The sequence below is a fragment of the Centrocercus urophasianus genome, unplaced genomic scaffold (assembly GCF_019232065.1).
Source record: "Centrocercus urophasianus isolate 14NV4802_14NV808 unplaced genomic scaffold, USGS_Curo_1.0 seq_5, whole genome shotgun sequence".
Lineage (NCBI taxonomy): Eukaryota > Metazoa > Chordata > Aves > Galliformes > Phasianidae > Centrocercus > Centrocercus urophasianus.
The window spans coordinates 5,902,319-6,046,497 of record NW_024885088.1 but is presented as its reverse complement, the minus strand read 5'-3'; the positions used below and the strand labels follow the sequence as shown (position 1 = coordinate 6,046,497).

General features: G+C 38.0%; 1 protein-coding gene across 1 annotated transcript; it reads right to left on the bottom strand.

Annotated features, from left to right (window-relative positions):
• Positions 1-24,825: 24,825 nt before the first annotated feature.
• On the bottom strand, positions 24,826-118,672 carry ATXN10 (ataxin 10). The gene is made up of 11 exons (XM_042834889.1): positions 118,542-118,672; positions 111,775-111,966; positions 108,602-108,684; positions 89,956-90,052; positions 88,892-89,056; positions 77,829-77,909; positions 69,548-69,713; positions 64,684-64,792; positions 63,131-63,300; positions 42,149-42,212; positions 24,826-25,576 (listed from the first exon to the last, which is right to left on the bottom strand). The coding sequence occupies exons 1-11, from the start codon at positions 118,670-118,672 to the stop codon at positions 25,389-25,391; spliced, it is 1,446 nt and encodes a 481-aa protein (XP_042690823.1). The 3' UTR covers positions 24,826-25,388.
• Positions 118,673-144,179: the final 25,507 nt, after the last annotated feature.

The window sequence follows — 144,179 nt, the reverse complement described above, 5'->3', positions numbered from 1 at the left end:
GAACATAAGAAATGTCACACAGCTCATGGAAGGCAGGAAGTGATTCAGAAGTTTGTTTAGTTCTGCTCTGGAAGCAGTTTGAACTGCTCTCCAAGGGAAACTGATATCCAATAAGGAAAGAAAATCAGATGAATACGTAACTTATGTATCATCTTGATAACTTCAGATAAGTTTAAATTCAACTACTGAAATCAAGTATTTCCGGTTTCCAAAACTCTTGTGACTTAGACCAACATCTTAATAGCTCTAAACCATGTTGCTGTGATGAAAAAAAACAATAATTCAAACATAGCTTGAGATACTTTACGCTCCTTCTCAATCCGTTACAGGTACAGAGCAAGATAAGGATAAGGAAGTCCTCAGATAATCTTCTGGTTATACAGTACTCCAAACAAAGAAATCGTCTTTTGCTTGCTCATTATATTTAATCTGGAGTGTTTAACTAGAAAGTGGGATTATATTAAAAAGAAATTTCCAGGGACAGTTGCATTTCATTTGCACTCCAAAGCTTAGTGCAAAATATTAGAATGTGATTTGTAATGGAAAAAAACAAATTTCCACTCTTGTATTTATATACAAGTACGTACGTAGCTCCATATGTAACTCCTGCTATTTTACTATGTTGGCCCATGACGTCAGAGGAGAATGTTGGTGATAAGGTAGCAGAAGCTGAACCTTTCTGCAAATATTCAATTACATTTTATCACTGTGCAACAGATGGCAGCAGAGGGGCAATCTGACAAAATGGAGTCTGACATAGAAATGCGAATAAGCAAAGGTGTGGAACTGAATACCTCCATTTGGAAAAAATGGCACCCATTGACACTTATCAATGCTTGCTGAGCATTTATGGGAACCAAACCATGGATGTGAGCACAGTGAGGGAGTGGGTGGTTGTGTTTCAGCAGTGGTGACAGTGACATGAAAGACAAGCCATTTTCCAGGTGGCCGTGCAGATTTTTATGAGCGTGGCATGCAGCCTCTTTTCATCATTGGTGAAAATGCATAGCTAATGGTGGTGGCTGTTGAAAACTAGTGTTTTTCAGTTATGATTTTGCTCTGTCAAATAGTGTGTTGTTGTGCTCATTATGTGTGTTGTAGTTTCCATGGAATTAAGTAGAAGACCTTACTTTCAGTGTGAAATACACCGCATAATTAGTAACAAATCTACATGGACAAATATTTTAAAAAGATTGTAAGGTTTAGCAGCACCTTCTTTTCTCATTATGTCATGTTATTCTTTACATCAACTCTAACCTCACTCAGTAGTAGCTTTTGATATTAAAGAGGAATCTAGTAGTACAAAAGGATATTAAGACCGATGTAAAATGCAGTATAACATGCTTTTCAAGGCATCCTTAAAAATCGGTGTAGGTTTTCTCTCTGTTACTAGAAGCCTGTTTCTTTGCTGATATGTGAAAAGCTTTTAAAAGTTTCATTCATCTGTGACACAGAAACATACTAGCATAATAGGCTGTAAGTGAATCGTGTAAACCAAATGAAAAAATACCCACTGGATTTCAGTGTGTCAGGAAATCAGCATCAGAAATGTTCTCTTGTTCAAATTTCTTGCCAGTTTTATAAGCCCAAAGAACTCGGGCAGACAAAACACCAATTGCTCTATTTTGGACATCATACCTACAGCTCTGAGGTTTTGGTACAAAAGCAGTGTGGAAGAGAGTAGTGCAGAGGAAAAGGGGAAAGCCTAAATAGTTTCACAATGAACTAACCATCTCTTCTAGGAGTAACGTCATGCAAAGTCATCACAACTTTTGCTCCCAAGGTACAATTACATAAAAATGAAAGAGATAACTGAAGCAGACTAACCTAATTCCATCCGTAAGCAAATACTTCCTTATTCTTAGGAAGTATCACATGATGCTGGATATATTGATAGTGAGTCTTAATTACAGACAGGGATCTAGGTGCACACAGGGTATAAACTTAGTTCTTGCCTCAAAGAACTTCCAAACAAAGAGTTCAAGTGAGAAAATGCAGGTATAGGCAAACAGGTAACAATAGAAGATCCACAGAAATCAAGAAGGAGAAATGAACGTGAAACTAGATGCAACTAGCTACAGTAAAACTTCTTGTATATATTCTTGCAGAGCAAAGGCTCAGTGAAGATTCTTAAGGAAAATAACGTATGATTTTGTATGATATATAGGAGTTCTCTAAAATATGAATAGCAGCAGGAGATAAACTTGACATGCTCAGTATATAGGAATGCACTGTGTTTAATAATTCTCACTAAAACAGCTCAAGCTGTCACCAACATACCTTGAGCACAGAGTGACTTTTTTTACAATCATCCTTATTTGTTCCGACATTTCAGCCTTCATTGTTTCTGTTCTCTTTAGAACTGGTGATAAACCACTCTTGCTTTGTTTTAGCAGGCAACAATTCATTAACACTCTACAGTTTTTTTTAAGTTTCCCCAGAAATGCTTTCTAACATGCAACTTGGATGACTGCCAGGCATGAAAAGTCACATCTAAGTGAAAAGTATTCAAAAATGGAATGGACTTTGGAATGGAGAACATGTAACTTTTGTTGCCTAAGCCTTACAAAAATAGAGCAAATATGAGGAGTAAATGGCATGCCACAGTGAAAAGTCTTAAAGAGGTTGATTGCCTAAATCAACACTTCTTTCATGGGTACACTGACTCACATACTGACTCACCAGCATACTGGTGAGTCAAGCAGTGCCAATACTTTTGAGAATTACCAATGCCAATTTGAACTTTGACAGCATTTAACATATTTACCTCAAAGAAGAAATATCCCTCTGGTAGTCTCACAGTTTACCTTGAACCCTCCACCCCTCCAGCACCCTACAAATGGAAAGTGATAATTTTCTGCAACATAAATGGGTGTGAGAAAATATACTTTGAAACATTTAGCTAGCAATTTCATAAGGAGTAGTTTACCTTGGATAAGAATCCTGGTTTTCCCATGCTCATGGGAGTCAGCATGGCAGAGCTGGAAGCAATATTGTGGTGACTCTCTCCACTTGAACTCCAAAAGCTGTAAACCTTCACTACTCATTTGCTTCAAAGAGAAAAGGTTTTAAAGTAATGAAGGAAAAAACAAGATCCTGCACCAGCACTGTCCTTCTCACTTCTGCAGCAGATCAGAAGTATGGATCAGCTTCCTTTCCAAGTGTTCAAGCTTCCTTCCAGTGTTTTGCCTATGCAAGCCCAAAAAGTGAAATTTTTCTTGCCCCTCTTCCTGTGGTTTTTAAACATGAGCTGACTTAAGGAACAGAACCAGTGGGAGCAGGAAAGTGTTCTCACAACTGAACACCTTCCTTGCATTCTTTCCCAGCATTCATGGGCAGAAAAAAAAAACCAACAAATAAACAAACAAACAAAATAATATAGGCAGACCAGAATAAAGTGCCACACCTGGCCATTATTAATTCCATAGTTAATCAATCTGGAAAAGCAACACAACATGATTAAAGCGGAAACTTGGGCAGAACTAACTTTTATTTCTTACTGTTGATCTTCCACTACTCTCTACATGTAGGCAATAATAAGCTGTCGTTTTCAGAATGTGTGGATGGACAAAAGTCAGAGCTGACATGTTTAACCTGGGAGGAGGAAAGGTGAGATTTATGGTGAATGGCAGGAGTCAGTTAAAAGCTAAACACTCGTCATTTTAAATTGAAAGAAATTTGCTATCTATTGAAACTCTGCTGAGCAAGTTTGACCCCACCTATGGAGAGCTTGAATTACAGGATATTTGTTACAGCGAACAGTAAAATACAGAGGAACACGAGTTAGGAATCAGACTGGGGAGTACATTGCTTTTCTTTCCCCAAGATGACAACATTTCTCCCAGTTCATATGGCAACCCAGCCAAGGAAGATTTAATTATGAATCAGGACTTGTCACTCACCCAGGATTGGTCTAATGCAGCAAGGAGCTGCTTGCTGTGGGAGCACAGTACATGCATTTACTTCCTTGCCCTCAGCCCACTGTATGCCCTATTTTGTGCCTAGCTGATGAGAGACTATGGGCATGGTTATACAAACAAATCAAAAATGGGACTAGCATCATCAAACATACTACAGCAGGGCACAGGCAGCAGGAGAAGAACAAGCTATGTGATTACTTCACATCAAGGTGAAAAAATAGATCCAGCTTGGGAAATTATTATATGAGAGTAAGCTAGGTCAGACCTAACAACTGTCTAATCCAATATCCTGCCTCTGAGGGCTTGAGTGGGTGTATAGGAAACATAACAAGAATAAAACAGTCCTCCTTGAGATATTTCTTGTCAGCTTCCAGCAATTCAGAGCATTATGGAGGGTTTAGAAAAAACATCATATTGGTGCTGATAAGCTTTACAAACCTGTGCTTGTTCTCCTTTCCCCAGTTTTTCTTCCTGCTCTGATACACATATGAATGGTACCTATTACAAAAGCAGGCCCTGATCTCTCTGTAAGGACTACAGAACACCCATCTCCATCTAGAAAAGAGGGGAAAAAAAAGTAAAGAACAACTTATATTTTGCTCTTAATTTGCAAAAACAGAGTGGTGATCAACAAACCCCTTCAGTATGTAATCCCTCCCCACATTTTCTGCTCCTGGAAAGGAACTAAAGACAAATTTTCTTTCACAACTTTTTTTTTTTTTAAATTTCCTGATGGAATTTGTCCCAGGATACTTAGAGAGCTGGCTGATGTCATTGTGAAATCTCTGAATTATTTTTCAACAGTCTTGGGAATGTGGAGATGTCCCAGTTGATTGGAAGCCAGCAAACGTTGCTCCAATTTTCAGGAAGGGCAAGAAGGATCCTGATAATTACAGGCCTGTCAGTCTCACTTCAGTGCCAGGTAAAAATTATGGAGCAAATTATGCTGGGAGTTATTGAAAAACATCTGAAGGACAACATGGTCATTGTCCACAGCCAACACAGGTTCATGAGGGGAGGTCCTTTTTAACTAACTTCATTTCCTTTTATGACAAGGTCACCCATCTAGTTGAACATAGAAACCAGTTTCTGTTATCTTTTTGGATTTCAGACAGCTTCTGATACTGCTTCTCACAGTATCCTTCTGGATAAAATGTTCAGCACACAGATAGACAAAAGCATAACGTGACAGGTGAGCAATTAGCAGATGGCTCCGACCCGAAAGGTTAGGTAAATGAGGTTACATCAGGCAGCCAGCCATTAGTGAGATTCCTCAGGGCTTCATATTAGGACCAGATTTCTTTAAATGACTTGCATGTAGGACCAGAAGACATTTTGAGCAAGTTTGCTGATGATACTAAGTTGAGAGGATCTAAATTGACCCAGTTTGGAGTGGAGAGGCCTCACAGAAAGATCTAGACAAATTAGGGAGCTGGGCAATCACCACTTGCATGACAAGAATAAATGCCAGATTCTGCACCTTGAAAGGGGCAACCCTGGCTATACATAAAGACTGGAGGATGAGACACTGGAGAGCAGCCCTGCTGAAAGGGATTTGGGGGTCTTGGTCAACATAAAGTTGGAAATGAGTCAACAGTGTGCTCAAGTAGCCAGGAAGGCCAATTGTATCCTGGAGTGCATCAAGTCATTGCTACACGGGCAAAGGAAGTTATTGTTCTGTTCTGCACTGCACAGGTATGGACTCACCTTGAATCCATCTGGATAATGCTTTCACATGGTCGGATTTCTGGGTAGTGCTGTGTGGAGCCAGGTATCGGACTCAGTGATCCTTTCAGGTCCCTCCCAACTTGCGATATTCTATGATTCTATTCTGTGATCATCCGTAGCAGAGTACAGATTCAGACAGTAAGCTGAAATGCAGGAGGTATAACTTAAGAGCTGCTATGTTTGCAAAAACTGGATAATTTGATGAGCCATTAAAGAGTGAAGACAGCACAGAAGACTAAAAGACCTATCACCTGCTTTTTAAATGCGAACTGAGTATGCTATTTTTTTTTTTTAAATCTTCTTACAAATAAGCCAGAATGTCATTTGAAGGCAAAGTTACTCTTAGAAAGTAATGGCAAGTAGAAGCCACAGATTTAGCATAAACTACTTGCTTTCAAATGTATTTGGATACCATTATCATTGCATGCAGCTGTTGGGTTGAACAGCTATAATTGAGGGGTAAATTTGGCCTGTTCTCTAAAATCAGGCTAAAATGATAGTTAGAGCCATATTAAGTGTGGATTTTTTTGTTTTGCTTTGTTTTTCTTCCCTAAAGCATCAAAACCATTAGTTTCCTAGCTTAAATCTCTCCCTGAAAATACACTTTAAAATCTGACACTAAACAGCCCAGCTCTAGTCCCAATGCAAAATACAGTACTACAGATGACACACTGGGAAAAATAAAACAAAATTAACATACCAATGTTTGTGGCTGGACCACTATACCATTACTGGCATTTTGCTTATGTAGTGATTCCATTGGTGTTTTGCATTACATGGCAAAACCATAGGTTCCCCTTCTAAGAAAAGAATAGCTTAATGTGCCAAATGGTACATCTGGAGAGAAGTACTGCCAGTCTGCAATGCCAAAAAAAAAAGAAAAAAAAAAAAAAAAAAAAAAAAAAAAAAAAAAAAAAAAAAAAAGAAAAAAAAAAAAAAGATGAAACTGATGCCTGCTGACTATGTTTCTAAATGATGATGTTCCTCACAAAATTCCTATTGAGAATCATATATTGGTAATGTATTGTCTAAAGGCTAGAAAGCATCTTTAATCCATTACTCTATGGCTTTTTGATTGCTGGTTTTTTTTAGCAAATCCTGTAGCTGCAGGGGAGATGAGTGTGGTTTTGGTGAGATAACATTAATTATTACTGCTTTGCTTTAGCTTTTTAATTAAAATATTATGTTGCCTTGCACTGTTGGTGACTCTCATCAGGCACAGAATTTGTTTGATCTGAGGAAAATGTAAAATGAAGTCTTGCTTTACTAGTGTGAATTTTGTGTTATATGGTACTTAAGGTTCAGCATATATATCAGAAAAAACAGAAGTAGAAAAGACTGACTAGATCCTATGTGGTTGATTATAATATACTTCTCAGAAGTACATTACGCTACTACTGTATGATGCACCTCTTCCAAGGCAGAGACTTCTGCTCATCTCTGGAATGTTACTGCATGAATCAGGCTGTTGCTGGCAGTGAGATTCCTGCAGGGGGGCCTCTATCCTCCCTGTCAGCTCTTACAAGGCTCTGTCTGCATCTCCAAATACAAAATACAATCCATCTCAGCAAAAGTAATGTACCATATGTTGTAGAAGATGCTAACACAATAAGGTACAAGAGTAACTCATGGTAGACTCAGAACATCACCAAACATCTGTCCCAGCAGACAAGTAAGGGATACAAAGGTTCCTTGGAGCAAAACTGTGCTGCTAAATCTGTGCCAAACCATCTGAGAACACAACTGTACAAATTTTTTGGTGGCTGCAGAAGCCAAAGCAACTCTCTGGTTTTGAGGTTTGTAACAGCTCCTGCATTACAAAAGGCAATCCAAAGAATATGTATGATTTGTTTCCAGTAAAGGTGAGTGACTTTCCAACTGAATGCCTCCCTGATTTAATGGTTCTAGGCGTGTTTTCTAGAGTTTTTGGAAAGAGATCTATGCTATAGATCTCTAAATAAACGTTCCCAAAAATGTTGCTGTAAAGTAATCTGTAACCAGTCTGAAACAGTCTGTGGGCCATATCAGATACTCACTGAAGAAACGATCTCTCAAAGATTATTTTACCTCATAAAACTTCAGACAGCAAGCTGAGATGGCTGAGACAGACTCCTTAATCCAGAAACATGAATGGTCCAGGGATTACAGGTCAGTGCGTGTGACAATATAGACAGCTGGCATATTTAAAAATCTGTAAAACATGATGGGTCACTGTTACTAGCTTGCATTGCTGGGTTATGACTGTAAGGGGGAGGTAAATGTACATTTCAGGGTTACATCACTTGGAGGCTACCATTATTCTGGGAAATTTCTTATCAGTTAGAACTAAGATATCAATAGAGCCAGTTTGGTCAAGCTACTGACTATGAACGTTACATATGTTTCCGCACCAATTGCTTCACTACCAGTTCATTTGAATGTAATTGTGCTACAGATGTCCCTGCATTTCTGCTGGATAGATACACTAGTTAAGTCTTGTGCTAGATAATTACCAATTCCCATATTTATTACTAATTATTTAAAATTAGAATGAACCCATTGCTGACCTTTTCAAGTCTCCATAATCATCCTACCTACAAGGACGTGTAGCCAATCAAACAGGAAGCTTCCCCATTTCATTAAATGAATAGTGAGGATTTCTTTGAAATTCACTTGTTCTCCCTCTATCTGGAAGCACCTCAAAACAAACATACTATGCATATTCAAAGAGAGACAAGGTTGGAAAATAAAGTCTAGTTTGGGAAATGGGTGCTAGTTACTCACCTGTCCTCAAAATATAGTGAATTTTTTCCATTTTAGACATCGGATTTAGTCATTTTTAGGATCACTCCTTAGTTCATTTCTGAAGGAACACATTAGAAAATTGATCTTATCTAAACTATTTCTCTTCTTTGACAGAATATTGATGGAATTTGAACAAAGAATTCACAGTGTATTTCTACATGTGGATGACATTGTGCCTGCATTCAGACGGACACAATCTACTGAACACTTTGAAAAGCTTTGGAAGACTGATATGTACAGAGCCTAATGATATCTATTTTGTATGTTTCTGTGCTTCATTTTATTGAACAATGAGGAAAAAGAACGTAATAGCAAAAGAACGAAGTTCACAGTGAGAATAGATGTGGCGTGGTTTTATCCCATGATAATGTAACAGTTCCTTAATATTTAACTTTTATAATAACAGCTAAATTAGATACATGCTTTCAGAGACAAACTGTTCCAGGCCTTGTTATTTCACAGATGGTGGATGTAGAGATTAAGTGACCGGCTGAAAGTAACACGGGAAGTCTGTGGCAAAGTCATAAACTGATCCAAGGACTCCTGATTCCTATCCAGTGACTGAACCACAAGATTACCACTTCTTTCAACACTGTATTGTCATTTTTTACCTGTATATACTGTTGGACATGCTCTGTTAAAAGAGCTCTCAATGCAATTAAAAAGCACCATTTCTTATCTCCTGTAATCCCCATGGATGGCCTCAAAAGCCCTGACCCCTCCCAAACCTGGATGGAGGTCCACGAGCCCCTTACACCATTGTTTGTAGATACACAGCACTGTCAGCCCATTTCTTGCCTGTTCTAACAGTCTGCCTCACAATCCATTTGCTAAACCTGCAAATTTGTGTATTTGAAAAGCTCCCCAATGCAATTTGTACAGGACTGCAAAGCACACACCAGAAATAAAATTCAGAAATTTCCTATACCTCTCATGAGCTATCTACCTCGGTTCCAACATAGAGTACCTCAGGTTTTTGCTAGAAGAAAACAGAATGCAGAGGTTCAGAAACCACAAAATCCAGCTTCTGCAAATCTGCTAGAAATTCTGACTGAAAATATTAAATATGAAAAATGCTTGTATAGAGTAATAAATTAATACAGAAGGCTACAGTAAATATAAAATTATTTTAAAATGGCTATTATTTCACTTAAAAAAATTCCACAATATTTATAAACATACACACATGCGTTTATTGTGCTATAAAACCAGTTCATTTTCAATTAGCCAGATTCCATAATGTATGGTAGATCAAAACTGAAAAAGTGTATCCTTTCAGTGAATGCCAGGCAAGTTATGATTAAGATAGATTTTGGAATGGACTTTCCTGAGCAGCTATGGAAAAATCACATACTGATTGTTTTAGTTGTTCTCCCTTTCCCAAGCATAAAAACATGCTTTTATTAAACATGGGTCAGAAAGGAAGTGGCAGAAGGAATGGCTCTTAATACTGTCCTGTCCAACATAACTTCCCAGCTCTCAGCATATTCTGGTGTGTGAAGATAACCCATGTCAAGTGTACCTTCATTAAACTTCTTGAATTACTTGAAATACCTGTTAGCTATTTTTGAGCAACAAAATCAAAAGTTGGTGGTAACAGATATACAAAAATGCCATTTCCTCACTTAGTTCAAGAGTAGGAACTAGCAAGTCCTACCTGAATTTGTACTTGGATGCCATCTGCATCAACAGGAAGATGTAATTCAGACTAATAATTTTCAGTTGCCTTCTGCACTTTGACCAGTTCTCACAGATAAGTGAGGAAGTTCTGCAATGACAATGACAGCTCTTAAGGCAAGAGGATTATCATTAAAGAGAATTAGCTGAGAGTGGTCTCTTGTCAACATTTCAATCATGTCTTTCACTATCATGGCATTTGTCACATATTCTTTATATACACATAGAAATGCCAAGAAAACATTAAGTACGAACTATTAAGTTAGTCTAAGAGTTCCCATTATGAATAAACAGAGTACCTTACTTGTGCTACTCATTAATTTAGTTGTGCAAGACAAAAACAGGACCGTGCTCATACAGACAGCCATGAAGTGGAAACAAACAGGTCTGGTATGGAGAATCATGCTGTAAATTTGATCAGAAATCTCTGGAAGGCACTCTGTCATTGGTACATTATTCTACCTCATATCTGACAATTTACTGAGAGTTGACTTATGTGGCAATTTATTATTACCCTTGGGTATGCTGGGCAATCCATGCACACAGAAGCCAGTGTGCAGCAGTGTCCAAAACAGTACACTCCAAAATTCCAGAACCTCGTGTTCTCTAGCAGTGATAAAACAGGAAGGAATAAGATGCAGAGTATTTCTATGAGGGTCCAAGAAGGCATACATACATTCAGACAGATTTGCAATTCCCCCATTGGCACTATTACCTCAACAATAAGCCAGGATTTATTTTTTATTGTTTATTTTAACAGAGTGATAGGAGATACTTGCACAGAAGCAAATGAAACAGGAAGTATCTGTTTGGCGTTCAGGTCCTGGTAATTGCTAATGTTGGGGGTTGGAAGTTTAGTCTACAATTTGTCTTAAGAGCGGAGAGAAAAGGGATAATAAAAGGAATATGAGGAGATTTGTGACTGTTGCGGAAGAGCTTTTGGGGTCTGGCATTTGGAGACTGGTCAGTGTATGGGGCACACAAGGAGAAGTAGCTTCCACACAATCCTCCTCCCATCTCTAACACATTTTTCACAACAACAGATTGTCCTTGGCATGACTCACGTTTCCAACTTGAAAAAATCCTCCACTATTCTCCCCTTGATCCCTCAGAAGGCATTCGTTTAGTACTTTAAAAATATCAGGTCACACTATCTCAGCTGCATTCTAAACAAAGACAAACAAAACAACCCAGAACAGTTTTTTGTGTGTGGAACAAGAACAAAACACTTCAAACCCAAAGAAGTTTCCAATAAGTCACTCATTGAAATTCAGGAAGAAAAAACCCCAAAGGGTAAAAATACCCCCACGTATCCAAGTTCTCTGAGGCCATTTCTTTCCCTCATCTGTGTTCCATCATCTTCTTCCTTATCCAAAAAAGCTGTGGTGTCCGTGGGAGTATGAAAAAACATTGGTGTGACCACCAAAATGAACTCTCTGTCTGGCAGCACAAAGCCACGCGTTATCCTGTCTCCAGGAACTCAGCCTTGCTTCAACAATCATAAATATTGTCTGATGAGAAAGCAAAAGGTAATCATTCATCCAAGCTGAATAATACTTTAAAACCTTGAAAAACACACTGGGATGTATGCTCTGTCATCAGGCAGAAAGTAAGTGCCATGGAAAGCAACTTGTGATTGGCCTTATGTGAGGATTACAGCCTGAGGGACAGTCAGCACTATCCATCTCTGACATGGGGTTATCTAGGCTGGAAAGAGCACTGGGTTTTGCCCTTTCAAAGGCCAGAATCAACCCTGTGGTCATTAAGTTTATCTGAGGGCAGTATGAATCTTTCAAACTTTCCTGACTCCCTCACATGGTGTCATATTTCCCACTTATTTTTCTTGTCAGCTCCATCCCATCTTGAATATTTATCAGACGCCAATCTTCACATTACATAGCCATCACTAGGCATAATTCCTCATAATTCCAGAAATTAAAATACTGTATTAGCAAGAATGATAAGCCTTGACTACATCACTAAACGTGGTCACTTGAACACTGAAGAAAGCACCTAAGCACAGGCTGAATAATGATAGTTAGACCATGCTATTAAAATGTACCCAGAAAGCAAGGTCACTCTTACAGATACACGCCGCCTTCAAAAGTTTACAAGATTTTACAAAACATTTACATACATGTTTTTTAAAGAGAAAGAGAGAAAAAAAACTCATTACAATTTTGATACATAAACACTCTGCTTGTGTAAGCAGATCCACATGATCTGTAATGTACGTCATAGTCTTACAAAAATTATTCTTGAGAAGATTATCTTTACAACTTGCTTTCATTTAGACAGGGAAATAAAAGAGATCTAAATGTAAATCGCTCTCCTCTCTTGGCCTCTATTTCCATATCCCAGCAAAGAAGTTAATAATATATTTGCAGCGAATAAATAGTAACCTTATGCTTACCCATATGCATTCTCCTTTTATGTTAATCTTTTACATTAAATGTGATGTTGGCACTCAAGGTAGAAACAGGTAATAAAACTGACCTGGTTATTAGTCAGTGTAGTTTCAGAACTACATTCGCTTTTCTTCCTTGGAGAATGTAACTGATTATTGACACAATGGAGGCCAAGCATGCATTTATGGTGCATGATATCATTGTGTGTCTAATAGAGGGAGTTCACTTATTTCACAGATGACTGCCACAAGAGAATGTAATTGCTCAATAATGTGTCAATATACCCACGGGAAGGATTTAAGTCATCTGAGACCTGTATTGGTACCTTGCCAGGGTCCCCAGCAGTACATCAAATTTGCACAAAATGGAGGAACTGTGGCCATTTTCCACAGTAAAGATAAACAGAACAAGCGAGGAAGTCAGGAAGCGCAAGAAAGGCATTCAAAATCAAGAAGTTGGTTAGACTTTCTGTTGTCACGAAGAACTTAAGGGCTTAATGCTAAAAAGAAAAAAAAAAAAAAATCTACTTCTTAAGTTTCTGATTTAAAAAACAAAGAAAAAGAAAGATTTAAAACAAAGTTTTGGGGTTTTTTTTTGTAGAGGACGCAGATGCTGCGTATATTGCAAGGTAGCCTTAAGCTCTTAGAAAATGTAAATGTCTCCTCATGCAAACTGATTATGACGTGCTGCTTTAAGGAAAAAAAAAAAAAGAAAAAAATATTTATCAGAAATCTGAATACAACTAGAACAAAGAAAAAAATGTTACCCAGATGCAAATAAAAGCTCTAAGAGTAACACATTTTTAAGAGGAGAAGTACAGAGGATGTTCTGCATCAGCGAAAAATTATCTCGGTAACAAAGGCATAAAACCAGATAATGCACTTGACTGAAAAACTATTTATTGGAAACAAAATATTTAAAACACCTACACTTTGTTATTTTTTTATGTATCAAGTTAAAGTGAAACATCTGATTAAACCTCAGTGAGAAAAAAACAAATTAAAAAAAAAAACCCAAACAATAAAACAAAGCAAAAAAGACAAAGCAGAGTTCCAAGCTCACTGAATATTGCAAACCAAGCAGTGTAATGCAAAATCAACTCAATAAACAGAAATATTTTCTACTACTCAAGAACACAAATCGTCATATGGTGAGGATCAGCTTACCGGATACCAACGGAAGGCTAATCAAACAATTGAAGTTCAAGTACATTCACCCAATATTTTGTATATTAAGTTCTTGATTAGAATTTAATCTTTGGACACGTTGAGAAGCATTTCAAGCCAATGGAAATTGCAGCTCTCTTCACTGAGACCCATAATAACATACAGAAACCCTGAGGTTGTAACAAAGAATGATCCAGACAACCCTCACTGGCCAGGGAAAACCTGGAATTTAAAGCTTCCCTCAGTTTCTCACTGGAAATTTATTCCTACATTTTCAAAATATGGTATGGGAAGTTTTCTTCCCACCATTCTATAATGACAACGGTCAGAAGAACTAGCTCATTCTCAGCATAAAGTGGTTCAAACCTCAGCCCCCATGTCAAATGATCTGATTTGATGAGATGCATCGCAATAGGGCCTAAACGTAACCTATTGCACTAAAATAAAATAACATCTTATGCGACTTCAGCTTATTTCAGGTTAGTTTTTCCAATGGGTCCTTTCCCTACAGCCCATAGTCTATCCTCTCCCCCTCTTTTCCTGATCTGATTTTTTCCATTTTCAGATACGATTTAGAAATCTGCCCAATGGCAGGTGGGTGGAGGTACTTCACATACTATGTTTTGTTGGTAGTGTAGCAGTTATATGTGCCCAATTCTTTTAGTTTCCCACAGGCATTTCCAGGGTGGTGTAAACAGACAGATATGGGGTCTTTTCTGCTGTAGATCACACCATAGAGAGATATCAAAGGAAAAATAAGAACCTATGTATAATGTACTAGTGGTAGTGTTTGAAGTTCAGAACTTTAAAAACATGAATGCATTGTTTCAACTGCTGGGTATGGACACTTAGGCCACTGGATAGCTTCTGAAATCAAAACATCACTGAGAATTTTTCCAAGTATTTGAAAGGCCATACAAATGAAGTGAACATAGGCTCAAGCACCAGCGTGTCAAACCTACTTGCATCTTCACAGCCCTGCTGTATTCTCAAATGCAAAAACTGGTCTTGCCTTCTCCTAGGTTTGGTTTTACTTTAGTGGGGCACCTAAACATCCATGATCTCTGTACTGTTGGCAGAGTAAAGGGGAAGGCTTCAAGGGTACGTATGACAAGACAGACATTCTGTAGGTATAGACTATCAAAGCTCTGTTATCTCTGGCTAGCCCCTATTAGCCAAGAAATTTTGCTCCTCCTTCTCTTCTTCATTTTTACTAGTACATTATACATAAATCATTTTTGCCGTGTGATGTTTGTCTGCCATAATGGCATTTCATCCCTTGAGATCAACAAGCAGCACATGATTAAAATCATGTTGACTCAACAGTCACTCTTACTCTGGAATTGCCAGCTAATGCTTTTTTCATTGTTGATTTTTTCAGGAGAACTTATGTTAGGAATTATATTAGTACTTATATTTGTGTCATTCCATTTTACAACATGTCAGGTTACAGAAGAGCTTTTATTCATGGCTGGACAAAGATTTTTTTAAGTAGAAGGAGAAAAGAAACTTGCTTTTAATAGCACTGTACTGATACCTTGTGCTCACAATGCTCAGTTCCTAACCTTTATTTGGAAATGCCTTGAATAAGAATTTCATGTGAGCAGGAAGAAACTGGGGATTGTCACACCCCTGGGCTTTCGTTTGTTACAAGGCCTGCTTCCTCCTTTGGAGAGTATAAGCACGAGGGGGTGTTTACATGGGTGGACAGTGATAGGACAAGGGGGAATTGCTTTAAACTGAGACAGAGGAGGTTAGATATTAGGAGAAAGTTTTTCACTCAGAGGTTGGTGACACACTGGAACAGGTTGCCCAAGGAGGCTGTGGATGCCCCATCCCTGGAGGCATTCAAGGCCAGGCTGGATGTGGCTCTGGGCAGCCTGGTCTGGTGGTTGGCGACCCTGCACATAGCAGGGGGTTGAAACTAGATGATCATTGTGGTCCTTTTCAACCGAGGCCATTCTATTATTCTGTGATTCCTGTCACTCTTGTGACAACAAGAAAGACAAATGTTGCCACTACTTTGGTTCTTTCCATCTCCTTCCTTCACAAGATGAGAAAAAAACTTCCTCCATAAAAATGTAATTATTTAGAAGACTCCACCTCCTCCTGCCTCTAGTGTTTCTTCTATAAACAGTCAGTCAAAGAGACATTTTTGGTGCAGTACTTTGCATAGCTCTCTTCTCTGCTTAAACTCTGAAGATGGAATGCAGTCACAGTCAGCTCCTGAGAGACAGCAACAATTTTTTCTTTATCTTGACTGCTTTAAGATACCAGCCAATTCAGGATTCTTCAAACAGACCCTTCCAATCAGCTCAAGAGTTAACTTCCCAGGCTTTGCAAAAACAAGAAGGAAAAGAAAGCCCTAAGCTGGGCTTTTCAGAAAGAATTGCCTACAGCTATTTCCATGTATCTCTATGATCTTGCAAATGGATTACCACAGGTAGAATTATGTGTCAACGCAAATGATTTTTACCAAAAAGGGGAATTGTCTACGGGCCTTGGGATTCATATATATGTGTATCAGGGTATATGTGGCAGCTGTATTCTCACACTCCCAAAACACAGTATATTCACTGCATTACTTTTCCCAGTTGTGCATTTTCTAAAATGCTGGAATTACCCACATTATCCTCATACCTTCAGTACAGACATATTATTTATTTATATATTTATGTATTTATTTATTAGCTTCAGAAAAGAATGAAAAGATGTAAAAATGTTTCTGAAAGAGATGACTATAAATGATGGGGATTTTGCAAGTGATGGCTACTAGTGGTGTAATAGCTGCTGCAAAACTGAATAAAATGCCAAGAGTTCTAACTGCGGTAGATTTAGCTCAGATGTTAGGAACTATCTGACTGATAAACAGTCCTGTCACCAGGTATAGAGATGCTGATGAATGCAATAAATTGCAGAGGGAGAGAAAATAAAAGTAGACAGACTGATACTGTGTGAGTAGGAAAATGTTAGTATCTCCAATGGGACAAAATGCACATGCAATTCAGACAGCATTGAACCAAGCTCCTGCTGCACAACTCCAGAAGAAGGGTGCCTTGGCTCTGTTTCACAGGGACCACCTCTAACAGCTGAAGGCAGTTCAGTGGCTAATTTAGTCCTTCGCCTCGCTTACCGATACTGCCAACAGGGCTGCTAATTAGTACTAGCTGTGATTGTGGTTTCTGTGATGTGGACAGATGCTTGCGAAAAGCTGGATGGAGACCACCAACTCACTTCAGACAGGCCACTAAACAGCTATCTGAGGGTAACCACTGGGTCTCTAGCAACTTTGGTTAGGTTCAAACTAGTGACTTCAAGGTGAAAAGGCTCCATATTCAATTACCAGTCCCCTGAGTCATCCCATCCACCCTCTATAGTTATTCCAAAGAGCTTTGGTAAGCAATATCTGAGGACATTACATGTGTTCAAAATGCTAAAAATATAGATCTGAGAGCGCAAGGGAAAGATCAGATCACCGAAAATTTTCTGTTCTTTTGATTAAGAGAAAAAAAAAAAAAAAAAAAAAAGAAGAAAAAAGAAATCATGATCCTAACACCTTAGGAAACAGTTTCTATTTTTTCCCTTTTTTTTTGTTCTTTAATAAATGGAAGTTTTTTGTCATTGTTGTTGTTTGTTTGTTTGTTTATTTTTCTCTTTTGCTGTCCCAATTAATTTTGTGCAAATATTAGAATACTAAAGAGAGTGTGTTCTTGGAAAAAATCTACATTTCTTTTACCTTTCTATTTTCTAAATAGACAAATGTGTAGTAGAAAGAATGGTGGGGGTGTGAGAAAGCTTTCAAGAGCAAAACATGATTAAAACATTAAAACATGGATTTAAAAAAGCCAAGCACTAAAATGACAATTCCCATGGATTCTGCCCAGGGCTTCTTAAACGTACAGATTTGTTTTAAGAGTGAAACTGCCCTCTGGAACCCTGGGATATGGTATTTTCAAAGCAACTCATGAGTTCCAGCAATCTATTTTTTTGTCACCTATCCTGGGATCTGACAACTCTCACCAGGAGCTCAGTTAAACAAGCCTCCAGTTTTTAAACAAAGTGGATTTTAATTGAGAAGCACCTGTGGCGAGAGGCTACTGGCATTATTTAAAAGCAAAAAATCACAGAGGGGGAGGCGCGGGAATGAGCAGGAAAGGGTGGGGGGGTCCAAGCATACGTCATACCTGCAGCACAGTACCACTCCTTTCATAAAACTCCCTTGAAGAAATGTGTAGGATTTGACTGCACCCCATGAAGAGTGTTTTTCCCAACAAGCTGTTCCCAGGGTGTTGAAAAGCTATCATTCATAAAAAATTATTGAGGGGGAAGGAGGTAGCAAAGGGGAGTTCAGAAGGCCAGGGATGCCAGTGGAAACCACAGAATGAGACCCTCTGTAGAGCATGCACCTGTTTATGGCGACCATAATAGCTTAACTAGAAAGCTTAAAGTTCTAAATTGTGGGGGGTGGGAAAAGGGGAGAAAGAGGGAAAACATAATGAAAGCTTGTTCTAATATCAAAATACACTTTAACCCATGGAATGCAGGCTCATAGTGGATGTTGCAATTTAGAAGAAAGCATTGACAATGGAAAATATACTGCAGACATATCTTGGTATCATCAGAGACATATAGGCTCAGGCTAGGGATTAGAAGAAGAACCAATTTATGAAGCATGGAGTAAAGAAATTGTTCATCAAATAATATTTATCATTGGCCAAGACAGCTGTTGAAAATACAGAGTGGGTGTCAAGGTCTGTCTAAATGCAGTAATGAATGTCTCCTACAACAAGGATTTAACAAGGAAAGTAGAAGAGAGTGAAGCATGAGCCATCCTGCAAAGACTGCATGATACACAAATGTTTAGAATGACAACAAATGTGCTGTAGTTTTAATGACAGTATTAGTGACATTCCTTGGTGATTTGTAATTGTGTTATGAATGCAATTTGTCCTTAGAAAGTGATAAAAATGTATTTGAGCTCTTTTGTCCAACTGAGAAGAAAGAATATGAAGACTGAGACTCCTCGCAGGTATTAGTAACATTGCTGGTTTCCAAGCAGGTAGGTATTTTCATCCATAATTCTCCTATAGGTTTTTTTTTTGACATTTTTGCTAAGAATTCTCAAAAGTTCTTGAGAAAACAAATCTTGAAGTGAATTGAGGGAAAGCACAGGCAGAATGGACATAAGCTCTACTTAATGTTTTTCATTAGGCTTTTATCTTCTAAGGCTGGATGGTAGCATTTGATGCAAAGAGCATAGCCTACATACAGATGCACTCATATAGATGTATGTAGATATATATGTACACACCTATATATATATGTGCATATCTATATACACATAGACATACACAGCTTAGGCTGTTTAGGTATTAGAAACACAGAATGTATTAGATTGGAAGTGACCTAAAGATCATCTAGTTCCAACTCCCCTGCTATGGGCAGGGTTGCCAACCTCTAGATCAGTCTGCCCAGGATCCTATCCAATCTGGCTTTAAATGTGTCCAGAGATGGGGCATCCACAACCTCCGTGGGCAACCTGTTCCCACACTGCACCACCTTCTGAGTAAAAAATTTATTTCAAACATCTAACCTAGATCTCCCCTCTTTTAGTTTAAAGCAATTCCCCCTTGTCCTATTACTTATCAGACCATGTAAGAAGTTGATCCTTCTCCTGCTTATAAGCTCCCTTCAAGCACTGGAAGGTTACAGTGAGGTCCCCTAGAGCCTTCTGCAAGCTAAACAAGCCAAATTCTCTCAGCCTATTTTCACAGACGTTCTCCAGCCCTTTGATCATCTTAGTGGCCCTCCTTTGGACCCTCTCCAACAGCTCCACATTCTTGCACTGGGAACCCCCAGGCCCTGACACAGATGGGGCCTCACAAGCACAGAGTAGAGGGGGGCAATCACCTCCCTTTCCCTGCTGGCCACCCTTTTTGGTGCAGCCCAGGATACTGCTGGCATTCTGGCTTGGGGATGAGTGGCTGGATGATTGTGAAGAAGAAAGGGACCTGGGGGTGTTGGTTGATGCTCGGCTGAACATGAGCTGACAGTGTGCCCAGGTGGCCAAGAGGGCCAACAACATCCTGGCCTGCATTAGAAATAATGTGGCCAGCAGGAGCAGGGAGGTGATCACCCCCCTGTATTCAGCACTGGTGAGGCCGCACCTCGATTATTGTGTTCAGTTTTGGGCTTCTCACTACAGGAAAGATGTTGAAGCCCTGGAGTGTGTCCAGAGAAGGGCAGCGAAACTGATGAGGGGTCTGGAGCACAAGTCTTGTGAGGAGCTGCTGAGGGAGCTGGGATTGTTCAGTCTGGAGAAGAGGAGGCTCAGGGGAGATCTACAACTTCCTGAAGGGAGGTTGTGGTGAAGAAGGGTTTTGGCTTCTTCTCCCAGACAATGAACAGGACCTGGGAAATGGCCGCAAGTTGTATCAGAGGAGGTTTAGGTTAGACATGAGGAAAACCTTTTTCCCTCAGAGAGTGGTCAGGCCTCACTGGAATGGCCTGCCCAGAGAGGTCATGGAGTCGCTGTCCCTGACAGTGTTCAAGAGGTGTCTCGATGAGGAGTTACGAGATATGGTTTAGTGCCAGTGGTAGCAATGGTAATGAGAAGATGGTTGGACTAGATGATCTTACAGGTCATTTCCAACCTTGTGATTCTATGATTACTCTGGCTTACATCCAGCTTTTTGTCCATCAGGATCCCCAAGTCCTTCTCCATAAGGTTGCTCTCAATAAGTTCTCCCAGTCTGTTTTCATATTTGAAATTGCCTTGACCCATGTGCAACACCTTGCAGTTGGCCTTGTTAAACCTCATTAGGTTCATGTGGGACCACTTTTCAAGTGTGTCTATCTCCTTCTGGATGATGTCCTTCCTTTCTATTGTGTCAACTGCACCACTCAGCTTGGTGTCATCAGCAAACTTGCTGAAGGTACACTCAATCCCACTGTCTATGTCACCGTTAAAGATGTTGAAGAGCTCCAGTCCCAAGATGACCCCTGGGAGACACCACTTGTGACCAGCCTCCAGCTGGACATAGAGCCATTGACAATGACACTCTAGCTACGACCATCCAATCAATCCTTTATCCACCAAATAGTTCAGCCTTTGAATCCATATTTCACCAATTCAGAGGTAAGAATGTAGTGCAGGACCATGTCAGAAGCTTTGCACAATTCCAGGCAGACAACATCAGTTGCCCCTCCTTGGTCCACTGATACTGTCACTCCGTCATGAAAGGCCACCAAATTAGCCAGATACTGTCTGCCCTTGGTAAAGCTGTGCTGGCTGTTTTGGATCACCTCCACATCTTGCATGTGTAAGCTGCCTTAACACAGCTTCCAGGAGGCTCTGTCCCATGATCTTCTCAAGCACAGAGGTGAGGCTCACTGGCCTGTATTCCCTGGGTTTCCCTTTCCCACCTTCTTGAATAAGGGAGTAATGTTTCCTTTTTTCCAGTCACTGGGAACTTTGCCTGACAGCCAAGATATTTCAAATATGATGGAGAGCAGCTTGGCAACCACATCAGCCAGTTCCTTTAGAGCCCTGGGATACGTATCATCTAGTCCTATAGATCCCGTAGACTTGTACACATTCAGTCTTATAAGATGGTCTCAGACTTGCTCCACTCTTACACTGGGAAGAATTTTGCTCTCCGTTTTGGAAGTTCAGGGACATAAGAGGCGTGGAAAGCCTGACTGACTGTGAAAACCAAAGCACAGGACTTGTTAAGTACCTCAGTCTCCACCATATCATTTATCAGAGGAGATACACAAAGAAGGATGCCTTTTTGTATTCCAAATTTCTGAAACGGCTGGAGTCTGGTAAGAAATGGAGGCATATTACTTTCACAATTGCCATTTGATTGCCATTTGCCTACAAGCAACTGGAAATGGATCTCAATATGGAAAGCATTATTTAATCCTAAACAGGGACACTGCTAACAGGTCTGCATGTAAACAACAACTACCTAAATATCTCCCACATATAAAAGAACAAGAAACATTTGTCTTCAGTCATGTCTTTAGCCTGCTGTGACTTCAACATACCCAGGAGCAGCTCTTCAGGAAATGAAGTGGCAATCCACCTGGCGAACAACCCGGCGCTTCGAATATCTCCGCATACGAATAGCTGGGAAGGAACGGCATCAGCACCTTGGACAGCGCCGCTGGGCCTCCAAGTGGGAGGAGGCCAGCTTCGAAGGCTGCGGCGCCCGGCCGCCCTTTGCCGAGCTCAGCGCACTTTTCCCTACGGACACCCCCTCACTGACAGAGGCCAGAACGGTGGCATAAGGTGGAGACCTTAGCGATTTTAGGGAGGAAGTGAAAACTGAAAGAAAGAAAAAAGGGTTGCTTCTGCTTACCTCTCAATTTCTTCCTCTCTAGCATTTAATATGAAGAAGCAAAGCCTCTGATAATACTGTAAGACAGCAAGTTCTAAGACAACATGAGACAATGATGCAGGTGTGGCTAGGTATAAAGAAAGGTTTCAGTCGTTTTAGGTGCCACCGGACATTTGCATTGCTTTTATTTGTAAATAAAGGGGAGATTTTAAATCTCCCTACCCAAACACTCGCACCAAGTTAAAAACATAAAATCAACTACTAAATAAAGATGGCGACAATGGCATTAAGTGCCAGGGATTTTATTTTTTGTTGGTTACAGTTACAAAAAATGCATTTTTACAAATACTTAAGGCAAAAGAAATATAAGTCATTAGATGAAGCAGTAAAAATTCAGAATTCTACAAACATTTAAAATTGTTTCTCACAAGAAGTAAAAAGAGGCTTTTAAAATTCTACTCATTATATAAAAACTAGACCTTAAAAAAAGATCTGATCACTATTGTTTGAAAACACTCAAAAGCAATAAGATGGTCACAAGACTTGATCTGACTATTCTGCCTCTTTACAAACTCAATAAAGCTTGCTTTTTATGACTGATTGCTGTGCTGTATTAATCCCCTGCCATATAAAACAAGCCTATTGGAGTCTAGGACTCCACTGGGGGAGTACAGGGAAGCTGTTGTGTTCTGAGAATTAATCCATCTAGGAAAATCAAAAGCCAACCACTCACAATACAGTAATCAGCGTGTTCTCCACCGTGAAAGCCCTACATTTCCCATTTAGAAAACACAACCATTACTCCATTATGCACTGAAACACACAAAACGCTTTCACTAATTTGTGTTTGTTATTATTTGCTTTATATTTACAGGTTTGTGCACATGATGAGTACACAACGATTAAGTTTTTTTTTTTTAAAAAAAAGGAAGAAAAAAAAAAGCTTCCTATTCCCTATTGCTTAGAAGGAAAAAGGGACTCCCACTGTTTTTTCCACTACTGAAGGTCTTTCTGGATTTGCTTTGTGGATAGGATTTTAACTCTTTGTTACCCTAAATAAAAGAAAGTTATCTGCATTTTTTTCTCCTCAAATATGAAGTTTATTTTCTGTTCACAATAAGTACTTTTTTTCTCACTTCGTTAACTATCTGACATGAGTTTCCTAACTAGCATAGCTAAAGTGTTTGAGGTTTTATAGTTCCTCAGTTAAAAACCTTGTCACTTAATTTCTAGGTGCTACTATAGTTGATGCTTCTTTGTTAATAAAAGCTTTGTCTTTCCTTTTCAAGTCAAAAGATGTTGCCTTCTAAATAAAAAGTGAGGTTTTTTAGAGTCTTTTGTTTGCTTGTTTGTTTGTTTTTGTCACTTAGGTACTAGAACTATGAATTTTCAGATAATGCTATGAAGATTGCCAGCTCTAAATCGGACGTGCTGCAGTAATTTAACTGTGAAATGAATTCTGGCCCAAGTACAAGAATTGAAGCTTAGGAAAATCATTAAGAGACCATAATCTGATAACACACCTTCTCAGGAAGAACCAAAACCATAAGCTCTTCCACTCAGGTAGCAAATGGCATTTATCTGTATAAAAAATTACGCACTGGATTTTAAACACAACCATTTTTAATATTCTCTGAAATGTTCCTGTCAAATTATTATTTTTTTAAAAAGATTTTTTGCTAAAACACTGTTTTTCTCCATTTTTTAGTTAACTTGTCACTAAAAGAAAAACAAACAAACAAACAAGTACAGTCTTTTTTCCTAGCCATTATCCCTTTACTTATATCCTTTACTTAATAAACACATGAAGACCTTGCAATTTTGTATCATGGCCTTGAAAACCAAAATGTGACTAAAATCTAACTAGATCAAGTTCATAGTTCCATCCATTCAGAATGAATGACATTGAAGTCTTACAGTAAAACTGAGAAGATCTTAGTAACCTGGCTAAACTCCTTATCAGTTTTAAGCAGCAAAATAAATTTCCCAGAGTTCAAAGTACTTTGTACTTTTTTTTTCTTTCCATTTTTAAGTACAAAACTGGATTTGAGAAGTGAAGCTGATGCATGTGGCACAAAGTCTGTTACAAGCAGTTTCAGGACATAACCTTACCTTTCCAGTTGAGAATGGATTCAATTACAAAAACATAAACAATTTAACTTTTCTGGGACCTTTCCGTTCGGACTGAAGATAAGCAAATGAAAGCAGCGATACATAAGAGCTAGTAACATTAAGTTGTAATTCTTATTTGGTTGATACGTGGAGGACTACATTTCTTCAATACCAGGGCAAGGTATGGCAAACACAGTGTTAACCTTAACTACCCCCCCTAACCCACTCCCACCCCACCCCCACCAATCCTCCCCTTTCTCAGCCCCCCTTCTCAAGCCCCATCTCATTCATGCCACATTCCACAGTGGCAGGGTCCAACAACAATATAGGAGGGTACCCAAAATGAAGAGGCAGGGCCCTCCATTCTTCTGCCTCTCTTGAATTAATTAACTGGAAATGAGTTTTGTCAATGTTTTGGAAAGGCAGAGGGGTGAAAAGAATCTGCTAGAATTAATCACAGTGAGAAACTACCTCTTCAGCAGTCTGCCAGAGTTCAGAAAACCCATGAGAAGTGCAAAATAAAAGGAAAGTGGGCTGACTTACCATCCAAAGGAACAAATAAAATTCAAACAAACACCAAAGTCTCCAAAACAGAGACATGCCCCAGTGCAAAGGAATGTAGCATCTGTTGCCACAACAGCTTCAGCTTTGTTTTTAATATACTTGTCACAAAGAGTGAAAGGTATCAAGGCAGAAAACACAATTTATTAACAATTTAATATGCTGAAGGCATGTTTTGTTTAATTCACTAAATATTTACGTACATTCAACATTCCACTGATCTTTATGTAAGGACAGTTATTTAAGCATAATGAGAGAAAACAAAAAACTTTCACTGTTTTGCCCTGGTTCAGCACAGATCTTGTAAAATATAGAGGGCAAATTGCAAAGTAGTTATTTTAGTTGTGTTTTTTTAATGATAGTTGCCCTCAGGCTTAGCAAAGGAAATTCTAACTCAATAGGTCATCTTTGCACTAATGAAACAGGAAAGTAATGACATTTCAACTGTGTGAAAAAGAAGGATTTTTCTCCATAAATTCATCTACCCTACATATATAGAAAAAGCAGACATATCTCTTTGTTTACAACAGGAAGGGAGAACAATTGTATGGCAGTTTCTCCAAGAATGAACAGAACACATTCAGCCAACTGGAACTAAAATTGAAGAAGTCTTGATTGTCTCAGCAGGGAAAACATTTTAAAAGAGAAATCCTCTTTTAATGAATCAACTGTTCTTGATTTTTTTGTTCATGAAGGCTTTTTTCTGGCAGATCTCAGAATTAACTTCTCATCTTGTTTCTCTATTTGTAAACCCATACTCTCAAGGGCAGAATTATCTGCCAGCCCTTTCTCCTCCATCTGGGCAATAAGCTGTTGGTTTCTTTCATTTTGTTCAGTGAGATTTCGGATGGCATATACTGCCCACTGGTTCAGAACTGTTGAATAGAGTTAAGGATCATTACTTAATTTTTTTTTTTTCTTTTTCATTGTAATTTGCTAACATCTTTCCCCCCATTCCCTCAAACCCAGAAAAACTGAAGAAATCAAGGGTTTGAAAAAGTAAGATACCTACAGATTATGTCCCTGTACCCAAAAGACTTGCATATGAAGTAATTTACGTTTAAATGAGGTACATCCATTAACTTCAGTCAAGTTTACTAGGTTTTATCTTGAATAAAAATTTAAAAAGAACACAAACTGCAGGAATTAAAAGGACATTTTAAAAAATAGAATGATAGCTAATTGAACTGTGCTAATAAACTTCTTAATAAAATTAAAATAGAAGATAAAATCATTCACTTCACTGTGCTTACAGTCCTAACACCTCAACACTGCACATCCGAGAACCGGCAAACAACATGAACTGCACGGGTACAAGCAAGAAGATGACTGATTACTCTCACTGCAAACGTTGAAGAAACACAGATAAAGAGAAACACATCCATGCTAACAACTAAAAATAGCACAAGAATGTGGGAGACACTTAAAATATTTAACCTTTAAAATTATCTAGATTCAGTTCTTTGTGCCTGGATGCTTTTACAACCTTGCCAACATAAAAGACACTATGATCAGCGGCAGGTAGTTCCTGCTCGTGTTTAAATGGGCACAAGCTGCAACTTATTCACCTTCTAAGGTGGGCCCTTGGAGCCAGGATTGAGGCACACATTAGGGACATAGGCAAAGGATTTTAACTCCCAGGATTATCAGTCAGGCATTTTCCAAATGAGCTACACTGTTCATTTTATGAACTGTCAGAGTTGTTAGCCCTAATTCTGTAACTGAAAAGCTGTGTGATGATATAATCTTTCCCAAGTTACCCATACGGGAGGCAAGCAATTCTGCGTCACACAAAAGTGGTTTGCCTGCAGGGCACCAATTATTTAGTACATGTAGCTTCACATCCAGTAGAAGAATATGCATAATTTACTCATCTCATTGATGTGTTTTGGGCTGGACAGTGTCTAAGCAGAGAGATGAGATAGTGCTGCCATGGGCATTTGCCAGGGCGTGACTGGAGGGGAAAATCAATGGGGGAAGATGGGAATCCCAGCCAAAAGAATAAAATATGCAAATTGGACATTGTTACACAGTCTATCATGGTAAGATTTGCAAAAACTGCTATTTCTGCACCAGCCACTGCACATGTATTCTTACAACAGTCTTAATACTTTCTGTACATATCTTGCACTGAATGTTGTGCCCACCTCAATCCTGTCTCCTCATAACCACAGATATAGTTTAATGCCAAAAAATACTAGACTAAAATAAAAAGCCCACAAGGAATCCTCAACAGAGAGAAATGTTTAAATGAAGAGTGTATTGGCCAAACATCAGAGGAAACATACATGCTAGGGAACAATACTGCACTGGCATGCATTAGTGAAACGGCCCCCTGCCCTTTAGCAGTAATTCGTATTTACTTAAACATTCATGCAGCACAAAACTGGAAATCAAAAGTGGTAAAGCAGCAACAAATATAACACTATTTTTCCAACAGTTTTTCAAACTGTCAGGGAACACGCTGCATACTTCATATACTGCAAATTTTGTCATTTATTCTGGCCAAAGGCTGGATCCAAGTGGGGTATTGACAAGGTAGAGAAATGTAGAAAAGAAAATCGTATTTCACATGGAAACCTAAAAAGGTGAACCTGACAGAGAATCAATGTATTGTCTTCTGACAGTGTATCACTACTACAGTTAAATGAAAAGACAAGTGCCAAAATATGTATGTAAGTTAGATAAACTGAGTATTTCCACTGAAGATTACATTTGTGTATAAAAAACCTAACAAAATATCACAGAAATCCAATCATACAGAAGCAGAATCTCCTTAATCAGCTTCAATGGAGAGAAAAAACTTCAGAATGCTGGAACATGCAACGAATGGAGATGAATAAGCACATGGAAAGAGGCTGATACCTATCACCCGTAGCTCCAATTTAGGGCATTTAATGAGTGCCAGAAAGTAACATGAAGTTCTTCCAGTGTATTTGAGAAAAATGCTGTCACCCCCATGGCTCTTCTCCTAGGAGGAGGTGCAGAGTTCTCTGGTGCTAAACCACAACACTGAATTTCACTTGCATAAAAAAATATCTAAAAAAAAAAAAAAAAAAAATCAAAAACTGATAGTTTTCATGCAAAGAGCCTCCCAGAAAATAAAAAAGTACTCTTTTTTTTTTTTTAATTTTTAATTTGTCTTGGGAATACTCCTGCTGCACTTCTAAAATCCACAGCAAATGATGTTTTCCTATTATCATATCCATTCATGCTTAGATAATATCTAAGACACCCCCATTATTTTATGAACTCTGTCAGCATTATGGCATTTATCATTATTGACTACTGTAGCTGAAGCTGCAAAATGGTTTCAATAACGTTTTTCACTCATTCAAAAACTCTTTTCTGTATACAGGTTTTCCATTGTAAATTCAGGCATGAATATGCATGATTTCCCTTGTTCACATGCTGTGTGAGGCTAAGACCTTTGGATGGCTGTGTGCAGAACTAGACAGCCTTAAGTGTCAGCAGAGATTAAAGCTAGTCGCCAGTTAATATTCACATTACCCTCTTGCTCCTCTCCAAAAATAGAGACACACAGAGAAAATTAAACATATTCGAGAGTCTCTAATCCTACCAACAATTTAAGCACTTTATTGTAAGCTCAGCTTTAGAAAGAGAGCTTCTAAAGTTTCCATAGTTACCACAAATAACAGCATGAGCCTGTTTGTTGTCATACAGCATAAAAGAAATGTAGCAAGCACTGTAGAGCTGACTGGAGCAATGCTGTCTAGATTTTTCCAGCAGAACATACTGCAGTGTCAAATTAATGTTACAGACAAGGAAGTGAAGATTACATCTCTCTACTGCAGTGGAGAGGGCATACAAAAGAAATTAAAATTTAATTTCATTTTTGCAGGAGCTTCACTACTAGACCGTGTCCAGTAAACAAGTATATGTATAGAAATTCTTTTCCAATGCAGTTTAGTACTGTATGCTATATGATTCCTAAATTATTTTTACTTACACAAACAATACAGAACCACCTTGTTTTGTGTTTCACACTTGTGTAACAAGTTTTCAAACAGCAATTTAACCATCAATCTCTGGATCATAACTTCAACTGTCAGGGAGGAGGCAAGGAGGCAGAAAGGAAAGGTGTCTGCCCTAAAGAATAAAAAGTGTTGCTATCTGTAATTAACAAATACAAAAACTATGTCCCGTGAATTCTCTAGTAATTTTGCCATTGACTGCAAAAGGGAACTTTTCATAATTCTATTCTTTATTTTCTTATGGACTCTGCTACCACAGGCTGCAAGAGCAAGCTAGTGCTAGCAATAAAATACTGACTGATTTAGGAGTTTACTGCCATATGAAAATACAATTGCGTGTTGTCAGGAGCCAATAACCAATACCCTGTTGTGAAGCATTACTGGAGAGGTGGACTGATAAAAAAAAACAACTCCACCTTTTCATTCTCATCTCAGGTACTCAAATTTGCTAAGTCTGTTGTAACCTCCATGACCGCTCTTCTGTTCCTGGAAAAGTGATGGAACAATAGGTTTTGTATACTCTCTCTAAGCAATTGGAAGAGAAGGTTATCAGGAGTAGTCATAATGGATTCACCAAAGGGACATCTCTTCTTGGTGCTGCATAGCAGCAGGACAAGGAGTAATGGCCTAAAAGTTGAACACAGGAAGTTCTGTACTAACATGTGGAAGAACTTCTGTACATTAAGGATGATGGAGCGTTGGAACAGGTTATACAGAGAGGCTGCGGAGTCACCTATGGGAATAATCAAGATCTGTCTGGATGCCTACCAGTAAGACCTTTTGTAGAGTACCTGCTTTAGCAGGGAGCTGGACTCAGTGATCTACTGAGGTCCCTTCCAACTCCTGCAATTCTGTGATTCTGTGATCTCTATGAACGGTTCTGTTCAATAGTATGGATTCTACAGATGAAAAAGAGTTGACATAACTATTAATGAGTTTTGAATCTGACTTGGTAGATAAGCATGAATACATAAGTAATGCTGAAAGTACTTTGCTTGAAAAAGGAAAGTAATAAGTTCTCAAGCAAGTTCAGTATTATCATTAACTGATATAGGACATTAAAGAATAGGGGCAAGGAGACTGAACTATGTACTTTGTTCTTCTTAAGTTCTCTTGATGTTTATTATTTCTGAGAATTTCTATATGCAACGTAATTGGTGGAGGCCTGATATGCTACATAGTTCAGATACTTTTGTTTGTTTCAGTTTGAGAATTACCTGCACTACATTAGTTTTTCTATAATTAAACAACTGCTTTGCAAACTCCCTTCCACAACAGTCAGTTGACGAAAGGAGAAAAAGATGATATTCCTTGTCTGATTTCATTAACTCATTTAATTCAGATTTTTTGACTACTTAAACATTAAGTTTATTCAAACCAAATATAGAAAGAGATACAAAACATTACCAAGACTGACAACCCACACAATTTGGAATCATAATTAAACTGACATTTTATGCAATAGCTAAAGCTGTCTTTCTTCTCAAAAAGCTTTTCTGGAACAGGTCTATAGGACTGGAAACCAGAGTTAATCAAACACAGTCCTTGCTAACTATATTTTATACTTTCCAGTCTTCAGCACACAATCCAATTCTTGCTACAACTTCTACAGACAAGAATGAAATACTGAAGTGTTAAATTACAAGAATTACTTCCACTTATGGACCTGACTGGATCACCCTGGCGAGAAATAAAAAGATCTTCCTGTTAAGACTTTCAAGTCATTTTAAGTACTTTCATACCACAGCAATTTCAAAACAATTTTTCTCACCATTAAAACAGGTCTCTAGACAGCTACTGGCACTGTTAATCACGTTTGTTATTAATGTGCTATGACTGACCACATGTAGAAGATAGTCATGATTTTGGTCCCTCACTGTCAGACAAATAGCTTACAAAGTTCTATACGTCTCTTCCTATTGGGGATTTTAGTAGTTTTTTTGTAGTACTAGAAGCTGTAGAAAATGACATCAATTTCTTAAAACTTTTCCTTCATCTGTAAATAAGTTTTATGCAATAGTTAAAGCTGTCCTTCTTCTCAAAAAGCTTTTCTGGAACAGGTCTATAGGTTGAAGACATTACCTGAAAAAAGTAATCATAGAAAACAGAAAGATCTAAGGATCTTAACATATTTACTTATTTTGAAGAAGTTATATAATATTTTTGAAGCACATGTTTGGGACTCCATTTATTCCCGACATTTGATTATCACCATCAGAAAGGAATTCAGTCTATGCAAACTTGGAATATTCTGCGTAGAAGCTACAACAAAAAGGCCTAAAATTCTTTGGTTGTTGTATTTTTACTTAGCAGATTCCACAACAGTCAATACCATCCATGTCTGCAGTTGCCACATCCTGAATTAAAAGGCTGGAAACAGGCAGTGCCTTATCAGCCAGGAATGTCCTTCCCTTCACCCTGCTTGACCTGGCTCTTGCAGAGAGTACAATCAAACTCATCTCATATAGCAGCTTCAAAGGTGGAAGTACTCTGGATGCTGTAAGAGGCATTTATTCCTGATCTATAGCATCAGGGAACTGAGAACAGAGGTTCAATTTCACTGCAACTCTCATTTGCTCATAGGTCAGTAGGAGAGTTGGACCATCCACCTCCAAGCCAGCTTCAATCTTGACCACTATGTGGCAGCAAAGCTCTGCTGGAAATGCACTATTAAGGTGCCTGCAGCCGGCCCTGCCCTTCTCTTCCTCCTCCTTCTCACTAGGAGGGAAGGAGTAGATTGGTACAAGCACTTCAAGTCCAAACCCACCTCCATGAGCTATTTAGATTAAGAAAGAAAGCCTACCCATAAAAATATGAACTAACGTTTACAGTTAGAATTCCACTCTGCAGAATAATATTGCTTTGCCAGAGCAAAATCTCAAATGATATGATTTCAGAAAAGATCAATGGGCCAAACTACCAAATAGTTTCAATATTAGGACTGCGTATAATTCACAGTCTAAAGAAATTAAGAAACATCTGTAGGAGAAAATAATTACATACTGCATATTTTCTGTTCCTCAACCTTCCAGCAGTAATTTTTTCCTTCACCAAACATCATCTTCTTATAGCTACATATACTTCTACCAGTCTCCAAACATCCTACCTGTTAGCTGTTTCTTAAAACATGCCTTTGGTATACAGTTTCCTTTAAAACTGAGCTGATGTACTATGTATAATAGGTATATTACAGGTATGTTATGTCTCATGTATAACTTCCAGTGAAATTTAATCCAACTAAACATCTACGGCCAACAATTTAAGACCCGAATGGGCAATTACTGATCTTTAGTCCAACACTTCTGCAAAGAATACAGACCACTGAAATTTAAGGCACTCTTGAAATCGAGCCTGTCAATTCTGTTTTATGCATATTTTTTATGTATTTTTCTGAAAGATATCCAGTATTGACTGGGAGATTTCACTGAATCCTTAATATTCCACTGGCTAAATCTTTTCACTCATTACAGTCTGAGATTTCTTTACAGTTCAGGCTTTTTCAAACACTAACTTTTATTATGGATGTGAAAAACAACACCACCACCACCACCATTACAAATCTTGATCACAGCAATCAGTACGGATCTTTTTTATGAACTAAGCACAAAAACAGAGGAAGACAAAAGATGCTTTCCTACATTCTTGACCCCTCTTCCTTCCATTTGTACTTTTCAGTGCTTCTTCTGAAGTTCAGGCACCGGGTTTATGTGACGAATTATGCCAAAATTTGCTATTTGGCTACAAGGGCAACACCAGCTGCCTGCTCCTTTCAGCTTTTTTCTGAGTAATTTCATTAAAATGAAAAAGATAACCCAAAAACATCCAAGTGGCCTCTTAGCACTGCCCTCAAAAATAGAGTTCTAGCTCTTCATGTTATTTGGAAATACTTTTCCAGCACTACTTAACTATGCAATGGACAGATCCAGATTTTGAGACTCTTTCTTTCAGGGCTTGCTTGTCTGATTTTAGTTATACACAGCCCACATCAGTGATGGCCAGATAACTGGTACCTGATTTTCGTTAAATTGATGTATACTACTTCAGTAATTTGACTTATTCGAGTAATTATATAGATTTTTTTTCCACCTGTTTCACTTGTATTTCTAGGTTAGCAGATCACACTAGACACCACTGAAAAGTTTACTATATCCAAGCTCCTTATATATATGTTTTTACATTTGTCAGCTAAGAAACATTTAATCCATATTCTATGCAGCTCCTTTCATTCTCTGCAGGACTTAAAAGGAGAATGTCAACACACCTTAGCACACTAAGAAATTAAACATAATTTCTGTCAAGTACTATGAAGCTACTAAAGCCATACTACATACTTAGTTACACCAAGCTATGTTTTTACATTATTTTAATAATGTCTTATGCAATGGCTTAATTTTTTTTTTTTAAATGTAAGCCATAACCTCTACTTTGTTACACTTTTTCCTATACTTGGACTTGTAATACCAGCTTAAGACCATGAATATGACACATTCATTTTCACTGCTTAGGTTGCCCATTTTTAAAAAAATTGTGACTTACTTTTAATAGAAACTCATAATTTATGAGTAATAAATCACCTGTTTTAAAACAGAAAGAATCACGCTTTTGATACATTTCAAGCTAATACACTACAGTTACCATATTCTATTACACTACTCTTGTTTTAAGAATTCATGACAACTAAGCTCAAGCACTAGTTACCTATAACAGGTACTAGAAAGTTAGGAAATACGTACAATAAGAAGAAAAAGCTTCAATTACTGTTACATGTTCAAAATGCCTCAGCTTATCTTCTTTTCCCAAGTACAGAAAGCAAAAATTAAAATTCCACTATGTTGAAACTCATGTATCAAATAACTACTAAAGCTTACTGCAAGCACTGAGGCTTAAAGAACTGAAGCAAGGGGGATGGTAATCGCGTTAACAAACTCAACAGATATCAGGAAGATTGTGGTCATCTTAAATTTCCTTAGACATACAAACAAATAAGCTCCACCCATACAGAGACATACACTCATGCACATCTGTATGTATACATACAGAAATAAACAGCTTTTCTAAAACCCTTATTAAAATGGAAATTAAAGAGGTCAAATAGAACTTCAAACAATCTTGCACGAGACTGGAAAAAACATCTTAACACATGAAATGCAGTCACGACAACTCTAATCTATATTTCTGAAAACTAAGAAAGTGAGATAAGCAGAATCACAATTTGGATAGAAGCTTTTTCTATTTTCAATAGAGATTCAACTACATGTGTAGATTATTCAACAAGGATCTCTATGCCTACCCACTTTTCAGCATAGCACTCAAATACTTTATGGATTAAGGGCTTCTGAATAATGCAGATGCTCTAACTCCCACACTAATGCTTTCAAATATAATTTCAAATGTCACTTCATGACAAATAAAACAACGAAGGTAAATGAAACTCCAGTTCCAGTGTCATAGATATTAGATGAGATCCAGCATGCATCTAAAAATAACATCAGTCAAATCAATGGGTGTTCTGAAAGATGCAACTGAATTATAACCAACTAAGCTTTTTCCATCATGTTTTGCAGATAGCCACTGGCCACCATTACAAATGCTGTGATCACAGGAAATGTCAGCATTTCTTTGAAGGAACACTAAGAGATAAGAACAAATCATCAGGGTAAGTGGGGACTGAAAAAATACACTTAGGGAGACAGAATGCAAAGGCTAGATTTTGGAAAACATTTTGGAAATTACAAGAACAAAGACTATGCAAAGATCCAGGGAAGAGAAGGAAAAAGACAAAAGGATCAGGAAGAAGCTATGTAAGACAATGCATTCACCAGCTGAAAGTACAGACTGTTTTAACAATACTGACAGATAATGGAACAACAGAAAAATGTCAAAATAAAGATATTATGCAGAGCATAATTACATAACGTAATTATGTAAAAATACAATAATTAGCCATATTACATCTGAATTTTTTTTGAGGCATGCAAAAAAACAACATCAAGAAGAAGGACTGAAATACGATAAGGCAGTTGTAGGAAGCATTCCATACTCAGCAATATTTTTGAACCATTCTTAGGTTTATTTAAACAAGCAAACAGAACAAACAAAAAACACCTTTAGGACTCAAATTTTTAGTCTCAATTCAGAGAATTTTTTTAAAAGCCTACCAAAAAATTAAGCAAGCTGTTCGAGCTATAAAAACAACAAAAAAATCTTCTATTTGTTTGTTTGTTTATTTTGTGCTCTTGGTAACTAAAGATCTGCTTTAGTCTCAAGCCTGTCATGAATTTCAGTCCACCAAGACGATTAGGACGGAAGATAAATACGACAATATTTCATGTAGAAACAGAATCATTAAATTCTTTAGTTTTACATGCATGAGTTGGTGCTTACATAGACTACTCTTTTCAAGGGACTACAAGTATTTTAATGTGACATTTTAAACAGTCTTCTTGCTTTCTGTATAGCTCTGTTAAACATTCTCCAGCACACACATTATTGATTACAGTTGTCATTTGTTGCAAGTGAGGAGAAGTAAAATACTAAGGAACAGACTTCATATTTGCATGCCATCAAATCTGCTTTAGTATTTTATGTATCCTCAAGAAAACTAATACTAACTTCCCTATGAAATTCGTATTTCAGTATTCTCACCAATCATTCATGAAATTAAGGAATCAGCAATTTGAAATATGCCACCGTTAAACGCTCAAATAAATTTGATCTATTAACAGTTCTCGAAGAAAAAAACTCTATAAATTAATTCTGAGAGTTTGGGGATTTTTTTTGTTATCTTCTACAAGAGTTGCGTGTTAGGCAAAAACTCCAATATGCTTGGCAACTGTGAACTAATTAAGACATCACAATGTAGCATCAATTTCATTTACCAGGAAAGTACCTTTATGTACTCTAAAGAACTCAAGAAAGTCATGTTATATATGAAATGAAGCTAGAAATTTGATACCAGAATTGTAACTCCCAATTTTCTTCCCAAATCAAGAAGCTGAGAAAAAAAGGAGGCAGAACTTTCATTTCCCAGACAATCTCTCCATGAGCTGCACACTACATTCCTCCCGTGGTCTTATATTAAGGAGGACTTTGTATTTATAAAAAAAAAAGAAACTTTATTACTGATCCAGCCAACTGATGCAGAACATCTCACAAGAAAACCCTACATTTTTTGTTCTCAACCTCAAGTAGATATTTTTCCTCCGACAAAATAAATGCTTCAGAAGTGCACTCTGAGTCAGAAATTAAATCAACCAAATATAAGGATTAAGTCTTTTTTTTTTTTTTCTTGGTTCTTTTTGTTAACTCTAGGTGGGTTCTGTTCCAAATAATTTTCAAAATATAGAAAAGATAAACAGTGGGTTAAGACATGGAAGTTACATTCCAATTCTTAAGATGGGAAGTCAATGTCAAGAGTGATTCAAAGTAGGATTAAGTTACACAAATGCCTTCTGTGCCCTTTTCAACAGGGACCACAAACCTTGATCTTGTCTCTTTATAGAAGTCCCACTTTGGATACTTCACTCAATATCCTATTAAAAAAAAAACCAACATAACACAATGCACTACTTATGATGGAATCCACACTTCTTTGGTCCCCTAACACTTCTGTAAGAACAAGACCGGCTACTTGCAATGCTCCTTTCATGAGCTTAAAGATCCCCACATGTATAGTGACAGAAATAGACAATGGTGGGCAGATGACCTTCACAACTAAAACCAAAAGCATCATTGAGGAATAGCTTTGTTTTTCTTTTCATCATGATAAGTTTGAAGCCTCTTGGGAATCATTTACAAAGTGGGCCCACTGCAGCTGCTACAGAATCCATTACTGTACAACACTAAAGGACTCCCCTGTGTACCACGTGGACCCCATAGGCTCCATTAGTATCAAACAAAATATAGCTACAAAGAGTTCACAGCAACTTGCAGAAACATGATGTCATCTGCTGAACAAAGTCAAAAAAAAACGCCCCTCTCAGGGACTGCACTTGCTCAGCAAACAGTCATACTTGCACCTGTTCTAACTTCTGACTGGTTCATCTGAATAGAAAACAGAGAAAGGAACCTGAAATTTGTGTATATGCCATTAACCAGAAATTCTCCATGCATTCCAGGGATTTAAAAAAGAATTGTCAGCATGTGGGAGTTCAATTGGATTGAACCAGCGTATGCCACTACATGATTTCTTCCTGCTTGACAATTTTTAATTTTCATTTTATTTCCACCTATAGTAGTCACCTGCTACTCAGATGCTATTTAGCTATTGTCTCTGGCAATATGAACCTAAAGGTCCAGGTCAACAAGTTTCTGCTCTTCAACTGTGCTGACAAGTCCCATTTTTTTTTACTGCCAATCTGTAGCTCCTCAGCCACTGTGGGGACACTAAAAACTGAGTCACTACTACCTTTTTGTTAAAGTCACAGTGCCAACCAGCACTGGTTTGGAGCAATTAAGATTCTCACAGTGTTCTGTATCAGAGGATCAGGGTTGCAGCAGCAGCAGCCTGCGATAATGGAAAACCGCAGCCCTCTGCCAAAGAACACAATTCTTTTTAGCCCAAGCAGACTTCAGACTTATGCACCAAAGAAGCTGTCTATGGGATGAGGACAAGGGTAATTTCTTCCAAATGGACAGAACTTGACAGGCTATGGAGAGTTTTCATCAGTAGTTGAGTTCTTTTGCATTGACCATAGCCATTGAAATAATGTTGTTTTATGTATGTCATGAAAATACAGTCAAATATTTCATTTTAAAATGGTGAATGCAGAGGCAGTGCCTAAAGCAAGCTTTCCAAAGAAAGATAACCATTACTGATATAATATTATGCTGTCTTTTTTTCCCAGACATAAAGGGATAGCCACATTTACATGAAAATGCTCAACAATATCATGCTTTACTCTAAAAAGTCAAGTCACACTCCTGTTTTTGCTTTCTGCTGGCTTCTATTCAGCAGTGAGGCTTTTTCACTGTATGTGGCTTGTTTTACGTGGTACTCTGTAACTCAGAAATAAAATGTCTGTCAGTTCCCTCTAAAGTTTTTGCTGGCAACTCACAAAAAATGACAATTGTTGTCATCATACAACAAATGACCATTGTTGTAGACCATAGCAACTGGATTTCTTCTAATTCCAGCTAAAAGTTTCATGAACCACAATTATACCTGTTGCTGTCATCAAGTCAGAATAAGGCTTATGGAAGGAGCATATGAAAATTAACTTCTTTTGCTCCATTTCCATCCACAATTCAAATTACTCAAACTAAGGACTAAAGACAATGTATGGATATCCACAGTAGCTACAGCTCCTTTCACTAATGCTGAATATTTTTATTGATGAAACAAAGCCATCTGGGTGTTTACTCATACAAGTAAAATTATGTGCATGCACATACCACACAACAATATCTTTTTTTTTTCCTATGTGTGACTGCACTTTCACTAACAGAAAAACATGCCTAATTAGGGTTAACATAACATAGACACCTACAGAAGATGAATTCCAATTAACTTCTGTCACAAAATCAATGTATTGAAAACTGACTAAAGGAATCTCATAACTTTAAGACTGGTAAGCAATCTCCCATAATCAAAATATTATATTTTCAAAACTGCATTTCACTTCTCATCTTCAAAATTGACCACTAACTAGCAGTTACTACATTGCAGTGTTCTGAATGCAATGACCATTTGTAAATTTGCAACAAATATTTTTAAGGGCAGTCATTACATTTTAAAAAGATGAGCCTAAATGTCAGGAAGATGCAAAAAACAGAGAGCAACTTTCAGAGAGTGCCACTGTGAGTTAAGGTAAACTGAAATGTCTTCAATAATAAATATTTTTGGATGTTGGGGATCAACAATACTTTGATCAGAATGGGCTAGCCTCCTTTCTTGTGCTAAGCAACTGGTAACTGTGAAAGGTCAGAAACGAAGCTGGAAGGAGCAGGAAGAGATGAGAAAAAGGTAGCGGATGAGGAGATGGGCCCTTTTCTGATGCTATAATCTGTGGATATGGGATATGAGGAAGATGATGACTAAGGGAGCAGAATAAAAGACATTTTATTCTAGACACCAAAATATGAATTCAAATTGAAAAAAGCTGAAGTAATGCAAACATATCAGCTGAACTTCAGCTTGTAATTTTATAACTAATGAACTTCCTGGTATTTCTATGCACATTACAAAGTTGTTCGAGAACTCAAAGGATGCAATTTTATAGTAATGACAGGTTTACATAGGAATTCATTTTAAGATAAGAGCAGACCCATTTCTCTTTCAGTGTGCTTCAATATGCAAAAAAAAAAAAAAAAAAAAAGAAAAAAAAGACTTATTAAATAAGATTTCTCCTCTCAAAAATAATAAAGGACTCTTAAGATCTAACATGGCAGTTTACTTTTTCCTGATGAACTGCATATTGTAGGAAAACGATTTTTTTCTACCCAGAAAAGAATTGTATCACTTTTACCACAATTACACCTTCTTTAGACAATTTTGTAGGTATGACTTGGAGGCAGAACTCGATAAAATCTTCAAAATCAGAGCATTTACTTTGTTTTATGTAGAAAATCTAACAACAGCTTAGCTATTGAGATTGGATGTCTCAAAACAGACAAAGCTCAAATAAAAATGTGCATCTACACAGAGCTTTAGGAGAAAATACAAGATGATCTTATATTAAAGGAAACTAGCTGAAGCTTTTCCAGCCATTTTTACAAAAGGAGACACAAGCAACACAGCCTGAAACCACAAAAACAGGCCCTAGGAAAAAAAGAATACAAAGGAAAGTTTCTGGACATGACTTCCTAAAGAAACCCATGTCGAAGAGCTGCAGAACAATTTCCCTTCCTTGCAGTATTCTACATCCTCTTGGGAGGTGAGTGATTGTATTCAATTTTCAGCAACTCTTTCAGCATCTATCTCAAGAGATGTCTATACACTTTCTTTAAGAAATATTCCTTGAAAGGAGACAAAGTACATTCTCTCTGGATTGCAAGGTTACAATGCGGGTATGTTTCAATTTTAAGCAAGTATGCTTTCAAATCAGTAAGAGCACTGTTCTGTTTCACAAGCACCACAAAATGGGTTTGTTCCAGGCAGAACTGGGTGCTAAGAGGGAGATGGGAATTAGCAAAATCTCTTCAGACGAATGCTATGCAATGCAACGGAGCTGGACACCCACATGCTACCGAGGCCTTGGTTTATGGGGTCTGGAAGAATCCAAACATTCTAAGAAGCAGATAAAAGCTGAATTGGATACAGACAGCTCAGTACACAGCAGACAAGGAATGCTAACAGGCAGAAGAGAAGCAGGGAAGCAATAAATTCAAGCAGTACAGCACTGTTTGGAATAACTTCATGCCAAAACAATAAATGCAGTAGCCAGAAACTGCTCTCCAAAAGCTGACAAAGCAAATTTTGCCACAGCAGGCTAGTCTCTACTCTGCCCAAGTGCTACTACATTTTCACGTACCTGCATGCTATGGATCAGTGATGAAAGCTCATATTAAGATGTGTCACTATGTTTAGTAAGCCGTTAAAACCAATTAAGTGAAGTTTTAACTTCTGGCAAGAAGTTTATAGTTCAGCCATAAAATGCTGGTTTGTACCAGAAGTTGTAAGAACTTTGACAATTTAGTAAAAGCTCCCAATGTATTTTCTTTTCACTCAAGACTGTAAATTACAGTTCTACTCTTTGAAGGCCTCAAATTATTCTCTTTTTCTAACAGTTAGAATGAAAAATTAGTCATAGAAAGATTCCAAAAGTTGCTGCATGGTTGTGCTTTCAAGCATAGGAACAGTCACTCAGGATCAAAACTCCTTACTATGTTTTTTTCAGGGCTGCTCTTTTGCTTGGAGAAGGATAATGGGATCCTGTTCGTTCTGCAACCCAGCAGTGCCTCTTTCCAGAATGGGAACAGGGAAGTACTGCTCTACTGTTCAATGCACTGTCAGACACACTGCCAAGATTCTCTCTGCAGGAAATGTGATTAACATAAAAACATTACACATAAGGCAAGTAGTGATAAGTTGATGGACACTTCACATTCATTACTTCTCCACCTACCCTTTTATGACATATTTATATGTAGATGATGTTCTACATCGTCTACGTATCATCTATCTATCTACATCATGTATGGAAACATTTTCACAACTTTTCTTTTTTTTAATGATACTTGTTACAAAGAAGCTTTTTCATAAAAAGTACAGAATAGTTTGAATTGGAAGAGACCTTAATAACCATCTAGTTCAAAATTCCTGACATAAGCAGGGACACCTCTCAGTGGACCAGCTTGCCCAGGGGCCCATCTAGCCTGGCCTTGAATGCCTCTGGGGATGGAGCATTCACAGTTTCTCTGGGCAACCTGTTCACAGATCACCCTCTCTACACATGGTAAATAATCTTTTCCCCATATACCTAATCTAAATCTCCTCTCCTTTAGTTTAAAAGCAGTACCCTTGTTCCATGTAGTGAAGCCACCACAAAGTTTCCCTGGAGCCTACTCTTTTCTCGGCTGAAAAACTCCAACTCAGCCTGTCAATAAGACAAGTGGTCCAGCTCTCTGACCATCTTCATAGCCCTCTTCTGGACACACATATGAGTTAAATCAGTTGAAAGAAAAAAGAAAAACATTAGTTTAGTATGGGAAAGCTAACATTACTTTAAAATTGGAAAGGCACTTGATTTCCAGATGCATTTATCAGAATCTTATACAGAACTAATGATTAGCTGACAGAAAACAACTACTCTAGTTAACGCACCAGCAAGATTACAATGCAGTTCATGAACAGATGGGTAAAACAGTCCAGTTAATAGTTGTCCATCTTCAATGTGAACTTATTTCCTTCCAACAACTCTGTCTTAGAAAGACTGCTCTTAAACTCCAGAAGAAACAAAAAACAACAAAAATGAGGAACTATGTTGTTTATATTAAAATCTGCTCAACATTCCAATAACCTACATCATTAATACTCTTGATTATATACATTATCATTTTGTAGCTTGTCTGCTTTGTCTCCATGTTTAGAGTAAGTTCTCCACAGTCACATTTAATAAGTGAGTTGAATTGATTTACTATAGCTTACTGAATAGATTTCAGTTGAAATGAGAGCTCCAAGATTGGACACAACAAATATATTCTTAATTCGGAGTTCTATCACAATCAGCTGTCTGAATTTATATTTGTAAAACAGTAATATTTATTGTTTTAAGAAGTAGAGTATAACTGTGTTTCAATTTACTTAATGTCCAGTTAATGAAAGCATCTTCATGAATTCACTCACTTTTGAACCAAGCATTAAAAATAAGCTACAAACTACTGAGGTTAGTAAGACTTAGATACTGAGTGAAAGCAATGTTGACATGCTTACATTTAACTCTTCACCTTCTTTCTTTTACTTTTCTAAAATGTGTCATATTTAATATATTAGAATTCTTCCATAAAGGATACAAGGATTGTTGTCATCAATGCTGCAATTGTCTAGAATCAGGGGGATGCCATCCAACTCGTAAACCTAAAATAAACACAAAAGCTTAAATCAACAGATTGCTCAACAGTACTAATGATATTTCACACAAAAAATAAAGCAAAAATGTGAAAGTGATGTTTGCTTGATTAAAGATATTAAATGTAAAAACTAAATTGAAGAGTAAAAAAAGCTTTCATTAGCAGTAAGTATAAAACAATAGTAATGAAAACAGACGTTAACTTAATAGTCCTCTTTCATCTACCACATATTTGACTGAGGTATTTTTCCATCCAAGTTCTGTCATATGCCTATTATGCTGAGCCAGAGAATCTACACTTACTGACAGGCAATGTTTGCTTTCTGGAAGAAAAATGAAAAGCTACCGGGTGGAAAAAAAACAGGAAAACAATGTAAAATACAAATACACACAACTGCTAGCTAGTGTGGAACTGCCTGTCTTGCTCATCTTCTATACACAGCCTTCAAATGTGCTACCTGCACATACCTAAGCACAAATTCTTTGTATCAAATGAGAGCCACCAACTATAATTCCTTTGACAAGGTCTTCACAGTACTAAAACAAACAAGCAAAGATGAGATCTATTATCTTTCATTTTATGTATATACAAATGTGAATTCACAAACACCATCAAACATTCATGTTTGTGGATGTGTAATAGTACAGACTTCTTATGGATTCATATACCAATACGTATGATCTCATCGACAGCTTAGGGCAAACTGATCTTAACTATATATGTGCAGCATAGTTATTTTAAGAAAAATATACTCCATAAGAAATTTATCTATTATTTTAAGATATACTGCAGTACCATACATCATCATGCATATTTGTAGGCTTAGGAAAGGTTACCAATTTAAATGGAAACCTATTCTAAATCACCTGCGAAATTTCAACCTTCAAGTATCTTCTTAGAACATATGAGCATTTATTTTGAAAATAGAAAACTAGTGATATTTTAATAAGACTTAATCATGTGATGTACATTTTTACTATTTTTAATATTCTTTAAAGTTCTTTAAGCTGTCTGGACATGGTCCTCTGCAACCTGTTATAGGCAAACTTGAACAGTGCGTCCAGACAAGACGTCCCTCCAGCAGCCCCTTCCAACCTCACACATACAATGATTACAATGCAATTACAATGATTTGATGGAAATCATACTTGCTTAAGTCTTACATTTTTTAAAATTCCTTAAAATTTAATTTCAAACCAGGAACTACTGAGCAAAGGAATTTAGGTACAATGCCACTTTAGAATGTGGATTGATCATGGGATTCTTTCTTTCACCTTTTTTTGCACAAGGTCAAAAGCATTTTTATCTATCTTATAAAACAGCACATCAAAGTTTACACTACAGGATGGATCAGCTTTCTCAAATGTTGAGAGAAATTGGGTAAGGGGAAATTTACATTTGAAATCCAAAACAGATGAGAAAAACTAAGTTAGAGACAAATCTGCACACGTCTTACAAGTTGTTCTTTAGATAATCTAATGCTGCAACATGAGAAAGTAACAGTAGCAGAGATAGATATACAGGCAGACAAGGTTTACATGCAAAAAAATCAAAGGCCATTGCTTGGTCTAGACCTGACTGGCACATTTGTATTAACATGTGTAACTATGCTTCCATGAAATACAGTTAATAAAAGTAGTCTTTAAATATTAATTCTCTCCACAATATTTTTGTGTGCTTTCCAATGGTCATGTATCATGTATGATGTCATACTTCAAAACTTGAACAAATGTGACCTTTCAATTACACAGAAGTTGTGCATTCTTGGAAAATGTTAGTTTGATTTTTACACTGCAGGCAAACTCAGATATGCCTACAACATCACCTCATATTTTCCACCAGTGAATGGTTGAACAGTACGAATTAATCTAGATTAAGTGCTGTCAACTGAAATAAAGCATGCAATCTGTTTCAGTTTGATTCAAATGAGATATTCAGTTAACAAAGTAAGCATTCTGGGAAAATACAATTACAATTTTAATTAAAATCCATGCTTCAAAAAGTTGTGGGGATATAATGAGATTCCTTCAAAGCAAGGGGAAACAGAAGCATCAGACCACAGCCTTAGCAGTACCTAATGTAAAAACAACTTGCTAATGACCAGTATCACACATGCACTGAGAGTCTTTTGAATTGCATTCAATTAAAATGAACAGGCCCAGCATTTTTTTCTTTTTTTCTTTTCTAAATACCAGCACTCCAGCTTTAGTTTGTCATCTGTCTCTTATTACATAGTGAAACAAGGAAAATAAACTTTGCCATGTACCGAAAACAAACCTGTCAGAGAGCCTCATGACGTCAACTCCAAGAGCCCCAAATCCTGAGCAACCACTGCTAGAGAAGTTTCAGTCCATATCAGTTGATCATGAGCCACAAGCCAATCCACCAAAGCTGCATTTTATGGTAACCCAGAATTAATGCAACTGCACTGGGCTGCAAAGTAAGCCAGTTTAGCTCTCCAAATAGCAGAGCCACTTTTGCAACTAGAATGACAAAGATCCTCAAAGGAAAGGATCGTTGGGCCCATCAGGGTACCCCATGTGCATGCTGAATCTCTCTCATCAGCCTGAAGAAAGGGTTGTTACTATAATCTTCCACGCTAGCAGATTTTGTAAATATTAGGAAAACAAAATCATAGGCCTCAACCCTTTTAAATAGATTTATTGGAACTTTACTGCCCAATATGAAGAATTCAGTGATTTTTTTCTACATAATTATTGGCCTTAGAGTTCTTCCATTGAAAAGGAATATGTCATATCTCATTTTAAACCAGGTGCAAAAATATCCTGGAAAGAAAATATGTAGTAGTGTGAATCTGACTGCAACCCATCCACATTTTTGAAGAAAATACTGTCAGAAACTAAGAAACAGGACAGTCCTGGAATGTCTTGTTAATGTTACAGTACAAAAGTTCATTAAATCTATTCTCCATTTACATTACTGGCAACATAGTTGGCCAATACTATGGAATTGCACTTCACCATGAAAAAGTTATCTTACTATGAAGAATTATGTTTTTTTTTTTAATATATATAATTATAGACCATTTATATATATCTGATTAATTCTGAACAGCATTTAAATATTAAAGGATGCTTCAGTCTATGTGTAGGCTGAAATCTTTAATTATGTAGATTTGAAAAGTTACTCCAAGCAAATTTAAACACATACAGCTCTGTGATGGCTGTCACAGAGTAGTATGTAGTGCTTTGGTCAAGCCAGTACTGCAAATTTAGACCTAGTATTATTGTGTCATTTTCTGAAGTTGTTTTCTAAAAAGAAGAAAAATGTAACACTCAGCATGCAAAGGCAGATGTCCTTTTCTGCGAGTTAAGAGAGCAATCTTTGGGCAATGAAGTTTAGCTCCAGATTATTAAATTTCAATTAATGTTATGGAACTTAAAAGAAAAAAGGATTTATGAGGTAATTCAATCAGCAAACTTCACATGACTTGGTTCCTTCACTTTACTTTTTGCAATACTCCTAATTCTGCCACACAGTTAAGCGTCTAGAAACAAGCAAATAGCAGAACATGATTCAGAGGTACAGGTTTGCTGATCGGTTGCCAAATGCCAGTCTTAGCTTGCAGTTCTTCAGGAATTGAACTGCCACCACCTGATTTTCCACTCTGAGATTCTCATTTATCTATTCACTCATTCTCATGATGCATAGCAGTAGGAATACAACAATATTTCTGGTACCCATATTTCTTTGTCGAATTTAATCTGGCTGTTGAACAAAAAAGGGAAAGGAAGAGAAAAAGGAAAGAATAACACAGCTGGGATGGCATGACCATGAAAAGCTAAGTATTGATTGTGTTTTCCCTTTTTTCTTAGTATCCAATATTACAACAATTATTATCTTTCAACATACATCTCAAGCTCAATCAAGGTACCAATATCAATCTTACATTACACAACAGGTGAATGTAATTAAATTTTGCACTTCTCTTTTAAGGAAACCACACTTATTCCCCTAGTGTGCATCATAATGCATGGTCTGGTAACCTTTACAGAAGGAAACGTGAACCTTCTTATTTCAGATAGCAAAGCATTCATTTAGATAATTTCTGTCCTGATCAATAATTCTGTGAAGTTTCAGAAGAATTAGAGAATTAGGCAATCAAGGTTGAATCATCAGGCAAAATACTGTTGCTACTAGTTTGTGGTTTGCTTGAATGATCATTACTGTCAGAGTTCTTCAAGGGCCTGCTGTAAGTTCTATCCTACTTAGGATCTCTATCAGCTACCTGGAGAAGGAGAGGGAATGCACCCACAATGAATTTGGGACAACTCTATATTGTTGATGCTCTTAAAAGCAGGCTGTCATCCAAGACAGATCTAGACAGGCTATTTCCAAAAGAAGCCTTAAAAACTCAGTGATGACAAATGCAAAGATCTATGCTTGGAATAGACTAATTCCTGGCAAAGATGCAGGCTGTGCCTGTTTGCATATACAGCAGTGTTGCTGAAAAGAACCTGAGGATCCTGCTGAAGAGTAGGCTGAAAGTAATCCAGCATGCTCTGGCAGAGATGAAGCCTAACAGCACTACAAACTATATCAAAAGGAGCACAGCCAGAAGACTGAGGAAAGCAATTATTCTTCTAGGTACTGATTAAACAATAAGCAGCTTAAGGGGCTGAAGCTACACCACGTGAAGAGTATTTGAAAGAACGGCTTTTTCAGCCTGGAGAGTAGAAGGCTTAAAAATACTGACAGCAAGCTGCCCATGTCCACAAGGGCATTATTGACCAACTCTCCTGATTCATGTTCATAGTGGATTAAACAAAGAAAAACAGTCATAAGAATGAAACAAAAATTTCTAACTGTATATAAAGAAAATCTTTATTATGAAGATATGGAGCAGTTTGCCAAAAGGCACAGTGGACTTTCCATCTTGGGAGTCTTCAAGACTCGTCTGGATAAAGACCTGAGCAACCTGGTCTGAATCACAGAACCATAGAATTGGTCAGTTTGGAAAAGACCTCAAAGATCATCAAGTCCAACCGCAATCTAACCCTGCTATCCTAACTCTAACAACCCTCTGCTACATCATGTCCCTGAGCACCACATCCAAACAGTTTTTAAACACATCGAGGGATGGTGACTCAACCATCTCCTTGGGGAGCCTATTCCACTGCTTAACAACCCTTTCTGTAAAGAAGTTTTTCCTGATATCCAACCTAAACTTACCCTTGCGCAACTTGAGGCCATTTCCCCTCATCCTGTCACCTGTCACCAGTGAGAAGAGACCAACCCCGCTCTCACTGTAAGTGCAGACATTGGAAGAGAGCAATAATGTCTCCCCTCAGCTTCCTCTTCCCCAGACTGAACAGCCCCAGTTCCTTCAGTCACTCATTGTAGGGCATATTCTCCAAGCCCTTCACCAGCCTTGTTGCCCTTCTTTGGACCTGCTCCAGAACCTCAATGTCCTTTCTGTACTGCGGTGCCCAAAACTGAACACAGTACTTGAGGTGAGGCCTCAGTGCTGAGTACAGGGGCAGGATTACTTCCCTAGTCCTGCTCAGCTGTTGTCTTTTAAATACATATAATAAATCCATATATAAATTATCCGTGATTAGTAAAATTTCTCAAATATCTAAAATAAGATAACCAACTACTCTCTAGAGTAACAGATAAGAATTCTTAATAAACCAATATATTGAAAAATATCTGTGCTGGTTGGAAAGAAAAGTGAGATCTAAAACCATGATAAAAAAGCATGAGCGCAACAGCAACATCATTGATCCAATGCAAAATTTTGCTAGGGAACACAATGACCTTTAAAGAGCTTCAAGAAAAAAGTCTAGTCTACTGTCTACATCTACTAGGACAAGAAATAGTGGGCCTAAAGTAGAGAACATTCATATTACAAACAGAAAATATCTATAGTGGCAATGATGAGTCAAACACTGCAATATGCTGGAACATGAGACTCAAAGAATGCTGAAGCAGTGTCCAATACTGCAGGTTTTCACAAATGAGCTGCCAAATCTTAACCATGAATACTCTAACCAGTCCTGCTCTGGAAATGCAAATTGGGGTGATCCATTGAGGCCCTTCTTTCGGCAAGTATGCAGGACTTCTCCAGTCAGAAAATCATACTGGATTAGGACACGCCAAAGAAAAGCAACCCCATGAAATGAACACTGAAGATTTGCAAGCAATCTTCAGTCAACATCAAAGATATGGTTAAAAACTTATTCCTTCTGAATGTACCTCATGAAAACTACATAATGACTATGTAATGAGAAACATATACTGGAGGTCCTGCAACCAGACAGGCTGACAAACAGGTGCAGGTTTTCTCCTAAGACCTGCTCAAGAACATAGGTAATAATTAATAGGAACTGAAAATCTGGACAGAATCCAGCATTCGGATTTGAGCAACAGAGCAGCTTAATAGGAAAAGAAATAAACCTACTTACCAGGTTTCTTCACACTTATGATAGTGCAGAAAATAAAATTTTACCTTATTTATTAGGGTTTTTTTTTGTTTGTTTTATTTTTCTAAACAGTGGAAGTGATAGGAGATAATGGGATGTTCTAACTCAAAGGAGAAAAGAACACTAATCCTCTAATCCTAGTACTAGTGAATTCCTGGGTCTACTGCAGACTACAGGCACTTTGGCTTAGAATAGAGGCAGCTGTGGCTTGTGGCAATCAAGTCTATTATTGGAGTTCACCACATCCTGCAGATCTACTGAAATATTTGTGGACAGAGGCTCCTTTCTCCAGCAGACTTGCCTGGCTGGTCTGAGAGCAACTTGTACTGGTGTGAATTACTTTGATAGCTAAGAAATATCTTTAAGTCCATTTCAGTGAAGGCAGTGACCCCAGAATATTCTTCCCCTTACCTTCCTGTAGATATATACTTAGGTAAGCTTGTATGACAAAACTGGCCAACTGTTCTTACATCTGAAATTCAGAAATTGTGGCAATGATACTTACTACTCCTGCTGCATTAACTTCTAGTATATTCTCCCACTTCAGTATTATTTCTTGGAGAGACATGAGGTTGTTTTCAGCTCCCCCCAGAGAGATGACCCTTGCATCTCTCTGGGAAAAAAAAAAAAAAATTAGAATATAAAAGTGGAATTTCTTTATCATATTCTAAAACTCTCTGAAGAGAACTGGTTGAAAAGATGGATTTTGACCTTACTGAGGCAGAAGGGAAGACAGCAAGAAGGTACTTTGCACTTCATCAAGACTGAGCGAAAACGAGCAGTAGCTGAAGTGTCCAGCCACTAGAATAGTATAACAAGCCATCTCAGTTGCTGAATAATTTTTTCCACTAGTCTTTCCAAAGCAAAACACAGTAGTTTCCAGCCATTGAGATGATAATATAAACACTTGAGAATTCCGAATAGGTTCCCGCAAGACAGTAACACAATTGGTTCATTTATTTTTAAACAATTCAGCTTTCATCATTCGCTTACGGTTCCTGAAACAGAAACCACTTTTCATGAACAAATAGATGCTGCCACAAGGAGCAGTCTCCTAGCTTTTTTAAGGGCTAGATCTGCTACTTAATATGGATAAATTAAGGTCCAACACAGATGGATTTCACTTGAAATACCAAGTATTTTCTAGAATGGTCTTTGCCTATCCCTGTGGTAGGAGTAAGAAAAAAATCCACACATAATAACGTTAAACATCACAGAATCACAGAATGGCCAGGGTTGGAAGGGACCTCAAGGATCATGAATCTCCAATCCCCCTGCAATACACAGGGCCACCAACCTCCCCATGCTGTGATTTATTTGGACAGCTGAATTTATACAAATTTGCATCAACAACATAGTGTATGTTTTCTATTTTTAGTCACTTGCTATCTTATTCTCAGTCCACTAAAGACAGTCATCAAATGGTCTTCGTTTGTTGGCTTTCAAAACACTGTCATAAAAGTGGTTCTCATACTCTTCTTTATCACTGGAATAAAAATTATAAAGTTAAAGGAAATTAAATGCAAAGATCAACTATGTGATTTGAACTGGGCTGAGGACACTTTTTATAAGAGGCCACTGAAATTTCAAAATTGAATTTTGTTCCAAATAAGAGCAATAAGTGAAGATTTCCAGCTACTCTGGAGTTATGAAAAAATACTGAGATAAAAGTTGGGAAAGTCAGATGATTCAGTTCAGCTACTATAATTCTTACTGCAATGGGAAGTTCCAAGTCATTCAGGCATGCCCATAAAACTTCCTCAGAAACCTATGAATTCAGCAAGGAAAATAAATATGAATCTGATATGGTATACTCCAATGATGAGTACTGTTGTGTTCAGCTTTACTTAGCACTCTCCTTTTACTTCAGATTGAATCAAAGGTTTGAAAAAATTCAATGCCATACATACAAATTAATCTGTGGCAAAGATACCAACACAATACTCAAATAACAAAAATAATGTGAGAAATGCTGTAGGATTACTTCAAGACATAACAATCTGTGCTTGTGATTGATGCATTTCATGGTAAATTTCTGCAGCTAAATACAAGAGCATGTCATACTCAATTGCACTGCTTGGAGAGCACTGACTTATGACAAAAAGTAAAGTAGCACAACCACCCAAGTGGTGGCAGTTTCCCATAATGACACACCCCAGAGTATCCTATTGCAATTCTGAAGTGACTTTAGTAGCAATAAAATGTTTTAAGGAACTGTAAAGAATAAGTTATTGAGTATATTTATATCATCTCAAACCTTGCAGCCAAGGAGGGTTAAAGTAAAAAGCAGAAAGCTAGTAGGCTTGAAAATTGGAAACAGCACACAGACATTATTAATGGCATTCACTATTCTCTGTTTCCATGTTCCCTTGTATGCAGGGCTTCCGAGATTTTAGTGATGGGTCAAAGAACAAACCATTAATTTTCTACTGTGTGTGTAAAGGATGCGCACTCTATTACACATTAAGTATGAAGCTATCTTTTATGATACTTTTTTTTTTTTTAGCATAGTAAAATGAAGCAAGTGTTTCAGGAAAGGACTATGAAATATCTTTTTAGAACTCTAGGGAACTGTAAGTAGCAGACTGCAGAACTGAACTGACTATTAAAGCCAGAAGACAGTTTAGTGGTGGTTGGTGTTTGTGTTCTAAATGAGACCAGTCAGGGAAGTCTTTAGAAGTCTGCAGACTGCCACACAACTCCATTTTTTTTTTAACAGTGCAGGACAGAATACTTCTAAGTGAACAATGCTAATCCTATTCTTCATTTTATATGAAATGTTACGTTTTCCAATAAACATATAAACAGCTGAATTATGGTCTTTCAGAAAGAAAAAAGAAAAGTCTTGCAATTACAATAATTGCTTTGTTTAAGGACTTGAAGATGTAGCCTCACACTCACTGCAAGGCAGTAACAGCATATTGAAGATAGTTACCAATTAGGTTAACGCATGAAGTCTAAACTTGGGATGAAGAAAAATTTAAGAATCTTTTGTATCTTCTTCCCTATGATCAACTTTTTGTCTTATGACATCTTCAAGTCACAGCATATTCTTCATCCAAAACAGAACAGGTGGTGTGTGATTTCAAACAAAGCAAGGCAAGTATATTTTCTTCCATTTTTCAAAAATAAGTATGGGCTTCCTTTTTTTTTTTTTTTCTTTTAATCTTATAAACCATTACAAAATATCAACTCTAGCCCTAGCACTTTCCTCTAAGGGCCTTTCATTTCTTCCTGCAAGTAATTTTATAATCAAATACTGTTAAATAATAATAATAATTATTATTTTTATTCAGTGCTTAGTACACAAATCCCAACAACTTTCACTGGAGTATTCAGGAAAAGACTGAAATATTTGATTAACTGCATGATGAGAACTAGGTTATTGTTTAAGGATGATCCAACATGCTCCTCTCCCTTCAATCCTCTTTCACAAGCAGCTATTGGTTTCTTCCCCCAAATGACCTAGAAAAGAGGCAACTGAAATGCATCATATTTGCTTCACACGTAACAATAGCAGACTGATAAGTGTTGGGAGTTCACATACCTATTTTTAATGCCTTTTTCTGCTACTATGCTTTTGTAGAAAGTACCTACTGGAAAGTAAAACAAACTGCTTGTAAGCAAGTCAAAAATAAGAAGTATTATATTATCATAAACTAAGTAACTATAAATGGAGTGACCTCTTTAGTGCAGTGTCCCACTGCTTATGAAGCAGACAATTTATTTTTCTTCACTGAAAGAATGCCATGAACTATTTCAGCAACATTTTTACTGGGACAACTACAGTCATGTTTTATGGATAAAAAACCCTTGTGTTCAAAAACATTGCTGAAGAAAACAGTCTCCTGGAAGCAGAATATTCCACAGAATCTAAATGATTTCTCACACACTGAAATCAAACATTAAAAGAAAACAGAAAATTTGCACTGAAACATTTAAGAGATTTCACGGTTTTAATGCAAGGGAAGCTGAGGCACTAAAGAAATACTACACAAAAAGAGTTCAAACACACTGAGAGGCTTTAGTCAAGTTAACAATCACTAACACGATGTGTACATTCTTCCCATGGTATGGCGTGCTGTGAAAAAAAAGTAACTTTGAACAAATATTTTGTAAATTTGATTTTGAGCATTTATTTTCCACCAGTTGTGTATTATATAAGATAGCTATTTTAATAAAAAGAAGGGAATTACTCATAAAAGTGTCTTGATTTACCAACCAATTATGGAGTGGCTAGCAGCCAATGAGAAACAGAAAATATCAATGTACACGAAGATGACGAGCAAGACTTTTCCATCATTTAAAGAGAAAAACATTAACCTCTGTTTTGTAAAACAGAAATAGTTTAATTGGAGTGTTATTCTTTACCAGCTTGACTAAATAAATGGGATAAACCCCTGTTTGTGCTTACTATTCAGGCATTTATTGTTCCTCATATTTTTGAGCGAGAGAGTTATGCGTTGGTTTGAGGTCTTTTCTCTGCAGCTTTTTTACAAACAGATCCTTGACTCCAGGACTTTTCCCATAATGAAAATTATAAATAAATTTTTAACTGAAAAACAAATCTAAATGTTGATCCTTTAGTAACTGTTCATTGTTTGTGATACGTGCAACCGCTTTTGCTAAAGTAACAATATTTTAAACGGCAAGTTTTTCCATTGACAGTCACTACACTGTGTGATACTGGCTGCAGTATGTTTTTATAACGTTTCCCTTGTAGTTTTGGAAAGTCCCAAATTACGAATGGCCAACCACAAAAGGATTCAGAAACTAAATTGCACTCTGTATAATAGCACTTGGCTCCTTCCAGTAGTTCTGTTACCTGAAACACTTCTGTAAGTAATATAGCAAAGCAGAGTAAAATCCTTACACGTCCCAATACACCCTGCAAGAGTTGAGGAAATCCGTTTTCAAATCACACCGTCCACCTGCTTTACAACCCGGTTCCACTGCATACTAAATAGCCACTGCAAACTCCAAATAGTTAACTCTCAAAGCACCCTCTTACAAACAGATAAATGTAATACTTAAAGAACCTCCTGTAGATTGAGACTATTCTGTGTTCTGAGAACCATTTTAAAGAAAAACAAGCTACTGAAAAGGTTAGAAATTACAAAATGCCACCATTAATAATACAGGAGCAATGTACAGCTGCTTCAAAACTGTGCCTTGTAATTCAAGAGAATTACATTTGAACAAGCAAGGAATTACCAAATGTTTACTAAGAAATAACTTCTTGAAGAGCGTGTCTTTATTTTTGATTGCTTAGGCCAAGGGGACCCAATGTCTACTTTCACTTACTTTGAACAAAGTAAGTTCAAGAATCTTTACAGGAGATGCAAGACAGAGTGGAAGCAAGGGAAAGACTAACAAAGCTCATCCTATAACAATATACTAGTACAGTCTGAAGGCTGCAACAAACTTGGCTTCTACAGCTCATTTCAGCAGAGCTTCTAATTATATTAGAGGACAGCAGCTTCAGCACTGGCTTGTGGTTGCCCTTTCAGTCATTGTAATGTTAAGATGTCTCCTGGCAGCTGTTGACTCAAGACAACTAGCATTCCTTGACATCATTTGGGACTGATTGGGTATACAGCATTGGTCTTGGGCTCCTCTCAAGAAGATGCACAGGAAAAGTAATTCTGTGATTTGATTTTGGTGTGGGAAGATGAAAGTGAAGATGCCTCAAACTGAGATAAACCATGTGAACGAGAGCCATGCAGCATTCTGCTACTTGCCCTCAACATTTTTTATTTACTGTAGCCAACTAGGACCAGCCCAGTCCTCACATGATGTTGACTGTATCTCTTTGCTCTGCCTTCCACAAGGCAGGATTGTCAGCAATTATTCTCTAAATTTACCTGAAATTCTGAGAAAATGCATCTTCCTTTAATGAATCAGCAAGCATAACCTTTGCAAAGGATCAGACTCTTATTAAGACAAATTTATCCACTTTGTTGAGATTAAAATCAACTTTACATTGAAAAAATACAAGAACCCTGACATTGCGATTTATGTGTCTATAAAAATCATATATTTAGTATGTATGATATACAATAACTCAAGTATGCATGCTCTAGCACTAAATTTCATGCTGAAAGCTAGCTAATGCCTCAGGCTTTTGAACGAGATGATACATGAAGCTGAACATAAGTAGACTGCATATTAGTTTCTTAATTTATCTCTAAATTGCATCTATCAAAGGCTTTTATTTTTTATATTTTTTTTAGTATTTCTGTCTATAAATATCTTACAGTCTAGTAATAACAAGTGCAGATAGCATGAAAGTAAAATTCCCAGCTTCTGGATGAGTTCAACCATGTTGAACAGAATTCTAATTTTCTACACATAAATTTGCAAAGGAATTATTTTAACAAGTCTGTAATAAATGCATCTTTCAAATAGTAAATTTACATTAAAACATTATTATGTAAGAGGATATATATACATAGCCACAGCCATAAAACCAAATGTTTAAAACGATTTCAGTATTCTCTATAATTTCAATTATTTTCTTATTTCCTTTCTTCTCATGCAACAGATCATTAATTTGATTACAGGTTTGTGTCTATGAAATCAAGACTGCAGATTCTATCTGAAATCTAGAAAGAAGTTCTTCTTTCAAGGGACATTAATGCACATTAAATGTATATACACAAAACATACACATAATCATTAAAACTTCCTGAAATGGAAACTACATACACTCAGAAACTCTTCCTAACAAAGTCCATAAAAAAAGCTCTCATGAATGAAGAGTCCATCTCAATACCGGATTTTTTTTTTTTTAAAGCACCAACACAAATAAGAAAAAAATATTTTTAAGATCTAAAAATCACTATTCATTTTTCTTACAAGCAAAGAAAACTTCTGTATGTCTGCATTATTAAAAATGTTTTCTTTGAAGTTGATTTTCAAAGGAATAGTTTGACACTTTTATAGAAAAGCCTGCAGGAGTAGGTTGACAGTAATAGTGGGTCAGAAGGTGAGAAGAGAAAAAGCATTGAATCAGATCCTCCATCAGCACACAAAACACATCCAGGTTTCTTTTTAAAATTATGGTGCTGTGATTTGGCCTCACATGCTTCAACAGGATTTTCAGCAAACAATTTTCTGGACTGGCAACAGAAGGTATACTGATTGAAGTCAAGCAGGGAAAGCTGCTTTTCTAAGATAGCAATGCTAGGCTGAAGACATTACAGTTCTACCAAATTGATGACATGCTGCCACAGGAGTCCTTTTGTACACATCTTATGCAGATGCACAAAAACACATTTATAAACATATTCTGTAACACACGTCTTCATAAAAAGGCAGGGCATTTGACAAAAAGATGCTGACAGATCTTCTCAAAGAGAGATTATACCTGCAAATGCCAAGAAAACATTCATTTGTGTCACAATGAAGCACTTTTAAGAACCACCTGTGATATACACAAGGGCTTCCTGTAACCCACTCATTACACAGGTGGTGTAATGCTAGTTTATTTTAGTTTTCCAGAGACAACTGCCACACAGTGCACATTCCAGGTAAGTATTACATGAGACCATTCTATAAACAAAGACATTTAAAATTTTTAGTGGATGTGGTACTTCACTAGGCCCTTAATGGTTGGAATAAGAGCAGAGTACTAACATAAAATCCATACAGGACCAGTACTAGAAAGTTATCCTCTATATTGCAATGGATACTTTGAAAGACACTCTCCCAGGCACTTTTCTAAAGGTGGCAGCTCAAGATTACCTGAGTTGTGATCTCATTTCCACAGCAAAACTTATACTTTTAAAGCACTTCTGTGAGAGAATCCTTCTCAAGCTTTGCTGATGACTTTTACAGTACCTGAGCTAGACAAAAGAGCAATTAAAAGGTTCAACACTCTGAACGTTCTTGCTCTTATCTAGTAAAGCATTAAAACATATCGATACCTACAATACCAAAATAGTCCCATCCAAACATCTATGTAGTGAAACTGTGCTTATTTTTACAGTTAAGCATGCAAGATTTCACCCCTTCAGTGATCAGATCCAAAAGGATCTTCCTTTTTGCTCAAGTCTAAACTAAGAAACTTGTACATTTTAGGCATATTACATTTAACATTAGGAAAAAAATGATTACCATATTGCTTCCTTCCTTTAGAAATCTATGTAGCATCAGCCCTAATTTTCTACTCCCTCTCCCAACAGCCATACATAAATAAAAGTGGACTGGCTTTCATTGCAAGTTACTCCAGATCCTCTCATGCCATGTCAGGAGGAATATAATTACTTAAAATAGTTAAGTTAGACTGAACAGTTAGAACAGACAAGCACACACAATCTTTCTGACAAACTTAGGTGAGAAATATTTTATTTAACAAGTGGCTAAGTTGTCTTTTGTTTCTCTCCCAGTGAAGGAGAGAAAGGAAAACTGAACTCCAAACACAACAAATCTTGCTCATTCTGCAAGCAGAAGAGTCTTCAATTTAGGAAGAGTAAGTCTTAGATAAAACAACTTAGCTTGAATGTATATAAAAAAATACAAGTTGCATTAAACAGCATCCTTTTATATGCTATTTTTGTTTAGACTTTTTAAACTGTTCTTCTTTTCCCTTTTCTCACAGAAAAAATTTCACTGAGCTCTGTACTGCAATTACATCAATACAAGCATCTCTATCAACTCAAATAAAGAAAAGGCAGGTCAAAAAATTTCCCTGACAAATTGTCTGTCTCAGAGTGAACGCATTTAGCTAAGAAGATGATAGTCACATGTACCACAGGCAACTTCATACTTATTTTTTTTTCCCCCTACACAAACAATACAACATTTCTGTAAAATGCTTTCTGAGATTAATACCCAGAGTTGGGTTCATCAGCATCGCCATTATGGAAAAACTTCTTGGCATAAGGATATGGATTGCTTTCTTTACTTCTGAGATCAGCTTTTCTTAATTACAAAAGACATCTCAACAGCATACTTGTGCAAATTCATCATTAAGAGATCTTTATCCTGTGCTGAATGGGCATCAGACTGGCGTATAATAACAACTTTACACACTTTGTTACACAAAGTAACAAGCAGCAATAAACTATCTATAATGACAATCAGCTGAAGGCAGCAAAGGCAACACATTAATATCACGACACCAAACCCAAATTTTGTTCTCACTAAATTAACCTTAACCCTGAATTCAGAAATGTTATGATTTTTCCTTCAAGGTCCCTCTCAAAAGGCAGCATTATATAGTGATCTCAGCATGCTGATGTTCCAACAGCTGACTGCTCCCTCCGTGCAATACACACAGCTGATGTCTCATGTATAGTTTATTTCAAACAACTCTGCATCTTTCAAAGATGGTATTCATAGGATAGAATCTCCAGACAATGCAGATTTCCTTCTTTGATCTCAAATGTAGTAGTGAACCAAAATGAATCATAAATAAAGACTGTAACCAAACTCTGTCAAATCTTCTCTTCATTTCCTTATTTACTAACTCCAGTAAGGTAATATGATTAAGGTCAACAGAATTCCTCTCTTTATAGAAAAGTCAACTGAAACAATACAGAACAAGGTCTATATTGTTCTGTGGATTATTTGAATACTGATGACACAACATTAAATTAATCTAAGTATTTTAGTTTTAGGGAAAAGTAACAAGGTTGTGACATTGTCAAAATAAGGTAGAAAATCAGTCATCTGACCTTCCAGCAGATTCTCCTGTAAATGGACAGGGAAACATGGGTGCAAATTAAATGCAATGACTTGTCTTGTATTTGTTTCATTTCCACAACTATAGCTATAGTATAGATTAATTGCATTCATCAGCCAACAGCCAAATTCCACTCCTTGCTCAGCCTGAGAATCCACCCTCTTTCTTTCAGTAGAGTTAATAAAATGTGTATTTGTGAAGGAAGCACGAAATACAAGCTACAGGACCACCTTCCATGTACAGCAATAACTCTCAGCAGCTTCTCCTCCTATAGTGAGGATAAGCACTGTAGAACTGCACAACTAATGTAGGATTCTGGCGAGTTCACACGCAACTAACTCAACAACTGGTATCTTCAGAACAGCAGTTCTATTTGCTCTCTTCTCTTCATGCAAAAGTGTATGAAATCCAGGAGTGATTGATAGAAAAGGTAATAATCATAAAGTTATCAGTTACTATTACTAGTTGCTTATTCTTAAGTATAACAGAATTCAGTAAAAAACATGTAATAACAATTCTTGTTTATACAAGACACACTACAGAAGCCAGAACATACTGCTGCCAGCACGTACACAACTTTTTGAAGTCCAAAACGATCATTTTATCAAACATTCTTCTTATAAATACCAATCCATTCAGCATATCAAAACATGTAATTCAGCAGTAAGCCTGGCAAGGCCTATTTTAATAAATGCATCTCAGTTAACAGCTTAAACATCTGTCCGCTCCCTTATATCTTCAGAACTGATCATAATAGTGTAAATAAAACTATGAGGAAGTTAAGTTGGAACGAATGCATTCCTAAACTAACAAAGTAGGAGGCAAAGAATGCTTTCTAAAAACAAAGAATGCTTTTAAACAAAATGAAGTAATAAAGCACTATGATACATTTTTTTAATTACAAGACTTTTCACTACTGCCAACAAACAAGTATGTAAAGCCCCTACAACTTTTGCTCTTACAGAAGGGGGATGTCATAACTAGAGATGGAGAAGTAGCCTTTTGCAGAAGCATTATCCTTCCACTACTGGCTTTCTCTGTTACTTTACCTCTGTTACTAGTGCTCCTCGTGGTAGCACTACTCTATCATATGTTAAGACACATCATTTATCACTATTACTGGGAAATGAGGCCTACTGTGACTGAAAGTTACATAGAAATATTAGAAAAAGTAAGTATGAAAGCCTCGGCTTATTAATGAGTCATGATACAAACAGTGCTGTTTAAGAGGCTTTGATACGGCATGCATAACCCTCTCATATCATGCAACATGTGGAACTGATTGAAGAGAACACAATTCCCAAAGTAAGCCAAAGTCAGTCCAGCGGTTGGATGGTTACAGCCAGAGGGTTGTGGTCAACAGCTTTATATTTAAATGGAGGCCAGTCACAAGTGGTGTCCCCCAGGAGTCTGTTTTGGGACCAGTGCTCTTCAACATCTTCATCAATGACCTAGATAGTGGCATTGAGTGCATCCTCAGCAGGTTTGCAGACAACAGGTTCACTGCTGCAGTTGATAAAACAGAAGGAAGGGATGCCATCCAGAAGGACCTACACTAACTTGAAAAGTTTGCCTCATGTGAACCTAGCGAGAATCAACGAGACCTAGTACAAGGTGCTGCACTTCAGTCAGCATAATCCCAGACAGAAGTACAGACTGCCTTTATTAGGTACTGTGAAGTACTGTGTGCTGGAGCCCCAGGCTTGAACAATAAAGATGTGGAACTGTTGGAGTGGGTTCAAAGGAGAGCCATGAAGATGATCAGAGGATTGGAGTGTCTTGCCTATGAACACAGGCTGAAGGAGCTGGGCATGTTCAGCCTAGAGAAGAGACAGCTCTAGGGAGATCTTACTGTAGATTTTCAGTACATACAGGGAGCTTTTAACAGGAAGGAGATCAACTTTTTACATGGTCTAATAGTGACAAGACAAGGGGGAACGATTTATACTAAAAGAAGAGATTTAAGTTAGATATGAGTAGGAAATTATTTACTGGTCTGGTGTGGGAACAGGCTGCCTAGAGAAGTTCCATCTCATATCCTTCAACATAATCTCACAAAATATTCCACATATTGCACCTGGAATATTCCAGGTATTCCACAAAAACATATTCCATTCGCATAAACACCTATTACATTGTAAAAAGTCAGAGATGGAGCTGTACAGAAGCCAATAATAGAATTATTAATTTTTTTAAGAAATATTAAAATCTTTCATTCAATACATTAATACAAACAGGGAGAGGGATCATCATTACCATATCTCCCATCCATATGCTCTGTGCACACATTATCACTTGTGAAGCAGTATAGCATTTGTCATATTTTTGAACTTTCTATGCACCTGGAGAAAAAAATAAAGGAAAAAGGACATACACTATGATCACACTCTGGTGCCAATTATAAATGTCTAATTTCAAGTGCTACAGTTTCTTCAAATCAGATTTAATGGCTTTATGTAAAAAAGAAACTAACATCTTTGTAAAATGAAGAAATCACAAAGAAAATATTTAGTAAATAGAAGCTAACTGATTTTTCACTATTCACTTGTTTAATAGCTCCTTAGCAACACAGAATTAAACCAAGAGTTTCTCATCATATGCAACTTCCTGCAGAGTAAACACTATTAACTGCTGTACTGTTAGTACTTGCTGAAATTAGTCTCATTTGAGCACTGTAAGAGGGAAGGTAAAATACTGTTATATTCTTTCCTACAAATTTGATACAGTCTTTCTTCCATGCTGTTCATTCTTTAGTCTGAAAACTGTTTCATTAAGAACTTTTATTTGAGTTAATAAAACCTATAGGAATAAAGAAAAATGTCCCCATATTTCCTTGTACACAATTACCTACTTGATCTTTTCAGTATTCAAATAAACCATATGACAGCATTTTTCTGCAGCTACAATTCCTGCTGAAATTAGAGTAGTCTAACAAGAGTTGGAGGGAAGATTTTCATAGTTGAAAACATTTTGCTGTTTTCCTCACTGTGAAAAAAAAAAAAAATCCTTTATTTTCCGCACAGGAATTTCAAATATAAAAGGTTCAAAGTAATGTGATAGAAGCAGACCTATATTTTTGAAGTTTCATGAAAAAATTCAAAGAAGGGGAAAAAAAAAAATAAAAAAAAAAAAAAAAAAGCAGTGATACTAATTCAAAAATTAAAGAAGTTTGTACAATAATTCAATTTTTCTTCACAATGAGATCTATTTTCAGGCATTTTAAATGAAGTGCAAACGTGAAAATAGTAAAGAAATTGGGCACTGGTAAGCAGTTTATAGGACTGAGGCAAATTCAGTGAGGCATGGATATGCAGAAATGGGCCTCCTGAGGCTAAGTGCAGAGTCCTACACCTTGGGAGAAATAGCTCCATGCAGGTTAGGGACTAACTCCTTCTGGAAAGGAGCTCTGCAGAGAAGGACCTAGGTGTCCCAGTGGACAAGAGGCTGACCACGAGCCAGAAGTGTGTTCTTGTGGCCAAGTAGATTAATGGTATCCTGGGGCACATCAAAAAGAGTGTGGCCAGAAGGTCCAGGGAGGTTCTCCTCTTCCTCTACTCTGCCTTGGAGAAGCTGCATCTGGAGCACGGTATCCAGTTCTGGGCTTTTTAGCTCAAGAAGGACAGGGATCTTCTAGAGAGAGTCCAGCAGGGGGCCACAAAGATGAATAGGGGCCTGAAACATCTCCCTTACATGGAAAGGCTGAGAGACCTGGGATAGTTCAGCCTGGAGAACAGAAGACTGACGGGGAATCTTACCAACGCTTATAAGTATCTGAAGTGTGGGAGTGAAGTGCATGGGGCCAGGCTCTTTTCAACAGTGCCCAGTGAAAGAGCAAGGAGCAGTTGGCAGAAGCGAACATAGGAAGTTCCATCTGAACATAAGGAAAAACTTCTTTACTGTAAGGGTGACAGAACACTGGAAGATGCCTCCTTCTTTGGAGATAATCAAAACCCACCTAGATGCTTTTACGTGCAATCTGCTATAGAATACCTGTATTGGCCAGGCTAATTGGACTAGATGGTGCCCAGAGATCCCTTCTAACCCTTATAGTTCTGTGATTCTGTGAAAATGTAGACAGACATACTACATTTCTGTACAAAAGTTAACACATCTGTTGTATTAGTTCAAAAACACTCAAAAATAACCTCAAACATTGCAAGACCTATTTTAATTCCTAACTACAGATCAACAAAATATTTTTATCAGTAATTGTCAACGATTTATCAAAAGTGTCAACAGTTTACAGGCTGGTTCAGCCCGGTTCTGTGACTAGCGGGGCAGGGGGACCCATGGATCCACCCCCAGGAAAGGAAAAAGGGTAGAGAGATGGGTCTAAAATCCAAACAGTGGCAACAACCTGAGGAGAAACAAACTAATTTTCTAAATAAGATACTGGAATGTAAGGTAACACACTATAATACAGTATAATACAATATAATTAGAATTGAAGCTCATAAAACAATTGAGAGAGAATATCCAAAAGCTGAAGCCCTTACTCTACTGCTGAGGTGAGATGATCTAGGGAGCTCACACACTGCCGAGATCAAAAAGGGAAGGGCAAATGACCTACGAAGGGCCTTTACATCTTTTCCCTCTGAGCAGAAATGCAAGAGAACAGCAAACAGTCTTTCGGGGCGTGTGGTTCTTCTTCTCTTCTGGGGCAGGTACCTGGAACTGGAGCATTAACTCCTTAACTCCCAGTGCACTGCATGATGTTATGATATGGAATACCGATAACGGTACACATCTGCTCATATATGAGAGTTTTGTGAGAAATAAGAATACACTTACCTTGTCTTGGTTTTCCTTATTTTTGTAACACAAGTTTCCAATCAAACGAATGAGATGAGCTTTAAAACCCACAGCTGGATGTGAAATTTCCTCTTGCCATGTCATAGCATGTGTGGTGGTAAAAATATTTACAGTCTGTTTTCCAGCAAGATGAGTTAGTCTCAGGGTATCTACAGAAAACAAAAGCACTTGAATTATTTTCCACACAAAAAATTAGCATTACTTTGCACAGAGCTTTACTACCATTTCTAGTTGTTAGGTTCAAGAAAGTCAATGAAATTGCGTATTTTTAGCGTTATATCAAAATAAGCTCAAAAGTTTTATAAATTTTTATTTCTCAATTTGTGCTACTGTAAACCACACAAGACTGTTCTCAAGGCCAGAAGGTACTTCTGAATCTTTTTTTCAAACTTACATAGTTCATATATAAAGTCCAAAGGCTAGTTCTGACTATCTCTGCTCTCAGAGTCACAATTTATAGGCTACTGATACTTGTGGCATTGTAAATACGATCTGATTTTTGGTTTAAAACAGAAAATTTCTAGAAAAACTTATTTTAGTTAACAATTCTTACATAAATATGTATTAATTGTGGAATTACTTTTTTTCTCTCTTCTTCAATCTGTTCCTAACTCTGTAGTGTGAGAAAAGATATCCTGAACATCTTGCACTATGACCTATCATTACAAAACACTGACTGTCATAGTTGTGCAAACTGGGAAATACTAATTTATGTTATGGTAGTTGCTAGATGCCCCTGTAATCAAATACAGAGATTGTTTTTTTAATTTATCCTGAGCTCTAGAATACCTCAAAATATTCATAATTAACATGTGTTTCATTCATTTTTAGTATTACATTTTACATTTTAGTGTTACATTTCTTTTTCCTTCAGTATTACATATTTCTCTTTAACATCCATCAAATTTTCACAAGTTATTCAGAAAATGGTACTACATGTCAATCTGAGACAGTGGTATAATTTAGGAAGGTCATGTCAGTTATATCATTCTCCTTCCTCTCTGAGTATACAGAGTCTCTGTGGACCATCTTGGCTTCATTTCATTTGTGAGCAACTCTCAGTTTGTTGTTTCTTAGCAGAGGAAAGGTTCCTTCAAACTAAACTTCCAAAGTCACAGAATTTGGCTAAAACTTGAACTGTATTTAGTTTCATGAATTCGGGAAAAAGAAGGAAACAGGCTTGGAGAATTATCTTTTCCACTTTTTGAGGTACTTGTTCACACATTCAGTTCATGGAAGAACAGTGGAAGCACTTCTTTTCGCACAACTTTTACTGTATAAATAGTGCAGTGCTGAGAGTTGAATAAAGGCTCTGTTGGGTAATAGGAGCCAACAGAGCAAGCTGAGCAGCAAAAAAATTCCAGGAACACATCAAATATTTGAAAATGTACATTAATTCAATCTCTTATTTATTTTTTTTTTAGAAGGTCAAAAGCAAAATTGCTACCAGTTGTGAAAAACATGTTTTCATTCACAGAGCAACATGATTTGGAGCAAGCCAACAGTTAATAAACGCTTTGGCTTTCACTTACCTATGGCTGTTCGAAGCAAATCAGGCAAGGTCTGCAGATACTCTAGTTGTCCATTGTTTGATGTCATTTCACAAAGAATGTCAAGAAGCCGAATTGTAACCAGGGCTTCCTATAAATGAAAGCTACATTTCTGAAAATGTTTTATGAACAATATCATAAGAATGTAGAAGTTCAACTTCTATAGGACAAAAACTCTTGGAACCTCAGTTTCTTTTTGTCTTCTCCTTTCCTCTTCTTGATAGCCACTAAGAATTCAAGTAAAGAAAGGGATCCTTATACAACAATGTATCACATTGAAATAATTTATTTCCTACAGTCTAACAGTGTTATACGTGCCTTGAAAAATCATGGGGAAAACAAAACAGAGGCATAACGGATGTTTTTAACAAAAACACAGTAGCTTCCACAAGCAGAAAAGCAGAAAATTACTAGCTGAGAAAATTATTTCTGTATAAATGTTTTCTTTGACTTTATTCAGTAGGACCATCCCACTTTAAAGACACAAACACCGCCTGCAAGACACCAATTTGTTATCCGCAGGAATTCTGTAAAGTTCTGTGGTCAAATGAACTTTGGCTGCGAGAATTTACATTATTCTTGGGTAAATAGGATTCAGATCACAGATGCAGCATTTTGGTTAGGTATGAGACACAATCTTATTTGTGCATTATTTATTCAACTAGAGAACTATATTTTCTCACAGGCTATATTGACACATGTTTAGAACGACAATCCACTTCTATAGGAGTGAATAGTAAAATTTTGAGCACACATATTACTCAACAACCATACTGTGACTGCAAGACGATGCCACACAAGGTGTGGTATGTAAACTGAAAGTAGTCTTAAAAAGACTCATACATAGACCACATTAACTATTTCTGTCTTGTTTTCTTCACATCCAGGAAAAGAATACCTTTACAAACAAATATTATATTTTTGAATCAATATAAGCCATATAGCATAATTTAAATAATCAGCAATGGTGTTTAATGTTAAAGACTACGAATATAACATTTTTTATTTCTTCCAACAACCTTTGACAACAGAAATGGGTTTAGAGGCCAGATGCTAAAATTTCTTCTTAACATAAGTGTACAACTCAACTTGACCTGAATTAATTCAATAAAGTGCTTTCTGTAGCACAGAAACAGTCTTTGAATAAATTGGTCATTGTACTAGAATAAAATTAGCCTATCTCAACTGTATTTCAAAGAAAACAATAAGGTATTTCCATTTTTCAACTCACATTGCACTGTAACAAGACTGTAGCTTAACCAACATCCTCTTCAGCTTGTACACTTAACACTGACCTTTGTGCGACAAAAATTTATCATAGAATCACAGACTGGTTTAAGTTGGCAGGGTCCTCTGGGTCCACCTGCTCCAACCCCTGCTCCAGAAAGGACACCCTGTGTAGGGTACCCAGGACAACATCCGTGCAGCCTCTCAGTACCTCCAAAGAGGTAAAACCAGCAACTTCTCTGGGCACAGAGTTACACTTTGCGACAAGACTGAGTTACCTGCTTAACATCTGCAAAGCAAACAAGTGTCAATGGCAGCCATAAATCACTCTAGGAAGATACAGCAGCCCTTGCTGCCTATGTGTACCTCACTTTCTGCCCAGTTACGTGATAAAGCTCTGTAGTAGATAATAATGGGAAAAGCCACACCTTACTTATTTCTCAGTTTTATGCTTTTTCACTTTTCATTACCATGACCCCATTACCCTCTCCTTTAAACAAACAAAAAAATAAATAAAGGAAATTAAAATAAAAGAAATAGAATAGAAAAAAAGAAAACACCTTTGTTCACTGCTCTCTCCATACTTCTCTGCACTACTTTCTTTTCCTTCCTCTTATCTCATGATTTGTCTCAGGTCCACCACTGTTCCACTTGGATTTGGAAAGAGGAACAGATTGCTTAGAAAGCATAAATAAAGTCACAAATTCTTATCTACTTATGAAGCTTGAATGCACATACATTTTTGCACATATCCACATACATATTTTTTCAAACCTGTGTTTCAAACCTCTTCAGGTTTCTCTATGGCTGCACAAAAGAAAGGCAATAAGGTAGGATATTTCCTTTGCAATTCAGAGACAATAAGCTATTCAGACTGCAAAATGTTTTGAAAACTGACAGCCATCACAATTTGGATATAACCTGAGAAGTAAGCAGTGAAAATACTGAAAAGTTTTTTGAACATATTTTCAGAGAGACCCAGAAAAGATGTTCTTTATAGAGAGAAATCTAGGAAAGTGTTTTATTTTACAAGTATAGCTGAAAACTAGTGAAAACAAATTACTGTTGAAGTCAAGCTTGTAATGAAAAGCTATTTTAAACATTGGTTTGAACACTGCAGAAGCACGGAATTAACTTCTCATTGATTTGAGACAGAAGGTACAAGACCTAATATTCCTTATGGAAAAAAAACAGCATCTACATATAATAAATTAAGCAGTGGACCTGACCCCTGAGCCAGCATTCTGGGCCAGGTCAATGACTATTCCCAGAAGACAGTTTTCAAATGCGGCCTCCTAGCTGTGGAGGCCATGTCAGCTTCCTAGTGCAGGCACTGCCTGACAAAGGCACTTAGCCTCAGGGCCAAATGGAAGTCCAGGCAGAGTTCAGTTTAATATCACAGATGCTGAATATAGCATTTTAAATGACAGGCATTGTACACAATTGCTCTTTTTTTTCCCTCCAGTTAAATATCATTCTTAGGCAAAACCTAAAATATTTACCTAAGCAAAGAGAAATTAGTACAGTTTTTCATCATTTCTGACAAGAAACAGTTTAATGAATTTATTTGGTTGTTTTTTTTTTTTTTTTTTTTTTTTTTTTAACATATGGCAAGCATGTATGATGAATAAATGCATACAGTCAATCTACAAACACTTTAAAAAAACAAGCTATTGTCATTTATCTCACTATATTAAGATCTTCATGACTTACTTAGTGATCCTTAAATGAGCCTCTCACATACCATGCTTGTGAAAAGGATAAAAAGTCAGTGTCAGCTGGACATTATATATTGAGAATATCACTATTCTCAATACTGCTGCCCCAAAAGATTCAAGCTGGACAGAGGCCTCTTTCTGCTAGGTGCAAACAAATGTTTTTTTTCCAAGAACTGAAACCACTGAATACTTGGAACGGAACCATACAGGAATAAAAAGGAAAAAATGAAGAATAAAAAAAGATGGAACTGTCTCAGCGTATTTCCTCTTATGTCAAGCTGATACCTTTTCCAGAAGTAGTCAATTAAGTTTGGAAATGCAGCTTAGACGGTGCAGTCACTAGTGTTTCAGGGGAAGCACAAGAAGTGAAAACCCCTTCTTTGAAAATAACGAAAGCATTCCAGTGATTTTTTTTCTTATGCACCCAGCTATCACCTCTCCTAATGTGATTTTAGGTGTACATTCATAGCACTTCTCAAAATACACGTAAAATACTAGTAAAATTTAAACTAGTAAGTAAGGAAGTGCAGCACATCATGCAGAAACATATAAAAATCACTATGTTCCACTTACATTACAATTATGACAGCTGTTCAGAAGTATTTCTACAAAATGAACTATTACAGCTTAATTTTGCTTACCCATAAAATACTTTCAAGTATTTTGTGTAGTACACACAGTGTACTACAGTGGCCCTCTGTCAAGGCAGAAGCTAGTTGTGACTTCTTCTTAAATATAGCTTTCAATTATTAAGAAAATCTGTAAATTACAGTTCTGAAACTAAGTATAATTAATTATTATTATTCAACTAATTCGGTGTATTTCTTTTCTCAGGCTTTGAGTATTCTGTCTCGTTGTCTTAAAAGAACAACACATCTTCAGTTGAGCTGAAAAACTAAAAATCTATGAAAGACATCAAGAATTGAGACTGATACTACTGTCCCTACCTGCTTAGAATACAATCATCTATAGCACAACACAAAAAAGCTCACTGCAAGATATGGTGTTAATTGTTCTACGCTCCCAAACGCATTGGTTAGGTCTTTGAGAAGCTTGTTGAAAGTCAAAGGAAAAACTGGACACCAAATAATTTGAAAAGACCTCTACCCTTAGATGGTCTAAATCTTCTTAGTGTACAAAATGGTGTGGCAAGTTGCCAGCAACTCTTGGATACTTCATAAGAAGGAAATAAAATAAGACCATCCAGAACTCAGCTCTGTATCTGAGGCTCCCAAAGTGCAGCCCACAAGCCACTTGTGACCCATAAAATCTTTCCTATTCAGCTTGCAAAGGGAATTTATTGTGGCCGTCCTCAACAGAAACACTTCATTAAGTCTGAAGCAATAATAAATTTCTTCCAACCGGACTGGAGTTGAGGCAAGTGTCTGAGGGCTCAGGAGACAGAAGCTATTTGCCACTAAGAATCCAGTGAACTCCGTAACTTCAAACTGAGGACCCAAGCTAACCCCAGGAGTGCCACCTTTTGAGAAGAATGAAGGTCCACCAAAGAGCCCCAGATCACATAGAAACAGGGAAGAGTCAGCAATTAAAGCCCTCTATTCCATGGTGGGTCACAATACATTTCAGACAGCAACCTTGCATTGAGCTGATTACATGTGCATTCCATGAAGAGAACTTACGTTCCAGGTCCTGAACAGTCAAGGACATCTGCCCAGCAAGTAGCCAAATGCACTTCCAAAAAATCAGTGCTGGGGAACTTATTGGCATATTAAATATTAATTGAAATAACCATCAATTATTGTACCAAAAACAAACAGACAGCCCGAACTGTGAACTTATTACTGCTTTCCCCATACAAAGGAAGCTCGGGAATGCAGTCAAGTAGTAATTCACCACTTCACATTCTAATACCGTAACATGTTTGTTTTAATTAGTCATACCTCATCTTCTGCATCTGCTGCAGAAGTCAGCTTGAGCACAGCTTCACATTTTTCTTGGAAACAGCCTGCAAGGAAATCAGCATGTCTCATGAACACATGCATTTCTTCACTGGTAACTGAGTTCTTCTCACTCACTTTTGCCATTATCAGCTCTAAAAAAGTAACCCTAGAATCAGAAGACACCTTGTTAATTATATTCACTAAGCATTACAGAATTATCAGTTGAATAAGCAAAGAGTTTCTTAAAATGATATAAACAATGAGCATGCTACTAACAGTGGATTTTTAAAAAACAAAGAACACTGGCAATCACTGCCTGTTTGTTGGTTTATTTCTGCACACAATTAATTTAATTCATCCTCTGATGAAAACAATCTGGCCAGATGTTCAATATTTCTGACAGGTCTATTTCAATTTCTTATGCTCTAACACAACGTTATTACGCATATTATATATGTCAAAAATTTCCACCAAAAAAACTTTTATAAACTGTTGTTAAGTTAAGCAAACCAAATACAGACTATTTGACAGCTTCCACATGGCCCTCGCCTTCCACAGTCTCCTTCACTAATCTTCCTCCCCAACCCTAAACCAGTTCAGAGAAGAAAATGAGGAAATAAAAATTGATGTGTAGGTTGCTCCAAAAGTAATATCTTCTATTTATTTCCATGGAAACAGCAACTGATATAAAGAGAACAACAACTCTATTTGTTAGAGCAAATTTTCATCTACAAAGCACTTGTTTTTACATAATCACCATCATTTACTACGCATTTTCACCAGCCATGAATAAGAACTCTGCATGCTGCACTTGTAAAAAACCTCCACCAGCAGAGATGATCCATTGCTTCAAAGCTGCTGTGATGGCACTGTTGCTAGGAAAACATTGTCCATGCAATGCATTCCATTTTTCATCATCCTGAACAGATGGAAATCAGCAGGTGCCAAATCCAGACTATACAGTGGATGCGAAAGGAGAATCCAGGTAAGATTGGCAACATGCTCCAAGATCTTCAAAATGATATCAGGCCTGGTGTTATCATATCGCAAAAGAAAGATTTTCTACTTCTCAGGAAGTTCAAGCCTTTAGTGAAGTCAGTGATAATGGCTGATAGTTTGTCTAGATTCTAGTAAATTCTGAAGAATCACTCCTTTCCTATCCCAAAAGGCATCACTTTATCCACAGAGGTCTGTACCTTGAACTTATTCTTTGCAGGGGAATTCTCATGTCGCCACTCCAGGACTGTCATTTTGACTCCAGCCTGTAGTGGTGATACCATGTCTCATCATCAGTGAGGATGCAATCCAAGACACTGTCACCTCATATTGGCTCAATAGGCTTTGAAAAACTTGCAGACGGTGTTTTTTCTGTCCCAGCATTTGTGGGACCCACCTTGCACAAACTTTGCAATATTCCAACTTTGCCATCAATGTTTCCAACGTACTGCAGCCAATATTCAGCTTCATACACAGTTCCCTGTGATCAACTGATGGAGATGCTCTTCATTTTGTGGTGTGACAGTTGTGCATGGCCATCTGGAACATGGCTTGTACTTCACATGCTGTCGTCACTGCTGGAACACTACACCCACCATTTCACGGTGCTAACGTCCACAATTAGATCTCCCTAAACATTCAGCAAGTGTTGATGAATGTCACTAGACACAATTTTTTCCACATGAAGGAATTCATTCACACACTTCTGCTTCATATGCACTTTCATTTCAGCCATCATTTGTCAGACTGCATCTCTGCTGTCATCTGTCACATGGCAGCAAAATCTAATGAAATGTTGCTGAGAAGGTTCAACCTTTCACTGCCATACCACCAACATTAATCTCTGACATCATGTGCCAAAATAATAAAATAGGAGGCATTACTTTTAGAACAGACCTCGCATGTACACTGGGCTCTTTTATAATTGTCACTAGATGGATTACTGTAAATTCAAGTTAATTATTCATATATCCAAGGAGAGTAATTCAGCCTATTAAAAGTGGATGCATAACATAGCTGCTCAGCTAAGTACTCAGGTCACTTAATTTAACAATTCTAACATTGCTTTACTTCTGATGTCCCTTCACGCTATCATGGCAAACTCAGAGTATTTTGAGGAAAGAGAACTTTAAAGTGGCAGAGGCTCTACCACAGCTTTGCTGTTGAACTCCAGCACTGAAGAGAGAGCATGGGCTAGTGGAGTTAACTGTAATTCTCTCAATCTGAAAGAGCTCTATTTATTGAACAAATTCAACAGTAGGCTATTTTACTAAAATATTTGCAATTCAAATAGAAAGGCTGACATTTACATAAGTGGAGCAATTCAGATGGTTTTTCTTTCTTTCTTTCTTTCTTTCTTTCTTTTTTTTTTTAAATTCACCAAGCCAATTGTCAGAAGAGGAAAAAAAATGTCGTCTTCTGTGGAAACAGCATGGTCACTGCTTTATTAACCTCACCACTACTGATCAAGTAACAGTTAATCAGTTCTTGCTAAACCTAGCCTTAAATGTCATTAATATAGCTGCATTAAACAATTATCTGAATGAGTACAAAATGCTTTTTCAATGTGGTAGCACAGAAGTGTACTCAACACATTTGCAGAAGGGTGGACTTAAGTCAGAAGTCTACCAAACACTGGTAAACTCTCTCACAGGCTTCACTTACAAACACGATCAAATAACAACACAGAACAGTCATCATGTTTGTTCAGCAGGTTAAAACTGGGTAGCACAAGCTTTCCTGTCTACAACCTACCATTAACCAACAACCTTAGGCTTTCAGCTTTGACAATCTAGACTAAAATCAGGCTAACTACATTGACATTTCACTCATCCCCAAAACAGGGCTAGATATTACTCATCTGTTTTTACCAGGTTCTGAGCATTTCAAGTGTACGTTAAGCTATGAAAGAAAAGCTCCTCATAGAATTTATGATTACTGGAATTATTCCCATAAAATATTATCTCCTGTGTAACAGAATACCAGTCAGCTACTGTTGCACCAGTAAACCAAAAAGCCATGTTTAAAACAGACAAGCAATTCTTTTGTAAAGAATTTAGAGGGTCACCCTATATTTACATAAACTGCATTAGTGATACAAAATTATTACCACTAAGAAAATTTTTAGCATTACTCTTACTCTTGGAATAAAATCATGTACCCTGTAAGGCAGCCATAATCTTTCTGGAGAGAAATAACAGTGATATTTAAAAGAAATTACATGCAGGCAGTATATGAAGATTTTCTGTTCTCCTGAGGTATTTATATGTCAAGAACTGTTTTATTGAGTTGTCTTCCAGACAGTCATTTCAGGACATGCCCATCTTTCCCCAGAATATCCAGCAAGTCTGGCATTCAGCCAAAAACTTCCTGAGAGCAATCCTTTTTGTTCTAATGCAAGTCCCCTTACATTCCTTTCTTCTACTGTTCCTGTTTTCCTCCAAGGCTCCCTAGAATTTTTCCAAGTTATTTCTCCAAAATAATAAAACTTGCTAATTTCTTTTATCTGATCTCACAGTTGTTTAGCCATCAGATGATAGCTAAATGCAAACAACTAACAACAAAGTGCCACAAAACATAACAAAAGCGAGTACCAGTTTTAGCATGTCTCACCATGAATTTTCATTCAATATCTGAATACAAATGTATGTGTTTATTACATTTATTTGGAGTTGATTGTGCCAGTAAGTGCAGTGTTATCTTTCTTTTTTTTTTTTTGGCACCACATAGGAAGACCTTTGTCAATCTCATGTTCCCCACTCCCCCAACCAAATTTAATTCATTCCTCCTAAATCTAATCAAATTAGCAGGAGCTTGGAACAATTACTATTAAGTATTTGCAATCACATATAAACATGCTGTTGTCTCTCAGAATCTGCAAGCAAATTACAACCTTAATGTACAATTTGTACCTGGAAACCCATTATTACGAAGTACAGTGAAGTTTTGCTAAGCTCAACTAAAAACAGTAACATACAATTTCATAATGTTATTATCATTCAACAATTTTTACTGCAAATGTGAATCCTTTATACCTTCCAAAATGCCAGACAATCGTAACATTCCATAACACTGGGATATCTCGGCATTGAAGCACTCCACTAACAGTGGTTCTGTAAGACAAATTAACCTTTCCCAAAATACCTCAATTCATAGAATGGCCTGTTTTGAAAAGGACCTCAAAGACCATCTAAGAGTCACAAGAGCTGAGTAGAGGGGGACAATCGCCTCCTTCCTCCTGCAGCCACATCCTTCTTTTAATGCAGCCCAGAACACAGTTGGCCTTCTGGGCTGCAAGCACACACATTGCCGGCTCATGTCCAGCTTCTAATCTACCAGGACCCCCAACTCATTCTCTGCAGGTCTGCTCTCAAGGAGCTCTTCTCCCAGTCTGTACAAGTACCTGGGATTGCTCAGGCCCAAGTGCAGCACACTGCACTTGGCCTTATTGAACCTCATTAGGGTTTCATGGTTCCACTTCTCCAGCCTGTCCAGATCCCTCTGGATGGCTTCCCTTCCTTCCAGTGTATCGACTACACCACTCAGCATGGTATCATCTGCGAACTTGCTGAGGGTGCACTCAATGCCATAAACAGTTTGTAGAAAGGACCCTGCTGAGTTCATTTCACGCACTGTACAGATGGTGATCAGCTGTGTTGACAGGAAGTATGTTTGTGTAGGTTTAGGGATTTTCACTGAATTTATTACTACAAATCATGTAAACTCTATTATGCTTTTCAAAAAGAAAATCACAGTTCAGTTGTGAATTTGATGCCTCTTGATTTACTGTCAAACACATGGAAATACATGTTGTAGAAAGTCCTTGCATGTCTCAGTTAAAAAAAAAAAACAAACAACAACCCAGCAATGGCATCTTTCTATGTAACATTCTAGAGTATTTAAAAATGCATTTTTTTGAGATATATGAGAAGACAAAACCAGGTCAGATAAACACATTTTGACTGTCATTAACTAGGGAAAAAAAGTGACAGTATAAACCGAAGCATAGGGAATTCATTGTTTCGAAACGAGACAAGGAGCCTTCACCGCAAGAGCGCCGCACTGGTGTCCAATAAGGCTGACTGAGCCAAATAAACGGAGAAAGGACGGATGCGGTATTGAGGTGTCTGGAGAAGGCAGCTTAAGCTCATGAATAAATGGTACCTCTCAGTTACAGTGTTTTCCATCACGCACATTAAATACGCTTACTTTAAACATATTTACCAAAAAGAATTAACTATGTTGAGAAAGTTTGTGAGTACATACGTTAGTAGTGACTCTTAAAGTTGGCAGTTGCCTTAGATAACCAAGTATATGCAGTTTATAACCACAATATTTGCACTATTTGCAGTATTTGCACTATTCAAAGCATTTCCTGTAATTGAAATCTAGTATATTTGTGATATTGTGGCCATGATGTGTGCCATAAGTAGCTCTTGTTCTAGAAGTGGTTCTGTAATCTGAATTTCCCATTAAAAGACAAATTCCTGACTTCTGAACAATTTTCTTTTTCATTTCCTAAGAAATTTAAGCAATTTGATGTTGCGTGCCTGAGTTTGCAAATTGCATGGAATAAGTACTGAGAAAACGTGATCAGCACTTTTAATGATACTCTTGCTCTGAAAAGTGTATGATGATGCGACAGTCTTCTATTTCTTTGCAAGTGACTACAGCAGAAACATGGCTATAGTACTGAGCCAAAAGACTGTACAGATACTTGAATTCTTTGCCAGATTTGAGATTTCACTGCACATGTATGCAAGTATTTGGCAGAAGAATGCAGAAAAAGCTTACTCAAATTAGGCACTAGTGTGGACAGTTTAAGTTAATGCCTTGAAAGTCTTAATTACATTGTAAAACTTTTAAAATGCATACATCTACTGTCATTTTTAAGAAGGTTTCTTGCATTAATCAACAGCAACAACATTACAAAACAAATGTTTAAAATTTTTTAGGCCTCTGAACTATTAGACTTGGTTTGGATTAGTGTTCTCAGTGGATGATGTATTCATTGAACAAATTAACAGCAGTGAAATTGGTACATGAGTCATGTAACTGGCACCACTTCCTGCTACAGGACTGCTGATGACCAGTGGCAGGTTTTCATTTGTGGTAATGTTTATAGATTTACAGACACAAAATAGCTGGAGTTAATTGTGGGATTATAGTCCATCCTGAATTTATGAGTTTACGATCAGTTACACCTACATAAGGTGCTTACAAGTATTGTTACAAATCAAAAGAATTTCAGATTTAAAAAAACAGTTTTCATCAATGACATAGACGATGTCCTCAAGTGCATCCTCAGCAAGTTTGCAGATGACACCATGCTGTGTGGTGCAGATGATACAATGGAGGGAAGGGAAGCCATCCAAAAGGACCTGGACAGGCTGGAGAGGTTGGCCCATGAAACCCTAATGACGTTCAATAAGGCCAAGTGCAGTGTGCTGCACTTGGGCCTGAGCAATCCCAGGTACTTGTACAGACTGGGAGAAGAGCTCCTTGAGAGCAGATCTGTGGAGAATGAGTTGGGGGTCCTGGTAGATTAGAAGCTGGACATGAGCCGGCAATGTGTGTGCTTGCAGCCCAGAAGGCCAACTGCCTTCGGGGCTGCATTAAAAAAGGGGTGCCCAGCAGGGAGAGGAAGGCGATTGTCCCCCTCTACTCAACTCTTGTGAGGCCCCATCTGCAATACTGCATCCAGGCCTGGGGTCTCCAGCACAAGAAAGACGCGGAACTCTTCCAGAGGAGGGCCACTATGATGATGAGAGGGCTGGAGCACCTCTCCTATGAGGAAAAGTTGAGGGAACTGGGATTGTTAAGCTTGGAGAAGAGAAGGCTCCAGGGAGACCTCATCATGGCCTTCCGATACTTGAAGGAAGCACATAAACAGGAGGGGAAATGGCTGTTTACGAGGGTGGATAGTGATAGGATAAGGGGGAATGGTCTTAAACTGAGACAAGGGAAATTTAAGTTAGATATTAGGAGGAAGTTTTTCACACAGAGGTTGGTGACACACTGGAACAGGTTGTCCAGGGAGGTTGTGGATGCCCCATCCCTGGAGGCATTCAAGGCCAGGCTGGATGTGGCTCGGGGCAGCCTGGTCTGGTGGTTGGTGGTCCTGCACATAGCAGGGGGTTGAAACTAGATGGTCTTTGAGGTCCTTTTCAACCTAGGCCATTCTATGATTCTACAATATGATTCTATGATATAAAAAAAACAAACAACCTAACCCAGTCTTGGCTGTCCTCAAGAGGATCACTAAAACAAAAAAACAGCCTCTCCCACTAACCACTTTGGAGTTACAAGATATTTAGAGGCTTGTGATAGCAATGGTAGTGGAAGGATGGTTGGACTGGATGATCTTACAGGTCATTTCCAACCTTGCAATTCTACACTTGGTTAATGAACCTCTATCAGTAGACACAGTAAGCACACACTTCATTTTTTGTTTCCAGTTGGTTAACCTGATGAAAGGAGAAAGAAGAACAGTATATCCCTCATTATTCCCATCTCTCACCTGTGTATCTATGCTATTTACCTCAATTTATAACATATTTCTTTTGTACCTCTATCCTGTGTCTGAATGATCATTTGTAATAACACTTTGGTTTTAGACAGATCAAAATTACAGAAAAAAAACATAAGTCACAGGGATTTTTTTAATGTGTTGTCTTTTACCTGCAACTTCCCTACGCAAAGGGGGAAGAAAGTAGCTATTTTGAATACACAAACACAGGATCACATAATGTGAGAATATTCTAATATTATTATTATTTTTAGTTCTGGAAATACTAAAAAGATTAAGTTATCACAAGCATCGGCACATCTACTTTTGTTTGTTTTTATGTTCTACTAACCAGCACTAGGTATACTTCCATGTTCAGTAAAGTCTTTTTTTTCATTTCTTACAAATACAGTGGGAGCATGAACAGATGAAGACATTTGACATATAGCTGTAAAACGCTGCAGGGTGTGGTGCTCTTATGAAATCAAGGCACAGGCATGAAGTCTTGTGTGTTTTGTTTTTTTTTTGTTTTTTTTTTTCTGAAGTATTTCTTTACCAAGTAATGGCGCCAACCTGGATTCTGCAACCCTACATAAATCACTGCCAGTTGTGGCTAAACTGTAATGTTAACCAACCAATTTAAAACCATTACTGACATAGAAACATGTATTTAGAGATTTTGTGCCAACTACGAAACCACACAGTTTTTCAATCATGTGAACAGGATACTCTATATGGAATGCTAAATACTAAAAGCCACATTGGTTTTGGGGTTACCTTTCTTGATTGCTCAGTTTGGCATAGAGGGCTTTCACCAACTCTGGACATTGCAGCAAATAGTCTGTAACAATTAAGAACCTAAAGAAAAAAAAAAAAGAAAAATACTTATTACTGGTTGTACAAAGAAAACAGCTTCTCCATTATTCCAAATGGTGATACTTAATTTTACTTGTAAAGAACCATTTGACATACTTCTAATACTATTTCGCTAATTGTGTATTGTTTCCCCTACATTTTCCCATTTCCAAACAAGCTTGGAGGAAAGCTAGTTAAGATCTTTCACCAGTTATAGAAAAGGAATGCCACAATTCCAATAATAAATGACTAATCCAATTTTTAGGTATCTAAGCAAAAAGCCAAAGTTTAGGCTTGAATACTATTATGGTATTCATCACAACACTGATTTTAAGCATCCAAATAAATTCTCAATAAAATAATAAAATAAAATCAAACAAAGCATCCAAATAAACAGAAACTGCATTGTCAGATGCATGGAAGCAAAAAACTTCTCTTAACTTCCCAAAAAAACACTCCCCTTCTTTAACACAAACTGAAGCCAATATCCAAATTCAACTCCTTGCTCTATAAGGGGATGAAATACAGTCTACGATCTGTACTATGTACTAGTACTGTGTACTATGATCTTTGGAGAAGTCTACTTCTCCAAAGTATCATTCACAACATTAGACACTGGCCCTGTAATTTCAACCTAGTCATGTTCTTTCAGCATCATTTAAAAAAATAATTAAAAAAAAATCCTTACATTATGAACCTAGAAGTAGTGACAGTGTTACGTATTCTACATAGGTATACGAATATTAAACTATGCATTTTTCAATCTATGTTTATTCCTATAAAATATAAATTAATTACTGAACAAATCTCAGAACATCCTCTGCTCATGGAGCTGCTGTGAAGAATAGGCATAGTATGATGAAAACCAAGCATTTCAAATATTCCATCCATCTCCTGCCAACATTCCACTCTCCAAATAGCCTTTTGCTTATCAAAAATCCATTAATAGCCAACAGAAAGATTACATAGAAAGCCTAAAGATTTAACAAATTACTTTTAGGAAAAAAAATCAGTAACAATTTGGGGAATAAAAGAACAAGAAGTCCAGAAAGTTAATAGCTATTATTGTTTCCAATGCTAAATGTAGACTCAGCCAGCACCTGGTTCAGTTATTTTAATATGGAAATTTTAGAAGGATAAATGTATATGTATATTTGTATACACACATATACAGACATATCACAGAATGGCCTGGGTTGGAAGGGACCTCAAGGATCTTGAATCTCCAAACTCCCTATCACATGCAGGGCCACCAACTTTCACATTCAATACTAGACCAGGCTGCCCAGGACCCCATCCAACCTGGCCTTGAACACCTCCAGGGACGAGGCATCCACAGCCTCTCTGGGCAGCCTGTTCCAGCACCTCACCACTCTCTCTGTAAAGAACTTCCCCCTGACATCCAACCTAAATCTTCCCTCCCTCAACTTAAAACCATTTTAAGATCAATCTAAGAGTTTCTCAACACAAATTTGAATGTATAGACTTCCCCACAATTACCAGCACACATGTAAATGTTGTGCCAAAAGTAATGCCTCCTATTTGTTCCCATGGAAGCTACAACAGATACAAAGAGCACAATAACATTATTTGATAAGGCAAATCCTTAGCTATAAAACACAACTTTTCAACAGTCTCCATCTGCAGTTTTTTGCCAGCAATAATCAGGAGCTTGCATGCTAAGCGAGGAGACCCACCACCACTGTCACCACTGCTGGAACGCACAACCCACCATCTCACTGTGCTAACATCCACAATTTAGTCTCTCTAAACATTCAGCAAATGTTGATGAATGTCACTGGATACAATTTTTTCCAAATGAATGAATTCATTGACACACCTTTGCCTCATATGCACTTCCATTTCAAATGTCATTTTGTCACTGTCCTTCTGCTGTCATCTGTCACATGGCAACTAAATTTAATGAAATGTTGGTGGGAAGCTTCAACTTCACTGCTATCCTGCAAACACCTAACTCTGCTATCATTGGCCAGTATTACTTTCAGTGCAGCCCTTGTATATTTCAACGCTAAGCAGCAAAGACTCAGATGTAACACCACAATTACATCAAACCATTGACACAGCAGTCAAGGAGAATACTTCCACAGTTCTTAAACCAACAATTCATGGCATAAGAGCTATCCACAGTTAAACCTTCAAGATGATAACTGACTGCATTTCTGAAGAATTTGAGTAGAAGCAAAGGTTTCCATCTGCAGTCATAAAAGGGACAAGCGAACAAACAAACCCCAAATCCATAACTACGGCTGTGAAAAACACAGCCCTGTGTAGCTTCTTAATGTAAAAATTTCAGTTGACAATGAAGCATGTTAATATTGCATTTAAAGAACAACACAAAGCTTGATTTTTCAATGTGGCAACTGGAACTATAAATTTTGTGTTCTACCTTTCATGATCAATATTGCTTTAGGGAAATCTTATTGGATACTTGTCTTGCAGTTAAAAAAAACTAAATACTTATCACAAAATATATGTATATAATACTAATAATTGCAAACTGGTGATTACTACTGCTAAATGGAAGATCTGTATTTCAGTCATTATTTGGTCTTTCAGTCATTATTTGGACTATACTCTTGTATTTATTCACATGCATCTGTCACTAGAATTAGAATTGGACTAGAATTTCATAGCTAGACAAGTCTGCAGTATTTTAGAGGAAAGTTTTTGCTTATAAAGATGCATGTACTTCTATATGTGCTACTTCATCTTTTAACTTCAAGACAATCCATATTTGATTTTCTCTTTCACCCTATCTACTGCCTACAATACTGCATGAGAGAATACAGTGCATTACATTTTTCAAGAGCATTACCAGGAGATGTCATAAAAAAATCAGTAATGGGATAAAGCTCTTCTCTCTAGATACCATGTTCAGAAATTCTGGTGGTAGTAAAACAAGAGTGCAAGAAATTAAAGTTGCCATTTTCAGTCTTCAGCTCTCTTGTTTTTCATTTAGGTAAGGGAGAAGAAGAAGAATGAAAGTAAGACAATCCAGAACCTTGAAATAAGAAAGACACTTAGTTTCAGGTTATTGACTTAACATGGCATTACAGATGCCCAAAAAAGCTTTGATAATAGATTTAAATCTCTTTGAAGGCCAACACAAGAACCACTGGGATAAACTCAGGACCACTATAATTTAGTGAAAGAACTGGTGAAAATTAAAGTTGTTATGCAAGCATTGCAAAGTAACAAATGAACAGTGTTATTAAATATGCTAATGTTCTTGAAATTTAAAAATTGTTTGGCTAAAAATCTTGTAAAAACTTAAAAATATATATATCAGGCACTTACCTAGTAGATAACTACAGGAGGAGATGCTCAAAGATTTAAAAATAGCAAAGGGTTTCACTGTTCCAAATGGAACTAGAGCATCAGACAAGACAAAATAGTATAAGCTACACTTGAACTCAGTATATCCGAAATACGTATTTATAACATATTATACTCCAATCAAAGCTGAGTGTAAGCAATCAATTTGATCACAAAATGTCATGCTCCATATTAAGTTGATTTGATTATATTAGCAAGTCCAGAGAACAGCATCCTTTGTCTCAGAAGACAACAAATTTTTTTTAGGAGAAAGAAGAAAAACACACAGGAATTCTCTGTTTGATCAGCAAATTTCTCATCTCAAAACCAAAAGCATATTTCACCATCTCAAACAAAGTCATGCCACCCATTCCTTAATCAGAATGAAATACTAATTTTTACTACAACAAACAAGCATGACAAATAATCCAAGTTTTGAAGAAAAGAAAAGAAAATTTAGGCAACCAATTTTTTAAAGCTGTCTCACAAGCCTTTAAAACAAAACAAAACAAAAGAACAACAGGAAAAAACAATGTGCTTGGTACCAGAACACTCTTGAGAAACAGAAGTATTCTGGCCTTCCACAACAGCATAAGCATTCTATCTAAACCACTAAAAGAAGACAAAAAATAAACAAACAAAAAACAACTAACGAGAATTGGAGTGCGTGTAATTAACTCTACTCAAACAGCAGAATTAAAGCACTTCTTGCTCAAAAGGACAGTAAGGGAAAACATTTCTATATTTAAGGCTCAATCCCAAGTACAGTAACAATACTCTTCTCCTGAACGGAATAAAACACAACAGTGAATATCCTTCCATCTTCAAAAGTTATTACTTGTAATGAATGAATCCTCCTTGCACAGGCCATGATATGGTTCCACTAAGTCAACTCTCAGGCCTACAAGACCAACTTCAAACTACCTATAATATTTCTTACATTTAGAATACACTCCTGTTCAATTCAATAGCTACATGTGGAAGACACTGAAAGGAGATTTATTTTTACTTTTGGGCAAACTGTGAATCACTTTTTTTTTTTCCTGAAGTGCTACAAAGTAAAAAATTACTTTCTACCCCTTTGTCTTTGTAAAATACTCAAGAAGAAAGAGGTGAAAGGACAAATAAACACGTGAACCTGAGCTTTGAGAGACTGGGGAGATCTGTGCCAATATGCTGCTTCTGCAAATAGAAAGTAGAAGCTACTCAGATCTCTACAATTAAGGAAACTTTTCCAATTGTCAGTACTATTTAAAACCACAGTTGAACTTGGAACCTGCAACATAACTCGAACTTTCCTGGAATTAAAAATAAGAATTACCTTCTGAAGAGCAGAAAGGAGCAGGGGAAACCCTAAACTATCAGAGAGGACAGACAGATTTGCCAGCCCCAAAAGAAAAAAAAGTAACATTTTCTGGTTTTTGCACTGCATGCATACCAATTAAGCAACAAGCACTCTACTGCAGAGTTCCATCTTTGCCTTCAAATCTGTGTCCATGGGCAAGACTCCTTGCCACAGGAGCAACTAGTTTCTGTCCACACTTCTTTCCATAAGCCAGGACAAAATAACCAAAGGCAAAAATGGGGAGGCGTAGTCCCATAACCTAATCTTTACAGTCATCACCAAGCTGTGGTTTCAAAAAGAAAAAGTAGATGTTCAGAAAAACTTATTTCTAATGCCAAACAGCTGACCATACTCTTAATATCATTTTGATGGAAGCCAAAAGGCATATTATGCCTCTTATTTAAAATGGAGGATTTCTGTTCCTCGCTTTTCAGGAATCCAAAATGCAACCTGTTTTTTCATAGTAGCAGCACTGCATGTTGCACACACTTGGAAAAAGTGATGACAAAGCTATACTCTCATCTCTAATGGAACCACCAAACTATTTCTAAAATAAACAGCTTTTAGATTACACACTGGTCTCGGTTAGGATAAATTATAATGTAGTTTTGTACTACTTTTTCCTAATTATTTTACAAAACACATATGTTTGCAGGTTCAATATTTTAAAATAGATTTCATGTGGCATTCTATGCTGGTTTCTCTTCTAAATACAGCAGCTTCTAAACTGTGTGACACACTTCACTGCTGTTGATTAATATAAACCTGAAAGGGAGTTGGTACGCATGTGTTGTGAAACACAGAGGAATTACTTTTTAAAGGCTCCACAATTTTCCAGAGCCTAATAGCATAGGCTTCTGCATGTTTAAAACAAAAACATTTTTGTAGAAAAAAATGGCAGAGCTTGGCAAGCCTTTTCATCGTATTGCACATGTAATGCTGGATATTGCTTGTGCTTTCTTCTTCCCTTGGAACTGCTGCAGAGGAGCTTGTTAGAAGATTCTTCAGATTTTGGTAGTAACCACATGGGAATAGTGAGTGGGAAACATGTTTCAGTTACTGAACAGGGTGTTCCAGCTGTGTTTCCTAAGGGAAGGATCTGTCCAATTCCCAGATAGTATCCTTAGGCAGGCAACAGTTGCCAAAATAAAGCAGGATTATAAAAAGAAACATAACCTTACAGACTAAGCATATTCACTTACATGCTTAAGATATGGCCAAAACAAATTATCAACTTTTCAGAAGTGCATTAGTGTCCATAATGGAGGTACACTGGAAAGATGAGGATACACAGAAAATAAAGGATCGTCTCACAGGAGCTTGCAAACCATGCTCATTCTTTTGAATGGAAGTGGGTAGACTGCACACTGGAAAAAGTAAAATCTAAGTATGAATAATGCAGAAAGACCGATCACAGTTTAACCGACAGATCTGTTGTGAGAGATAAAATAAAAGAGAACTAATATTAAATGAAAACAAACAAACAAACAAACGAAAACCTCAAAAGAAGGTGGAAACAACAGAAAAAAATATTGAGGTTTGAAACCTTTCCACTTGCAAGAAGGAATGCTAATTCCACAACTGTGTCCATGAACAGAGCAAACTGCAAGACAGAGATCAAAACCAGTACCTCAAAGGGGAGCCTACTTGCCTAAAGGACAAGTTTTCAGGACTGAAGGCAGGACAGGAACAGTAACATACACCAAGCTGTAGCAGCTTAAAAAATTTTCCACCAAAGTCAGCAGATACGTAGTCTTAGGCTAACAGCCTAGACAGTAGATGCACATTACAAAGGTCCTTGCATTTTCCAGAGAACAACTACACTGCAAAGAACTGTTGAGTAGATAGGATCATTTAATTACTATGGCATAAATCAAACCAAAGAAAAGAAACTTACTAACTTGTTTCTGCAGAGCCAGTCTTTGCAAAGACTTATGCTTTGAATCGCATTCTTTAACATCATTCCCCTCTAAACATTCTGAATGCAGTAAGCTCTGGGCATTCTTTACAGGCCAAAATACAGATCCAAACATTCAGGACAAGACAGGTAATTTTCAACAGCTTTCAGTCCATAAAACTTCTAGTTTTGTCTTGTTCTAACATTTTAGCTAAAGGCTAGAAAACAAAGGAGTATACATCCAGTCAGGCTACATTCTGAAGAATCTGTTAGAGATGCCTGTCTCAGATCACTGCCCTTGGGAGTCAGACCAGCAACAATCTCAGTATATTGCCTAGTATTCAAGATTACAGGATTGCTGCCACAAAACAAGTTAAGAAGCTGCGTTGACTGAAAGTTCAGAGGCATTTCAAAAATACAGAGCCTAATAAATGTTAATTAAAGCTATTTTGAAATAACGCTCTGTATCCAATATTAAAGATGGCAAAGAAAGAAATATTAAAAAAATATCTTGGAGCTGTTCAGAGGATCAAGCTTCTAAAAGAGAAAGAGAAGGTATCAGTAAAATGTGTGAATTACATTTTGCAACTTAACAGATTTCAGAGATAGAGGCATTTCTGAAGCTTACAAGTAACCACAAGCTTAATGAAATGAGCCTTCAGACCGTCTGGTATAGATAAACAGGTACCTGATTCTATAACGGCATTCCATATCGAACCAACTTACTTCTGAAATTTATTAACTATTTGTTAGCTCAGTGTATGCTACAGAAAACAATAAAAAGTGTGTCACTGAGAAAGACAAATGTAGGCATGCATCATTGAACCTCCTTTTTTTTCCCATGTTCTGAGATAATTTCTGTTATCAGTCTACAAAAATCTCATATAAATGCATCAGTGCTTAGTCTCAAAAATCTCAATATGCTGATCTCCAAACCAGACCTTTTGGGATTCAAAAAAATGCTTTTAAAAATGGACAGCATGCTTTCCACCTCTGAATAGATTCAGCAGATGCTAATCTGAGGTCTTCTCTCTCATAACCTGCTCCCCTCAGAAAGCATAGCCACCAACATGCAACACTCCAGATATTCTTTTTTCCCCAACAGAAGATCCTTGTTTTCTACTGAATAGCTTTTGATGCAAGAAGTAGTGAAGGGGAACCCAGAAAACGATGCCCTGTCTTCAGAGACACTTCCTTCACCCTTTTTAATTGGAAAAGAAGCTTATTGCAGTCAACACAGGAATTGCAGGAGTTCTGCCACCAACAGCCACTTCTAGAAAAGAAAGCTCTCAAGAACTGCTTAGAATAATCTCAGATTTTCTCTGACAAAGACTTCTTCCTAGAAAATTGCTGCAAGACTAGAGGGAGGAATGTCAGAAGCCAAAGGCTGGAATGAGGTTCCTCCTAAACTCTCCCTGAGGACTTTTCCAGCATGGAGATGGAAATCCAGACTCTAAATATGAATGGGATCAAGAACTGAGCAAGAATTGTCAACTGAATGAGAAAAAGATTTTCAAGATGTGCTTCCCCTGCTGTGATGGGGCTACAGTAGGAAACCCAAACATGTGCTTAGCAGAAAGGAGCAGGAAGGACCCCATGGGAGAGACCATACTTCAGCCAATTGCTTTAAATCCAAATGTTTGCTCTGGCTGTCCTCTCTCTGTTCTAATGATTCATAGCAGCAAATGGAAAAATAACTTAAGCAACATGATTATTTTCAGAATTCACTGGATACTAACTCTAGAGGAACATTAATTTATAAGCTTTAGTAAGTAATAAAATGAAATAGAATACAATCGTGAATAAATGGTTTGCCTACAACCAAAACTCATCTGGTTATTCAAAGAAAGATTTTCAATACGTAAGAGCAATGTTTGACAGCAAGAAAGCACAGCCAAGATGAATAAACACATGTGGCATACACTTTTTATTCAGCGTAATAAGAAACCAGATGCTCAAACTGAGACACAAGAAGGTAGGCAGAAATTAAGTAATATTTTTAACTTTAAAAATAAGAACATTCTAAATTCAGTCACATATGAGTCTGGCAGTGAGCATAACCTCCTGGAAGATGACTAGTTTATATTTTGGCTCAGCTATATAATGCAAGAACAGCTGCTTCAAAATGGTTTCTGTGCACTCTGGTAGCTGTGGCGTAAGGGTCTCAAATCTTCACAACAAAGTATATCAGCTTTGTTGCAAATTCTGCAGCTATGCAAATTCATCTAAACATACCACTAGGATCGTACTTCCGCGAGAGGTAAAGTACAGCTCCAAAATGTTCAATGAATTGCTGACCAAATATCTTTTCTATAGTACAGTTAGAGAGCCGAGACAAGAACCTTCAACTTTCCTCAGCCAAAGAACTCATAAATAACATCACTTCTATCCAAATTAGAAATCCTTTTTGCTGCTAAGCTTTTCTCTTCAGAGCAGAGAACACTTTACGAAGAAATTTCTGGATGCTATCAAATCAAGTCTAAATAACAGCTCTAGCAGAAGGACACTTACACCACAAAAGAATTCCAGCTTATGCGTGACAGAATGGAGCAGCATTTTAACCTAGTAAATAGAGAACACCGATTAGTCCACAAAAGGTTTTCTACAAAAAGCAGATTCAATATTGCTGGAAATAGGTAGAATTTTCCCCTAAGTTTGGAGAACTGGAGAAAAAGACAGCTAGACTAGGCAGGGCATGAGAAAGTCAGCAGAAGTGCTGGCTGGTGCACCTCTTCTTGCTCAGCAACAAGAGCAAAAAAAAGAAAGCAAGAAAAAAATTAACCTGATATCATCTTAGTATTATATGAATATATCCATTCACATTTATTTAACAGGAAGAAAATCAGCAGTAAAAAATGAAACTGGCTTTCAGATCCACCTTAGGACTATCCTCAAGACAAATAATATTCTCATACTCTAGATAATAAAGAGAAATTTTTAGGCAAGAAAGTTTGGTTGTATTACATCAGGTATAATAATGCTCTTGTACTATGCGCTTCACAGATCGCAAAATTATAGAAAGTGGCAGGAAGTAAAGCAGAATCTAAAATACAACTTGTTTTCTTGTGAAAAAATATCCAGATTCATAAGATTAGTAAGTTAATAACCTCTGTATTTAAAGCTAAAGAACAACTTGTTGCCTAAGAGAAGAGGAAGCTCAGGTGGTGACCTTATCGCTTTCTACAGCTACCCAAAATGAGGCTGTGGTGAGGTAGGAGTTGGCCTGTTCTTCTCCCATGTAACTAGTAATAGGACTAAAGGGAACTGGCCTCAAGTTGCACTAACAGAGATCCAGGTTGGAATTACTACTTCTTCCCTGAGAGAGAGGTCAGGCAGTGGAATGGGCTGGTGGTAGAGTCATCAACCCTGGAGGTGTTCAAGAAACACTTAGATGCTGCACTGAGGGATATGCTTTACTAGGAAATATTGGTGAAATGTGGATGGTTGGACTGGATGACCTTAGAGGTCTTTTCTAATCTTGGTGATTTCTTGGCTTTCATATCTTAGTTAAAACATTATCTTCAACACATAAAGAAAACAAAGGATAATCAAGATAATTACCTGAAAAGTCATCTGTTTCACACGTACTTCTACTGACTGTGGCCAAAACTAATGATTCGGTTTGTCACTTTTGAAATGGAAGTCTAGTCACCTGATCCTAAAACTAAGTTTCCTTTCTGCAAACTACTTATGTCCTATGCAAACTGACCTGGTTAGGAAAAAAGACCACCCCCCCAAAAAAAAAAAAAAAATTAAGTAATTTTTTTTTCAGTACTAATGCAAGGAAAACGGAGTTTCTAAATATCTATTTAAAACTTGATAATTTTTCCTAATTAAATTTTTACTTTAAACATGTCCTTCAAGAGAAAAATAAAAAAGTATATGGAGTTTTGTTTTAATAATGTCTTTTATCCAGTATTTTTCTCATATTAAAAAAAACCCTGAATTATTGTGCATATGCTTGTTGACAAACACAACATTTCTCAAATGCATAAGTGACAGAAATATTTACAGAAATAGTCATTAGCAAAAAATTCAAAGCTTGATGGAATAAACCCACCGATTAGTTTTAAGAAAATGAAATTTAGAAGATTCACATACAACATGACTTCTCTGTTTCAATGTAAAAATGATTGTATGTCACACTAGACAGCAGATTTGTTAATAAGAAGAGTACTCCACTGAGTCTACAACTCCTGTTTACATCCTCAACAAAGACAGTCTTAGTTTAAGAGAAATCAAATGAGTCAGTATAAGTTTATGAGAAGAACTTGAGATCAAATTAGTAACTTGCATATAGATCATCATTTACTACTTTTCAGAGCCACAAATTCAGACACTTTCACAGAGAGATTGATGCTACTAAAACACTTATTTAAGAGGAAAAAATGTCTAAAAGATACATACGACCACTCAGACTCTAGTCGCTCTTTGTAGACTTTTATGATGTGAAGAGCCACAGACAAGTTCCCAGGATCCATCAGTTCCTTCACTTTCTCTGAATTAAGGCAGGTAAATAAGACCATACAACAGTAGGCAACAATTTTCTCATCACTGTAGGTTAGGCAGGTTCTTCAAGAGAAAACGAATAGTTAAGACAGTAAGTTAAAACTGATGCTGGAAAAACACACTTCAGGACATTCAGCTTACTTGTTCTTGTCTGCTGCCTTTCAGAGAATCATGAGTTTGCCGTAGCTCAAGAGATATAAAGTCAACTGCAAAGGAAGAAAATCTGAAACTGGAAGTCAAACTTAAGATGTGATTTATAATACTAGTACAATATCTGAACTAACTAGAAATTTAGGAATTGAATGAAATAATAATAATAACCTGTATCTATTACCATACAATCCTCTGACAAGCGGACTCCAAACATACAACGAATATGCCTTTATCAGCAGCTTATTGTGAAAGATTTGGCCAACTACACCAAAAATATTGTCATGTGTCCACACAAAATGGTTTATGTAATGTTTCATGCCACATCATCAATCTCCAGAAACGTATTTCATTAAGGCTAGGATGAATGGCAAAGGGAACGGAAGACACAGATATTAAGCCACTTTTTGTAGATCCCATCTAATCCACAAATAACTGACTGGTCTATACATAAGCAATGTGAATGAAAGAGAAGTCACATTCTTGGAAACAAGCAGTGTATAACTACTTGAAAATACCTCTGAAATAAAGCTTATGCTTGAAGCTCATTATTTAAACACAATTTTCTTCCAGTTTGTGTCAAATAAAATCAATTTACTGTCAGTTTATAACAAACAGGTTTTCAAAGGTCCTGACCCCTGTGGTTGACTAACAAAAAAAAACATCTACAGGATATGGTCTCAACCGCTCTATTTTCCCCAAAGTTATTTTTCAAAGCTTTATGGTGCTAGAAGAAGCACAACTGTCGTGTACAAAAGATTTGAATAAAACCACAGAAATTACATTATAAAAAAAGCCGCATCCATGCTTACAAGAAGAGATCTGGGAAAGCACACTTCCAAATGCTATTCTGGGAATCTCCATTTCCTGCTGCAATGTTTCCAAGAAACTGGAGGCTACATCGAAAAGCTGAAAAAAAGAATAAAAAAAAAAAAAAGAAAAAAAAAAAAACCAGAAAACATATTAAGTGGAAATTCAGCAAAACACTAATCAATTTCATAGAAATGAAACTTTTCAACATTACATGTATGTATCTACTCACACACACACATACACAATACATCTCAATACAGCTTTCTGTGCAGTTTCTCACTGTTATTGTATGTTAATATTAGCTTTTTCTCCTCTAATGGAATTAATTTTCCACATTCTGGAATTGTAATCAGAACAAAACTTTTTTCTTTCCACCTCCAATGAGACTTACATTAACATCAAGCAATGGCTGCTAATGATTACAAAAACTAACTGAGTCAGTGAAAGTGTAAGATAGATGGAAATGAATGAAAGCATAGAGTTGCAGTTGGTGCAAACTGAAACAGACCCATGCAGAAGCAGTAGCTGCCACATTGCAGAGTCCGTTTTACCTCTAATCAGAGGAGGTTCTTTATAGCACTGGATTAACATAAACAGGCTGTTTGCCATCACTCAAACTCTGCAAAAGCTGGTCCGCCTGCTACTAGAAGAGCTCCCCGGATGCTCTCCATAAGTTAGCTTTAAAAATACGTTACAGCAGGCAAAAACACAACAGGAGAATCCAATCTACTCCCAAGATACCTACACTAAATTTTGTGTAGTAGGACAAATATTTAATATGGTATGTTAATGTAGTTAACCATTTCAGGTCTCTACTGCAGTAAAATTAGAGCCAGTACACTGAGCAGTACTGCCTTTGATTTTAACACTATTTAACAATGTATTCCTACTATTATCACAAAGGATTTATTTCAAACTCCTCTTACTACAGTTTTAAAACAAAGGAAGAAGATGAGTCATAGAACCATAGAATGGTCTGGGTTGAAAAGGACGTAAAAACTAGACATTTAGTCTAGTTTCAACAGCCCTGCTATGTGCAGGGTCACCAACCACCAGACCAGGCTGCCCAGAGCCACGTCCAGCCTGGCTTTGAATGCCTCCAGGGATGGGGCATCCACAGCCTCCTTGGGCAACCTGTTCCATTGTGTCACCAACCTCTGTGTGAAAAACTTCCTCCTAATATCTAACTTAAACTTCCCTTGTCTCAATTTAAGACCATTCCCCCTTATCCTATCACTATCCACCCTCGTTAACAGCCATTCCTCCTCATGTTTATATGCTTCCTTCAAGTATTGGAAGGCCACAATGAGGTCTCCCTGGAGCCTTCTCCAAGCTTAACAATCCCAGTTCCCTCAACTTTTCCTCATAGGAGAGGTGATCCAGTTCTTTGATTATCTTAGTGGCCCTACTCTGGACCCGCTCCAAGAGCGCCATAATCCTCCCTGTACTGGAGGCCCCAGGCCTGGATGCAGTATTGCAGATGGGGCCTCACAAGAGTTGAGTAGAGGGGGACAATCGCCTCCCTCTCCCTGCTGGCCACCCCTTTTTTAATGCAGCCCCGAAGGCAGTTGGCCTTCTGGGCTGCAGGCACACATTGCCGGCTCACGTCCAGCTTCTAATCTACCAGGACTCCCAAGTCCTTCTCCACAGATCTGCTCCCAAGGAGTTCTACCCCCACAGTTTGTACAAACACCTGCGACTGCTCAGGCCCAAGTGCGGCATTTTGCACTTGGCCTTGTTGAACCTCATTAGGTTTTCATGGGCCCATTTCTCCAACCTGTAAGATGAATCATAGATGTTGATGGAGTTAATATCAAAGAACCCCTCCTTCCCAGTACATGAAGGAGATAGACCAACTTTTTACACAGTCTGATAGTGATAAAACAAAGGGGAATGGCTTTAGACTAACAGAGGGAAAATCTAGGTTATATGTTAGGAAGAAATTCTTTACTCAGAGGCTGGTGAGGCACTGGAACAAGAAGAAGTTGTGGATGTATCATCTCTAGAGGTGTTCAAGATCAGGCTGGATGGGGACCTGGGCAGTTTGATCTAGTGAGTGTCAGCCCTGTCCATAGAAGAAGAGTTAGAACTAGATGATCCTTAATCTCCCTCCCAATCTCAGCAATTCTACAAAAAATATAAATACGTAAATTAACAAAAATCAAAAGCACAAACCCACAGAGCTCACAAAATTAAACACCTTTGGTGTTACTGACAGCTTTCAATAGCTTGATCATTTTTTACAGGTTGATGAGGAATCTCAAATATTAAAATGCAGTTTAACAAATAGTACAAATAATTGTCTGTTATGTACAGATGTGACAAATGTTGTCAGATTCAGAAAACATAAGATCTCTTTAAAAGGTGTTGTGCCAGCTGGCAGTCACATCTCCTACCAAGGGTTGGGCATATGTCCTCTTGGGAAGAAAAAGAAAGCGAGTCAAAAATGAGGCAAATTGATTTTAAAGAATATTAACTTTTTTCCCATGCATCTCATTTAAATCCAAAATATATACATCTCTTCCGTAAAGCACATCAAATCATCTTCTCCTTTAGGCTTTGTTTTTACTGTCTGTGTTCTTTCTACCTGCAAATCTACTAGTCTACTTGCACTTCAAGGTCTATTTGCAACTTTTTATTTTCTTTTTACCACCTCTGCCCATCTCTGTGCTGCCATTTCTTCCAATCATCTGATTCCCATCCTGCTGACTGAATAGTTTTTCTGCAGGACAGCTATCATGGGCACACTATTCTTCTAGCAGACATTTTATGGAAATGTTTTCCTGCTAGAAAAAAACCTAAAAAGGTGGTAAATCCTAATAGGATTTTATTTCTCTGTGTGTACTCCATACCTATTCTACTATGAAAAGACCTCTCAATTTAGTTTTAGTCTACTTTTTAACTAAGATTTGCTTGACCTTTTTCATGCAGCAATTAGCTCTTCAGAGACTAGGCTGTCAAAAAATACCAAACTAAGGAAAAAGAAGTTAAAGATCCTTATTGACATTCTTACAGTGACAACTATAAAAAGCATATGTTTTTAATATGATAATAAATATCCAGAAATTACCTATTAATCACACATTAGAGTCTTAGTACTTGTGAAAGTAATCAATCAAAGTTCTCCTTTCATCTTGATTCCCTGAACAAATGAGAAGGATCCAGGGAAGACCATGGCTCTTTTCACACCATGAAAAAAGAAACAGTTTAATCTGTAAGTGCTTTTTAACCCACAGAGGCTAATATTTTTCATTTACTTTGAAGAAGGAAATCAATATATGGGCAGGCAGTTAATCTGTGAGACAAAAGCAGTAGTATCTACTCACATTAAGCGTATCTCAATATTGCAGGGCTTCCTCACAAAAGTAATCTTGTGAAAAATCTCAAGCAGTTTAAAGGGAAGGTGTAATTCTACAAGCACCTGAGGCAAGTGATCTACTTCAGGAATAAAGATTACACAAATCAGTGTATAAATCTTTGCTCAGAATGTGTCAACTCAATTCATATGCTCTGCCACAGTTACAATGCAACTGCTGCAATATTTTTACAATTTTTGATTTTTCTTTTTCCTACCCCTCAAAAATATAATAATATTACATTAAAAATATAATTCATTACAGAGTACTCAGTGAGATGTCAGGTGAACGGCACATACCAAATACACTTTGCATACTGGAATGTATTTATGTACAACACTTAGTAGTCACAAAGGAAAGCAAATGATGAAGAGGTGTGAACGATGGTATAAGACATCACAGCACCACAACCAGAGTAGCTCATCAGAGCACGCACACTGCATCACACTGCAGCACTGTCTGCATAGTTATGCACTAAAAATACAAAACACAAAAAACCTACTAGGACACTCACACACCTCTGAGGTCTACTTGGTTGTCTTACCGCAACACATATCAGAGAAATGGCATTTATATCCAAAAAGGATTTCACATTCAAAATACTAGGATATGACCAATACCAAGTAACACTGAATTTTGATTTAAGCATTGAAAATCTATACATTGATATTTAAGTTTTTTTGCTTTTGTTTTTTAAAGCGCAGATTAACAACAACAACAACAAAAATGAATCTGTTAATTCATAGCAAGACCCAGGGGTACTGATGAGTTAAGGAAACAAACAAATAACAGACCATGGAAGCCTCTTAGCATGTAACTTCCAGGTTCCTCTTGTTTGTTTTATATCTATCAGACTTCATTGCTGCAACGCATCTTCCAGTAGTCCTTACAGATCACTAAAACATAGATACTAATTTCTCCTCTTCAAAAACACATTGTACTTGGAGGAAAAGCAACAAAAAAATCTAGAAATGGATTATTGAGTCCAATTCCATTACACAGCTGAAAGAACTCTGCTATCCATTCAGTAACACATTGTCTGAAAAAGGGAGACTACTTCCCTTTTTCTATGAAAACTTAGGATCTTTACGCAGCTAGAATGATTGCCAACCACTAGTTTCAGCTGCATTAGCTATTATTTGTGAAACACTCCCCATAAAAATTATGAAACACTTTGTCCTTTCCATAGAAGTGATTTCTTTAACCCCTTAACTCCATCCCCTCATCTTGGTGTCCATCAGTGCTGACCTTAACAAATGTTTTTGTGGGTATAGGGACAGCTAAATTTTAATTAAAAAAAAAAAAAAGTAAAAAGTTACACTGTGTGTGGTCAACCAGACTATTTTTAACCTGATGGTCAACCACTGTGAAATTATATGTACTAAGATGTAACTTCTGATACACAGATCAACCCTAGAGCTGAAGAAGCTTTTTGCCCAATTGAAATTCCAACAGTTCCTATAAACTCCAAAAATAATCTTGGTATAAAATATGTACAATGAACATTTTTCCTAATGAATTTTAGCATATTTGACTACATATAAACTGATCTTTTTGAATCACTCAATACTACCCATGCAAAAATGAGGCAGCTGCTATTGTTTTATGCCCTTCCAAGACAGTGGTTTAAATGCACTCTAGAACATCAGTATCTTCAAGAACACAGTTCCATATGTTCCCTTCAATCATTCATGATCATAACCAAAAGGAACCACACTCTAACACACAGTTTTCACTTCATTATACTGCAATGCTACTGAGACAGACTGAAATAGACATGAATATTTCACAGGCCTGACTCTCTATTGCTCCTTACAGTCCAAAAGAAGTCATTTCAGTGCCAACTGCAGAATCAGACTGTGTATCAAATGAAAAATTAAATACTTCAAGTTATTAGGACAAAGATTTAAAGCGCCACATTTTGAAAAAGCAGTACACTTTTGTTCTCCTCCATGTGGTAGTATTTCCAAAGAAAAGTTACTGAAATTCCAGCTTACAACAGTCACGAGATTTCCATTATTTTTATTTTGAGGTAGGCAGAACAGACAACTATAAATATGTACTTAGCCTTTTGCTTTTCTCTCTTATCAGAAAGGCCATCTACGTAATGTTTAGTCTGAACATAAGCAGGCACTGCTTAAAGATACAAAATAAATCCAATCCCAATGTGTATAAAGAAACGTAACATCAACTGCAAAATTACAAACATAACACTAGCAAACTCGCATATCTCTCTAAAGTTTTGCTGACAACTAACTAGGCATGGAAGACAGAGTTGGTGCACCTCCTCTACACTAGGTGCATACACAAAGATTTACAAGTATTTATGCCAAATCCCTACCTACTGAGAGCCAGCACACATTTTAAACGGCCTGTCACTGTGAGCTTTGCAAATCTGAGTTGTGAACTGAAAACTTTATATAGACCTCTTCTAGTTGTTTGCAAACAAGTGCAAGATGCTTTTTGATGATGCCATCCCTGGAAAAATAAAACCCTCAGCTCAGCATAAGGTGTAAACCTCTATTACTATAAAACCTTAGTTTCCACCACTATCATCCGGTCACGGACTTCTTTCCTTGAGGCTGCAAATTAAAGCAACTTTCAGTCATAAAAAGAGCTATTTGCCTCTTCACCACCATGAATCATACCACAAATACTGATGAAAATGTATTTTCCTTGGAGAACAGTCTGTCTAGACTATTCAAATTGAATGTACAATACATATATGGGCTCTGTCATTTACAGTTATTAAAATAGTGCTTAGTATTTTATTTCTGTAAATAAAATGAACGCCTAGCTACTGATTATATTTTGGCATTGATCATACTGCACTTGCTGCAATGCAGACTAATAACCCGTTTTTACCATCTGTGGAATACCAAGAATGTTGTATTTAGTAATTTTCTGTTCCCACTCTTCAACTCCTTCACCTCCAGAAGAAAGCAATTCTTAATTTTCCTTCAGAAATGACAACTCTAATAATAACAGAACATTACATTCAGTGACTGGCCAACCATTCTGGTGCTGGGAGATAGGGGTCTGGGCAACATCTTAACACTTTTTTTTTTTCCTACAAAGGAGAACTTGCCTCAAAAACAGAAGCAGAAAAAAAAAAAAAAGTTATGTAAAATGTAAAGTTATAAGTGAACTAGTATGGAGATGGGTTGAATCAGTAGACAACCAAATGAGTTTCTAATATAAAGTAACTTACAACAAAACCTCATAATAGTAGATTTCAAAAATAGTTTTTGTTCATTTACTAGGAAAAGAATCAGTTTGACAGAGTGTTGTCTGACATGAAATCAGTTTCAAACAGAACATTCATACAGAACTTGCAAAATCTTATTAAATATAGTAATGGGGCTTTATCTTCTAGTGTTTTAATTGCATTATTTTTTAATTTTAGAAAGAAACAATCACAGGTATGTTCATTTCTGTAGCAAATTAGCTATTAAAGTCTAAAGGCACAGTAAATGCGAATCCTGTTACAATCCCTGAAGCAGCAAAAAAACATGCTTGAGATTACTCTCCTATGTAAAGTGCATAAGTGCTTGCAGACTGCCAAACTGCTTTAATAAGCTTCTTAGACACATCAGGATACAAAATTCTTCTTTTTTCTTTTTTTTTCTTTTTTTTTGAGTCAGCCCAAAAAGTTGAACCTTAATCTAATGTCTCTTTAAAGAGCTTGCTCCAGCAAAATCAGCAAGTTTGAAGTACTGGGGAGTCTGAACCCGGACTTAAACCACGCCAGGAAACAAAAAAAACCAAACCAACAACCAACGAAAAGGACTGGCCACCCAGTGTGCGTTATTCATGGTATCTAATCATATGACACGCTGCTACTACTACATGATACCTTGCACAGGTCTAAAAAGTAGGAAATGATTAACATCTAAAATACTAACCAAGATTACAAGCAATCTTGCTTCAATTATTTAGTGTTACCATAAGTTATTTTGATAGCATGCTGCAGATGTTAAAGCAAACTTTCCATTCAAGTGCTTTGCATTTCTTTAGAAAAGTTCAATGATCTTTTTCTGTAAATCTGTGAAAAGGTTATCAGAATTTTTCTGCCTTGGACAATTTATATCTGGGTAATAATGTGTCATGGTCGTCATGGTCCGTTTGTAACAGGCAGAGATCAAATACACTTACATTTGGTATATTTAGTTCCATATCCACTTTATTATACAGCAATGGTTTTGGTGCCCACGTTTTGGGGCACTGCCATTGTTACATACATTTAAAGGTTGCTTGTTTTCTCTAATCTCCTTGTTGTGTTTCCTTCCATATCACACATTATTAAGTATGCAGAATGGAATAAAGGGAAAGAATTTGATATAATCTGGCACAAATCTTGTCACTTTTCCTTTCTGCACTGGCAGCATTCCCTAGAATTCTCACTGAGAAGAAAAAGACAGTCATGCAAAATTGCTCTGCCAGCCCAAAGCTGTTAACAAAAAGGATGCAGCAGAATGAAAAGGAATCTTATAGCTTACGTCTGGAAAGCCACAGTTACAGACAGATGCACTCTTTGTCCCATCAGAGCCATGCTAAATAACTTCAAAATGGAAGCTGTGACATGATACTGACAATCAAGAGATTGGGTACGATGCCCAAAAGGCTAACTTTTACATAATTTTTACTGTTTGGATTTTACTGTTTGGATTTTGATTCAAACCAGAAACAATTTACGCAAATAGACGTGGGTGTCTCACATTGTTCTTTCTTCCATGGAACCTTTTCTAGCTCCTTTCCATTCTCCCTCCATCTTCACTTTCCCAGCAGGAAGAACTACAGCACTCTTGGATGTCTGTGGAAGACTCTTAAAAAAGGGCACTTCCTCTTAGTACGAGTGAAAACTTCTATGTTATGTTTCAGATGCTCTGCCTCCAGGAAGCTGTCTGCATTAAATGACTTGTTTATCCTGTTCTCCCTATCTTGATCTTACCATCTTGAAGTCCCAGCCTACAAAAACAAAAATTGACATGAAAAACTACATAAATCTGGCCATATCCTGTAATAGCACAAATGTATCCTTTATCTCTTCTGCTTCTCCTTCATTACAGCCACAAGACAGAAAAGAAGCTGTGGCCTGCACTAGGCCATCATTGCAAATAACCTCAGGATCTATAGGGACAGTAAACAATTGGCACACCCTTCTTTCCTGTTCCAATGCATAGCAGTAAATTAGGAGATAAAGACTAGTTCCTCCTTCTGCCTTTGATGCAGAGGGCAGCTACTAACACAGGCATCAAGCAGCAGTTGTGAGGTCAGACCATCAGGATTACAATGGTACTGCTCATGCCAGAGCTGCCCATGCAGCTGCTGATTCGGCATACAGCATCAGAGCAGAGTAAAACCACAGTCCTTCCAACAAAAGAAGGAGACAGCAAAAACATTTTCCATCTACAATACCAAAACTATTTCTTTTTACACACCTTTACCTTTACAGTCAACCAATAGTCATCACTTTACATCTACAGATATTTCTATAGGTTTTGACTCACATCTACTTCTGCCTTGCCTCCTCATGAGTCTTGCTGACACACTTGCTGGTAGGGTGGAGGATAGTAAAGAGGAAGGAAGGAAGGAAATGGCTTACAAAACACTGTGTTTAAAGGTCCACAGAAACACAGACATTGGTTGAGACTTGAAATGAACAGCAAAGTAACCAGAAACCATTCTAATTAAATAGACATCAGCAAACTCCCATTTCCTTTGCGCTTCAAGTGGATATCATTCCACATAATAAAACCACTATGCATGTGTCATAAATCAGCAACATCTTGGCAGGCTGCACCAGAAAGCCTCCAAATTGAAGGAGCAAGAAATAAAGAAAAAAAAAAAAAAAGAACACCAAAAAAGAAGCAACCAAACAAAGAATCAGTAATAAACACTGCCTAAAAGCAGTATCAGCAACTAGAAAGGGGAACTTTGCAAGATTGCCCATCAATCTACTTACTGTTGCAATTTAAGGATATCAGCTCAGGTTGGTCTTTCTTAGAGGAAGAAGAATGATCCATAGAGAATCTGAAACAGCCACTGTCTCAGTCTATCAGTACACCAATTAAAAAGAATTTCCACAAACAACATGGAATGGACAGTTTTGATCATCAGTACAATGAATACCACACTGTTGGAAGGCACTAATGCTTCTGTTACTGCTATAAAGTCTGGTTTCAATTCCATTTACTTCAACTGTCTCAGAAAGGTGAGCTTTCCTAGCCAGGATCTGGATTACAGCCCACTGTAAATAAAACAATTTAGCTTAGCACTGCTTAAACCAGTCGATCACCACAGAAGCAAGCAGGGAATCAAGCCCAAGACAGAAAAGGAAAAAAAAAAAAAAAAGAAAGGAAATCAGGATCAGAACTTGGAAAAGGTTGGATGGCTGGGGTTTCTTTTTGGAGTTGGGAGGTTTGTTTGGTTTTCTTTTGGTTAAATATGAGGGGAGTGAGTGTAACAATATTCCACAGCATTATCAAAGGACAAGTACAGCAAGCTGGAGTTTACTATATTCAGAAACAGGATCCAACAACTACTGTGGTATCACAGGTCAAGAAATGATGATTCAGGCCCTCCTCAAGCTTCTATTTTCATGTTCAAAGCTCCATTCTGCCCCTCTTCCTTTTTTATCATTGAGAAAATGATGCATTTAAATAGCATCCTTTATCCTAAACTTGTCATTATTACCTGGATTTTAACTTGCTCACCTCAAACCTCATTCCACTCCAGATGTTATGAAATAAGGGAAAGAAATTAAGACACATGCAAAGTTTCCATATTAATATTAGAAGTCACAGGCAAGCTATATGCATGAACACAGATGTATCAGGCTGAAAACGATAATGCTATCACTCACCCAAAGTGACAGCATTTGCGAACTTATCATAATTTTGACTTGTCTTAAGCCAGGTTCGGGTCTTTCCCTTCTGCGGACAGCTGAAGGAGGTGTAAAAACTGGCTCCCCATTTTGTAGTTCATTTAAAAAAAGTCAGCGAACAAGGACTTGAACCAAAGCTCACCCAAGTCAGAGTGCCTCCACTGCCTTTAAAGATTTTGGACCAAATCGTGAAGACAGAGACCCTTCTCATCCAGCAAAGGTGATATCAAGGTGACATATGAAGAGTGAAGCTTGCAGGAACATCATCTTCTTTGCAGATGTTCCAAAGACAGACACTTCATTATGAAGCCATGAAAATATTCACCAAAAGACACAGCACAGAGAGCAGCTCTAAAATTAAAACTATGATATAGACATGACTGAAGATTTTTGAGTTTTGTTTTTCTGTTTCTTTGGTAAATTACCATCAGCCAACACCAAGAACACTTACATCCTCCCTATACCATTAACTAAGCATAGGACCCTATACTTGCTTGCTAGCATAGATGTTTCTGGGAGACATTCACAGCCACCTTTCAAAGGCACTCAAACTCACAGAAGCTTAAGAAAAAAAAAGCAAACCAAAACAAAAAAACCAAATGATACCAAGAGAACAAAGAAATTGCTCAAAACTTTCCTCTTTGGTGAAGTAGTAAAATGCTACGTGCTATAATAATTAGGGGATCGCAAAACTCTAAAAACACAGGATTTTTAAAAGCTATGGAAACATGAGACTAAAATCCCAACACAAGTGCAAATAGCAGTTTACATCTACCAGACAGCATATCAACTGATTGTTAGGGCACATACTCTGCAAATTCACAAAGACCATGAACATCCCAATATTATTTTTACCAATTGGAAACACACAAAGGCCAAAAACAACACCAATAACTCAAATAAAAAACTCATGCTTATGTTTACATAAAAGTTTGATGAGTATAATATATTCGTCACACTCCCGCAATTATTCCCTGAAAATACTATAAATATTATTTTGACAATGTAATTATAGTTTTTACTTTAACAGTGGCAGCAAAGTACTGGCACCAGTCCCCTACACAAAAAGCCTAGACAGATAAAGCAAAGATCGCACATGGAAACTGGCAACTGTTGAGATCAGGGCCGCCCCTTATTTATACGACTAAAAAAGCCTATTTAAGTTAGTGCCTGGTTTATTTAGTTTTGCTAAGACTAAGCAAAAGGATACCTCAAATAAAAATAAATAAATAAATAAATAAACAAAAATGAAGATGAAGATACTTAAATCCTCTTTTCCTCTGAGTAACTAATGTATGCTTCCTTCATGGTGCTTGTTGGGAATTAACCTCATGGACTGTGAATCCATTCAGGAATCTCTCTTTCCCGCTTCCTCTCCCTTGAAAGAAAAGCTAGCATGAATATGTACTCAATGTGATAAGAGACGGTATTTTTGATCCTGCATGACGAGTAAAATGGCTCAAGCTTTATAAGAATTTACTCTCATTCCATGTAAATCAGCATACATCTGACTTGCACAACAAATTTGCAATATATTAATTCAGAATATTTACTCAAAGAAAAAAAAAGGACCAAAAAAACCCACAACCCAAGAAACAGCACGCATATATAGTTTGCTTCCTCCTCTGGAGATAAATATAGATAGAACTGATGTGGGAAGAGAGGAAGGATTAACTTTAAAAAGGACAAGCCAGTTGGTTTAAATTTAGTAGCCACTGTGTTATATAATCTCCAGGATATAACTAGGAAGTTGCATCTTCTCCAGCTGTAGTTACCTTACAATCAAATCCATACAACCAAGTCAGTGTGAAGATACTTGCTTTTCAAACAACAAGAAAAGAAATGGTCTTGGCTTATAGGCAATAAAATTTAACAATGGTTTCCCAAATGCACTGTCCAGTAAAATTTTACTGCTCTATCACACTTTCCAGGCATGTTTTAAAAATATTTATTTTTCATATACAATATAAAATGCAAACAGGAAATGAAATCATTCAGTGCAATGTGTTTAAAGAAATACAAAAAAAAGCAGTGAAAAGCAGAATGCAAATTTTTAAAGCAGGAAATAAAACAGAAACAATACTAGCATTTGGTAAAGAATATTTAGGCTCCATATATGACCACTCCAGTTCTTTCTCCTGTTAAAATACTGTTGTGGTTTAACCCAGCAGCAACTCAGTACCACACAGCCGTTCACTTGCTCCCCCCCAGTGGGATGAAGGAGAGAATTGGAAACAGAATAGGACCACCACCACGGCCGCCAGCAACGCGAGGTCTCGCCCCCTGCTGACCGACTCCTTGCAACCCCTGTGCAGCAGCCACCCCGCTTCCATCCCCGCAGTGCTGCTGCGGCCATTGCCTTGTTTAGGGGAACAAAATAACTAAATACGTGAAACACGTGAGTAAAAATGGATAAAAATCTAAGAGAAGTTAAAGATAAAGGAATATCTATTTAAAAATTTAGAAAGGAAAATCAATTCAGTATCCATCACCAGGTTTGAGAACGCAGCCTTCCACCCTCAGAATCAATCAGTCTCTGCTTTCCAAAGCAGTTCCAAATTACAAATAGCTGAATGCAGACTGAGGAAAAGGTCAGATAAAAAAAAAACATTTCATGCTTACTTTCACTGCAAGAGAGAACAGAACTGAAAAGTTTCTCTCTCCTTGCCTTTCTTAAGGAAGTAGAAATCCCCGATATCAATTCATTTTCATTTTCAGGAAGTTTTGCAAAGATAACTCAAGGCGTAAAGATCACAACCAACCCAAAAGGCAGCAGTGAGTGAAGAGAAATTGTTTTTTGCTTTTCGTTAATTAAAAGAGAATACATGATGATAGAAGATCATGTCCAAATCAGTTGGAACACTGAAAGAACATCGACTGAAGGTGAACCCTAAAAATTATAAATGCTGAGGTAGAGGGGAAAAAAAACAACTGAAAAAAAAAAAACAACAATCAAGCAACCCTCCCCCCCCACACACAGACTTTTTGGATTCAGCAAGTTCTCTATCTGAACAACACTGCAGGCCTTCTCCTCTTCTGCCCAAGGAGGTTGTGGATCCCTGGAGGCATCCAAGGCCAGGCTGGATATGGCTCTGGGCAGCCTGGTCTGGTGGTTAGTGACCCTACAAATAGCAGGGGGGTTGAAACTAGATGATCATTGTGGTCCTTTTTAACTCAGGCTGCTCTGCGATTCAAGATAAGACATGCTTTATTTCCCCAAAAACCTTCCTTCAGAAGAAGCAGTGTGAACAAGTGTCAGACAATTTATAGTCATGTTGCTAAACAGTCTACCAGAAAATGCTCATATTACTATAATCAGCGCAGTATGAAAATCCTACCTACAGTTATACTTCAACACTGTCTTTAAAAGAATGTTTCAAGTGCTGTTTTGAATACGCTAACTGTAGCAGCTTAACTATATCTGAGTGCTTTACAGAGAATTGGAAGCAAAGTCAAATTCCTATTCAAGGATCCAAGCTTATTATCCACTACAATTTTGCCACCATTTCTGGCACGACGTTATGATGAGCAAATAGTTTAAAACCCCATGCAGCAGCTTGCACATCTGGACATTGACTCTGACAGAGTACCCATGACACTGACATTTGTTGTTAACAGTCTCCTATTAAGTCATTTTTATGTAGCTTTTCCTGGTTGGTGTAAACCCATAAGAACTTTGATGCATGAGGACGGCATAACAATAATAGTTCTGCTTCTAGGTTTAAAGCTTGCTCAAGTATCACCAGCAGCCTGGAGCTGAGGAACATCAGTGTAAAGCTTGGAGCACCTCCCTCAGGCACACACAGTGCAGTACCTCTCAGTAGCTGACACAGTTGCACTCAGGTCTGCTTTAAAGTACAATCAGCTCATTCAGAGAACCTGCACAACAAACTGTTCCTCACAGAGCACTTATCAGGCATTCAGTGCCTTTTCATCCAAGAGCACAGCAAAGTATACTGGTGGATAAATACTTTTCAGCAATTATGTTGGAATTCAGAGCACATTCTTCAGCATCTGCAATATTTTGAAGCGGTGAAAGGCTTGAGATCTATTTACAAACAAGATTAAAGCACCTTCTGTCCAAAACGTAAAAAAAAAAAGTAGTCAGTGAAAGGATCAGACTAATGAACATCAGCTTGCTTTAGAACAGGCCAGCCCTCATTGTAATTTATCAAGTAGAAACAAAACTATTTTTTCCCCAGAATTCAGAGATGAATCCTACATCCAGTTTCCACTGTGGAATCTGAAAGTCTATCATCCTAACAAGGTTAAATGTAACTTTTCACAGGTCTCCTAAATTTGTTGGAAAGCTTTAAGATTTTCCATAGGAAAAAGGGGAAAAAAATCCCAAAACCGAACCAAGACACACACTATCACATGCAGATTTTCTATTTGGGCTTTTGACAAGGATATTTCCTATGTCTGCTGCAATCCCTAACATACTGAACTACTTCTCAGTTCTTAGGAGATCTAGATCTGCTTCAAGTTCAGTTAAAGTTCATCCAGCAGCTTCATCTGCTCCTCTGGCAAGTGTTCTTGGTCTTTGTACCCACAGCAGAAAAAAGATGTTGTACTGGCTATTTTTTTTTTAATTAAAAAAAAAAAAAAAAAAAAAAAAAAAAAAAAAAAAGAAAGAAAAAGGATGTAGAGAGAGTACTAACAAAATTCCACTATTCTTATATTTTGCAGATTCACATTTTCTTCACTAGACCGTTAGTAAAAATTTGAATAAGTTATCTGTTTATTGGAAGATCATGATTTTCTCTGCTTGATTAGGAACTTTGCTCTCCAAAGGAGGAGGGAGTAGTAAGAAAACAGCACATTTACAACTACGTGGAACTCACTGATATAGATCAGTCTTGATTCTGCATGGAAGGGCTACAAATCATTAAACAGTTGTTCAGCATCACTGTTCAGCAAGCCCCAGCACTCACCTGAATGTTGGCTTTCACCAACACTTCTTAAAGGAGGTCCCCTTCTCCACAAGCTACAAGATATTAATTGATGGAGGGAAATTGCCACTATGTATTTTACGGAAATACAAGAGAAATAAGAGAAATACAAGAGAAATAAGTAGAGTGCAGTTAGAACTAAGAAGAAGGGAAGAAAGAATAGAGGAATAGAGGAAGAGCAGGGACAAACAGCTATTTGAAAGCAACACTGTAACTGGAAGGCCTAAAAATGTTCTCCTAGTGTACATATTAGAAAGAAAATAATTGTTAAAGGGATGGCTGGCTTGCAGGTGGGGTAGGACTATCTTTATGTGCCATATGTAGGAATTAACTCGCTATTTTTAAACTCTCTAAAGTCTTAGAGAGCTATTCCAGGACAGGCATACTAACTCACCTCCAGCTTTTCTTGTCCACTGCCTTAGTAGAATAACATGTACTCAAAACAACAGCTTTTTCTGCAGCTTATTGGAATTTATCTTTTTACTGAAGATGAACAGTGAGAAATGCTGAAAATTTGCAGTAGAGTTGTTTCAGTAAATGTAATGAAGTGAGGACCCAGACAAGCATAAAAACTATTTATACGGTTACTTCTCCTTGCAGAAAAGATGCAAAGAAATCTTGGTTTTGGTCACACTGCTTCCCATGCATCTTTTTTTTGCTTCTATCATTAATACATCATTAGAACAGTAGCTCTTCTCTCCCTTGAAAACCACCACACTGACTACAGTGCTGGCCCAGGTATATATACTTTTTTTTTTTTTTTTTTTTTTTAAATCCATTACAAATTGTAAGTGCATTGAACTTTCATACAAAACTTACCACATCTTTCTGAGACTTAATAAACACGGACAGATTTGAGAGTGAAAACAAATCACAGATCAGATTAAAAGATTTTCTCAGATTGAACCAAAATCTTCAATTTATTTTCTTCATAAGTTCAATAAAGTTGAAAGTTCAACTGTCTTTTTATCTTACAGAGAGATGGTTCAGGAAAACCTTGAGAAAGGCATGAACTGAAACATTACATAGTGTTGTTCTCCCTGCAATACAGTATTACCTTTTTATCTTTGTATTTTACGTAGACTGTTGCTATAGAAGCAACAAGAAGGTATTTAAAATACCTTAAGGGCATAAAAAAGCATTTAAGTATAATCATCAGATTCAAGCACCAATTTAAAGGGGGAAGCAGGACATATCCAAACAAAGAACTTGAAATATTCTCCTTAACAACATATAAGGGCTGCTCTGAAAGTAATTCCTCGTGTTTTATTACATTAGCCCAGTATGTCAGAGGTGGATGTTGGCAGTGTGACAGTAGGAGTTGAACCTTCCCACCAAAACTTTATTACATTTTGTTGCTGTGCAGATGGCAGCAGAAGGGCAATCTGACAAATTGGTGTCTGATGTGGAAGGGTGTACGAAGCACCAAAGTTCACGAAATAACTCAGCAAGGAGCTCTGCAGAGACAGTGTCCTGGTAGACAGTAGATGGTCCATAAGTCAGCCCTTGAGGCTACAAAGGCCAACAGTATCCTGGGATGAATTAAAGAGTGCTCCCAGCAGGTCAAGGGAGGTGACCCTCCCACTCTAATCTGCCCTAGTGAGTCCACACTTGGAATATTGTGTCCAGCTCCAAGCTTCTAATTTCAAAAATGACAAGGATATCCTTGAAAGAGTCCATCAGAGGGCCACAAAAAATGATTAGGGGTCTGGAACATCTCCTGTACAAGGAAAGGCTGAGAAACCTGGAGCTGTTCAGCCCAAATAAGAGAAGGCTGAGAGAGGATCTTATAAGTGCTTATAAATATCTGAAGTGTGGTAATCAAGTTGATGGGGGTGGACACTTCTCAATGGTGTGCAGCAATAGAGCAAGAGGCAATGGGCAGAAACTGGAATATCAGAATTTCCTCATTAACACTAGGAAGAACTAGTGTAAGAGTTACAGAGCACTGAAACAGGGTGCCCTGCAAGGTTGTGGAGTCTCCTTCTCTGGAGATACTCAAGACCCATCTGGACATTTTTCCTGACCTGCTGTAGGGAACCTCCTTTAGCAGGAACTCTGGACCCCACGAACTCCTGAAGTACCTTCCAAACCCTATAATTCCATCATTAACAATATGCACTTGTCCTTATTTTTTTTTTTAATGGTATTTTTTCAGTCTCTCTAGGCTGAGAAATGTCTTAAAAGTCATTCCTGCATGCTGTCAGTTTCTCCTCCTAACAACCATTGAGCAAGCCTTCATGGGATTTAGTCTTTGTGCTCCCACACTGAAGACCTGTGCTAGCATCACTGATCTTTTTCTAGAAGGATTCCAGCAGTGGATGAAGATATGAACATGGTTCATGCACATCTTTACATGCCCCAATGGCTTCATTTTGAGCCAAATACAGTATCAGAAGGAAAAGCAGTATCCTTGATTCTTCCAGTTTCATGAAGGTGTTTGAAAATAAGTTACCAAATGACAGTAGTTTCATTTGCTTTCACAAGAATTATAGAAAAGCAGCAACAGGAACTCAGTAAAAACTTATTTCAAGCAAAAGAACTGAAAAGAAATAAAAGCAGCAAGAGAAACAAAACATTCTCTATTCCCTGCAACCACAGACAATAAAGAGTGAGGTCCACTGCCCTGTATCAAGTTCCACACACACACAGAATGTGAAGAAAATTACTGAAAATGCCTTAATTTTTGGTTAAAAGGAATTTGGTAAAGATCAGTCGTAATAACTGGCATTAAACAGGAAGAATACTCAAGACAGATTTCCTCTTCACTATTTGAAGGAGTGAAAAAGAAAAAAAAACAACTTCATTTGCTAAAGACATGTGAACAGTACTCAAATCAGTACGCAGTTCCTGGCAGCTATTACTCCAGCCAACAAACAAGAACAATATATGAAAAATATTAAAAGTTAACAAAAAACCCTCACAGACAAGATTTGTTTATCAGAATAATTTATTTCAACGGCTTTCAAAATAATGGGAGCGTTCCTTCATCTCAGTATGTTCACAGATCAAATAAAGAGACAGCAAAACAGCAGAACATATTTTGAAGGGAAAAAAAAAAAAAAAAAAAAAAAAAAAAAAAAAAAAAAAAAAAAAAAGGAAAGAAAAGAAAAGAAAAGGGGTAGAACAGGGGAAAAAGGCAGTGAGGAAAAAAAACGAAGCTAAGATTTTTTCCAAGTAGCATAACAGAAGGCCCACAGTTCTTAACTTTTTAAATCAACTTTTGGAACACCAACTAGGCAGAGTTACCTTTGCCCTTCTATCCCACCATTCACATCAAGTTAGAAAGAAAGGAGAACAGAATTAGCATGTTGCAGTTCCAGAAACAATTAACTTTGTGTACCAAAAAAAAAAATAAAAAAAATCAAGAAGGTGACATCATACATCACATGAGTTCCCACATAAAAAATACAGTGCAGACAATACATTTTAAAAAAATCCACATCCTTACCAATCAGTAATGGTTCTTCTTTGACCTGTATTCCATCAAGCAAATTGATCAAATGGACAGAGGTAGTGATGAGACCCAAGTTCCTATTATGAAATTGGGGGAAAAAAATATCTTGTATTAAACACTCCCAAATAAAGCAAAAAGCCTTTTCACTTCAGCTAATAGCATGCCTTCAATGTTTTCAGAAAGCCTGAAATAAGTTGTTTCTCTTACTGTTTCTGACTAACAGCCATACTAATGCCATTAGAAGGAGAAGGAACAGATATACATTTTGTTTCAGACTTCAACAGTTGGACATTCAGCACCTTGGTTTAGCATTAAATGGGGAGGTTGGTGGCCCTGCATGTGGCAGGGGGGTTGGAGATTCATGATCCTTGAGGTCCCTTCCAACCCTGGCCATTCTGTGATTCTGTGAAACAAAATATTATCGCAGTATTGATTTATGCATTTCCTTGTCCTAGATTGTCACAAAATGAAGTTAGTGCAAAACAACTATTTCCCTTCCTCTCCTATTAAATAAAGAGGATGATGAAGTCACATATGTGCTACACGGCATATATAAAACTGCAGACATTCCAAACATTAAGAAGTTTCCCAAGAAATAGAAGGAAGGAAAGGAGAAAGGAACGAGGGAAGGAAAAGAATGAGAGAAAGAGCAAAAGCAAGCAATTCTGTGATCTTGTGCATCTCTGTACCCTTTCCCAGTTCTTAACACTTCTTTATGCCTTGCAAACACTAAACAGACATTAGAAAATAATATCTAGAAAGCAATGAGTTTTTACATTGTTATAGCAGCAACTTTCAAGAAAATCCACATAATATTCATTTACTGGTTGCGCTGTGGGACCAGCAAGCAACCAAGTTACATATTATCTCTCACTAAGACATATTCTAATAATACCTGGTGGAGGGAAGGTTCAAAGTATTCTTCGCAAGAAGCAAAGAAGATGAAGCAGTCATTCATTCTCGTTCTAATAATACGTCAGGGTGACAGTAAATATGCACTAATTTACAGTCTATCAGAAGTGAAGTTGGCATCAAAAATGCCAAAATAATTGTATAATTATTTCGCCCAAAATCAGCAATCTTGAAAGCAGACAATATATGTACCAGGATATGAATGGAACAGGGGTTAAAAACCAAAACCCAGTAAGTCAAAGAATACATTATAAACAGATGAAGTTCACCTTTCAACTCAATTGCAGTTTAAGTAGTTCAGCTGTTTGAGAAGAGATCAGCTAAAATCAGCTGAGTGGCTGAAACCTTGTAATGCCATTTATGTTAAATCTCCACACCCAAGCACAAGTTACTGCAAAAATATCACATCATTGCAGATGAACATTAATTATTTTTCTTCTGCAGAGGTTTCTTAGACAAACACATTATCTTCCTGATTATGTTCTAACACCGAAAAGAAACCAGAGATGCATTTATAAATAGATAATACACATGTATGTTTTAATAAATTTTATACATTTCCCATTTGTTCAGACCCCAAATTTCTTCATGGCATGCAGAACAGAAGCTGGAAGGAACAACATTTCATATTCCCCAGTAGCTTCAAAGTTATTAAACAACCCATGTGTTTACAATCATTGCATTCTACCCTATAAAGAAACAGTTCTGATTTTGGTAGAAAAATATATATATATTTTTTTTAAATACCTGAAAATTGAACACTTAAAAAAAAAAAAAAAAAAATCAAAGACATAACTTCTCTTCTTCTCACAGCTTTTTATCATTCAAGATTTTTAATTCCTAAATAAATTGCGCATTTGTAACTGATTAAAAATCAACACAAACATGACTCGTACAAAGACAGCTCAAAGCACCTACTGGAGGGCATAAAACGTCATGTTGCTACAGAGCAAAACCAGCACCCTCTACAAGGAACCACAATTATTAGCACCCAGCTTTCTATGCTGTCTTATAGCAACGCTATAATAATATAGTAACACTATAATAACTATCATCCCAAGGGTAAGCATACAGCACAAGCATAAGCTGTGCAGAGCACATTAAGAAGCAGGTTCAATACCTGAATTCCATTAGAAAAAAAAACATTAGACCCATTAGTAGGTAATATTTTATCATGCTGCCAAGAGGGATAATTCTACCAACTCCCAGTCATGCAATTCTCTTCCCTTCCTTTTGTCAAGCTGAATAATTAAGAAGCTACAAGAAGTAACAAACAAGGAAACCCAGGCTTCTTGAACAGTCACTCAGCAAAAAATAATAAATAAGTTTTCTGTCAAATCATTTTCTTGACCCCAACATAATTACAAGTGCTAGCAATGTCAAGAAAACAACATTTAGGAGCCTGACTGAGTTAAGTAGTTAACTTATTCTAAAACCAATGACTTCTACAAAAAGCCCTGCAACTTTTGTGCTATTAACAAAAATTCTGCGCAGCACAGGAGTTGAACTTTGTCCCAGGCCCTATTTTATTTAGTTCAATAAAGTTTGAGAAGTCCCAAGAAACCAAATTTTAAGATTGTATTTCAATTCTTGAAGAATTAACAACTTTGAAATAGGTCTGGTTTTCAGTTAGGGGTTTTTGTTTGGATTGGCTGGATCTGGAGTTACTTTTAAACAGCAGGGTAGACTACCAGGTTTTCTGTTACAACTGCTAGCTCTATCCCAAGCATCTCTTCAGTGTCATAACAGGTTAAAAAAAAGCCTAAATAACTTAATGAGCCTGATTTAACATACATATCAGAGTTGAAATGCACTAAACTAAATATATCTATACATGCTATCTAGATAGTATACTCTGCCAGGACTGCTAAGCAGATCTATATGTACTTTAAGGAAAAATACTGATCTTGTAACTGTCAAGGCTGTTTACTTATTCATTATATTATTAAAAAAAAAAAAAAAAAGTCTAATTCCACAGTCAAACTTAGAAAAGGCTTGTACAATTTTCATAATAAACCTATATTAAGAACACAAACTGTAATTTCCTTATATCATTCATCAATGCCCCAAACTCTGACCTACAGACAGGCCAGCTATTTTTGCTACTTGCATACATCATTTCAAGTGACCGAATCAAAAAGGAAATAGCAGTTAATAAATCAACACAGCAGTGTAAAGCAAGAATCTCTGTATAAAACCACACAAACACCAGAAGATTATAATTTTGTATGAGTTAAAATGGATCAAAACTGTACCTCATGACATGTTGATTCTTGGCACACTGAACACAGGCATTCCTCAGACATCTGAAACATTCTGCTATGAGCACCAGACAGGTGTCTACATCCAGTGGTTCAGAGGAATCTTTACAGGCCTGTTCAATTTCATTTGAAGCTCTCATCAGGATTTCCAGGAGATCCCGGAATAGACTTTCTTCTGCCATTTCTCTGAAATAAATAAATTTGTGGTAAATCACAAAATAAATAAATAGATAGATAGATAAATAAAGCTCAGTTAACAAGATGGCTCGTATCAGGCCAGTTATACTTATTTTTACCCCTAAGATCTTTCAGCAACAATCTGAAACTGTCCTTAGCATACAAGATCCCTGAAGCAGAAAGCGCAAAATATGTGCATACAATCATCCCACCAGTCTTTTCAGGAAAAGAGCTGTGAGGGAGTTATGTCCTGCCTTGATGTTCCATACAGCTTTCCAACACCACCTCAGAACATTTAAATAAATAAATAAAAAGTCTACTAAATACATATTAACACACGTGTTAGGCCCCAACCTAGCTGGCCTTGAGCACCTTGCTTCTCTGGGCAACCTGTTCCAGTGCCTCAAGCCTTCAAAGTAGAGAGTTTCCTCCTTGTATCTAACCTAAGTTTCCCCTCTTTTAGTCTAAAGCTATTCCCCCTTGCCCCTTTCCATCATTACCCAATTGCATAAAAAGTTAGTCTTCCTTCTGTTCATTTGCTCCCTTTACATACTCAAAGGCTACAGTGAGGTCCCCCCTGAGCTATGTCTTCTCCAGGCTGAACATGCCCAACTCCCTCAGCCTGTCTTCATAAGCAAGGCACTCCAGCCCTCTGATCATCTTCATGTTCTTCATGTCCTTCAAACCCACTCCACATCTTTATTGTTCAAGCCTGGGGCTCCAGCACACATTAGTTCAGATGAGACCTCATGAGGGCAGCGCAAAGGGGGACAATCACCTCTCTCTACCCGCTGGCCACCCCTCTTTTGATGCAGCCCAGGATTCTGTTGGTATTCCAAAGTTACAAGAGCACCTTGCCAACTCATGTCAAGATTTTCATCCACCAGAATCTTCAAGTCCTTCCCTGCAGGTCTGCTCTCAATGAATTCTCCTTCCAGTCTAACTTCTGTCTGGGATTACGCTGAGTAAAGTGCAGCATCTTTGTTGAATCTCATCAGAATCACTTTTCAGGCCTGCCCAGGTCTCTTTGGATGGCATTCCCTCCTTCTGTTTTTATCAACTGCACTACTCCGCTTAGTGTCATCAGCAAGCCAGCAGAGGGCGCTTTCTATTTCACTATCTAGGTTATGAATAAAGATGTTGAAGAGTACAGGACACAAGACAGACCCCTGGGGAACACCACTCATCATCAGTCTCCACTGCTTTCACTGCCTTTTTATCCCTCAGATTAACCAGCAGGTCCTTGCTCAGCCATGCCCATTTCCTGCCTCCTCTTACACTGAGGGATGGAGGGCTCCTGTACTCTCAGAAAGATATCCTTAAACAGGTGCCAGCTCTAAGTCATTCCTTTGCCCTGAGACAGTTTCCAAGGGGATCTCATCCAATAATTCCTTACAAAACCATAACTTCACTCCTCTGAAGTTCTGACCTCACGTTAACCCCAAGCCTATATTCCTTGAGTTCACAAACTCAATCGTACGATGGCTGCTGCAGCCCAGCCCGACTCCTGTCTCAAGTTCTATGATGAACTTATCTGCACTGGTGAGCACAGGGTCTAAAAGCTCTTCACTTTGGACTGTCCAATACCTGGACCAAGAAGTTATCCTCAGTCCCCCTTTCTCCCTTCAAATCTAGGTTAGATCTCTGTTAATCAGCCCAGCCAGCTTGCTGCCCAGAATATTCATGCCTGATGCGGTCAGTTGTGTCCCACCTGATGCCAACACACTGTGGTATCTCAAAGGTGTATCTGTGATGAAGCCCAAAGCTCTGAGCATGGCACCAGCCCCTCAACCAATCACTCACCTATCTTCCCTCTTCTCAGGTCCTAATCTCCAACTGGGAGGATAGAGAATGCAACCTTGAACATCTTTCCAAAGGACATAAAGATCCTCTTTAATATTTTGTAATCTCTTTATTGCAGCCTTATATGAATGAATTGAATGAATATATATGAATTATATGAATGAAATAGCAAAAATGGGCAGCAGTCCTTCACCTTTACCATGCCCAGTAGCAGCTTAATATCATGAACGATGGCGCCCAGCAGACAGGAAACCTCCCTAGAGAATCTGCGCGGATAGCAAACAGGTCCACACCTCCTCAGCCACTCCCCTAAGGGCTGTGGGATACTGGCAGCTCCCAGCAGCTCACTCCTCACCTTGGGGGCTCCTCAGTTCCAAGAGGAGTACACCATGATCCCTCACTGTGGGACACAACACACCTGCACCAGAGCTAATCGTCTCAGCAGTCCACTCTGCCTTCTTTATCAGACAAATACACCAGTACTGTAAGTAAAAGAACAGTGCAAAATCCCAAACACAGAAATAATTATGCAAATTGACCAGAAAGATGTTGGGCACGGTACAGCACTTTCGTTCAGCAGATTCCCAGGACCAACATGCACATTTGCAGATCTATCACACACACATGCACAACATTTCCCAAGCGCAGCTATTCACACACACTGCCCTGATTTTATGTTCAAGGTGAGGCCAATGCATTAAAACTACTAATACACCATGCTAAGAAAAGAAGCAACACCATTGAGTGTTTATTGAACATTCCTGTACAGTACCATGAATTTCTTCATGCAAAACTTCTGACTAGATTAAAGAAAGAAAGGGAAATACAGATGCAACTTCCCTGAAGCATAAGCAGACTTGTAGCATATTTAAGATCAAACAGGTAGGTTCTAAGCTATTAGATGCAAAATTAAGAAATAAGTCTCGAGAAAGTAAGACACAATGGTAAGTAATACCAAACGTAAGTAATACACATAAAACCTCTTCCAAAAGAGCATTGAAAGTTCTTGGTCAAACAAGATGATATAGCACTACCTGTGCTCCCCCAAATATCCAAATATATGCACAACTAACAGGGCTACCCATTCTTTACCAAAAGTGATCACTCTTCCATAAATCAAACCACTATAAACATAGTTAAATTAATAAAGCATGAGATTATAGATCTTCAGGAAATACGATTTTATGCTAATACCTCATAGTAGATCAAGGCCAATACACTAACATTATTTCCAGCTACTTAATAGACACAAAAGAAAAAAACAACACACCATCAGTGAGAATTATCTATAGGGGAGAGAAAAACTACGTTTTCCAGAGGAATAAAATGAAGGGAAATAAACGGAGTGACAAGAAAGAACAAAAGACCTGGTCCTCACTCATAAATAAAAGAGTAGAGCGCATATAACCTGAAAGCAGGTCTGGAATTTGGTTTTAAAAAACAAGAAAAGACATTCACAGGATTCAAACCTTCCACCTGCAGTAAGTGCTACAGCTCCTGCCATTTCAACACAGATATGCATGCCAAAGAAACATTAAGTGGCCAACATGCCACCATGCATGTGGCAAACGTATGCAGACACAAGCTACATTCTAGCAAAGGATAACCCACTAGGCCCTGTCTTCTCTATTGAGAAAGCATGTTTTCTCTGTAAAGATGACACACAGACATTATTCTATCACAGGAAACCTCTCAGTCTGATTCTATGGTTGCAGTTTGCCTTACATATGTGTATGCCATGTGTTGATATCACTTCAAATGGTCCTTTCCACAGTCAACTTCAAAATGAAAAAAATCAGTGGTCAGTGCAAGACATGCGCTAGCATACAACATTCAATTATTTTAATTGAAAAAACAGACTTACAAAAAGGTAAAGCAAAAAAAGCTGCAAGGACTTCTGTGCATGTTCTAGCATCTCTATTGCTCTTGAAAGAACACCTTAAAGTAATTCTGATTCTGGAAAAGTTCCTATTCCACTCTTGTTAGAGTAATACAGCAGAATGATAGTCTGAAGCAGACACTGGATCGCAAAGATATCAAGCTCCTGTGAAAACTTCCCTGAAGCTCAGAGAGGAAAATATCATTCAATGAATATAGTAAGAGATTAGATGTTCCAGTAAAACACGACAACTAAATTTCTGCCTAACTTATGAGAGTAAAGGTGGCATACACAAGGAAGTGCCTGACTTCACCGTAAACACAGAAGTAGATGTGGACTTCCACATATCAGCAAGGAGAGACAGCCCTTCAAGACTCATACATTACGAAAGAAATCAAGTCAGATGTTTCTGTGAAGAAGTCAAATCTCTTTCTACAACAGAAATGAAAAACTTTGTGAACACACAGAAGTTCTCCTGAACAAAGAAGTAATGATTTAAAAGCTGTTCAGTAAAGCAGATAATAACTATATAAAATATGACTCTCGCACTTAAACTTTCATACATCATTGCAATTTGAGTGTGTGCTACAAATACATTTTAATTAAAATCATCTCCATGGACATAAAACTCAATTTTCAAACTAGCGTGGAGAGCAGAAAATGTTTAGCTAACATTAAAGAATGTTAAAAATGTTTTCAAAAAGTTTTTTTGTTTGTTTGTTTTTAAAGTATTCCTCTTTCCAGATCTTTCTTGCCAAAAGATTTTCGTAAAGATATAAGCAGCAGCTACGAACATTTAAAATGTATTTTTCAAAAGGAAAATATTTCCCTTTCATAACATTTTCTTAATCTTTTACTAGGAAAAATTAGCATTACTTTAGGAAAAATTAGCATTACTCTACGAAATTAGCAATAAGTCCTTTTAGTAGCTTCTATTTGAAAAGATACCTTTCATGATAAACATGCCTTGAAATTCATTCAGAACAATCCGTCAGTATTCCAGAAACTTCTTCCTGCATTTTATTCCTTAAGCCAGATCTTCACAGTTCACTACTGCCACTTGTTTTCAGCATCAAACAAAACACGCTGCAGGAACACCAAAAGAAGCAGAAGCAAAGGGTACAGCAGCCCAGCCTTCAGAGATAAACAATTTCTTGTTATGCCAAAACAACACATTCAAACTCACTTATCCATGCCAAAAGAAAGATTACTGTCACTCCTTGTATGACCTAAGTGCTTGATTGTTAAAAAAAGAAACCACACAGGATGGCATCCTATCAAACACAGATTTATAAACATTAATGCAACTGTTCAAAAGACCAGACCTTCAAAAAAATCATGCTACTTGTTGGGATTTTTACTTTATGTTTTAGGAACTTATACATCTCATGCACTGCAGTACTTATCTTCCTGGGAGTACAGCATTGCTTGGAACAGTATAAAGCTACTTTCTTCCATGTGTAAATTAGGAACAAATCAATTCTTTTCCTCAAAGGCACTTGAAGTCTCAATTGAAACATGTGGGAAACTTGAGTTGAGCTACACTCCACATAACTGAGTTATTTTAGGCCTATTTTGCTAATCTTATTTGCTTCTGAATTACAGAACACTACCATTCCCTTTTTACGTTTGTTAACATAAGCACTGCAGATTTATCAATTGCATAATGACAAAATAATTATCAATGAATGTCACAAGTTAAATATCAAGTGCTCACTGGGTTATTTCTTCTGGTTCAATAGCACCAAGGAACATTAACTTTCATGGCTGGCCAACTCTGGAAGTTGCTCTCCTGTTCATTCTGTCATGTCCTATGGGCTGTAAACCCACACTACACCCTCTCCCTTTTGGAAGAATTATGCTCTCTTCCACTTCCCCATCTATACACAAAGAACACTGGTTACTGTGGGGATATCTGCTCCCCTGTCCAAGCTGGTTTCAGAAACGTCAGGGACGGAGGCAAGAAAGAGAATGCTTTAGTGTGTAAATCTAATGTTTGCTCAGGTCCTTCGGCCTCCCAAGAGAAAAAAGAAAGCCAGAAAGATTTCTCCTATACACAGAAGGGAGTGCTTCAGAGAATATCCCTCCAAACTTCAAAATGTTGGTTTAATTAGCCATAACAGAACTGGGAGTTAATAACAAGATAACTTTATGCGAAGATCAAACTTCCTAGATGTTACAATCTTCTACTGTTACAAGGACAGAGCTACTGTTACAAGGACAGAGAACCAGCTTCCCATCAACCTACCCTGTCTCCTACTCTCCAAGAAAAACGAAAGCTGAACCACTGCATATCCAAAGCACCCTGATGCAGCCAGCAGCATTAGGTGGTGCTGCAGAGATCCACCTCTGACCTTACAGAACAAGGATGCTCCACATCAGCTGCTTGCTTTCTTCAGTAACTGTATGTTCTGTTCTTCATGTCTTTAACTTACTGAGACTAATCCCCCCTTCCTCTCACTCATTCTCTACTGCCCAGCACGGACAAACCACTCCCATCCCCAAGGCTTTGCTCGGACTGCAGCAACACAGCGAGAAACCACCACGTGTGCTCGTTATACACATGAACTCACTTCTTGCCTAGCAGGGAAAACGCTGCCACCTGTCCCGTACCCATAAGAGGTCACCCCATTGGTCCCCACCCCACAAGTGACCTCCGGGCCTTCCCAGGTAAGCCACAGCTTTAACAACAGGAATAAGTGACGCTAAGCCACCGGTGGCCACTTTCCAAGGCCTCCTTAGCAATACCTCCAGCAGAGGCGAGCGCCTAGAGCTCACGACCGAACATCGCGGCAGACAACAAACATCGCTCGCAGCCGCGGGGACCACCCAGGCCCGGCGGCACGGCCGGAGCTCCCTCCCCCGGCGCACGTGGCCACAGGCGGGCCCTCCTCCACGCTACCTGGGCTGCGCCTCCCGGAACAGACCCGTCAGCGCCCGCACGCTCTCCAGGCAGGCCGACGGCTCGGCCGCCATGAATCGCTTCAGTCGCTCCGCCGCCTCAGGCAGCGCTCCCGCTTTCTCCGCCGCCATCGCGTGCCCCGGCGCGGCCCAGCTCCGCCCCCGCCGCGCGGAAATGGCGGCGGCCCGGCCCCGGCAGCGGGCTGTGTGAGCGGGCGGGCGTGCTGCGCGTTGTGTGGCACCCGGAGCTGCTCAAGGCCCGCGTTGCTGAAGGGATGCTGGTTTTTCCTCCGTTCGCCGCTTTCTGCGTTTTCTGTCTGTAGCGGTGTCTGCTGCTGGCCCATGGGGTAAAGCAGTCATTCTGGGCCATGCTCTGCAAACATTGCCTTTTCCTCAGAAATGCCCTTGACAAGCTGGCTGTAGGGATATCTTCCCGTTCAGTTTCTGTTCGCCGGCCCTCAGGACCATCTTGTGGCTTTCTGCACAGCCTGAAAGGCGAATGCTTGCCATGTGCCACCCAAGCATTTCCCAAATGTTTTCCTCCCTCTCTTCCTATATACTTTCACACATGCCTGCCTCCAAACGGTCCAAACAGGTAAAATACTGTGTGTTCTAAATATATATACAAAATATATTTACACTGGGATTAGAATTAAAGTTATCAGTGAATAAAATCATAGAATTGCTCAGGTTGGAAAAGATCTTAAAGATCATCGAGTCCAACCACAACTTAACCAAACTGTCTTCTAAGAGTACTAAGCCAGTGGTACAAGGCAGACAGAGCACAAGGCCCACCCCTCAAAACTAGAGCCCCACCTCCAATATCACATCGCCTCCAGAAATTCCTAGCATCTTAGTTTTTGAATATTTGGCCTTGCAACTTTAAAATATACCACAGTACTTTCAAATGTCAGAAGAAAGAAAAACATAAACACAAATAATCAAAGTCATGAGTAACTGGAGCATATTCAGCTATTATATATGTATCTTTATTATACAAACACAGTCTGTTGTAGCAACAACTGATTCTCTCCATTTTGGAATGATAAATGAGGCATACTTTGCCAGCGATTTCACTTAGTAGAAGGGGATTCCAGTTTCATTTCAAAGCCCAGAAGAGCTACAAAATATTCCATCTTCCCTCTCCACCTTCTTTAGACCTATTAAAGTTTACCCTTGTCTTAGTTTAACCATGAGGGCCAGTAAATAGGATAACTGTTTGTAGCCACGTACCACAGAAGGCCTCAGTAGACAGGAACCAAACTTAGTTCACCAGACATGTTACAAGGAATTCAAAAATAATGCTTCCGAAAGAAAGCGTGATACAAAAAAGCACAAAAACACAGGTTATCTGTTTCCCACCATTCACATCTGGTGGTGGATGGAGCTTGAGTTTGCAGCAGATAATGAGTAGTGTTACCCAGGTGTCAGTGTTGGGGCCTCTCCCATTCAGTATCTTTGTTGATGACCTGGGTGAGGGCATTGAGCACCCTCAGTAAGTTTGCAGATATCACCAAGTTGAGAGAAAGTGTTCATCCACCTGGGAGTAGGAAGGGCCTATAGAAGGATCTAGATAGGCTGGATTGCTAGGCTGGGGCCAATGGGATGAGGTTCAATGTCACAATCAGAAAGGTCAGCATTAGTGGAAGGGTGATACAGAAATGTAGTAGCAAAGGGACTAGCACAAATAGAATGGGATTACAAAGGAAAAGTGCTCACCTGACACCAGAGATCAAGGCTTGCAAGGGAAAACCACAAGAGAGAGATTTCCAACAACAGATCCTTCCTGAGTGGCAGTCAGCCCTTAAATGGGGTCTAAAAGAGGTTCAGCCAGGCTCCACACCTTCTAGTCACACAGTTGAATTGCCTTTGTCTGTGCTCCCAGGGAAGACTGGGCCCTTTCCTCAGGTTCAGGCCGTGACTCAATAATTACCATACATTCAACAAGACCAGTGCCAGGTCCTGTGCTTTGGCCACAGCAACCCCAGACAACTCTACAAGCTTGAGGCAGTCTGGTTGGAAGACTGTATGGAAGAAATGGACCTGGGGCTATTGATTGACACTCAGCTGAACATGAGCCAGCAGTGTGTTTAGGTGGCCTAGAAGGCCAGTGACATCCTGGCTTTATCAGAAATAGTTTAGCCAGCAGAAGCAGGGAGATGATTATCCCTCTGTATTCAACTCTGGTGAGGCTGCACCTCAAGTACTGTGTTCAGATTTGGGCACCTCCCTACAAGAAAAACATCAAGGCTCTGGAGCGTGTCCAGAGACAGGCAACAAAGCTGGTGAGGAGTCTGGAGCACAAGTCTTATGGCTGAGGGAACTGGGATTGTTCAGTCTGGAGAAGAGGAGGCTCAGGGGAGCCCTTACTGCTCTCTACAACTACCTAAGAAAAGGTGGGGTTCGGCCTCTTCTCCAATGTAACCAGTGATAGGACTAAAGGGAATGGCCTTAATTTGCAACTGGGGAGATTCCATTTGGATGAAAGAAAAAATTGCCAAAAGAATGGTCAGGCACTGGAATGGGCTGCCCAGGGAGGTGGTTGAGTCACCATTCCTGGAAGTATTCAAGAAACATTTAGGTGTTGTACTGAGGGACACAGTTTCAAGGGGAGGTATTGGTGCTGAGTGGATTTTGGAGGTCTTTTCCAACCTTGATTCTATGATTCTACACTGTTAGGAAAGGGGCACATTTTGGCCAGCAGTCCAGTTCTATTCACTATCATTGCCTTTCACTTGCCATTTTGCCTGTCTTTTACAAAACATGTATCTTGTAAGCATCAAATCTTTGTTCATCCCTTATAAACATTTCTTTTCAGGGATTCTTTTTCGATGACATTTGATGTTTTAATGTGAAAGTTAACCAGCTTTTATTCCATTAAGTATGAAGGTTTATAGTGACTGATGAATTACATTGCCAAGTATTGTAGCTCAAATATCTGAGAATACCAACTAGACATAGAAGTCCTAAGCATTAAGATGGGGAATTTCTCTAACAAGAGTTCAGATTGCCTGTTTTGTCAAATGCTTCCACAATCAGTATTATTGATTATTACTTGTGGATCCATGTGAAAATAGTCTTGCCTATGTATTTGATCTCTTTTGAGGTTGTAGTAATTTTTATGACATTACTCACAGATGTTATTTCTTGAACTCACCTTTACTACTGTGTTTCACACTTCATTTTTTTTTAAATTTATTTCTAGCCTCTAACAGCTAAGTCACGTAATATTTCATTTATTTTCAGTTTCTGAGACCAAAACTGATCAGTGGTGTTTTAAGTTTAGTTCTGAACTACTGAATTGAGCAAAAGGAGACCAAAGTAATCATTTAGGATCTTTCCATTGTTTTCTATTTGTTTTTATTAGGAAGGTATGTAGCAGCTATATTACAGAATAGGCCTATGCTGTGGCCAATTTTGTGAAATCAGACAGATCCCTGAAAAATCCAGTCTTTCCCTGAAATAGCATACTGTCTAAATAATGTCAGTTTGTCTTAGCACAGATTTAGAGAACTACCGGAATGAAAACAATCCACCCAAAGCTGGCTGTTCTACCTGAGAATAAACAATTCAAGCCCTACTTTTAAGAATTCTGTATGAAATTAAGATGTAGAACTGTCTTTTGAGACACTGACATTTGAAGCTGGAGAAAAACATTTGAAGTGAGAAAGAACTGTCACAGCTGAGACTCTGGAGAGAGACAGTTCCCCTGTTTGACAAATGGTAGCTCTACAGGATGGTCAGAACAAAACAGGTCACAGACTTTGAATCCTCATGTCTCAAATGCTGAGAGCTGATCATTAATTTGAATCAAAACATGTATGTTAGCTTGGCCTTTTTTTATTGAAAGTACTTCCATCAGAAAATAAAATGTAGGTTCTGGAAAAAGTTACTTTACACTGAGGAAACAAATCTCTCAGTATGTTTTCTTTCCGGCACAAACATTAGTTTTCTGTCTCTTATTCGGGCCTGTATTAGATTAAGTACGTATTTGGCCACAGAGCTTTGAAGCTATAGACAAAAGATTTTATTTTTGGTCTAGTATTTAATAGGATCCAGTGAAACTGATTGATGCACTTAGGAAAATGCTTTTGATTAGCCTTTGTTGCTGAGCAGTGAATTCCACTGCAGATTCACCATGCGGTGCCATGGAGCATACCCACATTCAGAACCTCAGTTTCCCACTTACATTGGGCAAATTATGGAAATTGGCTTAAGAATTTTGAACATTATTATGACTAGAAGCACACCTAATAGCAGAAGAAGAACTATCTTAACAACCAGGGTGGAACAAAAACAGCTTTTATGGGTTTTTGGGGGTATTTGCAAGCAATGAAGAATCTATATGAAATAGATTCTGCAGACTGTCTTAATCCCAGAATTAGTTATTGCTGTCCCAAACCAAAAACTCAAGAGTTTATTTGCTTTCAGATAAGTTATTGCACATATGTACGAGGATCCACATAAGAGTGGATCCATTTAATGTTGAGGTGTATGTGTCACTCATTTGTTCTATAATAGCACAAATCAATCCTTCATGAATAAGAGATCTGGGTAGGAAAAAAACCCGCTATGTCCCAGAGGTGTTAAAGCACTTGCCATTTGTCGCGAAAATGTATGGTGTAAATAGGAATGAATTTTATCTTCTGTTCAGTTTTCAGGCTCTGAGTCACTGCAGATATGCTCGACTCATTTGTTTGATGCCGTCTGGCTTCCAGAGCAAATAAGGGACTTCTTAACACTTATCTTGACAAAGTTTTTATATCATATCTGCATGGAGTTTTTTCATCAGGATCAGCATTGTCATCATCCTGCTGGGCAATTGTACAAGCATATTTCAACAAGAATAGAGACATGCTACTTAGGATAGCTGTTAACCGAAATATAGTTCTGTGACAACCTCAGGAATTTTCACCTCATTCATGGATGAGCTGATTTATATAATGTACAGTTTGACTTTACATTTTGGTCTGATACAGCAAGAAACACAGCTAAATCACAGGAGGGTTGGTGCTATATGAAAGGAAACTCTATGTACTCTAACACAGAATCCTGCAATTTTTTTAAGGGATATAGGTTGTCATACACACCAAGAGTGTGTGTCAGCCTGTGTCCAGCACTGGATCATCATCTCTAAAGTTCTCCATCACCCTGATGTTAAACAATGAGGTTATCAACCAGGAAACACTCAGGGAAGAGTAATTTGTTTTAATCTGGTTGCTTATAGCTTTGTCCTTGGCAACAGCTCCCTCAGAGAATGAAGGAAAATCCAGTTCTGCTCTGCCACCTGCTCCCTTTCCCCCTTTCCACCCTGATCTGCTTCCTGCTGCTCTGCCCACACCTTCCCAACAGGTCACATTCCACACATTGCACAGCTGCGGCCTCTCCCGTACTGATCTGAAAATATCTTTAGCTGCTTAATCGCAAATGCTAGCTGCTAACAAGGTACTCTCACCCCCTTTCTTTGTGCCTTCTCCTGGCTCTCTTGTCTGCTTCACAACCTCCTCCATCCAGTCCATTTTGATTTAGTGGTGACAAGAAGCAATTCTCATGCCACCGAAGAGCAAGCAAGCAAAGCAAAAATTACGGCCAGGGTGGTGTATCCTTCTGTTCAGCAATTTATTCTCATGGATAGAAAATTTCCCAGGGTTTCAGGAAAAAAAATACGAATTCCCACAGTTTAATGCCTGTAGGGAAGGATGGTGATATTCCAGGCAGTACACAAAGCAGGGAAGGACATCTCCCTTTGCAGGGGAGGTTGTCATTGGCACTGGTCATGAGAAAAAAGATGGATGTGGGGAAGGTGACAGGAAGATACAGGTCTACAGAAAGGCATGCTCATGGGTGGATTGGGCTGTGCAGAGGCATATCTGGTGCAAGTTGCAAGCATTTTGTTTAAGGTTTTGCAGGAAAGAAGGATTCTTGAGGAAGACTGTGAAGGTGAGACCATGCAGTTACAATTTGCCTCTTGTGACCTTTTCAGCGATCCAGTGTTACTTTAAGTTCTCAACTCCTGTGTGAAAATACTGCCAAGAGTAGTGCTAAGTTTGAGAATTGTGCCATATAATATGGATTTCATATATGCATACAATTGGATCTCATCTCTCATGAAATTCTTGGCTTTTCCTGTGTTTTGATAGCAGCAACAATATTTCTGGATTGCAGCAGTCCAGACAGCTGAGCATGCAGTAACTAACTACAAAGTACGTGCACTTACATCCAACCCTGAGCTCAGCAGGCTTTTGTGCATTCCCAGAGCATCGGTGCTTCTCAGGCAGATAGCTCATCCAGAATCTCAGCCTGTGTGTGCAGTAACACAGGCACGTCAAACCCTGTGTGCTAGGGTCACATTATGTTCACAGAGCTGCATGTGAGACACTTACCTTGTAGAGGCTGCAGAAGCCATCAGCATTCATGCACAGCACCTCCAGAAGTCCTGTGAGCAATCCTGGAAATATGACTCTGATTTTCTGCTGCTTGAGAAATTCAATTCGCCTGCTGAATCTCCAAATAGTTCACTGCCTTTGGCTGTCCTGTAAAGATACTGTTGGAGTGGTCAGAATACTTTCTGAAAATAGATTTTCTTCACAGGAAACAATAACAAATATCCCTCTTACAGAATGGAAATAAACAAAAACCTTCTCATCACCTGGCCACTGTCAGTGATTAAAGGCATGCACTCAAATATTTTCGACGAGCTTGCAAGCAAGGTAGTCCTCAAGAGTAGATGTGTCATGTTTGGCCCTTTATGAATGGATGAGTGAAGAGAAATGCCCGTGGGGAAGCCTGCAATACACAGCTCTGCTCCCATTTATCAGCATCAGTGCACACTGTCAGTGCTGAGTTATTTGCTGGAGGGAAAAGATAGGGGCTAGAACAACAACAACAAAAAAACCAACAACACCCAATATCGTGACTCAGAGTATCTGTTATTTGGGGTTACTGCTAGTGACTGGCAAGGAAGGGTGTGAATCTGAGAACGTTTTTAACTATGGAATTGGGCTCAAACTCCTCAAGGTCCATCCACAGACTGACATCTAGTGGACGTAAAACGTGGACTGCAAAACTGAAATTCTCATCTCTTCAGTCCTATAGATTGAATGCATTTATTGTGGATGTTCAGTTTACTTCATTTATTAATTCAATTTATGAAATATAAAATAATTTAATTAGCCTATCTATGAATACTTATTATAAACTAAAGTAGCAGGACACAGTTATATTTACAGCATTTCATTTAGCCTACACAGACAGATTAGGATCTAAATAAATCCCATAAGAACAAGAATGTAGGTCTCCCATCTAAAGCCCATCTAACAGTGCTTTACCAGCACACTGTCTTTATAAGGTGGGGCAACAGGACTAGGATTTATATGGTATCTGTTAAGAAAAACATTTGATTTTGGAGCATTTCTGAAAGCCAGTTTTATATCACCACTAAGAAATATTACTTTTGAGGACTCTGTTGATAACTCAGAAGTTGCTATATACATTCTTTATCTCTCTAAAAGAGAAAGGAGAGATATTAGACTGATGAACAGATACAGAACAGAGAAATAAAAGGGTTCAAACATCAGTTCTCCAGAATCTTCTTTTGGGGCTCTCTCAATTATTTAACTGAGAAGATCTTAATATTATGAGAAAAGGGCAGTGAAAACTAATGAATGTTTATTTTGATATAATACTCTGAAGCACATGAAGATCTAGTTAAAAATCTCAGTTTTTACTAATTTCTTAGTAATTGTGTATATTGGCATTTTTTTTTTCCTTTGAGAGAAGCATACAACCAAAACTTTATAAAAGGGAACAATCGTTACCAAAGTAACATTTTCAGAAGAGCTGTGGATTTGGGGGATGTTTTACTGCATTTAATTTGAAAACACAAGAGAAATTTGCTGAAACTTTGCTGTTATCCTTGTGGACCTGAAAAGAAGAAAACTGTGTTTCTTTTAAACAAACATTCAAAGACCGTCCACAAAGTGCATCTAATTTCGAGGCTGAAATGGATCTTTGATCCATCGTGTTTCGTATGATTTGTTTCCTACAAGATTGCATCAGTAGATGAAGGTTAAGTGATCTATAAATTATTGTAATTTTTATATCACATCTTAACTTTCTTAAGCAGCCACAGATATAAATTAAGTCACATAGTTTCGTTTTTGCATGTGCTGATTGTAAGATTCAGCCACTGCAGGAGTCAATAAAATTAAATGACAGGATTCTGATTTTCTTTAAGTTTAACTTTACGGTTTTTTTTTGTTTTGTTTTGTTTTTTAAACTTTTTAAAAACACACTTCTTAATGCCTGAGTATAATAATGCTATGGAACAGCAGATAAAAGGAAGTTCTAACAGAGGGGCTGTCCGGCTGTTCACCTGTGCAGAGTCCTCCAAAACTCATACAAATAAAACCAACCCCCTGGATCTCTATCCATCTGCCTCATATTATCTACTTACTAGATCCAGAATGTATATTTTTATTAGCCTCTTCTCACATAATTTCCCAGTCTGATGGTACCTTAATAATGCTGCGAGCAGTTATTAAATAGTATAAATTAATAATTTAAACAACTATTAACTATTAATACCATGCAAATACAGACATGTTCAAGACACTGTTGGGGATGGGCAAGCCTGCTTTTTGATCTAAGCGAGTGCTGATATTTGCTGAATACAAATGCCAGTTTCACTGGAGGGGTAAATAAGAGAAAACACAGTGGTGTGCTGAAGGTGTAGCCTCACAAAGTAAGAATTTGGTCAAAATCTCCTGAGCTGTTTTTCCGACTAGAAGCTCTATCTGGTTTGATGTATCGAGCTAACATATACACTTGCCACCTACCATTCTGTTTTCGCCTGCACACATATGACTTCTGCATAAAGACTGAAATTTCCCAATAGCATCATGCTCAATAGGGAAAAAGAGGAGTCACTTGTTAGGATGAAAGCAAGCAATGGAGTCAGCTTTCATTAACAAAGGACAAAGGTTTGTAAGACCGTCGTGTTAGGCAAAGTATGGTGTGTGCTTTCATTCCTGAAGAAAGGAGTGCCTGCAACTAGGAATCTATTATAAATCACATTTTTAGTGAGACTGGCAAAGCTGCATAACTCTGGCCTCAGGGAATCTGTCTAATTTGTCAGCTAAAATTCAGTCTCCTGATAGAAAACGAGTCCATTCATGCTTCGTGAAGACTAATTAGCCATAGAAGGAATCTGTTCGGGGAACTGTCAGTAGTGATGTGGTGTGGCATAATCATTGGGCTGGAGCTTCCACAGGGAGATCGAGGGAGTTTCCCTGCTTGTTGTGCCATGCCTTAGCACTCTTCCCTCTCAGCTCTGTATGGCTGTGTCACTTCATGGTGCAGTCAGCAAAATGTCCTGGAAGGGAGGTCTCCCAGTAAAGTGTCTTGTTTTGCAGAGAAACTTGCTCTGAGTTCCTGGCTGTCCTCTATGCCTGTGTTCTCTGCGTGATGGAAGTTTGTTGCAGCTGGGATAGCCTACAAGAAGCAAGATTTGCAAGAAATAGTACGTTTTGTTAGACCATTAACTAAGTCCCTCTCAAAAAGCACCAGATGAGTTCTCATGTGCCCAAGTCCTTCTCCAGGCCTGCAACAGAAACTTCTTAAAACTCAGTCATTTACGTTTGAAGACAGAAGAAACATGAATAGCATACAGCAAATGTGATGTGCCAAAAACAACTGTGGGAAGAAGCGCTACTTAAATTCTTAAGAACTTATTTGTGTAATCATTCACATACATTATGAACTGGAAAAACTCCAGCATTGGATAAATTACCACAGATTTAACACTTCATATATCAGAGAAGAATTTTATTTCTCTGCTGGACTAGAAAGCAATTAGAAAGATTTTCAAGCTGCAAATCGTAGTTTAATTCCATTTCATGATGCTAGACACAGTGTGCGTTTCTTTATTCTGAGAAATAACACCCAGTCCCAAACTATCTTCCTTTGTTATAGAAAGGCTTGGTTAAAAAATGCTGTTACAGAAAGATGTTTGTTGCAACTGAAAGTACCGTGCAGACTGGCTGAGTAAGGCTTACTTCAGCAGCATGCTGAAGCCCTTGCAAGTTTGCAAGAAGCCGAGTATTCACCAAGGCTGGGAGGATTCACAGCCTTACCATTATGCCTATGTTTAAGTTTCTTGAGGTATCAAGGCCTTCCTGTTTAATTTAACTCCATCAGATTTATGTGTTTGTTCTATTAGAGGGCATCAATAACCAGTCTCTTCTCAGAGTGCTGTATAGAAAAGAGCATAATTGTCTGAAAAGAGCCCCAATAAGTGTTTGCTTTTAAATCAAAGGACACTTTTGAAATATTAAATAAAGAGGGACTACAATATATAAGTCACTCCAACTCATCTCAAAATACTGATGCACATTAATGATTTACTTTGGGTTTTTTCGTCTGTTTGCTTTCATATTCAGAAAGTTGCATTGTTGCCTTAGTAGCCCCAATATCTCACACAATTAGCCTATTCTCCATCTAAAGTACACCCTCTTAAGGAAATTCATACAGGTTCTCATGAGAGCACTTTTACTTTTTTCCCCATTGTTTGCAAAGGAAGAAATAATGACTTGTTTTGTCCTGAATGGGCCATTTCTGTCTTTTTTCCACCCCTCTCCTGTCCCACTAATGATACCTGAGATTTAAACACAGCCACAAACTCAGCCACTGGGTTCACATTTTAACAGTTTTCCGATACTTAAATGAGTTGCGGTGCTTTACTCCCATGCTGATGCATCACGATATGACTTGAAGAGCCTTTCTGAGAAATTTCTCTCCTTGTTTTAGAGGATACTTCGATTCTCTACAATCTGGCCTCTCATAAATTAATTTTAGCAAGGGCAATGAAGCTCTGCTCTGCTACACTGCGATTTTACAGGGGCATCATTAACTGGGGCATGTGTCTGCCCTTCTCACTGTCCAGGGCTTGCCCATTCAGTGCTGAGAAGGAGAGGGTGGACAAAATCCTACAGCATCCATCCAAGGAGCAGGTACAGCTCAGGTACAGCAGCCATGCGCTCAGCCACCACACTGTGCTGAATCCAGTAAAAAAACAAGATGACTTGTTGAGCACTGCAGTTTACATGATAAATCAAAGTTTGTTCCAGATGTTGATTTTAAAAAAAAGAAAGAAAGAAAGAAAAAAAATTAAGGGGATTTATTCATACTGATGGAAAAGAAATGAAAGAAAGAAATGCAAGCTTGATGCTTCAGAAGAGCTTCAAAGCTCAATATTCTTTACTTGCCACATTATCTTTTCTCATCACTCATTGACCTCTGGCAAACAAAGAGTTGAGCTGACAGCAGCTTCCAACTTCCTTTCTCAAGCCAAGTTTCTCAGAAATACCTTCTTTTTAAACTTGTATGTTAACTTCCACAGGCACTGTGTCCAAAAATCTCTCTTCAAAACACCATTCTACTTGTTTTTTGCATTTAAGAATCTTGCTAAGAGGACTTCACAGTGAGTTAGGTAGGTAGGTCTTTTAAACATGAATTAAAGAGAAACATTCCACAAGAAGCAAAGCCAACTTGCTTATATAAAGAGGCGATTTTCTTGTTCTGTTTTGTTTTGTTTGTTCCTTTAACTTATAAAAATGCCTTCTTACTTCCTGTATGATTTCTCTGAGGGGAAAAATATCTCAGCTCCCTGCAAAACAATATAAGTGAGAATCCCATGAAGGAGAAAATATTGATCAATTTAATGATTAAACAAAAAGAGAATGTGTAAATGACTGAGGAATCTATCAGGGAAACATATTAACGGCAGTTTATCAATGTGTCTACCTTTGAATTCTTAATAATTCACTTAGATGAGTTGTTAATGTGGACTGAGTTAGCTGTTGCTAATATTAAATGTACAGATAACAAGGTGTTTCTTTCCTATTTCAATCATAAAGGAAAAAAACAATAAAAAATCCCCAAACATCAGGCTTTGTTCCATTTGTGAACGTTTTTAAGTCTACCTGTCTTTGAGCTGATCGAAGTTTTCCAAATTGTGGACAATCTTAAAAATCTGAATTGTTCATTAAAATGAACCACCTTCAGCTGAGCACAGATGGAAAGTAAATTGCTTTGGAAATGGAAGTTGCTCAGGAATTTAGAAGCTTCCACTGGACTGATACAACAAAGAGCAAACTGCAATTACTGTGCACAGTTGTTGTTTCTCCCTTACTGCTCACTTCCTGAGCTCTTAGCATCATTGTCAGTGCACAGTCACTGAACCTTGGCTGGTTTGCTCTGTGTTAGATGGAAAAACCTAACACATGCATGTCAGGTTTGATTTATAAATATTAACACAAATTTCATCTCCTTCCTATCACATCAGTCTGTGAACTTATTGGAAAAATTACCAAGGTCTGCCCCTGAAGCGAGTTCAGCCCAAATGCCAGCAGTGCAGTACTATGGCTGTTCCCACAGTACTCCGGTAAAGATAGGAACAGCTTGCATTTCAGTTTGTATTGAATTTGAAGCCCTTTCCATGGTGACCAAAAGATGGTACGCATTCAAACACGATCAATACCTGCTGTTGGCATAGCACCAACCCATGTCCGGCAAGCTTCCAGACAGAGAGGTGTTATTTGTACTGGGTGTTGTGGAAGTGGTTAGAAGGCCATGACTGACTGTGAAGGATGCCTAAGAACAGGGGAATGTCTGTCTCAGAGAGTTTGGCTGTTACCAAGGGGGTGAGATTTGAACCAATGGCCGTCAAGCCAAGGGTTCTGCAATTCATTAGTTGCTTCACACGTCAAGCCTCTCCAACCCACCACTTAAGATTCATCTTATTACAGAACTTCTCTTTGTATCACACAGCAAAATACTGCTGGCTGCAATGCATAGATATGTGTTAGCTAGCTTGAGGCCGTAGAAGAGCTTACAAGAGTCCACTGGTAAACCAGGATATCAAGTTCTGACATGCTCCCTGGTGCATTCTTTTTCCCTTGCTCCAGATGGGAACTTTCTTGTTTAGTACTCATATTAGGTGTGCATTATCTTCTTCTCCATGAACACTCACAAATTATAGGAAAAAAGCAAAAAATTCACCCATTTATGACCACCTCCTTGTTCCTCCCCTCCCACCTCTCCAAAATCTGTCCCACCAATCTCTCTCAAACAGCTCTGGCCACACCTGTTGTTACAAAATGGTTTCAATGTGTGCCTTTCAGAAGAGTAGAGGGAGGTGAGAGGAAGCTGTGGCTGCACATTAGCCAGCAGAAGCTTGACATGCACTTTCCTGTTATCAGTTTGGAAACTGTGGAGTGGAGCAGGAAGGAGTTTCTGGTTGGTGTGCACATTTTCTCAGTTCAATTTAGCTGGAATACCACATACACATGTGGTTCATCCTCAAAAATGCCATATGAGGCCCAAAGCCAATGCAAACATTAAGTCTGTCTTCCATATATAGAGTGAAAAATAAATAATAGTTCCAGATTGCTTCAAATTAGAATGTGCATGCAAAGAGAGGGAGCAGTGAAATGAAGAGGGCTCTGATAGTAGTTGCAGAGTTATGCTGAATTTGGCTCTTAAATAGTTTATGTTGTGGAAGGCACAGCTATTTCCTCTAGCTGTCATGCTATAGAGTTGATTGTAATACAAATAAAACACACTCAAAAGCAGTAGACCAAAGATCTCAAAGTAAAGTGCTATTATTCTTTAGGATAAGAATTTGCACAGGGCTTAGTGGGAATTAAGGTACCTGTACTCCATGTAGTTTCAGAGAGAAAGCAAGACTTCATGCCCCACTCCAGTGTGAAACTTCCAGGCTTCATTCCTGGCAAAGATGTAGTAACAAGTGTCATGATATTTGTTGACTTTGTTTTCAGAATATTGTAAAAGTCTGCAAAATCATCTTCCCCAAACTCAGCACTTCGTAAAAATGATCAAAGCCGACATTCAAACAGGCTGACATCTTCAGATCTATTTATTTTTCCTGTGTCTTAGGATCCCTTCATGGAAATAGAGCAAATGAAAGTAAAACAAGAACTTTGCAAGAACTGCTGCAACTGAAATGGATTCAGACCAGTGTTTGATCACCACTCAAGTTAGAAAGAAGAGAAAAATTAACTTTGTTTGCAGGTGGTAGGTCACAAAAATTAAATTAAAAATAAAAGACACCATATAAATTAATAAACTATTCATGGCAATTAGTTTGCCAAGCATAAATCCATGAAGTTCTTATTGAGAATAAAGGATCCTAGTCTGGCTTTCTGGCTGGATTCCAGATAAGGTAATTACATCGTGCCTACTTAAATTTCCCCTTCAGTTCAGCATGATATATGTGTCTTCCTCTCCAAAAACTGTTGTCTAACAAATCTAAAGCCTGCCACTTGTCTTTTGATGGTAGATAGTTTCAGGTTTTGTTACAAGATTCTTTATGCCTCTACACTGTTAAGTTTCATATTTCTTAGCTTGATTGCACTAAAAAATAGGGCTTAAATCATAGCGTTTCTAAATCCTAATTCTTCCAGTATTTTCATGCAATTAAATATTTTAATGTATGAGCCATTTCACAGAAATGCAGTTCAGCCCAGAAAGCACACAAGCTTCTCCCAACCTCTCAAAGCTGCTGTGTGCTTTTATCATTAGTCAAGAGGTAAACTTCAGCCTGGCTACCTTCCACAGATAGGAACCTTAAATCTGAATGCTTCCCTGGGGGTGAGGGATTATCTGCATGTGACTTCACCTTTCAGAACAAGCTTGAAAACTGTTCAAAAGAAGCCAAAGTTTGTTCCAGCAGCTCCACCTTTTGGGAGCTGAGGAGCAATCAGATTGCTTGAACTGATTATTTTTTAGTGGAGAGGGACTTAACCTTGTACTTATGGCTGATGATCATGTCTAGAATATAAACAATAATGTGCAGTGAAAGTCTTAAACGTTCCTCACAGGAGGCCCTGAAATGTGTTCTGCTGGGTGCACACGAAGGCCACTCAGGATCAGTAGGGACACTGGCATATATGCTTCTAATCATCATCATACTGGAAGGTGCTGAGTTCTTTCACTCCACTGAGTAACTTCTATGCTCCAGCAAGAATTCAGGTTGTGTGGTGCCTTTTAAAAGGGCCCAGTACATGGCAGAAAGGATATCAGATTAGTGGGATGAAGGTATTTAAAGCCTATGCAGAAGGAAACCTGGATGCCAGGAGATACCAGACGTCTGGAATTGCACTGCAGCCAGAAGTCTACCTCTGCTGGAAAAAAACAGGGCTGTGCAGGAGGCTGCAGAAGGTCCTAACCTAAAAGCCCACTGCACAGCATGACAAACACTGCTTCTGCTGGGACCGTGTTCAAGTCTGTGGTGAGATTCAAGATCAGAAGGCTCTGCAGCAGGCAAGAGCGACCTTCAGGAGAAGAGCGTCCCCACAAAATAAATCTCCTCACTTGTAGGTTCCACAAGGGGAAGGATGAGTGAAAAAAGCTAATAACTCACAGATCAACAACATAGAGCCCTTTTTACCTCTTTTTATTATCCAGCCACGGTTTACATTGCTTTGATGAATATAAAGCACGCATTTGCCTTTCATCACTTTTTGATTTCTAAACCTTGCCCCCAGACTCAGCCTCTGTTTCATACTGCTAAATGTTATATGTGCACAGGAGCAATTTGGTGCATATAATGATAGGCACAATTGTTAAATTGGTTTCCAGTGTCTTTCAGGCTGCGTCCCTGAAGAATTGTAATTAAACACTTGACAAACCACAAGACTATCTTAATCCCGCTTCAAAACACCCTGACGCTCAGGATGGCAGCCTGCCTTACTGCTCCACCAAAGGCCGAGAGACCCAGTGTTACTTTGACTCTCCTTAAAAATACTGGGCTTTTCCCTTCGGCTCCCAGTTCAAATTTCATCTGTAACATTCGGCCTCAGCTCGCTCTTGCCACGTAACAATCTCCCCTTTGTTTAGCCCTGCTACCTCATTTCTCTCTATTAGCCTTTAATCCCTGTCAGGGTTTCACCTTTGCAACGATGAGGTCACAGCTCATGTTGATTGGGAAAGGAAATCCTGATGATTGTTGCTGACAGAAAGCTGATAATGCTGGTTTTGGCAGCAATAAATTCTCAGTCTCTAAATGAAGACTAATCTTTGAGCCAGAAATCAGTTCTTTCAGTACATTTTTTTGGCCTCATTCACAAATATTTTCCCATGCTCAAGCTGCTTGACCTTTGGAGCATTCAGTGCACCTATGTTATTGTGCAGAACTGTTTTCTAGCGACCAAAATAAGCAGTCATCTATCAGTGAGAGACAGGTGAACTTATGAAAAAAAAATCAGTTATGTATTCCTCATTGGGAATGCAGCTCTCAGGGCTCTCTGTAGTTTCTGCAACTGGAAGCATAAAATTCATATCTGCTGCTCTTCTGTCAGCATTTTTATTTCTTGAAGTGACTGTTGTCAGGACCAGTTTTATGTTTATTTTTTCATGGCAGAAGAGCACTGTGCAGAAAGAAAGGAGAAGAGCAGAAAGGGTTGATGCTGCTATTCTGATGGGTGTTTCAATAAAGTTCTTGACTATCCCTGAGCAATGCAGATGCTTCTTATACAACATCATAAACTCTGCGTAATTCACCACCTTAAATCATGTGTCAGCATTGAACTGGCCCCTCTCAACTGCAGTTTCCATTATGTGCAACACCTGGGACCTCCTGCAAGAACATCTTGCCAGCACTGAGAAACAGGAAGTTCTCCACTGAGGAATGGAAAAATGAAGAAACAATCAGTGAGTATCAAAGCTGAAGAGCAAACAAAGTTGTCAATACCATGAAAAATTAGCTTCTGCATGTTATATTCTCTCTTTTACTTTTTCTGTTCTCCAAACTAGATTTTCCTTAGCACACTGATTATCCAATATAGTCCGCCTCTGGTGCATTACCTATATAAGATAACTTCAGTGTTCTCAAGTGCAGCTTTTTTCTGAATTAATTCACTCTTGGGCAGCTGTGTCCAGGTTCAGTGCTCAATGAAAATGTGAAGCTTCTGGATGAAAACTTCAGCTTGCTCTGCTGGTCTGGTCTGGCTTTTTTTTTTTTTTTTTTTTTTTTCCCCTCTGTAGCAGACTATGCTCACTTCTTTGATGAAAGTAACCCTGGACTTTGGTCTGAATGCAATTTGAACTTTACAAATTGGGTCTCCCCCAGCTAACAAAGTGGGCATTTTACTCCTTTTCTTGCTTGCAGCAACATAATTCCATGCTTCTGTGCACAGCTGGTAGCATTTTAGTCATGCAATCCCTATGTAATCTATTATAATTTTTTTCTTCCTTCCACAGTGTGTGGGTCTTCCAAATGGTGAAAATCAACCACCGCCTGACTATAATTCTATCCAAATACAGGTTCCAGCAGAGCTCCCTATGGGAGCAATCCAGGTGCCTGAACACAGATGTGTAGTGCCATTTGGGATGATTTAGGCTAGCTGAGGTGCCCACATAGGGCTATAGGAACTATGGAAGACGCAGCTTTCCGGAGAGGCAGACAGAGACAAGGAGGGTTATGGTAATCTCAAACATCTCAACTAATTTCGAACACCTGAATCATTTCTTCAGAACCTCCAGGAGACACCACACAGTTAGAGGGGCAGATTGTTTCTCAGCTCATTAGCTGAATGCTCTACACAAGTTTGCCCCATACATTATCAAGTGTCAATAATGGATTATTTCATGATGGTATAGAAACCAGCATTTTAGTTCTGCACTGGCATCCCTACCCTTGTAAGATGGAAATCAGTATGTTTGTATTGTAAGCCTAGTGTTTACAGGTAACTATTTCATCTGTCTTACACATATCTGCGTGTACCATATTTTTCCAGTCCTTTTGTCAACTTAATCTGTTGGTCTCTGGGTTGGACTGCCTAGAAGAGAAACTGAAGCTTCCTTCTATGAATTATTTTGATTTTGGGATTCTTTTCAATCTTGGCTTATTGAGAACTCTAGCATTTGCAACACTTCATTTGTATGCAAGAGAAATTTCTCCTTAGAGAAATTTGGCTGAACCAAGACTCCTGACTGCACCTGCCTCATGCTCCTAGCCAAGAGCCCTTCTTCATGCATTAGCATCCCACTTTCTTTTAGGGATAGCTCAGAATCTCAACAACAGCAACAAATGCAACAGCCGTTGGTCGGACCAAGGGTCTAGCTCTCCATCGTGGACCAAAGGATACAAAGCAGAAAAGCAGCTGGGATATAAAACGCAAAAGCAGAGAAGATTGCCTGGCTACCCTGGTTTCCATTACCTGCTTTGGCTGAGTAAGACTGAATTTCCTTGATAACCAGTGTGTTGTCTGCAAGGCACTGGGCTGGACAGCTGTTCCTTGCTTCTGCCCTTCATTTGCATGCCCCTGGATGTTGTTGAGATGAAGTACTGCATTAATGCATGGGTAAATATACTCCAGCATAGGAGTCAAACTCAACAAAACTACTGTATCATCTATCTCTTCTGCCCTCCTGGGTTACTATCCTGCCATTTCTGCTACTACTACACAACTTTATTTCAGGAGGTTTAAACCTAACAATAAAGATGAGCATACTGATATATCCTGAATGGCAGATGTGTGTATAGACATGCTAATTGCCAATGGATAAAATCCCAGTAGATTCTAGTTATTTCTCATGGAACATATCAAACTTCCTCCTACGCATTGCAAACAGCTTTTTTTACACATCTCTACAAGCAGCTCTTATGCACACTATCCTGCTTTTATGATGGTTCTGCTGCTAAAAAGGACACATATTATGCTTTCAGAGTTATGCTTTTGGCGTCTTGCATTGTATACATCAATGTAACATAAAAGGCAAAAAGAAAAATGAACTAATCCAGATATTGTTGAAATGTTACCTAACCCAACCCAACTTGCATGCTGAATCTTATCAGAAGGAAAAGAGTAAGCAGACGAAGAAATGGAAAACCTTCTAAGGAAGAAAAATTGAGATGGCAAGTACAGTGCTACTATTCTGCAAAGACATTTAAAGCCATTTACACAGCTATGACTCAGTAATTAATGTTACCATAAAGCTTTCTCTAGTTCTACACTGAATACATGATTCTCCCTTCAAAATGTAATCACTTAAGCTAAAGTTTACAGTCACAGCTCTGTTCTGCAGCCGCTAGATAGCATAACCTTTAATCCTGGGCAAGCGTTAGAGCTGAAGAGGACTTCTGCAACAGAACAGCCTGAGTGCTACATCATGATTACATGACACAAGGTTGGGGACTGAGAATTGCCTTGAGTTTGGGAAATTTTATGTAAATAAAAGCTTTTTCTTGAAAAACAAAGAATTAATGTCATCAGTATGTTTACCCCACTGCTGCAGGTGTTTCTCCGTCTAAGTGCATTTTCCATTCCACAGCTTACCTCTTTGCAGCACATAGTGTGCAGTGTTCTCTGCACACCATGCTTCTATTCAAGAAAATCCATGTGCTTTCAAGTAGCTTTGGAACCTGGTTTGGCCTGTCTCTGAATTTCTTGCGGTAATTGGGTACTCTGAAAGGATGGGGTTAGGTTTAAAAAGAAAAAATACCTGGGCTTTATAAACTAGGAGGCTGAAAACGTATATGTATTTTTTAAAGTGATTAATTGCTAGGAAGCAATAGATCAGTACCAGCTGGCTCACTGCTAGGGCTGGGACTTCCTTATCCCCAACACCTAGAAAAAAATTTTTGGGTCTAGAAATAAAAATCCCAAAAGGGGGGAAAAAAAAAAAAAAAACAAAGCCAGACCTCACCTAGTCTATGGGTAAGAGGTTAAACTTTATTTCCTGTAGTGTCACCCAGGTTGTATCGACTGATTGATAAAAAGTCCACATTTTGCACTGCACAAAGAACGTAGCTGTTTGTGAAGAAAAACTGATGGCTTTGAGGCCAAAATATGGACAAATAAATGAGAGTCACTACAAGCATAAGTACAACAAACAATATGTAACTTAATTCTATTGCAAAACCAGAATATTTTTTCAAATTTTTTTTAAAATCCCTGTGTAGTTATTGGTAGCTCCTTTGTTGTGCTTATGCAATCTTTTAGTGTAATATAGTGTGCAGCTAAATGTGTCTGGGTTAAAATACCTACCAGAGAAGAGAGATGTATTTACTTTTAAAATACAAAAAAGACTTGTTTTACAGCACAAATGATACAAGGTTAGCGTTAACCACACTACTAGGATAGGGAAATAGAATGCAGGGTTTGAAAAGTCTTCTGAGTAGTAGGAGCTTCTGAAATTGGTGTTGAGAAGAAAAGCTGTCAGGAGCACATAACCTGTATCAGTTGTAGGTGCATCCTGCATCATATGTGTGAGCTGAGGCTTTCCTCCAGTAGCAGATTAAGAGCTTTGGTGTGAACAATAGGAGACTTTTGCCCTTTTCATAGATTCCGAAGATTTTCATGGAACAGATTTGTATGGGAACTCTTGAGCCACAGGCTGAATCACCGACTGAGCACCTGGGGAAAGGACTGGGTCAGCCTTGGGGACACAGGTGAAGGCAACTCAGCGGTGTGACTGAAAGGAGTGGAGCCTGGTTGCACCCCTCCTAGACCTCATTTAAGGTCTGGGACTGACACCGGGGAAGGATCTCTTTAACTGTAACATCTGTAAAGTACCATCGTGACTGCTCTACTCTTCCAACTGTACAAGATTCATTTTCATAACGAGAGTCTGGTTTCAGGGGAAATGACCATTCTGTGTAAAGGTGTGAATGCCCAGTCCCCCGGATGCTGAGGCTGAAATAGAAATGTTCAATTTTCAGTAATTCACCATAACGCTGAGGAGCCAAAGTTTGTATCCTATGCTCAAGAGAGGCTGTTTCTCATCACGGATCATCCTCTATTGAGATGGGGAGACATGCGGCGTTACTTTGTGACTGACAGTCTGCAGAAGGAGCTCTGCCGTTTCCTTTTTCCATAATCTTTTTCCAAAGAGGTGTATTTCAAATATAATTAATTAAAAACTCCAATCGTCGAAACTAATTTGATTTGAGTTTAGTTATATGAATTAGATTTGGAAGCTTCTGAAGGATTTTATGGAAATGAACAATTCGGGAGTTGTTCTGGCATTTTAGATCACAGGGGCACCTTGTCCCATTGCCCTCTCTCTGGAAGTAGCCAGTACTGGGTAACTGGGTTGAGCACATGATGATCATCCTCCAGGAGTTTGCAGCTCAGTGTTCCTGAGATGTAGGAGAAATATCCCTCCATGAATTATTCTTCCTCCAAAATCCAAGCAGCACTTTTGTAACTTAGTGAACTTCTAGTATCTACAATATTCTGTGGCAAGGAACCCCACAGCTCAGTTACCCACTGTGTGGAAAAAAACACTTTTTTGTGCATTCTCAGTCTAACCTCTGCTTATCATACACCTGCTAAACATTATTGATCTTTGCATAGATATTGCTAAGTGGACTCAAATAGTATATGCTATCTTATTTACTGTTAGGTTCCTACATGACTGTCATTATCATAAAAGCTAAACACAGCTTGCATCTCAATGAGCTTACTATAGAAATATCTTTATGAAACAAGAGGAGTTAAATTGTTATTCGCTTTAGCATTTTAAGTTTGCACTGTTACTGCGCTTCTGAAATTATCTCCTGATTTTCCCCACCTGCTATGCTTTGTTTTGCCCTTTGGAGAAGTCATAAAAAAGATGGATTCAACTTGGATGAAACTAAACCAGAGATGCACACCACTGTGCTCTATCCTCATGGACACTTACTGTAAAGGATCAGACTTGACTTCACCAAAGGGATAGAAATCTCTGTAGGATGGATGGACGTGAGCGTCAACTCCTTATCCTCAGTTGTCTTGATCTCTAGCTCTAATCGTTCCATTTCACTACTTGCTAGTGTAGACAAAGCCTAAGCAATTTGCTCAAGGCCATGGAGTATATGTCAACAGCACTGGGAAGACTGCTCAGCCCTACTGAGTTTCTTTTCATCTCTTCAAGACATTCAACTCAATCACATGTGCAGCTATATATAACCTACTGCATCGAAACAGCTCAGGCTAGATATAACCTCATGTCAGGATGCACATCTGCTCTGCCACCAGCTGTGGTCAGACCAGATGCCCTCCCTTTACATGGCCCTATCCCTCACATCTTTCTTTTCCACAGTAAAGTACCTTTCCTTCCATCAGTGAGTACCACAGTGAAATGGGACAATTCTACCCACTGACTTCTGACAAACCAAATTAGTTGCGGATGATGATATAGCATGACTAATAATAGGTCAGCAGTGCACATACTGTGAGGCCAGAAAAAATATAACATGGTGATGACAGGCTGTTGGTGCTGAAAGAATAAATTGCCAGTGCTACTTTTCAAATGAGATTTATTGACCATGAGCTGAAGGTGAAGAGGCTGCAAGTCTTTCTACCAGTAGACTTTCGCCCACTGTATAACAAGTGACTATTTTCTCTACTCTGTAGGTGGCTTACAGTCAGTTGATTCATAGTTCACCTATGTAATATTAACTTTTCTATGCCTGTCAGCCAGTTTCTATTCCTCTGTCCCAGTTCAAGGGCCAATACCATTGTCATTTGTTTAGAATTTTATGTAAATTGGTTTAATTGTAAGGCTGGGCAGCAGGAAAATGCAACTTCATAGGAAGTCAAATATATTTTTGGTATTATGTCTTTTTTGTCAAGACTGATATTTTTGAAAATGCATTTCTGTACATATTTTGGCTTGTATTTACTTATTTGTAATACTGCCAGCTTTTCTCAGGAGTTTAATGAGTAGATTAAAAAAGCCACTGATCTGCCTTGACTCTTACGACAACTTCGCTAGGTACCTGCAGACCTTCAGAAGCCTGGTGATGTGGAAAATGGCTTTGAGTCCGCAGAACCTATCAAATCTTCATTCTTTTTTCTCCCCAGGAGTTTCCTTTGTAGTGCACTAAAAAGAATGTTGAATTATTATAAGGGATTTATTGCATTTAGGACTATAAAAGAGTAAAAAGAAAACGACAAAAAAGTGAGGTGAAAGGGAGGCAGAGAGAGATTCAGTTATTAATGGAATTGTGAGTTTTCTCTAGTCAAAACTAATGCAAAAGCTCCACTGACTCCAGGAAAGCCATCATAGGCATTGAAACATAAATGGAAGAAGAGATTAGAAGCAGTGTCTGGACAAGATCGTGGTGAAGTGTAAGTTCACAGATGGATGCTACTCGGCCATTTTACCATGTTGCTTATCTGAGCACTCCTTATCTGAATATGAATGATGTTTCATACAGTGTTTACTGGCTGCAGAACAGAGTTGACATTGACACAGTGGCTAATATGATATTTCAAAGAGTTACTAGAGAGTATGGCAGGTACCAAAGAGCTGTACAGTGTATGGGATAAGATGACTTATGTACATAATTAGTCTTGCAAAGGAAATTAAATAAGCTGAACGTAATTACCAAGTTGTTATATGCCTGCTTTTACAGAGCCCTTAAAAAAAAAAGTAAACTCTTTAGCATATTGCAACTAATTACATTCTTATATTTCCTTTAATCTCACATGCGTAGGATGTGGTTTGAAGATGATTTGTTGAACTTACTTGCATCTGATAGTTCCTGATATTGCATTCTAAGTTACTCATAGCTAATTTGGTTATATCTATGCTTTACCTATATACTTTGTTATGACATCTCTTTGTTATGCATTATCCTGACTGCAGCTACCCTATCTGTGTGGACTTTTTTCAAATGCTGATGATCTACAGCAGAACTGAATCCTGTCCTCTTAACTTGAGCTGTGAGCACATGTAACCAGAGAGCCATTTTGACTTCCAGTCATTTCCCAACCATATCAACTAAAACAGGAAAAAGCACGTGTAACAGTCTCAAGACTGTGTGGCATCCCTCCCACTCTAGGGATCTGTTGGTGTAATAAGGTTATTCTGCTGCACCCTTCTTTGACTGAACTCAAATTCCAATCAAATGGGGCAGAATAGAGTGAGTGTAATTTAGAGTTTTGCATTTAAAGCCCACACCAGTTTTGTAAGAAGTTTGTGATATAAAAGTTAATTCAGTTAAACAGCTTTTTATAAGGATTCAGCTGCAGACCCTCACTGGCCTTGTGATGGCATTCACTGGGCAATGAAGATTATGGGTAGAACTGAGTTCCTCCAGTGACATTTTCCTCTGGCAAGACATTGATGGCCTTTCGGTATAGAGTTGATGTAGTTTCCTGTGTTATTATATTAACTTGATTTTGTAAAACTCATACGTATGTTTACAAATATATATTTTAATATAACATGCAAATTAATGGAGACTAATACGGTACGATTTAAAATAGGGTGGAGAATATTTCATTCCTGCCTCACCACTAAATCATCCTGAACACATCTCAGTGTGTTTCCTGTGAACAGGGAAAAATATTCATACAACTCTTTCATATATAATGGAAAAATAATGGGATTTAAGCTTCCTAGATTGCTGCTGGTCATTCCTACTGATGGATCCCTAAAGATGGAAGTACTTCATGCAAAGGTCTCCCTGAGCACAGCTTTGGGCAGACTGGGAGATGTGATGCTGTTTCTGTAAATAACCAGCAATAGCACCTCTCATCTGTATCAGAGTTTGTGGTCTATACAGAACTTATCTGATTGACATACAGGTAGCATCAATCACATGCTCTTCTCTCATCTGAGCAGTTACACTGATAGTACCTGGCAGCCACTCAAAAAACCCAGCTGTGAACCCACTGCACCAAAATTAATCAGATGAAAAGGGAAGAAGCAAATAGATGAACTGTCAGTTCTCCCTATCTCTGTGTTAAATCTTTCTTTCTGCCTACATTGCTGTGCCATTTTGATCAGTCTTGGCTTTAATATTTATTGTCCTGGTTCCTTCCTGGACTGCATGTTTCAGATGATTAAGATCATGCTGAACATTCTTCCCTTCCTGTCTTGTTTCATTGCTTGCAGACACCTTCCCCTATTGATAGCATCTGCTTTTGCTTATCCTCTCTGACGAGCATGGTGGGATGACAGAACACAACTTTTTTATCTACACAACTCTTTATTTTTCTGTTATCTCTGTTAGATCAAGCCTCATTTTCCTCTTTTACAGTGTTTTGCCAACATACAGTTATGAAAGCCCACCAGTATGGATCCCTGCCAGCAGTTACTCTGCTGAATTTGATGGTCAAATCCCTGTTGCTACCAATGAATGGCTCCAGCCCTACATGATTAACTACAGCTCTTGCCTATCAGACAGAAGGGAAATAGGAATGAGGCTAACATGCTAAAACCACTTAGTGACACCCTGGATGCCCCGATCTCCACCCGCTTACAGAAGGGAGCGTGTCTCCTTTAACTCCTCCATCATATATTATGACAAGTCAGTTTTATCTTCTCTCTCAGTAGGCTGTTTGCTTGCAAATCTGGGTTTTGTGAAGAAATAATAATAAATCGATCACATTCTGCCAAGGTCTTTCAGTAAGAGCAATCTTTCAGTCACCCACACCTATCAGCTAACTCTGGCCAGACATCAAAAACAAAGTCAAGCCTGAACCAGCAATGAATTCGGCCTAACCTTCACGTAAGAGGAATTCAGGGAAACCTACATGTTGTCAAACAGCATTGATGCCCACTATTTGGCTGGCTAAGAACAATGCTTTGTTGCACATCATGTCCACATAGTCTTCTTCAT

What these genes read in the sequence shown, in the direction of transcription:
- ATXN10 (XM_042834889.1), bottom strand. Translation starts at nt 118,672, where the DNA reads ATGGCGGCGGAGAAAGCGGGAGCGCTGCCTGAGGCGGCGGAGCGACTG. An exon ending in AGAAGAACCATTACTGATTG is followed by an intron (nt 90,053 to 108,601) that starts GTAAGGATGTGG and finishes TCTTTTTTTCAG; the next exon opens with CTTTTCGATGTAGCCTCCAG. An exon ending in GCTTTCCCAGATCTCTTCTT is followed by an intron (nt 89,057 to 89,955) that starts GTAAGCATGGAT and finishes TTTCTCTTGAAG; the next exon opens with AACCTGCCTAACCTACAGTG.